Raw genomic sequence first — 126,829 nt, 5'->3', positions numbered from 1 at the left:
ATTCCTCACATGTACATTTTACAGCTTTAATTTTGCCCTGATGAGCTCAAGTGAGGAGCGAGCCCAGCGCCTCACCAAACAGGTGTGAGGACACATTGACTGAAGCTCTGCTGGTTGCTCTGTGGCCAGGGCTGGAGAAGAGTCCCTGGGCTTGATGGATGTGGTTGGGTAGTGCTGCAGCAGCATGATGGGCTGGAGACCCCCAGAGGTCCTGGGCAGGAAGCATTTTGGCAGGACTGACCTGTATGTCCCCACCTAACTCTGGCAGTACCAAGAGCCTAGCTGGCCCATGACCAGCAGTGATTCATGCCAGTGATTCATGGCTAGTATGTGAGTTTGCTAGAACTTCCCTGAGTAGTTCAGTGGTGATCTTGGTGGGCATGTGCAGCTGCTGGCTGGCTCCTTGCATGCTAATTGCCTCTGCTTTCTTTCACCCTCTCCCTTTGGAAAGCTCTTCAAGACTGACATATTTCATGGTGTCCAGCCCTCTCAGAGATGTCAAGTGTTAGCAGGCATGGTTTATAGTTGCTACGTGTTCTCAGCTAGAGAGCAGAAAAAATACACCCACCACATAAAACCACACTGGCACTATTTTGCAATAGCTATCACTATATGACTGTATGTATCAGATCAAAAAGGTTTTCTTATGTTATGATATTTAAATGTCTACATTCTGGTACAGGAATAAAGTCATATTACTGCTCAGCTATCTTTTGAATTTAATGAGCTGGATGCTTGAAATAAAAATTCTAGCTAGTTTCTGATGTTAACTCCATGATAAAGGAATTACACCTGAAGTCTTACATATTAGCTAAGACTTCTGTTGTTCTAAAAAGACCTACAGTTGCCATTTATGTGGTTGTTTAAAAAGCTCTAATTATGAAGTTCCTTGAGAAGATAAAAAGCATGCTTCCACTTGAACTTGTTCATTGATGAGCCTTTACACTCTTCATATTTATTGAAGTAATAGTCAATTAAATATTAAGTTTGTGAAATTTAATAATTTGCAAATGGAAACTGCAGTATCTCAGTTACAGACAGTTAGCAGTAAAACCAGAGTTAGGGCTCATGGGATATTTCTACATGCTGTCCCTGAACAGCCAACTTCACCTGGGGCAGTGGTGCACAAAATAAAGTTTCTCCAAGATGGAAGAGACTAGCAAAGCAATGAGGGAATTAGGCATTCCAAAGAGTCATACGAAGCTCTCTTCATTTCCATTATTTTTGTACTAGGATTGCTTAGTTCATTTTTACTACAAGCCCCTTCATCCTTTTCCTTTCCTGACTCTCGTCACTGACATTCCAAGATTTCCAGGCTTATAAAACACAGTTTTAAACTCTTTTTCCTGTCATCCTTTCCCAAGCACGAAGACATGACATTTAATAATTTCTTGTGAAAACTGTAATCACTATTTTATCTGCAGTTTTTGGATAATATACTGTTAATAGACCCATTAGATGAATGAAGAGAGAGTATCTGAAAGTTTGTCTCAGTCTTATTGTTATTATACGAATAGGGATGATGCAGGTGCTAGGGAGTAGAAGAACTACTTTTAGCTTTTGTGTGGGTGCTGAATTTTAAAGACTCTAGCATCCTTTCTTATTCTCAAATAAAGAACATTTCAAGTGATGCGTAATGATGTGACAAATTATGTTTCATATAATTGTATCGTCATTTTCCTGAAAGCTGCCAATGACTAATCTACTATCTTGGAAATACTTTCATTGCAGTATATATCCGTTAAATTGGAAAGAAAAGCAGCTACATTTACCTCCCACCACACTCTTCAGATTTCTCTCTGATTTTATTATTTTTAAAAGCTTTGCATACAATTTATGCTAAAGGAGAAAAGCATGGCAGTGTGCAGCAGACAGGGACAGAGATACTACAATTAATTTGTGGTAGACACCCCAGGTACCAGGAACCTGCAAGAAATGTAGTTAGTATTATACAAATTAACATGCCAGTGCTGATTCATTATTTTTAGTATCTTACCTTCCTAAAATGGTATCTCCATCCATGTATCACTTGGCTGTCTGGCAAAATTGTGGAAGAAAAGTTCTGTTAGCTGCTTTCAGCGGATGTTTAAAACAATGAACATCAGTTAATAAATAGAAGTTAAAGACAGAAAAGGGTATTTTCCTAATATTGACATTCTACTGAGTGTCTTTATTTTATTTTATTTTGGGAATGGAATTGCTTACACGAGTAAAGGTAGAAGAGTTTATGTACCTGGTTGCAGTCCTGAGCATGGAAGTCAATGAGTGAGTGCTACTGATTTCTCTGATAACTGTTAGTCACTGCAACACGCGCTGTACTCCGAAGATGTAAATAATCCTACTGCAGTGTTGCAGATGAATGCATCTGTCACATGCAGCCAGTGAGGCTGCAGTCATGCTTTAAAAAGCTGTGGTCCTAAATGAAAAAGATAAAGAAGTACTTTGCAAAGTACTTGAGTGGTGGGTCTTGGAAACCAACTATAAAATGCAGTAATGGCATTGTTTTGTGATTATGATTTTTTATATATGACATAAACAAACGTACATCTTGACATAAGAAAATTTTTACAGTAAGAACAATAATTGATTGGAACAACCTGCCCAGGGACGTGGTATAGTCCTCATTGCTGGAGATTTTCAAGGTGCAGTTGGAAAGGGTGCTAGATAATCTCATCTAGGCTCCCTTTCCTGCGAAAGGTTGGACCAGATGATTTTAGAGGATTCTTCCAACCTGGGCTGTCCTATCATTTTTTGATTCTATGATACAGGAATGTATGTAAAAGGTAGAACTGCAGTATGAAAATGGACCAACCTAAAACATGTTTTGAATATATATCATGTTAAAATTTTGCAGAATCATCCCCTTTCACTGATGTGTTAAGTACAGACTAATATTTTACATCAAAGACGAGTTGAGTACAGAGAGACGAGGAGGGAAGGAGGCAGGAGGGGAGGCAGGGAAGGAGGAAACTTCAGCTCCCTCATGCTGGAGTCACCATGCCCAAACAAAAGGTAGCATAAAGGATCTTCTTGACTTGCAGCATACTACTTCAGTGCCCCAAATAATAACTAAAAAAGTCTGTGGGTTTCCACCTTCTCTTCCTCCTGACATCCTCATAGTGACAGTGAGGAAAGTTCTCAAAAAGGGACTTAATTATTTTTAGTTCATTTGACAATTTCTCCTGGGTTGTTGACTTCTCAGCTGGCTAGCTGGAGATCGATGATATCCCAGGCAGCACAAAAACAGCAAAACTGAAATGGAGATAACTGCCCATGTCTGATGTAGCAGACTCTTCTCAAAATTCAGGGACTAGCAACTTATTTCAATCAGGAGAGGAAACAGATGGTAGAATTGTTTATTTCTTTGATAACAGTCTAATTACAACAAAGTTCAAAAGCTTGCCTTCTTTAAGACAAGATAATTTTGAGTGGCGGAGGAACACGCAGGTCCTCTCAATATGAGTGATAAAGCATAGTTCGATTTATTAGCCCTAATAGCATATACTTATACAGTTCACAATAATTATGCATATCTGTCACCTATTAATTGGCTTAAGCTCTAACAGTACATTTGCATGGTCCTCCTACTTGCAGCTGCTAGCTATGCTTATTCTACATTCTTGTGCTATTGAAAGCTGTTTGTGAAACACTGCCAACGTCTCAGTGACCTTGCTGATTTTACTGAAACAGTCAGCGGTTCCCGCTGTGGCCTAGTCTTGCTACTTATGCTAAGGCCTTCAGAATAGACTCTGCTCGTACAACTGCTAAGCCATTCTCCAACAGATAATTAGAGTAATAGTGCAATGTATTTGTCTGGAGATCCGAAAGTGTCAAGCTTTTAGTCACGATTACAGTATTCATGAGTAGGGCCATGAAAATGATCAGAGGGCTGGAATACCTCTCATATGAAGACAGGCTGAGAGAGTTGGGGTTGTTCAGCCCGGAGAAGAGAAAGCTCTGTGGAGACCTTATTACAGCCTTTCAATATGTAAAAGGTGGCTTATAAGAAAGATGGAGAGAGTCCTGTAGTGACAGGACAAGGTTTTAAACTGAAAGAGGGATGATCTAAATTTGATAGAAGGAAGGAAGGAAATATTTACAATGAAAGTGGTGAGATACAGGAACAGGTTGCCCAGACAAGTTGTGGATGCCTCACCATTGGAGGTATTCAAGGCCAGGCTGGATGGGGCTTTGAGCAACCTGGTCTAGTGGAAGACATCCCTGTACATGGCAGGGGAGTTGGACTAGATGATCTTTGAAGTTCCCTTCTGACTCAAATCATTGTTTAGTTCTGTGGTTCTATGATGCTGTGTCTGTCCAGAAGATCACTGCTGTTGCTTTTCTTTCATTCTTTATTGTTTCTTCAGCTTGTCTCACTCAGGCACGTATCTCCCTGGAAGACTACCTCATTAAACCTTTATGTGTATCTGGTTTATATTTCTCAGTGGTTTCACATGTTTGTTTGTTTGTTTTGCATTGTGATCTGTATCTGAGTTTTTTTGGAGATGGCATGGTTTCGGCCACTTGATTTCTTAAGGGAGCTCAATAGTTTCTTACAGTTATCACAAAGGAAAGATAACAGTTGTATGTTGCAAGTTCAGTGAGGTTTGATCAAATTCACAGTGAGACTGTGTTGTGAAAGAGGCAGGGAACAAATTTTTTGCCTTTCTCATTTTTTTCCTAATAGATATCTTTGAAGAGAAAGAGATGGAATAAATTTAGGTATCCCTTGACAATAGGGGTTATGCATTTTTAGCATTTGTATTGGTAGCCACTGGATGTCGCTAATGGTTCACAGAAATAGAAATCTGTACAGTTTTTCCAGGCAGTAAAAAAATGAGTTAAAGAGCACAAGATTTGGATGAGATGCAGTTCTATGCAAAATGGCACCAAATTTTACTAGTGTGCAGTAACCATAGATCTGTTTGGGATCACCAAGTGGTATTGAACTCGATGACTTCTTAGGTAGCAAACAGATTGTACATTATAAGACTCTGGGGAACAAAGCCTGCAAAGTTTCTTGTACAGCTCAGTTAAGAGGCATGAGCACACCAAGCTTGAAGAAAAACTCTGCATGGGAAAATGTAAGTGCGAGTTGTGTTGTATGTGTAATGGATATTCCATACAAGCGTACACTCACACACAGAGAGTCCACTAATAACACCACAAGAGAGGAAATAAAGAACAAAGCTCAGATGTGCCATTGTTGTATAAACCAGCTAAGCAGAAAATACATATCTGAGGATTTTGATGCACTTTAAAATGGCAAAGCGTCTTCTGGCCAAGATCACCATATAGGTGCCACTACTGCTGTGCCTTTTGCACTGCAAGTCTCAAGAAGACGACACACCAAATAACGCTTGTGATTTTTTTGCATTAAATTAGCAGCTATTAGAATACCTGCTACAGATGCGTGTAGGACTTCCAGACTTCTCTTCAAGAAATCCTAGAGAGAGATTTCTATTTATGTACCACATATGACAGATATCAGACATACCCCAACTGCTTCAAATTTGCTGTGAATGTACAGATCAGCTGTGCAGCTGCCATGCAAGGGGTGGACGGCTCTCTGCTGCAGTCCAGGCAGGTGTTTTGGTCAGACCCACTGGTATTAGATGTGTTCCTGTTGCCTGGAATGCCACAGATTTCCTGACATACCCAGTCCATCTGCTCGCGCACCACCAGCCATCTGCCAGGGGCTGCCTTATTTCTAGAAATGCCAGAAAAATAGCCAAACTGCTTTCTCTTCTAGGACATCAACTGCAGGAAGGAAAAGAGGGCATGCTGGTCAAAAAATGAATCTACAAGCAAGAACGCAGGGAGCAGAAGTAAAGGTACACTATAAATACATTATAAATACAGTTTAACCATTGCAGTCTGGGGACTGGCCCACATGTTAAGGCAAGTTGCCTTTATACATGAGCACACATTTGATCAAATTATAATTTCTTTCTTTGTTCTTTTGCTATCTCAGTTTTGATTACTATTATTTTTTGCTTTGTCCACCGTCAGTTCCCTCCATTTCCATTTTAAAGTTTCATCCGTGTTTCTAAGTTGTAGACATGTTAATGTTTGTGTGCTTGTTGAAGCCCAGGCACTACTGAAAGTGATAGTAGCAATGGTATGTGCAAGATGTAAATTTTATGGTATGGGATACAAAAAAACCCTAAGCAGACTATAATGAGGCTCAATGTACTAATCACCTTGGTATAACTCTTATGACTTCTGAAGGATTGTACCAATAAAACAAAAATTTACTCTCTTAATATGAACGAAAAGACATGCCGAGCAATGAAACAATATCTGTCAATGGCAGCCAAATGTGAGACAGACATCTGTGGTTTTAAGGGGCTGATCATTCACAGGCAGCATACCCAGAGCTCTCTTCTGTCAGTGCTTGGGCCAGGGACAGATGTTTGCAAGTTTTTCTGTCAGTTCCTTTGTGGGACTGCATCCTGATCTCAGACCTTGGAGAGCTGAAACTTTAATCTCAGTTACTTTTTGATCAGAGGCAATGTGCTTAACCTTGACTTGACTTCATTCCTCCACATTTTTAAAAATGACTCTGCACAGCTAGAAACCTAGAGTGATACTATTTTTAAAAAAATCCTGAACTCTGTTGAGTTAAGCTTACCCAAAGGTTTGACAAAACCTGTCTTTTATGAGAAAAGCTATATTTGATTGGAATGATTTTTGCCCCTTCCTACCAGGACGCTGTTGGGCTGCTTGATCTTCTTTTGAGAAGAATTCTTAATCCTCATGCAGATGGGAAGTAACAATAAACACCATCTGCTGCAAATTAGGTTACTCGCTTAGCAACGAGTGAGATCAGGCTCCATCTCAGCCTCCCGTTTTCTGTTCTGAGGTATGCACTGGCACTTCAGCCTTTAACAGAGCAAGTGATCGGAAACAAAGTGGAAATGAGAAATGAAAAATCTTTCTTCTTCCCCTCCTGGCAAGATCCTTCTCATCGCTGCCAATCCTGCAGTTTCATTGCCGTACACCAAAGAGGCCAAGCTCTGATTCTCACCCCACCTTCCTCTGGCTCCCAGCTCCTCCCAGGGGAACAGCAGCAGTATCATGAAATGCTGACAACCTCACACAGCTGCAAGGTGCTGGGAGCCAGCCCAAAAAGCAAACGGGATCAGCAAGGGAGGGCTACGTATCAGTTGAGAGGTGATTTAAAGCTGACTGCCACTGGCAAAGCTCCTGGAGAAGAAGGCCAGTGAGGTACTCAGTTGCTATCTGGCCTCCCCCGCAGGACCTGTCCCCTGTTCTTGGGTGCCATTGGTCTCTCCAGCCAGGCATCAGCCTTCTCCTCCCCGATCCACCCCAGGACTGTTCAGGATTACAGCATGTCAAGCTGTTTAGGATAGCAGGTGTCTGAGCAGACGCTTGTCATTAACTTGGCATGGCATCTCTCTGTGCAAAACTCTCTCTGCTGCGCTGTGACAAGGTGATTTTAAAAGAGAATGGGCTGGTTTCTCTATCATTTTATATGGTGCCCAATTGGCACTCTCTGTTGGTAACGTCAACGAGGCTTCAGGCAGCCCGTGATTCAAGTGCTGTGCAGATCACAGATTCATATGCATTCATAGTCTTCAGAAGACATTTAAAACATCTTTCTGATACAGCTATATAAGGAAATGTTATATTTGCCCTGAAATCACCAAAAATACACTTATAGATAAAGGACTTGAATTTAACTCGCTGCCAGGGGAAAGATCACTCTACTCTTTATTCAAATATTTGTGAAAAAATTGCAAATCTTGACAGTTTCAAGAGCTCCTCATAGAAATACTGTATGCTTCACTCCTTTTTCATATTTGTCATGCTATGGTTTCCAGTTAAAGCGCCAGTGAATGTTGGCATGATTAGTCACTGGGAACCAACCTTTCTAATCTGCTCAGAAAATTTTACTGGCTGTGTGTTGGATTTGTTAAATCAATGCATGTGTCACTCCGTACCTTGCAAGACTCAGCTAATTGCAACGAGCTGTATAGATTATTTAGATTATTCAGTGCTTCAAGGATGCGTCACACACTACTGAGTTTGTATACAGGTGCTGATCAGCTGAAGCTGAATTTATGGGCACATGCACTAAACCATCCACATGTCCATGTGTTGGTCCTGCAAGTCAAGCATGGTACATCTTATCTATTGGTGCTCTAAGGTAATATCCCAGCTTTCCAGACATACAGTAGCCTGGTTGGAGCTAGTGAGAAATAATGCCAGCTGCCCGGAAGTCATAAGCAAATGTGAAAGATACTCTCATTCTACACAGGACAAATTTTTAAATGGAAAAAAACATATCTGAGGCGTACGACAACCCAAACTACACAAAGACGCAGGCTGTGAGTCACTGTCATTGTCTAATGCTGTACAGTTAGAGCTAGGAAAAGGACAAGGCTATGATTTGCAATCCTTCTCTGTCCTTAGGCCAGCTTTGTCAGATTCTCACTTAGGCTACCAATTAATTTACACATGGCACTAAATGGTCCGACGTGAGCCCATATTTTCTGTTGATTCCACCATTTTCTGCTTGTCCTCTACCATCTAAACCTAATGAATGGCTCCTGTGCAGCCAAGTGCCTGTGTTAAAAAAGTTTCCTCTGACCTCAGCCATAGTATAGAAAGATACTATAATTGTAGATAAAATTTTCAGTCAACTAGTTTTATGGTGCTTTTAGTTTAGATAGTTTATAACACTTGGAAGGGACAACATATTTGAAAGCCATGCTTGAGGCTTCTTAGGAATCAGATCTGTACAAGATGGATCACATTCAGCATCTGAAAACCAAGGCAGGAAAAATCATGAGTCATTTATTAAAAAAGCAGAACGCATCTGTGCTTCACCAGTGGTGTAATTATGTGCAGTAGGTTAGGAAAGGGTTTTTTTTAAAAAAGATTTTATAGCATGCACCCTCCTGAGATATAAGCAAAGAAATTAGCAATAGAAGTTACCTGTTTGGTCATTAAGCCCATCCCTTCACAGCAGGATAATTGCTGTGCAATAAGGAACACAAATAGCTCGAATAAACTTAGATTTCTCATGGAGAAGACTGAATGCAAGATATTACTTCTTTGTACAGATTAAAAGGGCTTGCCTTGCTGAAGTGGTCAGCATTTGTTATTAAAAAAAATCATTGTGCCAAGAAGACAATGCCCAGTTTCTGAAAAGCAAAAAACATTGGTTTATCTTTTCTCCTGTCTTTGAGTATATGGTTCATGTGAGATATGGGAGAGGTGTGCGGTGGAGACTGATTAGAAACAGGAGTGCTAAATATCATTTACTATGAAGAAGAACTCCCATTCCTCCCTTACTGATCAGACTTATTGGCCATTCTCCACTTTTTTGAGCAAACATGCGTGGCCCTATTCTGTAAATATTGCATGAGTGGCATTGGACATATGATGTACTCTGCTGGGGTTCCCCACACCCACACTGAATGTAAAGGCAGAGGGCAAGGTGCTGGTGTGTATGCACGTTACCAGTGGCCCTGTCTGCTGAACGGAGGAAGCCAGCCCCGAGTCACCCCACCGTGGGGGAGCTACCAGCGTGAGGGAGGCATTTATGTCAGCTCCTTGCTGGGCTCTCACGCATGCTGCTTCCCTATAATTTTATTATAAATCTCACAATACAGCACTTGTCCCCTTGAGTTCCCATTTCACTTTTCTTTGCCATAGCCAAATGGCTGGTTTTCAGCAATTGAATGAATCCTTGGAGGCATGTACAGGGGATCAGACATAGACATTTGACAGACAATTAGAGAAGTTGGGAGCAGTTCTCAGCCTGAGATCAGAGTTTCACATCTCCAAGATGTAGGGGGCAGCCCAGATTTGGGCTAACAGCTGTTTTTGAGACTGCTCTCCGGGTTACTCTCTTTAAAAGATAGTGGCACTGGGAAGCCCTGGAGCATACTGAGCACTACTTTGCATTTTAGCATGTTTGCATCTCAGCTATGGAGAGCAAGAGAACAGAGGAAGAAAGATATTGAAGGAACCAGAGTGGTCTGAACTTACCCAGTAAAACTATATACAGGTGCTACAAAGATGCCGAGAGTGCTTTGTGAAGCATTTGAAGTAAAGAAACCACAGGAAATGAACCTGGAAGAGTTACAGGACATCTGGGAATGCTGAAGAAAGTGGACTGAACTCAAAGGAAGGAATAGCTCCTGTCTGAATCATGGGAGAGGCTCATGAGGAAAACAATGAGGCTGTGATACTCTTAAGCCTTTTGAAGCCCACTTCTAAGTTGTTCCCTTGGAAATTCTCGGCAGAGCTGAGTCGTCTGGTGCTCTGCAATGACTATTTGCCTTGCCACAGCTTGATTCCACTTGACCAAATACCTCTAGATCCATCTCCATTGCCTGATTGGTTTTGTATCCATCTGAAGTTTCATAAGCTGTATTTCACATGGCTGTAGTAAGTGATTCCCAACTGGGTATGCTGCTGACCACAAAAAAAACATTGTTTGAAGAAGAGAGAAAAGAGCCTGGGAGAATTTTCAAGGTTAAGGAACATTTGAGGAGATATAAATAGGCTAAAGCTATCATCCCACCTGCTTCTCTTCTCTAACAGTCCCGCAGATCACAGGCTCTAAGTGTCACACACAACAAGGACAGGAGAATACAGAAGAAAGGAAGGAGTACTGATGGCAGTATATATATATATATATTTTAAAAAAGGCTTAAATTTATTTCTGGTTCACATGCCCTAAACCATGACTATTTTGTTCAAGTTGTGAGTTCAACTGTGAAAGCACTTTGGGTCACCTTGCTACAAATATAACACACGGCTATTTTCTCTCATTGTCTCATAAAGTATGGCAGGTGAGGTTTCAGTCCTGTTTTACTGTTCCAGCTTTCTCCCATTCTACAACATCTCCTAAAATATTTTCTCCAGTCCCCTCTGTAAATTAAAAATGTTTCCAAGTCAGATTTTGGTGTTTTAATTTGCTTTGCTTTGGTTATATATATATATATATATATATATATATATATATATATATATTTATATTTGAATAATTATTTTTTTATTTTAAAGATTTTAGCAGTTGCTACAGAAGGTCTGATTGACAGCTCAGCTGGCCCCACATTCTGTCTTTGATGGTGTCTAAAAACAACAAGGATATTTATTGAATCTCTGAAAGATGCTCTACAGAAATCTCTCCCTAGCTAATACTCAGGAGGACTCAAATGCCTCAAAGCAAATTAACAACCTGAGGCGTCAAAAAATATCTTCTTATCCCAAACAGTGATTAGAATGTCCCTATTAATGAAAGAAAAGACCAAGACTTAGACTTACTGTTAGAGCCAACTTCGGGCATAAATATGCACCAATGTCTGCTGTAACCATGTGCTTATAAGGACCTATATATGTGCCACCCTGCCCAGTCCTGCATCCTATCAAGCCATCCTTCTGCTGCAACCACTGATGTGGAGGCTTTAATTCAAGATAACTGAAGGCTTCTTTCCCTTTGAAGGAAACCTGAAATCTTTGAAGGAAAACTGAAATCCCTGGAGACATTCAAGGCCAGGCTGGACGGGGCTCTGAGCAACCTGGTCTGGTTGAAGATGCCCCTGTGCATTGCAGGGTGTTGGATTAGATGACCTTTGAAGGTCCCTTCCAACCTAAACTATTCTATGATTCTATGAAAGACAGCTTGATGTGCACTGTGAAACAAGATAGTAGTGATGCTGGAGCAATAGACGTGTTCTTGTGGGAGGTGGTGGATTTGCAGCTCCCAGATCTCTTCTATAGCTCTCTGTGCAAAGACTGAGCTGGTGTTAGGACCAGCACTGCCCTGTAAAAGCACTGGTGAAGCCTGGGAAGCAGGGTACAGTATGGAGTGGGGCACTGGAGGTGAGCAGAGAGAACACAGGGGAGGTGGAAAGGATGAAGACCGCCATGGAATGGGTGCTCACCACATGGGGGAAAGTAAACCCCTTTATTTTAGAACAATTTAGACCCCCGAATCCAAGTTTGGAAGATGTCCCAGTTTTATTACAAGCCAGTCTTTACAGCATACATTCACTTCTTACCAGAGAAGGGGGAGAATTTTCTTCACGACATCTGAGCTGACAGGACCAACTGGAAGCAGAGAGAGTGAAAAAGGGAAGGGGCACTTTGAACTGGTCTTCGGCTGGCCTGGTTGATGGCAATAATTTAATTTGTTCCTTCAGCTCAGAGGCTTTGCAGAGAGCAGTGTCTCATCAACAGTCCAGTTTGTTGTTGTGACCCTAGGGCAGAAATCTGTGCTTGTATTTTTTGCATTGACCTCTCAGATTTTTTTTTTTAAGAGAGGTCATAGGCAATTCCACGTATTCTAACAACATTTGTTGTTTGTAATCCTCCATCTCATTCAGATTACAGCTTGCAGCTTCTGCACATGGGGAAGTCTGCATAATAGTTTCACTTCACTTGTTAACAGTAATTATTTTTTCCAGTCTCTCTTTTGATGTAAGCTGAATAGCTTGGCCTCTAAGAGATGTAATTAGTGATTCCTGCAGTTTGCTATGGAATTGGGCAATTGCATCATTAAATTCAAGATAAATCTCAACTCGGTGTTTCAGGCACTCACATAACCTGTTATACAACAAGGGAATAAAAGCTACGCAATCCTGCTCTTAAGAACTTTGCCCCAGTTATTTCTGCTTCTCTGCAGTTCTAATGCAAAGAGAGAAAACACAGATTTACCATTGCAGATGAAGGGATATCAGCTGCCCAGATAGCATCCACTGGCATGTCCTTGGCTTGTGTGACATGGGATGAAGCAGCGCAGACCCATCACTCCCCTCACCCTTTTGCCCGTGCAGCTAACAGGGTCTGGGTATAATACGTGCAGCAGCAAAGATGAGAAGTGATACTAACGCAAGAGAAACAAAACCAAACACAGTTCCAGCTTATTTGGAAGGCATTGTATCTGGTGAAGTCAAGCCAATCATTCAAGAGTTCTATCATTTACTGTTTTCTCTCAGCTTGATTATTGTCTTCTGTGGAAATACAGTTACTGTAATAACAACACTTGAATTTTTCTTAGCATTTGCTATCAGTGGATCTGAAAACTCCTAATGTTATTTAAGCCTCACCTCACTCCTGTAAAGTAATCATGTTGTTATGAATAGGAATATCTATTCCTTACCTCACAGGGAAACCATGGCACAGAAATTGCAATGTTATCTGTATATGGCTGTGCATAGAATAAGTGGGAGAATGAAGAACTGATTCCAAGCATTGTGCAGCTTTACCAGTTTCCTACTTTCCTACTATCCCATGTAACCAAAGAATTCAGGAAATGATCCTGTCACAGGAGGAAAAAAAGTAATTTTATTTAGTAATATTGAAAACTACTCTTTAAAATGTTGTTTACTATTTTCATTATATTCAATCCCTTTCTTTGCAGATAACTAGGATTGATTTTAAGGTAACAGTTCCTGAATTTTATGTATAATCTCCTTGGAAACCTCTCTGCTTTTGGACTGTCCTCTTCTCAAAGTCATATGGCAACCCCATGACAACACAGTGTTGTACCTGCACACAGAAATCCTAACACTGCCGTGGTGATTGATAGGACATTGCCACACAGGAGGCAGGAGCACATTTTTAACAAATTGCAGTCCTTTCCTGGGACCAGAACTGCATGACACACAAAAGAAGTAGCAACTACACCAAAACTCATCACTATTATTTCTATGTCCGCTGCTCTGAAAGTTAATACATAGCTGGATGGTATCTCCAGTATTTCCTACCAAAACGCCAGTTGTTCAAACCATGCAAAACACCTTTAGACATTCTTTGACTATTCCCCAAAGTACACCAACCTACTGCTGTTCTACAACCTTAAGACAGTTTTATCAAGGCTAATGCCCTGTCTCTCTGGCATTATCAGAAAGTAGAGAGAGAGGTGAATAAAAATGTTGGCCTCCTTCATTATGTTACCTTTTCTCACTTATTTTTGTGTAGTGTATCTCTTGCCTAGATACATATTCTGAGATTCCCTAATTGTCTCTTTTCCCTGCCTCTCTTATCTGTTTTGCAACAGATTTCGCTCCCTTTTCTCTTTACTCTTCCATTCCAATTCTTCACTTTAACATTCCTAGAAGAATATCACAGATATCCCAATGGATCCGGTGAATGGTAGGCCAGATTTAAAATCCATTTTAACCGAGGGAAATCTCTCAATTTCAGCTATAGACAAAAATAGCATAACAAGAACTGGAGTTTGGCATATCTGGTGTCTTCTTTCAAAGCACTGATCACGCATTGGAATTTGTCAGCTCTGTCCCATATGTTGTTTTTTAAGTTTGCAGAGATACAGTCCATTAGTAGGCCTTGTGCATGTTTCACCATTTCTGAACTAGCCCGAGCTCTTTTAATTTTAATACCCAAATTGTCTTCTAAATGTGTCTTATTAGAGCTGTATTTCCTTGAACATGGTATGCATTAGATTTTTGGCTTTCTTGGACAAACTATGTCTTGCCTAAAGCCTGGAATCAATTTTTGTAGATGTCCTTTTACACTCAATTTGTCTATCATATCTCATGTACCAGACATTTAATTCCTCATTCCTATTGTGGCCAACTCGCAAGAGAAACATATCGTTCCTCCAGAAGTTGCTACCACAAGGATCAAGCCCAGCTTCTTAGGATGATTTATGGGATACACATGGCTGTATTCAGGTGGCTGATCCACTATTTCTCTTCCCCACCAGAGTCTGTCTCATTGATGGATGCACATTCTTGGGTTTTGTGATGTAAGAAGGACTGTGCAGCATATCTCTTCCCAGCTTGGGTTTACATGATCCTTCTGTTCTGCCAAGGTCTGCCAAAGAGGAAAAAACACCAACTGGAAATCTCTGATTAAACTGGGAGCAAAGGCTGTCCTAGTCTCATGTGTGAAGAGCAGCTCCCATTACATTCTTAGGAAGCTCAGCTACCAATAAATGTTAATTAGTTCATTAGTGTTCCCATTAGTGTCTAGTAGCATGTGATTAAGCTGCACACAGCACAATGGGGAAGGCAGTCAAGAAGCTAGGAGGGATTCAAGTCACTCTGAAGAACTCTTCCGGCAACAGAGCTTTGGAGGATAACACTCTACAGTGTCAACACAAGTCACAACAACTTCAGCTGGAGTGAAAAGGAATGGAGATCCCATCATATGTGAGAGAACATGAGGCAAGTGTTGGTTGCTATGGAAAGGTTGATTGGGTTGCTCTGTTCTTTCTCCATCTCTTCTTTCACCATGTCCCTCAAAAACACAGACCTCTTGTTGATTGCCAACATAAGGCAGTTCCATGGAGAGTACTGTTTGTCTGTGGATGATGAAGGCCATAGCCCACCTCTGGCCTTTCCCTCTCTCCTCTCCTTAGGCTAAGGCCTCAGGACTTTGAGCAGAGCACACGGAATCACAGAATCACAGAATGTTGGGGATTGGAAGGGACATCAAAAGATCATCTAGCCCAATCCCCCTGTCGGAGCAGGAACACCTAGATGAGCAAGGCACAAACACAGATAAATGTTCAGGAGAGCTAACCCACAGCAGAGCTGGCACAAGAAGAGTATCACAGACAATGGAAGTCTGACTGCCTTGTTGTTTTGGTGGGTTTTGGTCCTCTGACTGTTGTAAGTTGTCATACTACCCAGGATCAGTACATCACCCAGCACAAGTTTCTATGTTCTTATAAATAACTGGATAGGGAGTTTCTGAAAGCACAGCTATGGGGATTATTCACTCACTCATTGCTAATACAGAACTTTCTTATACCTGTATTTTTCATTGCATTAGCATATTTTTTTTACTATAAGAAGTCACTACCCAGTATTATTTCTTCTTTTTTTTCATTCTCTTTTATGTGATGAACTGTGTTGCTGATGGAAAAGCCATGTCTCCTTATTTATGATACAGATTCTATGCTTTAGCTATCAGTTCTCACAGGCGACATCCTTGACCACCAGACTTTAAAATAGTCTGGACTTCATTCCTTTTCATAGACAGGGAAAGGTGTGTATGATTGTTCGCCTTACAGTTCCTCTGTTTCCTAGCACGTGCAAGGATCCTCTCCTCGCATGAGGCGTGGGCATGAGTATCACCTTTGCATGTGCAGGCAGAGAAGATCTGCAGAGGTTGCAGGTGACACTGGCAGCTGGCTGGACGGAATCCACTTGTACACCAACCACGCTCTGCCCTGCTGATTTGGTTAATCCCTCACAAAGCCACCAGAAAAAAGAGATTAAGAAATACCTGAACACCTGTTCTGGTTGTCACCATTCCCCACTCCTTCTCAAAGGCACAGGGCATCACCTTCCTGGTCAATGTACACATAAGCCCAAATCCAAAGAGTGGCATGCCAAAATCCAGAACTGCCACTCTTTGATGTCCCTTTGGGACAATACAGCTGTTGAAACACCTCCTCCACAATTGCTACGGATCGTTTTGTAGAAGTTGCTTTACAATCATCTAGGGAAATAACTTCTCTTCATTTACTATTACAATGACTTTGCAGTTTGTGAGAAGCCTGCACTTTACTGATTTGAATGATTTGTTACAGTATCCTCACTTCTTAAATTTTAATAACGTGGCTCAAGAAAGTTCTAGTAGCAATGTAATAGACTTTTTTTTTTTTTTCTGCAGTGTGGCTTAGGCGCTGTTTTTCCTGCAGTTTTCTTACTCTTATGAGGAGCATAAATTGCCAGCTGTGTAGTACTGTACTGGGGATACATTCTTCAAAAACGTGAGAAAGCAGCCAATTAGTGTAGAAATTATTTTGGCTAACCAAAGAAAGTTGCCTTCATATGCCAACCTTAGCTGTCTTGACAAGTCATTGGTGTTGGCAAACCCCCTCTTTTTCATTTGAATCTGTATTTTTTAAATTCAGCATCCCCATTGATTTTACAGAGGATTGATATCAGACTAATACAGCCAGTATAAAACCAGGGCACGAAGGAACAGAGGAAACAACAAAAAGGAGAAGAAACATGAAAGAGCATATTGTGGCAGGGACTGAGTTCCTATCACTGGCTGTAAATAAGGCTGCCTGACACTTCTCAGATAAGGCTGCTTTCTGTTGACTATAATTATATAACTCTTTATCTGTTTAGGATTAAACTTGCCTTGCTGGGTGTCTGCTACAAATATTTTTCTTTTCTTTTTTTCTTTTTTTTTTTTTCAATGCCAACAAAATACTCAGTGGCAGAAGAGAAACCCTGGGGAAGCTTTCCCTCATATTCACCATCTGGAACGGTAAATTCTAGAATGGCATCCTATGAAGCAGGACTGTCCAGAAAAGCCTGCTTCTTTAACCTAAGTAGCAATGTCCTGGCCTTTGAACCCTCAGTCTCATTCAGTGACCTACTCATTTTAAGAGACCACTGTTTCTTTGATGCAATGTGACAACTTCTCAGTTTCTCAAGCCGGTGCAGTACATCAGATGTATTTTTCTGAAGCTGAGGAAAGCAAAGGTGAGCAGCTTTGCCAATGATGAACATGAGACACTAAACCTCTACCTGTATTTCCACTCTTGGAAGAGACAGCTGTAGTCAATGCTGGCAGCTGCAAATGCAGTAGCGTATCTTTGCTTGAGGAGGCAGCCAGTCTTAGCGCTCTTGCTTTACATGATGGCTGTTCGTTTGCACTTTCTGACTACATCTGTCAATGGCTCAGATAAATTGCCAGAAGCCTGTCATTCTACCCCTGGCTTCTCCAGCCCTTTCCTCAGGCACCACCCTCATGTATGCTCATGTTCATTAAAGTTCATGTTCATCTTTCAGTTCACCCATGTCCACTCTTGGTCCATTATGCAGGATGGATCTTTCCTGTTGCTGTAAACACTGCTCACACCCTGTATCTTCGGCTCCCTCTGCAGAAAGGAAAAAACAAAGAGACTTGCCCCAGAGATCTGTGACTGGTGACCTGCCTTGGCAGCGTAACTTCACCTCTGAAATATATGTCAGACCTGGACCTCATTTCCAGTGAAAAGAGTGCCCTGTCGACCAGTCTGAGGCTCGTGACACAGAGATAAGCCATAGTGGCCTGAGGGACTGGTCCTCACTTCTCTGGAGTGTTTATGAGTTATACAAGTGTAAAAGGAAACACTGCTTTTGGAAGAGACATGTCTCGATTTTATTAAAAACTAAGGAAATTAGTCATGACAAAAATTAACTCAATAAAGCACTACTTTTTTTACACAAGACTTCAGTGGCTGAAATGGTGCTGAGCTTTTCTCTCTTTCTCTTTGCATTCTCAAGGAATTCTGCAACAACTGGAAGTTAAAAAACAACCGTTTTGTCCATGTATGATGTAGAAAACATTTCCTTTTTGACTTCTGATATTATGGTCAAAGTCATGTTTTTAATATGACATACAGTGGTGAAACTTTGCTTGTATATGTACCATTGCCAGTCCTACCAAATGATCTAAGTAAAGCTGAAAAATCAGGTAGTCATAGATGGATACAGGATACTGGTCTATAAATACACCTTGAGCTGAAATTTCTGTTACTGATAGGCACATAAGAGCTGCCAGATTTTGAATAATTTCGTAGCTCTTGCCTTCAAATCTTGTTCTGATACTGAACTTTGGGAAATAAAAAGTTTGAAATAGCTTAAAAATATTAATCTGTTATGTTGATTATCTGAGTTTACGTGTCACCTGCTTTTGCATATTCTTAGATTTTTTTGCATTACTGAGCACCTAGAAACCTCAATAATTTCCAAGCTCCTGGTAGATTTTCTTCCAGAAAAAGCGGTGGCTTCTTAACTCTTTGGGTGGATGGAGGTGAAGTGATTGTTATTTTCATAAGAGGGTAGTTAATGAAATTTCCAGACTTTGCAGTACTTCAGGGAGATTGATTGTTGTGAGTCAGTAGCAAAGGGAAAGATTAGCTTTACCATATGACAAGTCATACCCCACTATTCAAAGTCTCATTTCACAGTGTTTCACTGCACCCTTTCAAAACATGCTGTACCAGATAGCTTTGGGAAGTAGAGCCAAAGCCTTCACACAGATATTTCCTCTCGTTGGATGAAAGATGTGCATGCCTGATGCTATGACTAACACTTTCCACCTTATGTCCTGAAATGCAACGTCCTGCTTGGATCATTTCTTGCTTCCTTTTTCTTCCCCTCATAGATATGTAAACAGCTTTTGGCCTATGTTTTAAGTTTTGGCTTGTCATGTTCAGAACAAGCTCATGGCAACAAACTCATATTTCCTTCTTTTGCTGTCAGCTTTCTATGCCTGACACAAAGGCTGGCCTATTAGCAAAATTATCATTGTGTGTGCTCTATTTTTCCTTCATGAGAAGTTGTTATTGTTCCTCATAATAGCTACTCTCAATCACATTCATCGTGTGACTGGTTTATTCAATGTCCTTCAGTTTATTTATAGCTCATTTGGAATCACCATCAGCTCCTCCCTCATGCAGCAGAGTGTTTGACTGTGGAAGGTGATTCACAAAATTGCCTTGAGCAGGATGGCTCACACAGGTGTTTATGCTAACCCTGCATCCAAAGATCTGGGCAATGCAGGATCTGAACAATGCTTTTCCTTAACCAGAACTTTCCTTGGATGGCTCTGCACTGTAAATGCACTTTCTGCACTTCCAGATATTGCCGCTGTCTGTGTATGTTTTCTGCAGGCTGTATTGACTGCATATTGGAAGTACCTGAGTTGGACATAGCATTTACTTCTCTTCATTTAATGAATAAAGGCGTTTTTAGTAAACAGTCTCTGTATAGCCTTTTGTCCTTAATTGCAGGATGATGCTCATGCAGACTGAGAACAAAGACTCCTCCAGCTCAGCATTGTGTCTCTGATGCTGGCCAACAGCAGATACTCAGAAGAAGAAAGTAAGAAAAAAGGCAACTATAAAACAATCTTTCTTCCACTTCCTGATGCCTCAGCATCAAGGTTTTCTTCATTTTCATCTCGAGGATTTAACTGAAGCTTATGTTAAATAACCTTTGGTGGACTTCTACATTGATGACTATGTCTAGGAGGTTTTTTAGCCTCTTCTTGCTTTAGTCTCTTGAACACCTGTGGCAAAGAGTTCTGTGGTTTAATTACCTGGTGTGCATCAAAGCACTTCTTTTTTTTTTTTTTTTTTTTAATTTAGATTTGCTGCCTGCTATTTTGTTTGGGTGCACTTTCGTTCTTTCATTATAAGAAGCAGTGAAAATCTGTTGTCCTTTTCAAAACCATCATATTAATAAACCCTCGGTTGTCTCTTTTCCAAGTTAAAGGGATCTAAACTGTTTCCATAGCTTTGAACAGACTCGTTTCCTTTGTCCATATCTTCTCTGAAAAAAAAAGATAGTTTTCCCCTGAGAAAATGTGGGCACACAGTGTATTTATATAATGATCTCTATTTGTGACTCCCCTTTTTTTTCCCCCAATGTCAATAGCTAATTAAGAGCCCATTCACTTTTATGTATACTTAAAAGCTTTTTTCCTGTATGTGATACTATGATCTTAACCTTATGTTTCATCTTGCAGCTATTCAGCATTGTGAAGTCCCTCAGTCACTTTGTGCAGTCAGCTTTAGAAACGATTTTACTAAACAATTTTTTATCCTCACAAAAAGTTTGTCACAGAGGTATATACCTTCTTTTCCTGTCATCTCTAACTTTTTCACAAGTCCCGGCACATAACCTTGGGGATTCTTGGTAGTAATTTCCCTTCATTATGAGAAGTTAATGTTCCTATCCTCTTTCTGCTATGTCATAAGCAGATTTTAACAAGAGCTCCTTCTTTCCCATGTCATGATAACTATATTCCTTTAAGAGTGTTCTGTGAGGGAGCTTACTGAGAGCTCAGAAAAGCTGTGGAGCAGGGGTGACCTCTGAGAGCTGGGGATTCAGATTACAGCAGCAAAGCATCTGGGTCAGCTGGTGGGAGCTGGAGCTGCTGAAGGTCATGACTAAACAGCTGGAGAAATTATTAAGGAGACCTAAAATTAGGTCTGGCTGAGAGAAAACAGGTTGGAGAGACTAAATGATCAGCCCATATCAGATCTTGCTCAGAAAGCTAATTCAGATTAAGCCATGCTATATGACTGCAAAGAATTATATTAAAATCATGTCACAGAGAATGATTAGATAACTTGAGAGACGGGATGTATCCCTCATTCCTATTTGACTGACAGTTTAAATCCAGATCAGGGCTGTGTTCCTCAAGTTGTATTAGCATTTTGCGGCTTGTCTGAATACAGTATGATTTTCTAGTTGCAAGCCCAAGTCATTCAAATGGGGATGACACAAAATTTCCTCTGGATGTCTGTTTCATCCATGGGCCAGTTCTCATGATCAAGCCTGTTAGTGTATATGGATGGCACTTCATCCTAAAATGCCATAGTAGAAACTCTTTCTCTCTGGGTGGTGAATAATTCAGAGGGGGAATGTCTCTTCAGAGAGATAGCAGAGTATCTTGATTTGTCCCACAATAAATTTTGAGGAGTTAGAGCCTGGAGCTGGTTTTCTCATAACTCTCTTAGTGATGAAGGGTGCCCTTAGAGAAACCAAAACCTGACCAGGTAGAAGGAAAAGCCTCCTTCCCAGCCCTCCAGCAAATCCATTTCCAATGGGCTTATACTAATGACTGACGACATACATTTTTTGGTTGGTGAGATCTTCCACTCAGCCTACTCTGTTTTCTCTTTATGCCACTGCTTACCCCTAACCCAGCTGATTTATAAATGTTGCGTCATTCTGAGAGAGAGGTTGAAAATTGGTTTTAGTAAACACCTGGAGGTGCCTCTTCATTCCCCAGCTTTGGCTTTTTGCATGTGCTTAATGCCCAGTCCATTTTTGTAAGGGTATGTGGAGCCTGCTGCCTGTGGTATTTAATCAAATGCATTCTTATTCTCCAGACTTCCATTCACTCAAACTGCTCCTTCTGCAATGTTAATATATATTTTAAAAAGGCAAGAGAACAAAAATACCACATGGTCTATTTGAAGCAAAGTAATGGCTGACAGGGAACTCGAGTTTATATTAAAAAAAAAAAAAAGTATATATAAACATATATGATTCAGTTGGCTGAGATAGGACTCTAACCACGTATCAGAAAATTCCTTCCATGTGTGTTGTTATGTGACCAACAGAATTATATGGGAAAGAGCTAGCATTTCTCTGTAGAGTCTTCTCATGTTTCATCACACAAATACATGTGGTCTCTCACTGAAGGAATGTTTTTGCTTCATCAAAAGACATAGTTCATTATGATTTGTTGTTGTGCTGTGCTAGTGGTGACTTTTGTCATTGCCATGCACACAGCCAAAAGCTCTTTCAGTCTGGATGGCTTTAATTTAAATTTCAGATAACAAAGGAAAATCAGAAAATTTCCATGTCAGAGATAGTACAGTATGTGTGCACCTCTTCTTTTCAGACTATTGTGAACTCCCAGAGGGTTATTAGTTGAAAAGTTAGACACGTAAAGCCATAAAACTCAGCAGTTGTTCTAATTGCCTGTGTCTAAATTAACATTTCAATTTGGACAAATCATGAGGGTTTGAAGAGAATTCCTTTATCATCTCCACTTATCATCTGTTGGTTTGGTTCACCAAGTGGCATCTGCACACAAGGACTGGATTTGCTCCAGAAAAGACTGGAAGTGCTGCTCCAGCTGTGCACCAAATGTCCTCCTATCCTTATTGCAAAACAAAGGTCTGGAACAGTTATTGGTTCTTGACACATCTTTGAACCACAGATGACAGATGATCATCAAGTCCAAGAGTCCACTGAGTAAAAATAGTTCAAAGTAAACCCTCTGGCTCGGGTATAGTGTAGACAGAGGAGCCTCATCTGATTTGCTCCAGTGACACCAGAGTAGTTGCTTATGCAGACAGCTGCTGTGTATCCAAGTCCACAGTCATCCGTACTGCAGAACGGACAAAACCAGACATCTTCCAAAAATAATTACCTCTGTCTAACTAAGTCTTGGTGGCATGGACAAGAGGAGCAGCCCGTGGATCTCTCAGTGTGTGGCAGGGTGCTGCCTTGCTTACTGACTGGAGATCAAATAGATCATCCTCAAAGTTCAGGGAACAAGTTGTCCTCTGGTCCCATATACCTGCTTCCTATGTGGAGTCAAGTTGGTTGAAAATTGAGTTTCCAGTGAAAGAAGATTTTCAGGAATAAAACACACTTTCAGCTGAAGGTGCTGTATTTCCAAGGAAAACTTTTCTCTATAATATCTTTGTCCCCAACTTTCCAGTCTAGTAAAAAGACTTTTTAAAACCTTCTTGTTGTCTTTTCTGTCTTCGCCCCAACACATTTGCTGATCAGTTTTCATTGGGAACTCAACTCCAAGATGGTTGAAATTGAAGACATCCATTCTGGAAATATCCATTCTGGAAATAACCTTTCACTCCCACCCATTGACTGTTTACTCAGACTTTCTAGGCACCAAACAAACAAACAAAAAAAAAAAAAAAAAGAAGAAAAATAAAAGCTTAATGTTTGGGTGGGTGTGGGTGTATGTGACTTAGTGGATTAGGTGGAAGAACAAACTGAGAGAGGGAAAAAGGATATTTGAAATGGCGAGTAACCAAGAGACTATTTAAAGGGGAAAAAATAAATGTGAGTTTAAGTGTTGGAAGAAAAAGGACAGAAAAAAGCAAAAATTCTATAAGAAAGAAAAGGGGGGAAAGAAAATAAGTGGACAGTAGTAAAGAATAAAACTGTAGGGGAAAAGTAATAAAACAGATGAAAACCTAGAAGAATGGTATTAAAAACCCCTCAGTACTTTCACGATGAGACAGCAATTTGGTTTTATGCCCATATGTTAGTGAATGAAGTTGGATGTGGTGCCAATCAGTTTCTAAGGGCTAACACCTTGTCCTCATTTTTCACTGCACTTTTTCTCTTGTCTCAGCTGCAGTTTCATTTCATAAGCATAGCTGTAAGTCTCTTTCCTCTTATGGGAGCTCCGGGAACCATGACGTGCTGTGCCACCACTGGATGTGCATGGAAAGCTGCGGGGTCATGAAAAGCAAGACAGACAGCTGCTGTCTTTAGACAGAGCTGCTTCAGCACCCGCACGTGTTCCTCAGCATAAAAAGCAAACAGGTCAGAATCCAGCTTGATCTTCACAACTGCTGACAGGTTCTCAAATGGCATTACAGCAATCTGGGCTTTCAGAAATTATTAATTTAGGGGATTTTTGTTCTTGCTGTCTAGCCTTTTAAGGTGGAAATGTACTACTTTTCAGACAAGTTGATGTGCCTTTTGTAGTATTTTAAAATTCTAGGGGAGGCATCATTTTTCAATGCAAGTTGTGGGCATTTTAAGATTAATTTTAACTGAACTCCATTTAGACACTTGAGTACTCTGTTGCTCCTAGAGGTCGCTTGGAGGAGATGTCTTCCTAAGGCCACAGGTTGTTGTGCAGAAGGACAACAAAAGCTGCGGCTCTGAAATAACTTTAGGCATGAGGAATTAAAATAAAGTTTTAACCAAGGAAAAGAGACACCTCTCACATTTCCAGAATCACAGAGCATAACAGCCCATTTCCAGAGTTCCCTGAAAGAAGTGGTGAGCTTTACCTTTAATCTGCATGTGCCACACTGGTGTCTTTCCACCCTCCTTTTAATCTGAAAGCTAGGTATGCTATGACAAATTTGTGTAGCATAAAAAAACCCCTCCTTAATTTCTCATACACTGTAAACCATCAAAATTCGTGATGGTACAACAGCGCAAAAAGTTTCATTAAAAAATAATTGGATAAAAGTGTAGTAGTTTCTTTTTGCATGAACATTCCTCTAAGAGACTTTCTGGAGAGCATTTTCATAAACAGCAACAATAATAAGAGTAATAGTAATAATACTATAATGGCAAAAAAAGAAGAACTACATCTTGCATTTATACAAAGGAATAATTTCTCCAGAAATTTGCTTCCAAAAGTGATATTCGTCCAGTCTAGGGCCATGCACTTACCATGTTACATATATATCTAATTAAATCTCGGCAACAATGCTCCAATTTTATATATCTTACATTTTTAATAAACTGTACAAGAATAAAATCCATCTGACAATAGCATGAAGATCTTTCAGAGGCAAGCTTTATTAATCTTTATTCCTGCCGATGAGTATTTAATCACACCAGGAATCCTACTTAAAGGAATGAGAGAATAGTGTGGAACTTCTGCACCTCCATAGGTAATTATGTGTAACTTTGGGAGGAAATCTTACCAATGCTGTCTTTGTCTCTACTCTAACCAAAGGGGATGGCTGACCAAGACGTAAGTTGCATGTTCAGATTTGTAAACAATGCCTGAAATTAGGATTTTAAAGTCATCTTTTATTGGTTTTGATCCTATTTGGGGGTGTGCGTGGTAAACAGGCCTGTTAATTTAGACCTTGTGTTGACTCCAACTACTTACATAGAATGCATTCTACTTACCAATAATGAAGTGCTTTCTCTTGCATTAGTGGGAAACTGCCATGTAGCATCAGATTTGCATGGTATAACCCTGAGTCTATATTTTCCCTCGGACTTTGAGCCCCTCAGAGTTCCTTTGATGACTCAAATGGTCAATATACTTTATAGGTTCTGTGTTCCTTCATTTAATTATTTAAATTGTTATTATTGCAATTACTACTGCTGTTATTATTATTGTTGTTATTATTACTTATTGTTCAATTAGTTCCTCCATTGACAAGAAGCACTGATGCGGCAAGTTTAACAGAAAATTTCTAAAGTCTACACTCATACAACTATTTACATCTCTGTTCACTCCCTATTGCCCTTGTTGGTTTTTTTCAGGGAAGGTAAATGGTTAATCTTCATGTTGATTGCTAAAAAAACAATAACATCAAAATCCTTTGATTATTTTTATCATGTAGTAAATGCTTACATTTTCATAGTTTTCCAGAGTAAGTCAAATTCTACTCAAAACTAACTGCCAATTGCTTTTTAGATTGTAACTGTGCAGGTATTGTACTGCTTTTTGTGTTTGTTTGTTTGGTTTTTTATTCTGGAGAAGTTTAGATACCTTCTTTTTCCTTCATTGATTTGTCTCTGGCATTTCAGGTACTTATCTCAGCAGAATTATTGACTTAAGCTCAGTCAACCACAACAAACATATGCAAAGCTACACAACCCCATACAGCAATTTCTGTCTTGCATCATAGACAAATGCCAAATGCTCTTTTGTTTATTTATGACAATCACCTAAATTCTTCTCACCAATTTGAAGGCTACCATCATTTTTCCTTTCATCAGTTAACTTGAACAACCTCTCTATTGGTGCAATAACAATTTAAACAAATGCACTTGCCTACCAGTGCTGAGACTCACTTTGAGTGGGCGCTTGTGCTCAGGTGGAGATGCGAATGGGTATTAGTCACACACAGGATTTTTCTGGTAGCAGATTTCCTATGTGAGTCAGGTTCTACATGGACATTGCACTTATAGATTGAAAGCCCCTCCTGTAACTTAATTCTGTACATTTTCTCCATGTTTGCGGCCTATGGTTGTAGGCAGGCATCAGTAGCATCTGCAGAGGATGTCATGACTCCAAATGATGCAAAAGAAAGTAGTTAGAAAGGATGTTTGAAAGTCAGTAAGCTATCTTTAAAGAGAGGATCCAAATTTTGTGGCACCCAGACTCATCAGTATCTATGAAGGACCTCCAAATGAATATTAGATGTTAATTTAAAAAAACTAGCTCAAAAATTGCCCCAAATACCTGTTCCTTAACCATACTTGCATGCTTTCTTTTTGAACATCCCTGGCAAGCAATAGGAAACATGCTGGTGAAAACTATGATTTTGCCTTCTCATTTGACTAGCCTATTAACCTGTGTGCAGGCCTAGGGATTCACCAGCTGAATTTTGTTGCTTGAAGCCATCTTGATTGTGTTCAAAATACGTTTACAGATGGAGTGAAGAAGTGCTTCTCCTGCAGTGAACACTCTTCTCTATGTGCTACTTTCTTGTTTCTGTCACAGTGATTTTTCTTCTTTTTTTGGGGGGCAAACAGCATTTATTGCTGAGCATTACCATAATGTTTTCTAGAAGCACTTTCTGTGATCGAAGAGACCGCTGCTGGATTCCTCACAGGGCTGCTTGGTAGCCTTGCAACAAGCTGAAAAAAAAAAATGGCAGAGTAATGACAGAAATCGGCAAACTGACATAATTCCCCATGTTAATAAATATTTCAAGTCATCCCACTAATGCTGCAATTTTCTAAGAATATCCAGAACCATTCATTAATGACCTCTGCTAATGCCTTTTGCTGGCAAGAGTCATTCCTCTCAGTCACACTAATAGCAAGATGACAGACAGGCCAGTAATCGTGTCCTGAGGGCCGCAGCCACTGCAGCCCAGCCAGGGCCTTGCACTGGGGAAAGTGGGCTGCGGGCAGCCGTGCCCTCCCTCTTGTGATGGCCAGAGGGGTTCGGTCAGCTGGGGATGTCTCTGTCAGGGTCCCATCCCATGGGAGAACTGGGATGATCCAAACAAGGGGAAAGGTAGGGAAACCTGTGAGAAGCCGTGAATTATGTGGGGGACTGAGCTTACCCATGGCCACCTCAGCAACAGGGAAACAGTGGAAGAAGGTTGTAAAAGACACTTTGTCCCCATCTTAGTCGCTGCACTCAGGAATATTGTCCAATGTAGTATTTACCTTTGATATTAATATTTCCACAGCAACACCTCCTAAGAGTACAAGGAACTAGGGGCAAACATTATCTGCCTAAGAAAGGTTAAAAAAGGACCCAGATTTTGCTAATTATCACTCATTCGTATTTTCAGTCTGTATATACAAATACGTGAATTCTGAACTCTTCCCATGGAACATTTGTCATGCATATTTCTAGGACCTGTTGAAAATGTAGGTGTCTTCCTACTCCCATGGAGGCCACTGAGGAGTGGAACCTGTCACCATCTGAGTCTGGGGAGAAAAATGCTACTGCTCTGTTGCACATGTCCCACGTGCTCTGGGATATGTTCATGTGGAGCAGAGAGGGAGGAAAGGGCTGAGAGCTACAGCAGCACCTTGAATAGGTCCATGTCAATCACTGAGGATGGCAGAGTGCCCTTTGGGAGGGCCTTTTAGTCTTTAGGATCCCACTCAGCCACCGGTAAAGAACTTGCTGTTGGACCCAACCTTCTCTGTGTATCCAGGAACACAACTCACCGATGTTTCTTTCTGAATTGCCCTGCCCTGTTTTCACTAGCAAGCTTGCCAGCGGAGACTTTGGGGTCACCACTGACATTTGGACTAACATCTCTGCCAACAAACGCACACTTTGTCAGCTGTTCCCCAAGCTACTGTTCCCCCAAGAGGGGCTGTGGGTTAGAGTGTGTGCTATATTGCCTATGTATGGCCATTGCAGGAAGGTGCTGGCTCTTTACTGTGCTTAATCCAATCCCAAACATAGATCATATTAGTTCAGGACACTGATGGAGAGCAACAGTGATCTCCAAATCCTTGCTTGCAGCAGAAATGCCTAAGCTGCCTGTGTGTGCAGGAGACAAACACGACACTGCTCCTAACATTTTTTCCAGCACTATCTCTGTCATGCAGGAAATCATTGACAAATAGCTTCAAGATATGCAATACAAATGCACCTGGTGTGCATCTCATGCTGCAAGGCCTTTCATCCACTCACCATGTTGGTATCTTTTCAGACAGATGCCAAACAGTTGTTGCTGGGATGTTTTTTCAAAGAGGCTTCTGGTGTGAACATCTTTTCTCGGTTCTCCAAATGAAAAAACATATATCTGTAGCTCAGCATGATCAGTTTCCACCCCCATTTTTCAGTCCTCAGAATAGCCTAGAAGTAAAGAATTAAAAAATCAAAGAATTAAAGAATCCTAGTAAACTGGATTTTTCCTCCAAGTTCTCCTTCAACATGTGAACTTAAGGGAGAAGCGGAAGGAGCAAAGTTTAGTCAAAAGTAGTGCCATACAACAGCTGCTTTTGACAGAGATGTCAGACATGCCTAACATCATACCAAGGTGAAACCAGCTTTGCTGCTGTGTTGCATCTCAAAAGGAGAAAAAGATTTCTAATCCTAAACTGACTGAAGGACTTTTTTTTTTTTTTGCTTATTCTATACTGCATGACTTTGGTGCTTTAACACATATTCTGTGTATAGCCAGAACAGTAGCCAACTACAGCAGCTACAGCAAACGATAAGCAACATTAGGGATAAGCAATCAGAAACACAGAGCTCACTTTCTTTACTAGTATGTGATTCAAAACAGTGGGCCACATCTGCACCTGATAAAATTAATTTCATTGTAACCCAAGGATGACACCAATCTGTTTGCTTACAGGTTATGGTCATCTCCCTTTCTTATATGTTCTTGAGCAATGCACTAGTGAGTAACACAGACTATCACTTCCATTGCAGCTTTGACTTACTAGTTTATAGTGCACAACATGTGTACCTCTCAGGGAGATCAAGAAAAAAGTCAATACAGGAAAAGTTCTGGTTAGTGAGTTTCAAATGTTCCACTTTCAGATAAATATTCTGAAAAAATGCTACCTGTAGAACTCTCAGAAGTGCTAGGTGAGAGTAATTTTCTTCTTGATTTTGAGATGAAAAATATCAATTACTTGTTTTTCTTCAAATACTGCCCTTGATGAAGATTATGTTACCTTGCAGCAGCCTTAATCTGGATTTTTATTTACAAAACATTGAGCTATAGCAGTCCCTTCACTGGGTGAACCCTAAATGTTTAATAAATGTTCATAGACTAACCTCAGCACTTACCCAAGGAACAGAAAAATCATGCTGCTTTTCTGGTTTATTTACAAACAAGAATGGAATCCTGGATGTGCCAGAGTCAGTGGAAGGACCAGCTCTGGTTGTGATTCCTGACTGCCTCCCTCCCTCCAGAGGCCAAGTTCCTCACTATTCCTTACCATTCCTCTTCCTCCATGCTGCTGGGAGCCTGGGAGCACTTTGCATCAAAAGATGCCTTCACACTCAGCATTTCACAGAGCAGCATGCATGTGCAGTCCAAATTTGGATCAAACTAAAAACACAGACAAATAGATCTCCACAAACAAGAATGTGTCCACTGAAAACTACTGGTATTTTCTGAAAAGCTGATCTAATTCCCCTTCAAGTAGATTTAGTGGTTTAGCTCTTAAAAGAGGTACTTGGATTTAACCAGAAACAAAAAGCAAGACCTTTTCTATCCACTGTTGAGTAATTAATGCATTTAATTTCTAAATTGATTTATTTTCAATTACACTTAGCTGAAAGACTCAGGTGGCCAAAGAAATTCTGTTTAAACTTAAAAACAAAATGTTGAATTGGATTGAGACTGCGAAATCAAATTTCTTACCCCCTCAACTTCAGCTGGTCAAAATTGTGATGCCTGAATTAAATATGAAAAATATATTTCTAACATATAACAGAGATTTTTTTGAGAGTTTTTCAACAATCAAAATTTATGCATTTAGGAAAGGAGCTATGTGGATGCAAATTCTCCTGAAGAATTCTCAGTCTAAATTTATTCTTGGTGAAAGACGGTACAACTCTCTTGCACCAAAGAGTTACAATGGATGATGCCTTTGATGCATTTGGCCCTGTGAATTAACCATCAAGGTAGTTTTCAGCAAGCAGATTTCCTATGGAATAATGCTGATTCATTCAAGCTGAAACCATTTGCAGGAAGCATCACTTCTGGCATTTTTTTTACCACCAAAATTTTCAAAAGTGATTTAAAAAATTTCAACATAACTAATTTTCTGATTTCAGCATATTTTCATTGTGTTTAGAGGGTTTCCATATGTTGAAACAAAATCTGTGATTTGAGCAAGATGATTGTCAAAATTGGGTAGAAATATTTCAAAGTTTCTGAAACAAAAAAACTTGACACAAATTAAGTTTCTTTATTTACTAAAAAGCCCCACAAATCCCAGAATTTGACCTCTTGTTCTATAGAAAAATGAAATTGTGTGCTTTGGTTTTCCTAAGAAGTCTAGGAAAATCTATTTACATCTAGTACATAAGTTAGTCAGAAACAACAGTTTCAAAGCATTAACTAATATATCGATTTGTACCTTTTCCCACTCCCCCCCGCCAAGAGCCTGATAAAGTTGTGAAAGAAACCAGTGTCTTAAAGTTCAGCACCATAAGGAAATCACAGATGGTGAATCAAGCCCATGAGAGACTCTAACAGAAGGGAACAGGCCTGCAGCTTACAAAAACACAATAAAGGTCTAAAAATTCCAGTGTAAATTCTATAGGCTGTTCTCAACCCTCCAGCGAAAAATAGCACCATGGCATGGAAATCTCTGCAGTGGAAAGCTTCAAGATCAGTCTCAAGTTTTACTGTTAAATATTAGTATCTGTGGTCATACTCTATATTGCCTCCAAAAGACCCCTCACTGACTAAACATAACCCATTAATAACAAATTATATTTATGGTTACTCACATCCTCATCTTTGCAATTAGAGGATCAGGTTGTGTCATTCAATCATCTTCTATTCCAAGGCAGCAACAGGTCACTTCCACCCCCTCACAAACATTGGCATGTTAAACCCCCTGAGAACCAGTTCTCATAGTTTGGCTGTATCTATAATATCTATATGCATCTGTCTTCTAGAGGCAAAAGGTGGCCTGGAGTGTGTGCTTCCATCCTTGTTTATTGATTTAGCATCCCTCGGTCCTGAGAAGACTAGCTTTAAAACACAGGAACATATATGATGGACTTCTGTTCCTGCTGTGACCCAAAAGGCTGTATTCATTTCTGCTCAGCATAAAAGCTAATTTTAGTCACAACTCAGCAACTCCGCTAGGATTGCAAGGGTAAGAAAGGCATAACCAAGACCTCATTAATCTCCATTTCTAATTGTCCTTCTCACCCTGGCTCCTAATATTACTATATTTTGAGTTACAAGTATATTTGTGGATTTGTATTCTCAGCATCTTTAACAAACAATGCCTACATTCAGCTGTTTGCCTTGTTAGAAGCAGAAAGACGGCACATAGACACAACACAAGATCGTGCCTACAGATGTAAAGGACTTGCCTCTTCCTGAAGGATCTGGATCCAGCCCCAGTGCCCTGTCAAACGTATTGATCTGTGAGCTGCTGCCTGGGTTTCAATGTGATCAGATGTCATCCTTCCACAGTGGTCCCGAGCCAAGGCTTGATTTGGTTTCCTGGGAGTACAGGTATTTCCCCACCTCCCTGGACTGTTCTCAGCAAGACAGATGATCAATGTTTCCACACTGACAGCATAGTGACAAAGTGGCTTCTTGACTCCTCCTTTTTCCTTCCTATAATTTTTACTGTCCTTGTCTGTTTAGTGATGCATTTTATAGCTGAAGCTGATTCATTTGAGCTTAATAATGCAGCTAGGCTGCTCTCTGGCATTATCCCAGCATAATCGCCATAATTCCATTTGTTTCCAATATAGGTCAAGTTAGGCCTGATTCAATAAAACATAATTTTTAAGCAAGCATCATTCATCTTAGGGTGCATTAGTCTGTTTCATTTTGGTAATTGGTCTCTATCATTTTGTTTGCTTTTTCAGATTTTCCTTGGTCTTTAATTCTGTAATCACACGATTGATTATTAAAAAGCTGAATCCCTGTTAAATAAGGTGACTATATACAGAAATTTATTTGCAGTTCAATTTCCATTCTTTCAGACTTCAGCATTCATGCTGTGTTGGAGCTAAGAAGTGAACAGTTACGATTTTCAATTATAGGCATAGAAAAGAAGAAGAAAGAAAGGGTCTAACTGTGGTCAAATCTGAAATTGAATAGAAGTGGAAGCAATTTAAAAACAACTGAAGTAACTGAGAAGGTTTAGGGGGTACAGGTACTGGAAATCTGATATTTTCTTGTGTGATGTATGAGAGCTTTTAGAATGTGGAAAACATCTCTGATGTTGAAGAGGGAGAGAGACAGCTGTAGGAGCATGTGATTATACTTCCCTTTATTATTAGGTGTGTCTGAGCCCAGACTCCAAAATAACAAACATGCAAATGAAAGAGATTTATAGTCAACAAATTTAAAAGAAAAACTAACAGCTTTCATCATTATAAGTGGCTTCAGCCTAAAAGGGGCCTCTCTGCTACAGACAGAGGGTCCTCAGCAGATGAGGGTCCTAAATGTAAAGACTTACATTGAGAGGAAGCAGTTTTTCAGAAAGTTCCCAAAAAACATGGGAAGGGTGCATGATAAAAATTGGCCAGGACTTCAGTTTCTTTTGGCAGGCAAAAGAAAGTTGTAAAAAGCAGCTGTATTTTTTATCAAATTGAAATTTAATTAAAATAATAAAAAACTTAAATTCAAAATTTAGATTAAGTTAAATGTTAAATACTTTATTCTGATTCTACTGAAATACCTGAATAATGTTGAAACACTATAAAATATAAATATATTTAGTACATGTACTGATAAATATTCTATGTAGTATAGTATGAATATTTTAATGTGAGTCAAAATTAGGTGAATGAAAAGAATGCAGTCTGAATAGAATTATCAAGACAAGACAAAACCAAGCTATTTATGACAGTTCCCTATTGCACATGTGAGAGAAGCAGACATATTTCTGAGAAATGTTTAGGAGGGAAAACACATTTTTAGGGGCAATAGTTATACAGATTTTTTTCAGCTAGCTGTGTTTCCAGCAGGCATTTTTAAATTATAGTACACTCTGCTCACTGTCTGATGACAGTTAAGAGTTTAGTTTATACCATGTAAACAGATGAATACTGAAAGTAATCATAAGTAATTATTGTATATTATTTATTCTTACTGGTTTGCCTGGTGCTCTTGCAACTCCACAGACCCAGTAGGAGTGGTGCCTTCTCTGGAGAGCAACTGCAAGATTTTTATCTACGACAACCTTCCTACTCCTTCCAATAAAACAAACACAGAGCAGAGGTTTCCCTCCTTTTTATGTTCTGCAAGGAAACAATGGAGCATCCTGCTCATTTTCAAAGTGTCAAACCAAATTACCAGTAAAAAGTGCATGAAAAAATAAGAAAAATGAACACATCATATGCACTTTGCAGCTAAACCTTCACGCTCTTGAGAAGGCTGGATGCACTGCAGCTGCAGGACCAAGGTGATCTGAGTGGCACCAAACCCACCACAAATGCAGATGGAGAACTTAGATTAGGCAGTCTTTTATATGTGTATAAGCATATATAGGACATCAATACTTATTCTTGGGGCAGCAGGCTGACAGTGGTTGGGAGAACATTCTGCATAATTATCTCTTGTACTGGCTTCTCATCCTGGGCACCATCTCTGATTAGGTGGATGAGGAGGTAGTGTGCATGCATGGGGAGCTCGGAGCCACGAGCAGTGTGCTCCCCAGGACACCGGTCCCACCTGTCCCACCACTCTGCCTCCTTTTCACTGTGATAGTTGCCAAAAAGGGAGCGATCCTCACTGTGCCTGGTGGCGCGTTGCATGGCACTGCAGGACCACGGTCTTGGCTGTGTCAGGGAAGTGCTGCATAAAGCTGCATGGTGGTGTTCAACATCACATACCTGAGACTGGCTAAATGGAGTACTGGATTCTGACTGGTGACAGCTGGGTCTGCAGTCCAACTCTGAAATAGCTTGCTGAGTTGCTATGCTTATTCCATGGTAGCCGAAATATGGCTGCACAGCTGGCTGTAGCTTCACTTTGAGCAGCAAGGCAAGGGAAGAGTGCCTGTGACCAGACCAGCAAGTGCGGCGATTAGAAACGATGCACACCAGGACGCAGACAGAAATTCACGCAGAGGCAGAGATCTTGTTCAGGAAGGAGCGTAGAGCCTGGCCAAGCAGAGAGCTGACCTAGGCCTAGGCTGCCTTCTTTATTCACCATTGACAAATTATAGGATTTACAGGTACAAGCATGGACTAAGATGTTTACAAAAAGGTGGTTTTCCACTAACTGTTATTAAAATCACACTAAACTCATGTGATGTTTGTCTCACTTGGTTTTCCGCTCATTCACAGACTGGGCCCAAGGACATTCACACATCCCATGCACTTGGGGGCGGTTATCCGGCCCGAGATACCATTCTCACGAGTCTGGGCTATAACTTTTTATAATTATGAGAAATGTACTTCAATGTAATCTGTCCATGGCCCTTTATATATTATTATGTTAGTATTATGTCTTCAACTGTCCAGATGGTCACGTTAGTATCGATCTTCCTTTATCATCCAGGTGGCTGGAACTGCACATCTTGCTTTCCCACATTTTACTTTCCAACAAGCAAGCAGGGGGAAAGTAGATATGAATGGTGGGGTGGTGAAAGGAGCACCCAACCCTGTGGCCACACACTGCACTACTGGTATAATTGTGCCCGCTGAGAGCAGGGTGGCTGCTCAGTACAGGGGAGTGTAGCCAAGTGCTGATTACTAGCTGGTTGGCTCTTGGCATTTCTTCTTCCCACCAGCAGAATGGACAGGGCTCATCTGGTTGAGTTGGGGGTCTCCAGGGCACTGTGGCACCCCAAAGCCATGTCTTCAGCTGAGGGAGGGAAGCACAGTTCAGTGGGACTGCTTTCCAGGGAGTGGTAAAACCCTACAGACATGTAAACCAAAGTGTACAGTAGAGGAGTGTATGCTACCCTGGCTGGGAGGGAACAGTCAGGGGCTGGCACCTCACGTCCCCCTCCCTTTGACCCCCTCCTCCTCTCTTTACAAGTCAAGGCTGTTTACTCGTGTCTTACATGAAAGGAGCAAAGTCCTTTTCCCAAGCCCTAGTGATATCTAGGGCATTAGAAAGAGCTGTCAGGCACAATCGCTCTCCTGAGCCACCACTTCTTCTTGCTTGTGTGTCTCTATCTGAAAAATAACTCAGCCTGTCAGTATAGCTAGTGAGCCTGAGGAACTGAGCTTTGCCTGCGGCACTGATCCTCAGGCAGCTCCTGCTGCCTGCTCGGCACTTCTGCCAGCAGCTGAGGAGGAAGGGCATGGGGTGGCAGCGAGGGAGACATGAAGGAGTGAGCTCAGAGCAAGGAAGTCATGCAAAGAAACAGGGTTGGGTGCTTCTGAGCATTAAAGATCTAATCCAGCTCTTGCGGGAGTCTCCTTGTGATATTCTGAACTTATTTATGGGTATTTCTGACAGTTAGGAGGGGAGGCAAAGGCTGGATAGTGATATAAGTCAAGTGTAGGGCTTTAAACTATTACAGTTCCTTACAGAGTGTGAGGAGAATACACTTCTCCTTGGGACAGAATGTGTCTGGGAGTGGTTCTGTTTCGGACTGAACACAATGGAGTAAATGCAGTCTGTTTCAGCTCAGCCGCCTGTTTGGATCTTGCCTGCTTTAAGCTAGTTCTTGCCATTTTTCAGGTAAAACTTGGCAGATTTAGAAGTGGCTGTCTATTTCTAGAGTGGATCACCTCTGCCTTTCTGGGTAGGGCAAGGAGACCAAGGTAGGATGAGTCCCCCATTAGGGAGCTGCCCCTGCACTCAATTCTGTCCCTCTAAGCACATGGATGTATGGACAAAGACTCCGTAGCTTTTCCTATGAGTTGCAAACCTTGCCCTTTTGGCCTTACGGTGGGCAGCAGGCTGCCAGCATCACCGGGCTGGTGCAGAACACAGAGGCTGCCTGGGAGCCTTCAGCACCCATTCTCCAGGACTCGCATCAGATGAGAAACCTTAGATAGGATTTGTAATCCCAAGGACCCATTAGTTAGCAACTATAATCCTAGGGCAGACTCTTTCTCTGACTCTGCCCTACATTGCCCAAACTACAATACTTGCCATGCTTTGATGCTCTTTTGATATTTTTGTTGAGCCAAATAAGCCTGATAAGGATCCTGGTTCAGAGGCCAGAAATGTTTGTCTACACCATCACCTGGAATCACTGCTCAAAGTTTCTCCAGACTTCATCCCATCCCCTGAAATCCAAAAAGGCTGTCCACAGTATATTGATCATTGCAACAAAATGGATGAGAAAAAATGTTTTAAATTAATTAATTCCGTTAGACTGTCACAGATGATTTGGCTCATACCTTTTGGATCTGTGAAGTAAATAGCTATTAAATTCCATACATGAAGACAGACCTGTCAGTGTGCCAAACAAAATTAATACAACTCTAGTCTGATTTGACATTCTTTCCTGCGTTGATCTGGAAGAGACTTTTGCCACACTGAAGAGCAACTCAGTATGATGTGATTTCTGACATGGATTAAGTCTTTGACATGACTTCCTGAGAAATCTACTCTTTTGTAGATAATAACTGTTTTATGTAAGTGTGCTGTGATTTCCAAGTGCATCCATGTGGAAAAAAACCTCAAATTCCTCTCTATCAGGGACAGCAATTAGGATTGCGAGTTCCTGAACCAGCAGCCACTAGCTTTTACCTACCTTAGAGAATGACCAAAATCAGAATATGAGAAGAGGCTGCTGTGCAAGAGGTGATTTTAAAAGTCATCAAGGCATGATTCAAATAACAAGTGAAGTGGAAACGGAGCTGTCTTGAGGAAAAGAAAGCCTTGAACTTCAGACTTTCTCTAGCCATTTTGTTTTACACACTCCAATTCATGAAGGCCCAAGTGACTTCATAATTTCTTCAGGGTCTCTGCTTGTGTAGTGGAGCTTCTGTAAGTGGCAACAGCTTCTTGTTCTGGATACAGACGGAGTCTGACCCCAGGCACTGGAGGAGATGGAGGCAGACTTCCTCTCCCGTTTCACTGCCATTCATAATAGCGCGCATACAACTAGTGCTCCAAGGTACCAAAAACTTTGTCTATGGTATCAGTTAAACACAGAGGCTAATGTGGTTTCCAGATCAGACTCATCTAGCATAGACATACATACACACATATACGTATAAAATCATGGAATCATTTTGGTTGGAAGAGACCCTCAAGATCACCGAGTCCAACTGTTAACCCAACACCGGCACTAAACCATGTCCCTAAGAACCTCATATACCTGTCTTTTAAACACCTCCAGGGATGGAGACTCAACTTCCCTGGGCAGCCTGTTCCAATGCCTGATATATGTGTATCGGTCTGAAGATGCCCCCTGTGCCAGGGTGCCAGGGCATGCCAAAGGGGAAGCAGCAATAACCTGGCCTGCTAGGTACTTTTAGCCTGTATCCAACATCTCTTCGGGGTGGACTGGGTAGCCCCAGCACTGGCAGAGCTGAGCACATACTAGCCCACTCCACCCATCCTGAGTGGAGCTCTGCTGAAGCCTGAGGAGAAGCTCCCAGCCACGGCCAGCCACATGGACCACTACAAGTGTGGCACAGCGCTAGTGTTTCTCATTGCTTAGGGGCAACAAGATGCACCATATTGGCTTTATTATTCTCACCACTGGGAAAGAGGGAAAATTGCCAGCAAGGCACATTAGGTTTTCCTTGTCTAAGATTTTCTGTCTCTGGTGCCCAGGGGACACCTCCAGAGGAATAAAAGAGCCATTCATTAGCTCTGTGTGAGACCTTTAGTAAAGCAGCAGGACAAGGCAGATACTCTCCAAACCCTGGGCAAACCCACTGCAATTCTGGATCATTTGTGGATAACAGTGTGGCGTTTGCTTGTGTCTGGAAGAAGCTGCCTTTTTCCACTCTGACCTGTTTATATAAAGGGACAAAATAAACCAGTTTCTGAAGTTGCTATTGCTACCTCAGTTTCTTCAGTGCTGGCTTCTTTCCCCCATTTAAGTCTGCTTTTAATATGCTTTTTAAGTCTGCTTATGAGTAAATTCATCAAAATTTCCAAATATATAGTTAGAAAAAAAGACATTTATTTCCGTAAGACTGTCCATTTTTCTTCAGGCTTTCCAGATTATTTTTCCTTAGTAGCCAAGAGTAACTAACTGAAGCCAAATCAATTATTCAATCAATTAAAAGTAATAAATGACAAAAAAAAAAAAAAAATCAGGGAAAAACTGTCTGGTCTCCATCCTGTTCCTAATCTAGTAACACCTTTTACTGGAGTAATCAGGAGAAAAACAGGTTAATTTAGCCATCTAGACATTCATGGGGTCAATAGAGAAGTACAAAAATCACTTTGACTGATGGTCATCTCATTGCAAGGGACAGAAACGATTAAACTATTCAGACTGTGTAAAGCCAACATATGTGCACCATAATCCCTTAGGTGCAATAAAGAGTAATAACACTTGGAGCACATGAATTTTCACATGAAATATTTTAAGATAGAACTGCTGGAAACCTCTTAGGGCAGTAATGGTTGTAAATTCATATGTAATTCAGTAACAGATCCAATATATTACATGTATAGAACCTTGCTGTCACTAAATATGTGGAAAATTTTAATCAAAATAATTATTTTCATTCATTCATTTAATCCTTTCACAATTTAAAATGTAACAGAAAGTGAATTTGGTACTACTCTTCTAGTTTTGCATTTAGCGTTAATGGTACTGTGTGCTTAGTACTGGCAGCAGTGCAATAATCAAAATGAGGCCATTTATCCTACCAGCTGCTGACATTCAACCTGTGCTTCCCCATCCTCCTAGACTGCACCTGGGCCCCTCTGACAAGTGGTCCCTGGTACAGTTGTGTGCTGAGTAGCTACATATTTCTTCTCGCATCTTTCCATCTCCTCCTGTCTCCACTAAAATACCATCATTTTCACATCTTTGATTATTTTCTGTCCTGATCAGAAATTACACTAAATGCTGTTATTCCTCAATGATAATGTCTACTTCATCCAAATGTGAAAAGCAAGGTTGTATGGTCCACATCTTGGTCATCTCTTATCTCTCATGCTGCAACTTGCTTCTCCATAGCTTCCTCTCATCCAGCTACCTGTTCTTTCTGAAGATGAGCTGAAGAAAAAAAAAAAAAGTCTGTATCATTTATCTTCACATGAAGTTATGTATCCTTGTTTCCTTTTCCACATTTTTGTCTCTATTTTTACATTAAAGCACCTCAGTTCTGAAGTTCTGCATCTTATTTTGTCCCAATCAGCAACTATTATTCATGAAAGAGAAATTGGATTTTTTCCAGATAATTCCCAAAAATATTAGTTTCACATTCCGCATCCATGAAAAAGGAAAATAGAAGGCTAAAAACTAGTAAGAAATGAGTAGAAAATAGAATAGAAAGCATCAATAGGTCATTGCCAAAGTCTGCATTGCGTTCACCTTGAAAACTTCATTCAGTTTTGATTAATCAATCTTTAAAAGGATATGGTAAAACTAGAAAAGATACAAAGTAATAAAATCATGTGAAAACAAAATATAAGTTATATTTATATAAAGTCATGAACACCACAGAGAAAACGAAAGGGGAATAGTTATTGGCTGTTTCTGACAATGCAAGAACTGAAGGACATAAAATGAAACGATCAGGTGGCAGGTTAAAAACAAAGGAAATGCTTTACAAACTGTTCTTAAATTGTGGAATTCATTGCCACATCATGCTGTGAAGGGTGTTGAGAAAGTTGAAGGTACAAGTCTGCTCGAAAAGCTATTAGGAAAATAAATGGAAATAAAGCCTACCAAGGCCATTAGACAGATGTAGTTACATTTGTCTCTTGAAAGTTCCTAAGCAGATGAGAGCTCAAGGCTGGGGGCTAACAGTGGCAGCATGACAGCACTGTCCCATTAGGCTTTTCCTCTAAGGTTCTGCTACTAGTCCTTGACCAAGAGAGTATGTAGGCAAGAGAGAACTTTGATTTGCCCCAGCATTAAAATTCATATTTTATTTCTTCCCTCTTGCTGGGACCCTTTGTCTTTTGATCTTCTCCCTCCAGCTGGTCACCTTTCCTACTGTAAACCTCCCATATCCTCCACCTATTTCACAGGAATTCCTGGGTATTGAGTCATCCTGAAAACATATCATGATTAACCTTATACCTTCAGTGTGTGTGTCATAACCTGAACTGAAATATCAACTGATTTTGGAAGGTGTCATCCTTTTTTAACATTTGCAAATGGCTGAGAATGCCTTCAGGGATGAAGAAATGTCACTGTTATCTTCCAGCTTCATAATATCATGCCCACAGCTCACAGACTTCATTGTGGTAGCAGAGATCAATAGGAAAACAGAAATAGGAGAAAGAAAGAAGAGATGGATGGGTGCACTCTGCATTCAACATTGATTAAGGCAATGAGTTTTGCTTTTGAGTTAATGCAGAAAAAGTTAAGACAGTGCTGGAGACACTGGAAATCCTGCCCACCAGAGCCTTCATGGAAATGATGCTCTATGCTCATGCCAGAGAAGGATGGTTCCAATGGAAGGTCCACAAACGTGGCCCATCTCCTGTCTTGTGACGGAACATTAATGTGGCATCTGGGCACAGCATCTGGCACTCTCTGTCAATCAACCTGACACATACCCATCACCCAGTGACAGCACCAATCTCTTAATTAATGTGACAGGCATACATCCAGTCACTTCAAGCTGTCTGTAACTGCTGGAACAACTCATGCAGCCAACAGCCAGCTCTCTGATGTGTCTGAAGAGCCTTTCTGAAAGAGCATGGCAGAGCTTCTGTGAAGAAAGCAGCTGCACAGATAAGGTAGATCTTGTCAGTGGCTTATGGGATCTGGGCTATGAGCTCGGTGAGCCTGCGTTTCTGTGCTGCTCCCCATGCTGTGCATGAGGCAGAGGAGGGGAAAAACTGCAAACACCAACACTGTCAAAAAGGAGCTCCCTCAACATGATCAGCATACATCTCACGGCCAGATGAGGCTAATAGGGTTGAGTATTATTGAATCAGACAGTTATGGCCCCAGATTATCTGGCCTAACATATTGATTGATCTCACTTAGTACCTGCTGCAAACACATATCCTCATCAACAAGCAACCACTCACTGACACAACAAATGATAAATATAGGATGTTTATGTGATGGAGTAACTAGGTTTTCCTTAAAACACGAGTGCATCCTCCACAGTTATATAAATTCATGTATATGCCCTTATTCCTGAAGAAGTGCAGGTATACAGTCAGCTATTTTGTCAGTAGTCTTTACTTTTTTTTTTTTTTCTCAGTGGAATCAATGTCTCTTTACTTAAACTACCAGACAAAAGGTGCCCAGTGCTGAACAGATCTGTTTAACAAGCTTTGCAAGATAAATCTTGGAGAATACATATTTGGAAAGACATTTCTAAGACAGCTAAATGCTAAGGTTTTTCTTTTAGCTTTCAGTCTGCTTTTGTGTATTTCAAGATCAAGGAGATTTATGGGATTTGAGCTCCCTGCACTAGCAGAAAGGGGACAGCGTTACAGCCAACAGCTCATGATTTGACCTCTGCTCATCTTGGTAGAGTGTTCGCTTAGAAAAAAGGAACAGAAATGAAACAAAGCTGACTTAAAAGTAAACTTCCAGCTACATTCATCAAACAGTACATTTAAGGCTGTGAAATGACAACATTCAAAAATAACTCTAGTAAGTGTCCTTGGAAAATAATTGTATCAAATTATTAATCTTCACTAAATAAATTGGTTCAACTTGTACTGCAGCTGCCTGCAGCAAATATCTGTTTTGGTAAGAAGTTCAAGGCTTCACAGAAATGTAATTTACATACCAATCTTTAAGTACTGCTATGACTAATTGTCTTTGGGAGTGAGGTAAAATTCTGGCAGTATGTTCCTGAGGTACCACCTTGCTAGGTGTTCATGCTGTTGAAGTTGTTCAGGATGCCAAAGTGGTTGAGAAGTTTTCCTGGAGAAGACTGAAGTCAGAGAAGACACCTAGCAGCAGTTAACTAAGGGTAAGAATAAATCATTAACTAGATTTTGTCTTGCCTCTGGAAGGCTGTGACATAGTTTATGTGGGAAAACATTGGAAAACAGAGCCCCAGGAAAAGCAGGTGCAAATTTACCCAGGAATGGAGAAAGGAGAGAAGCTACAGAGACTATAGCATTGGTTGCAAACTGGCTTAAAGAGAGAAGCCAGAGAGTGGTGGTCAATGGTGCGGAGTCCAGTTGGAGGCCAGTATCTAGTGGAGTGCCTCAGGGGTCAGTACTGGGGCCAATATTATTCAATATATTCATTAACGATTTAGACGAGGGAATTGAGTGTACTATCAGCAAGTTTGCTGATGACACTAAGCTGGGAGGAGTGGCTGACACGCCAGAAAGCTGTGCTGCCATCCAGCGGGACCTGGACAGGCTGGAGAGTTGGGCGGGGGATAGCCTGATGGAATTTAACAAGGGAAAGTGTAGAGTCCTGCATCTGGGCAGGAACAATCCCAAGTTCCAGTATAGGTTGGGGCATGACCTATTAGAGAGCAGTGTAGGGGAAAGGGACCTGGGGGTCCTGGTGGACAACAGGATGACCATGAGCCAGCACTGTGCCCTTGTGACCAGGAAGGCCAATGGCATCCTTGGGTGTATTACAAGGGGGGTGGTCAGTAGATCGAGAGAGGTCCTCCTTCCCCTCTACTCCGCCCTGGTGAGACCCCATCTGGAATATTGTGTCCAGTTCTGGGCCCCTCAGTTCAAGAAGGACAGGGAACTGCTGGAGAGGGTCCAGCGTAGGGCAACAAAGATGATTAAGGGAGTGGAGCATCTCCCTTATGAAGAAAGGCTGAGGGAGCTGGGTCTCTTTAGTTTGGAGAAGAGGAGACTGAGGGGTGACCTTATAAATGTTTATAAATATATAAAGGGTGAGTGCCACGAGGATGGAGTCAGGCTCTTCTCAGTGGCAAACAATGATAGGACAAGGAGTAATGGGATCAAGCTGGAACACAAGAGGTTCCACTTAAATTTGAGAAAGAACTTCTCAGTGAGGGTAACAGAGCACTCGAACAGGCTGCCCAGGGAGGTTGTGGAGTCTCCTTCCCTGGAGACATTCAAAACCCGCCTGGACACATTCCTGTGTGACCTCACCTAGGCGTTCCTGCTCCAGCAGGTGGATTGGACTAGATGATCTTTCGAGGTCCCTTCCAATCCCAAACATACTGTGATACTGTGATACTGTGACATGCCCTTGACATTTCCTGGTGGCTTTGTAGACCTTACCTGTGGGAAGGGTAAGCTATTACACAGTACAGCTTGTGAAGGAAGGCTGTGTCTACAGAGCAGCATGATTTCCACTCTTTAATGAGTAAGTCAGATGAGAATGTTCCCTCTGTAACTGTAGCAATCTGCTAATAAAGATGACCAGGGTGAAAATCAAGCCGTACAACCTTTTTTTTTTTTTTAAGAGTAATGACTATAAATCAAAAAACCCACAAGATATTTTTATGTCAGTTAAGTCAGTTAAATGTAATGTACTGATTCCTCCTTGCTCCCCAAGTAGATACCAGGTAGTGATATTTAACTGTAAGTTCTTTGCTATATTTTGAGCATGAAGGAGAAGAGAATTTGGAAAAAAAAAAGTAAGCCACTGTGGGAAAAGACTCCTAAAATCAAAAATTCAACCAAGGAAACAAGGAAGACAAAGGCCACAAACATATGCTCAGTTAAATCAATGACAAAAACTTCTGGTCCTGATGAGATAGGTGGGCCAAATCAGGAAGACCAGTTCAGGGCTGTGTGTAAGGGAAATGCAGAGAGCCAGTATGTCCTCAGCCTACAGACTGCGAAGGAAGCTCTCATCTGTGACAACAGGCTTCCTATAGGAACAAGCAGTAGTTGTATACAGTGGGGAAGATGAAGAAAGATGCAAATGGTGTTTAAATCATTACAGTAATGTCATATTTCTGTATGTTGTTTGTGTAATCTCCTCCAGGGACTAATCTCATGCATAAAGAGCTTTGAAAAGGCAGGTGAGCCAAGTGAGGAAAAGTAAATGGGCACTGCAAGGGAACAAATGAATGGTTTGATAGAATGCAGCTAGAATATTTTGCATAATATCTATTTTAAGTTTTAATAACTAGACTAGCATTCTAAAGGGTTTCTGCTCCTTTTCTTCCTTTTTTACTAGACTCTCTGTGTTACAGAGCAACTTTGAAGGACTAATAGTTAAGTATCTGGCAAATATCAATGTCATTCCAACATTTAGTGAAGACCCAGTGCCTTTTCCCACTGTGGTTTCTCATTGACTTCATGAAATTAAGCAGACTATGACATGACACATGAAGCACTGTCAGATTTACAGTGGTAGCTGAATTTCCATGAACATTCTGCTGCTTTCAGCAAACACAGCTTTGCTAAAAACACAATCTCAGCAAAGCAGTGCTCACATAGCAGGATTTTTTTTTATATAAAGAACATGAAAAAATATGTGTTTTCTTTGTCCCTTTTTAAAAGGAGACAACCGAAAAGGGAAATATCATGACACTAGAGAAGGTTTCTATTCAAATCCAGGCCAACGGTCTGATACCTGATCTTTGTGTAGTTCTGGTAACTGGTAGATGCTCTGACTGAAACACAGTGGTGATACTCCAGACAAACTACAACTCAAGTGTTTGATCAGTGAGAAAATGATTACAAAGCCTGAAGTGACCCTTACAAGCAGTATCTGTCAATTTAAGAAGAGTAATCCCCAAGCAAGGTCACTAGGAAATGTTCAAAAGTCTGAGGACCGGACTGCTCGGCCATGAAGTCCCAATGAACAGTGAGTAGCTCCACATCATGCGGCAATAAACTGAGATACAACAAGAAACTGTGGCTTTATAACTCCCATGTTGGATTTGATCTGTAGGTTGGTGCTGTCAGGAAGAGGACAAGGCAATAGCTGTGGCAGTTGTGTGCAATGGCAACTCATTCAGTGACCCACCACGTAGCGAGGATACGGCACACACGGGAAGAGCGATGTTCTGGCTTGTGAGTTGGCTGCAGCTGGTCACTGGCATTGTTCTAGTGCCTCTCAGACCACATTATCTCCCTGAAAAAAAGGACTGGAGTAGCATTCCATCACATAAGAATGTTTGCACACAGAATCACAGAATGTTAGGGATTGGAAGGGACCTCGAAAGATCATCTAGTCCAATCTCCCAGCCGGAGCAGGAACACTTAGATGAGGTTAACAGGAAGGTGTCCAGGCGGGTTTTTAATATCTCCAGAGAAGGAGACTCCACAACCCTCCTGGGCAGCCTGTTCCAGTGTTCTGTCACCCTCACTGAAAAGAAGTTTCTTCTCCTATTTAAGTGGAACCTCTTGTGTTCCAATTTGAACCCATTACCTCTTGTCCACATGTTTCTTAAGATAGCGGGAACAGGCTTTTTAAAGAAAATATAAAGCTTCTCTTGAAATGTAATGAACCCAACACATGAGAAGATCACCAAACTGAGAAAAAGCAAGGGAGTTTGTTAGGGCATGCCCATCTGAACGAAAGTAACAGAGACTAATCAAACTACCTAAGCTACACAAAAGAAAACAAAAAACAAAAACAAAAACAATACAAAAACCACACACACAAAACCACACACAAAAAAACCCAAACAAAAACACACAACCAAACCAATCCCCCACACACACAAAAAAGAGAGCATAAATCTAACATAAATTCTGATTTGTATTATTTTTTCATTTTCATAAAATTATTTTCATCATCGCATAGCAGGAACTCCCTAAAAACACATTTCAGTTAATAGTTTTATCCAACTCGTAGTACCAAGAAGCCTGATTTTTATTTTGACAATGCTCTTTGGAAATGCTCCTCTTTTGAATCCTGACTGCATACTTGGAGAAAAACTGGCATACAAATAAATCATTTCTGACAGAGGATATAAACTTTTTTTTCCCAGATGTCTTTTAAATATGCTATTTCTAACAACATTACAAGCTATTTAGGGACTACAGCTTCTGGAATTGGTAGCTTCTATTGGTGCATCTCAGAATAGAAATTCAGAGTGTGCGGAGCCAGCAGTCATTGACGTGCCCTGAAAGGACCATTTGATGGGCCAAATCCTGAGAGCTGGGAAGTGTTTGTACATTTCGTTCACTGCTGCAGATGTTCAATTACCCTCAAGAGCAAAGCCCACTTATTTTGGGATGGTTGAACTTTCAGCTTTCACTTGGAAAAAGAAATTATCTCCTACAGGGTAACAGATGTCAAACAGAAGGTATTTTTGAGATTAACAATAATTTTTGTTAATGAAAATAGTCTCTCTTACTTTCTTTTTCCCAGTCCCCTCACACATTTTCAATATTGCTCTCTTTTATAATCAGATTATGACTTCTGAAAGACTTCTTTTGCAGGAGTTAATTGGGAGCTGGTCTCTCTCATGACTATTTTGATTGAACAGAGTGGGTAAACTCTCTGAGTTCAATGGTGACTAACAGCCATCTGCCATATTCTGTGACTAACTGTGACTTCCCCATTTCTGTGGGAAGACCCTTCAGCAATTCAAATCACCCTATACAGAAGATACAGAAGATATTTTTCCTTTTCAGACAATTTTTTTCTTTTTTTTTTTTTTTTCCGCTCCCCTCTGGAGAGAAGTTGAATCTCCTAAAATGTGATTAAAGGGCCACTTTTGACCAAAACAGAAATTAATCTGGTGTTTAAGCTGAGTAAATGTAACAGAGTGTCAGTCTAATCTTACTTTGCTAACCTGTACTGCTTTGCAAGAACTACCCATTTCAATATGATTATAATTGTCTGACAAATTATTAGCACCAAAAAAAAAAGAGGTCATCTCTTATGAGAAAGTTTAGCATAGGTTGGTGACAGATTGGAACATATCTAGATAACACCAATCAATGCATTTTGGCAACTGCCAGATGGGATACTGGATTTCCTGGTGGCTTCAAAGGACATTTTAGAAAAAGATGCTAAAAACCAGAATGGAAAGGAAAGGAAAGGAAAGGAAAGGAAAGGAAAGGAAAGGAAAGGAAAGGAAAGGAAAGGAAAGGAAAGGAAAGGAAAGGAAAGGAAAGGAAAGGAAAGGAAAGGAAAGGAAAGGAAAGGAAAGGAAAGGAAAGGAAAGGAAACCAATGTTAGATAGCAAGGATAAGCAACTCGAGGAACTGGTTTTGGGCATAGTGGCTTTTCTACCCATTTATGGGTTGTTTTCTGTCTCCAAGAAAAAGTATTCACAATGTTAGTGCATCTTTGGGGCCGCTTTTCAAGAGCATCTTATACTTATTTTATGATATCATTATTGTAAACTTTAATGGTTTATTAATACTATTGGTTAATGATTTGTTAATTATCAAATATTAATTATCAATGATGAATGTTGATAATATTTAATTATATTACCATTCTACATCTTTCTTGGAAAGATAAATTTACAAGCTGATACACAAAAAGCATAAGCAAATTCTGTAGCTGAAGAACTGTCCAGTTGGAGCTGCAATGAGAAGAACAGATGCAGGTGTAGCCTGTAGAGCAAATAGACAGAATATGCCTGTACCCTTTCACTCAGGCAGGCAGACAGGCAGACACCTGACTTGGCAGCTGAATTATCCTTCTAGGAAGGTCTATAGAAGGTGAACTTGGAAATCTGCAGACCAGTGGCGATAAAGCAAGGATGGCCATGGCAAAGCAAATGCTATGAAACACAGCAAATGAGGAGCCAACCTGGACCAGATCCTGGTCTCTAATCACCTCCTTCATGTGTTGTCACAGCATGGCTTTCTCCAAAAAAGCTTTTATGCTTTTACTGACCTAACAAGCAAATAGAATAAGACCTGGAATTATCATTCGCAGCAAACAGGGTTGTGGATGGTAGAAAGGCAGGTGTGTTTTAATGTGCCATTTGCACAGTAAGGAGTTACCTGTTATTACAGCCCTGACTGTGAGTTGTAGGTCCTGAGGACCAAAGTTTCTGTCATTAGCTGTGTGTGTCATGCCCTGCAAACTTAATCATCCTGTAATGTGTTAATAGAAATAACTAGCTAAACAAAGAGCCTCCAGATGCTACTCCAGGGACTTCCTAGGTTCTACTCAAAAGCTGAACGTGATTTACAAAGTAGGGGACACAAGCTGTTATAGAACATTGACTTTATGACTGCAGCCTTTTACAGCACTGCCATGAGGCTCTGCCTTACTTATCAGATCTTTCTATGAAGTGTGTACACATGGGGTCAGCCCTTCAAAAAGCACATTTCAAAACTGCGTGGTTTTTCAATGGAAAAATAAGTGCAGCATTAGAGTACTCTGGTTTTTAAGAGACAGCACAGTTCTGTGCTTCTGGCCTACTGGATATAGCTTCTGCTCAATGAACGCACCAGAGGGCAAGACAGGCCTTTTGCAGACTGTTGCAGCATACTCTCTGGACCCTCCATGAATTATTGATGAAACAGCCAATCTTCAATGCATGCATGAGCAATAAACCTTATATTTCCCTTTGGAGCTTAGGTGAGAGTTGTTCATAATACAGCTTTTGCTAAAAATGTAACGCACATGCACAGAACATGGTTTTCAAAGGCTCTTAAGCCAAACAAATCAAAAGTCTTAATCACTGAAATACTCAAATTTCCCTGCTAAATTTTAAATTTCAGCCCACATCTGTTTCAGTGTTAGAAGAGTCAAAAATCACCTGTCCCTTTTATAATAAGAAAAAAATCTATTTGCTCCTTTTCTCTCAATTGAAAACAGCAACTTGCTATTTTCCTTGAGCTTTGAGTTAACATCATATTTGGGCAATATAAAATATCAATCCAAAAAACAGAGGGATCAAACACTACTAAGAAGCTGAAAACCAGAAAGCAAAAAGAAAATTTCTAGACAAGTGTTGTTATTGTTGTGAACATCCCATATGCTGTAAATACCTGATGAGTTTAAAAGAAAAATACCTCCATCTATTATTAATGTAACTTCCAAGAGGAGAACTGTAGGGAGGAGGAGAAAGAGCTCCACAACTCCCTACATGAAATAAGTGTATTATACAGGGCAGTGCAGTAGCAAATCAAGCCCTGTGGAACTGCTTTTCCCTGTGCCATGCAGCCAGGCCTGATACAGAAGCCTTGATTGCAGAGCACGGAGAGCAATGTAACATGACTGGTTGTAGCTGTATTGATTTCTTCCCTGTAAAGTTGGGACATCACATGGTGACATGCTGAGAAACAGCCTGATCCACGATCTCTCCCAGGGATGGGACAGCTGCTCCCTGCCTCTCCTCAGGGGCTTGGGACCAAACCATACACCGGCTCCAAGTCATCGCTGTTTTCAGTCTTGATGAAGCCTTTTTCCCAAGTTTTCCTGTTCATCTGAGCCAGTGCAATAGTGGAAGATAGAACTGGAGCTTATTGACCTCACACTGGACGAACAAGTTGACTCTGACTCTACAGACTCCTTTTGGGAGGGCATTGAGATGGAAGGCAGTTTGAAATTCAGATTCTGGGCTGCACTTTCAGAACAGGGGATTAGAAAATTATAATTTTGTAACCTGATTAAATATTATTCCATCTTGATTTACTTGTGCTGTGAAAGGACTAGGCACACACCAGGGCTTAGGAGGTCTACAAACTGTGAAATCAACAGGAAGTGAGGAAGCTTAGGCAGGAGACAGAAATGTCAATATTCTGTTGGATCTGGGACAAGGTTTGACAGTGTAAACTACTGTGCAAAGATGGCACAAGACTGTTCCTAAAAGAGCTTAATGTTTAAATATGAAGAGTAAGTTACTGAGAAGGGAGAAATTCAGGACTTTTCACTACAGGCACAATGCCTCTCTTTTCTTATCCTATTAAGTTTTAAAACCCATCACATTGCATGTTGGTTTAACAGACCTGCTCAAACCAGCCACAATCCTTTTCTTGTAGTATGTGTGTCTTCAGCAAGAGATTTCCTGAAACACGTGGAATAGCAGTACAAGAAAAACCCTGACACATTTCTAGCTATCTTTAAATACTGTAAAGGGAAGTGGGTAAGAAGGAGTTAGAAATCTATGATTTGCCATCTTTCAGTGGTTCAGTTTGTCAGCAAGAGCTCTTCAGACAACCCACAGTCAATTTATGGGAGCTACAGAACCACCAAAGCAGACAAAAGTGAAAATGAAGTGCTCTTCCTCAGCAACCCAACTTAGAAACTAAATAAGGGCCCAATCCCACCCCCAGCAGAGACCCTACTGATCAAGGCAATGGGATTATGGAACCTTTGACTGCAATGGAAGGACAAGGTTTGAAACTCTGCAAAGTGAATACAAAGGACCATCTGACCACTAGTGCAGACGCTGCTCAGTGGGCTCTCCTATGCATGATGTGGTCCAACATGCCTCTTCCTCAAAATATTTTATCACTTGGTTGAAAGTTTAAGGAATAAGCCACTGACAGTTGGCCACTGGGGCTGCAAGGTAAGTGTTAAAGACTTCAGCGAAGGATGAAGGATGAGAGGCTCAGGCCTATCATAGTCTTAACCTTGAAGTTTATCAGGTTCAGACTGAGTGTACAGAAGGCATCATTGCTGTTACAATAAAAACAGAAAAATTCAAGGAAAAAATAAAGCAACAATAAACATTTTCTCTGTAGGCAAATTAAAAGTTGATCCACAGGTTGCTATGGATACAAAAGTCTGCTTACTCTAGTATTGTTTTCTAGCAGCTAAACACAAGTATAAGTAATTAAGGAGAAAACACAGCTATGCTTATAATGTTCTATTAGGTTCATATAATTAGTTCTTTCAACTGCAAACCACCACTGGTGACATTTTTCTTGATTGTTCATAAAAACTCAGTGGCCTGATGAGACCATTTTCAGAACCACTTGCACTGTCTCTGCCTCTCCACAATGATTTGGGATCAAATGACTACTAGCAAGTCACACATGGCATTTTTCACAATGCAGCACCTTCATTTTGGGTTACAGTAATCCAGTTAACAGTTTGTATGGCTTGTCTGAAAGGAACACATGCACAGCTATGAGTTAGACCATAAGGCAAGCCAAAATCCTAGGCACACAGCCCTGTGTGGGAGACTGTATGGTTCTGTCTCAGAAAAGTGACCTTATCCTCCCATGCATGCATGAGAGACTAAAGCAGTCTCTCTGCTTGTGGGACAGGCAGAAAAGCTACTTTTCTTTGTACAAAATGGGGAAAGTTCCACTAACAAAAGGCCGATGAGTGTGCATGGCAGGAGAGTCCATCTTTGAAACATGACATTGGATTGGTAACTGCAAGGCTCAGTCCTGCCTCTCTCTCTGCTGATATGGTCTCTCCCCAGAGATCTCGTGTCCAGAATTCCCTTCAAAAAAATGGAAGCTGTAGTTCTGACATCTGGCACACCATTAGGTAGGAAGGTCCTGGCAGTGTGTCTCAGACAGCTGCAATGGGAGTCAGCTTTTGGAGTGAAGTGTGCAGGAGTTGGGAGAATTTGTCTTTGCTGCAACCAGCAGCTAGAGAAGTCTGGGTGGGTCTCTTCAGTGTCTGCACTGTTTCCATTAATATTTTTCCAGGAGCCCACTCTGATAAAACTTCTTTTTCTGTCCCAGACTTCAGAGCAGTATTTCCCACTGTTGTGTTTCACTGAAAAATAGCAAGTTTAAAGACGTTTCAGTGTCTATGGACACTTCCATAGAACCTGGATGCTGAAGTGAATTCTACATCACCTGGATGGAGAAGTCCATCCATCCACAAACCAAACGTTTATTTCAATGGCTCTAGTACAATGAAAGTCTCAACATCTATAAAGTTTTTTTTTTTTTTTCAGTCTTAAAAAACATTTTGTGAGAAGGTTGACACAGGCCACCACTATTTTTTGTTTCCAAGGGACTTCATATAAACCAGATAACATTTGTGAAGAGTAATCTGTGGTTTTCTACATGCCAGCCCAGCAAATGAGATTCATGAGGTTCAGGCTGGTCACTTATCATTACCAGCAAGAATAATTCTGCAAGTCCACTTATGCTTTCCTATCAGTGTATTCTGAAGACACAGAGTGGCATGAATGAGATTAAAAGGATAGTTTGGCCTACAGAGCTGTGATTTCTGGTGAGCAGGGAGACGAAACAAACGCAGTGTGATGCCCAAGTTACAGGCTAAGTCGGGAGAGACTGCAGCTAAAAAAAAAAAAAAAAAAAAAAAAGAAAAAGAAAAGGAATATAAACTTAGTAATTTTTTCATATAATAACAAGACACAAGATTTTTCAGAGTAGAAATGTAGTTTAAATCTCACCCCTCAAATTACACTGAGCTTTTATGTTTGCTTAAGGATGCACAGGAGATGGATTCTTTTCTCTTCTCTGGATTTGGCTGTATGCACTACATAGAACTTTAAAGTTTTAATGAAGTAATGGTAATTTAAAAATTTCTGCATAGAACATAAGCTTAGTCTTTTAAATACCTACACAGTCCAGTTTTTATCATATTCCAGATTGTGCTACAGTCCTTGAGAGCCATCAGAAGGACATTAAGTTTTGTTTTTTAAAGACAGAAACATTCAGTATTATAAAATCTGTTGCATCAAAAAATGCAAATGATGTCCCCACCCTCAGCTGCATAAAATCAATCCACAGAATCCGATTGCTGTTTATTTTGAAAGCACTGCTGTGAAAGGGTAGACTTGATAGCTGCTATCGCTGTCGGCGAGAAGGGAGGCAGGGACTGTCTTCTTAATGAGTGTTTGTACAGTAACCAGCACAGTGGGATGCCAATAGTAATAATAATAAACCTTGATCAGAGATTTCAAATATTCCTGTAACATCAGACAGACTGCTTTGACTGCTGTACAACAAGGTGCTTCAGCTAATGTACGAAATCCTTAGATTGCTCCAGGGATACTTCTGAATCATGTTTAACTAACCCAATCAGGGCACTTATCTCATTTTTCTTTTGCTACCATATTGCTTTTAAATCAGTGGCACTTTTGGAAGAATGGTTACTTCACACCATACTTGCCTGACAAACCAAACCACAACCTGCGGTGTGCTCAGTGCTGCGTCCAGCAATGGACAGGACCACGCGTGTCACCCCAGGCCCGTGCAAAGCCTCTCCAGCGCCTGAGCTGGGTGGCAGGTTCAGCAGCCAGCAAGCACCTGGCTGGTGGGGCCCAGGTGCCAAGTGTCCTGCAGTCCTGTGCTCCAGCACCTTTGCTTCAAGGGCCGCCCCAGTGCTGCAGCTCTGTGCCCTATTTTAGGGCAGTGACATCAGGGCTCTGACTGCCATGTCCCTGTTCCTACTGCCCTGCCTGCTGTGAAGCCATGACGAGTTGGTGTGGCACTAGCCACGCCGTTGAGACCCCGACCCACCCGGGCCCCGCTTCAGCGCCTTTTTCCTCCCTGGGGAGGCCCCGACTGCGGAGCATTCCGCATCCAGCCCCCCGCGGCGGCCCCTTGCCCGCGGGAGCCCTTCAACTCCCTCCCACACACCGGTCGCTACTGAGGGGCCTGCAGGCACCGACGCCAGCGCCCGTGCTTCTGCCCTCTCCGGCTTCAGCACCCCGGCCGGGCGGACAGCTCCGGCCGGGGCCGGGGCCGGGGCCGGGGCCGGGGCCGGGGCCGGGGCCGGGGCCGGGGCCGGGGCCGGGGCCGGGGCCGGGGCCGGGGCCGGGGCCGGGGCCGGGGCCGGGGCCGAGCGCGGCTCAGGGACCCCCCTTCCGGCGGTGGCGCGCAGCAGCGACCCCGCCGCAGCCGGTGCTGTAGTTTTAAATGGGTGGAGCGGCGGCGAGCGGCGGGGCGGACGGTGGGCGGCCCGCGCCGGCCCGCGGCGCCCATATAACCCCACCTCCCGGGCCTGGAGTGCCGCGGTAATTGGCTGGATGTGGTACTTGGAGATGTTGAGCTGGCTCCTTCCCCCCATGTCCCTGCACACACACAGGGGCGGGTGGTGCGGGCGGGAGCGGGAGGCAGGGCTCAGCCCCGGCGGTGGTGGGGCTTCCCCCATTCCCTGTTTGCCCGCCACCGTGCCCGAGACGTTCCTGCTGCTGGGCTGCTGCCTGCGGCCGCAGGACCCGGCCGAGCCGGGCCGAGGGGAGCGCGGGCGGCTGCTGGCAGCGGCCGAGATGATGGCGGAGGGCGGCGGCGGGCCGGCGCGGAGGAAGGCGCTGTCGCTGCTGGAGGCGGCCCGCTCCCGCTACGAGAGCCTGCAAATCTCCGACGACGTCTTCGGGGAGTCGGGCCAGGATAGCAGCGGGAACCCCTTCTACAGCACCTCGGCCGACTCCCGCTCCGCCGCCTCTTCCCAGGACGAGGAGGACGACGAGGAGGACGAGGGGCGCCCTGAAGGGCCGAGCCCGCGGGGCAGGGTGGCCCGGCGCCGCGTCCCCAGGGCGGCGGCCACCCCGGCGGAGCGGCGGCGGCAGCGGCAGGTCGGCGGCGACGGCAGCTGCGCTGTCCCGGGCGGCCTCGGCCCTATGGAAGAGGAGGAGGAGGAGGAAGCGGAGAAGGGGGGCTGGACCCGGTCGCTGCGAGACGTCCCACCCCCTCACTTCAAGGATGGCAGCGGTACGGCGGATAGCGGGCTGCCGGGGCAGGGAGCGGTGGAGCCGGGCGGCTTCGGGCGGCCCTTGGGAGCAGGGGTGCCAGGAGCGCGGCGCCGAGGCCTGGGTCGCGGCGCAGCCGTGCCCGGCAGTGCCGGGAAGGGAAGCCCCTGCGGGCCCGGCTGACGGCCTGGGCTGGTGCCCGGCCCGTGGCTTCGGGGGAGACGGCAGGTGCCTCCTGCGCGGTGCCCTCCCGGGAACAGCCCTGCTGTCAGATCGCTGGTGTCCAGGGCCGGTCGCGCTGGTGCGGGGAGAGCGTGGCCCAGGCAGTGAGCGGGCGGGCGAGGGGAGGCCGCGTCTGCTTAGTCACCGGCGTGCCCTCCCGGCGCTGTAGCGGTGCCCCGAGCGCCAGCAGCTCCGAGGATGCCGGCGGGGAGCGGGCGGGATCTCCTCGGAGCAGAGTGTGCTGCGCAGCACCCGTGTTTGGCGGTGCTCTGGTGTGGCAGGTGGCTCCTCGTGCCTGCTTACAGGTGGGGAAAGTGCGGATCTGGGCTGTGTAGGTGACCTGCTGTGCAGAAGGGCTCTGGAAATGGGACTGGGATTCCCTCTGGCTGCAAGGCTTTCTGTGCAGCTGTCCCTAACCTTAACCCTTCTTGCATGGCTTTTGGCCAGAGTGAAGTTGAAGAGAGTGATGAACTGACATGACACGACATTCAGCAGCGGTGCACAGCATTGAGATATCCATGGACTGGCTTGTGTAGCAAGTTGCACCACTGATTTTCCACCAGAGCTGTTATATCTGTCCACAGACATCAACACCCAAGTTAACTGTGTAGCCGTGAGGCTTTGCTAAGAAAAACTAATTGTTAGGAAGAGCTGGGATGTGAAATAAAACATTTCCATCTCAGAACAGGATGTGATGATTACTGTCATCTTCAGCTGAGCTGATGGCTTGCCTGTCTTAATGTTGCTTGTCTTCACTGTTGATGTGTGGTTTGGTTTAGGTTGTTTTGGTTGGTTTTTTTTTTTGTGTATTTTTGTGTGTATAGAGTTTAATTCCTTCATTTTGCTATGAAAATATAAATGCAGAAGACTGCTGCTAGCAGTGGGACAGGTAGAAATCAATTTGAGGAAGGAGCTTGTGGGGAAGTAAGGTGGAGGTAGCACTGGAGCCCAGTTCTGTCTTGCTTCTGACAGTTGTGCAAATAGAAGTTGCATTTACCTCTAGAAATAGCTAGACACTGTAAAATATTTAAATATCATTCTGACGTGACTCTTTAAAGAACTCTGCAAGTTTTATTGATGATTCTTATTCATAAGTGTATCTAAGATTGAGTTCTGGACTATAGGCTTCATGCTATTTCAGCATTAATTATCACTTAATTTCTCTGCCTTTGCTGGCTTATGCCTTTGTATATTTTCCTTTATACCTTAATACCATTTTAATATAGAGAGAAGTGGGATTAGTGTTTTAATGCTGGTTTGGAAAATAATTAAGTCGATGACCTATTAATTCAGGAATTCATATTTCCTTTGAAATAAAGGAGTCTGGTTTATGGCTGTCAGAAATAGATGCAGATGTCTCTTGAGGAAGGTGTATGGGTATTGCTGTGAATATTTCCTCCTTGTAATAGCTGGAGAAGAGATTGCTGCTGCTCTTTCATTCTGTTGATGATGACAGATGCTACATGCTGTTCATAGCATGGTGATTTGGTTTGGCTGAAGTTCATTTAGTGTTATGCTTTGATATGTGTGAAACATGTACCCTCTGTCATGTTTTTTTTTGACCACTCAAATTCTAAGCATTGTATAATATATAACTAAGCTCCTCTAATTCTAGTTGGCAGATCATCTGGTTTTAGGCCACACATATATCATAATTGGAGTTGTGCAAAGCATACTTGTACTGGCACCATTGTACTTCATTGGACACTGTTCTGACCAAAGAGTTCAGATCCATAAACACTGAGGAAGAGGTCTCCACTGAGGTGCAGGCAGCTGTCCCTTGCAGTGACAGCACATCTTTCAGTCACTAATGGACTACGAGGGTTGGTCAGACACAGAGCACTAATAAAATTGTATTCTCAGTTCAGATGTGTTGGATGTGAGAATGCTTTCTTGGAAGTCTCTGAGCTTAGAAGGAAGAGACCTTCATGAGACTGAGGTAAAACTTATACTAGGGTAGCATGAAAACTTCCAAGTGCAGCATTTTGGTCAAAATCTCAAGACAGGAATCCTAGTGACAATACTTTTCATCATCTGATGCCAGAAAACAAATGTCCTTGTGGACTGAAGAGACTTCAGCTACATCAGTGCTGGAAAGAAATTATTGAATCAGACTAGGATCAAACCAAGTATCACGCCATTTGGCTTGGGAGACTGCCCCTTCATGAAAGGGAAAGTGCAGAGGAGAAAAAGATTTAAGTTAGTTAATAAGAATGACTTAAAGCTCCTAAGAAAAAACTGAAAAGCCACTTATGAAACTCTTGTGGTCTTTTGGTCTTTTTAATTAGAAGTAGGAAATATTATCACTTCCTTTTTTTTTTTTTTCCCTAGAAGTAAGTTACTGAATACTGTCTTTTCCTTGCCACCTTCTATATTATACCAATGTCTTAAAAATTATTGTATCCATCCCTAGAATTAGTCCTGATCACAGACAGGCTAGCTGATACTTCATCTCTAAAATATCCCAGAGGCCCAGGTGTGCTGAGGGGTGCTGGCAGTGTTAGATGGTTCAGTATGGCCTCAATCTGTAGTCAGTCACTGCCTGTGTTCATGGTGATGCCTGCCTTGCCCATGTGGCAGGTTCTGACGAAACTGGAAAGGTCTGGATTGACTTGTGTATCGAAAGACAAGTGACTACTGGATGGTATCACTACACAACGCTGTGCTGCTTGTGTCCATGACTTTGTTTTCTGCCCCTTTTTAAGGGATCTCCAGTTACTGTTGTTTCTGTTGCATTTAATAAAAATAGTGAGTGTTTAGACTGCCCAAAGGGAGTGGGGGACCAAACATGAATAGCTTTAGTTGACTTCCTTTGTGGAAATCTAAAATAGCTGTTAACTTTTTAACATGGAGGTTAGAACAGATGGCTTGCTGGCACTTCATGTTATTTCCAGTTAAGCTACTCTGAGAAATCATTCTCTTTAGTTGCTGAGAAAAATCCCAACCATATTGCGATGCCCTGATTTTTTAAACTGATAACTAGTGGCTCTGTGTAGTTCTGATTAAAATAGGTTGAGGAAATGGGAGCTCAAGTGCCTGTCACAAATAGCAAAGCAGTAACATGAGTTCTGAGGTACTGGGATATGATCAGTGTGTAGGAAGTCTTGCAGGCAGTTGGTGAAATGCTTTCCCTTCACAGAGATTACCTGGCTACGGCAGGTTTGTGGCTTGCTCAACGTGTGTGATGATGGTATTCATAATTGAATATTGGATCCAGGCATGATTTTTGCATCTCCCTTCTCTCCAAAACTTCGCTGTGAGGGGGAAGCAGAATTGATTTGTTGGGAAGTGAACCTACAAATAGATAGACTTCTAGGAAAGGAGGTCTGACCTCTGCCCAAACAGTACTTTGATTCTGGAAGGAGGGGTTGGTGGAGTTGCTCTGGCTTCCCTTCCTCTGAGGCCAGGACAGAGGCAGTTGTGGCAGTGCAGAAAGAATAAGAGAATGAATTGCTGCTGGGATAGGGAGAGCAAAATGGAAATGAAGAGAGTTGAGTGAGCAACTGTTATTACTTTAGTGACAAGCTAGTAAGTGCCAGTATCTCAGTGCAAACCCTTGATTGCTGGTTGCTTCTGCCTCTGACTTAATGGGTGTGCTCTTCTTTCCTTCAAGAATGGGGTGGCTCTGGGTGGTGCTTTCCCTTATTAGCTCAATAATCTGGCCAGGAGATGTTCTGTAACGCACAGAGCTGCTATTGGTTCTGGTCTTTCTTTGTGGAGGATCTTAGAAGGTGCAAATATCCTTGTATTGCTGCAGCTTGATATTCCTGAGTTGGGGTAGCTGGCATTCTCTTTCTAGGGTCCAATGCTTCCTATATCCATATAGTTCAATAACCAGAAAACTAGACCTCAGATGTAAGAGCACTTCCTATTGTTAGGGATAATATTTTACCATGGCAGCAATAGCAGAGAAGTCTGAGCAAAAGTTAATGCTGAAGTCCTCAAAACTACAGCCAATTGGTGATTCTGTTTTCTTAATTTTCTATGCCCTCCAAACTGTGTCCTTAAACCTAGAACTGAGGACAAAGTGTTAAGAATATTCCTTGCTAAAAGAGCATAGCAGCTCCTCTTCAGGCTAGATTTAGAGAGTGTAACTAGCTTTTTGTGGATTTCGAGACTATTTATTTGAAACACTAAATGTGCTCTAAGTTACCATCTTTGAAGAACATGCTCCAGTAGAACAGCATGCTCTCAGGGAGAAGCTGCATAGATCATGTCTAGTAATCAGGCTTTCCTTGTCATCTTGAAGAGATTTAAATGAACATTTGAAGCTTTTTTTTTAAATGAGAACGTTCCTTTCAAAAAAGACCAGGTTATGTGAAACAGTCATTTATTCTGTCATGGCTCCATATGAGAGATGATCTGCACAAGGGAGGGTATGTTATGTGACAGATGAAATGAGTCTGCATGTTCCAACTAAACTCCAGGAAGCAAGGCACAGCTTTTAATTCCAGGTTGTGACTACCCTCACAGTAAAAAAAGGTTTTTCTTATATTTAATAACTGTCTGTTTGCATGTCAGCTGATAAGACTTCGCTCTTGCTTGAATTTTTTTCAGTAGCGTTATTTTATGAGTGTTAAATAAGCAAAATTAATTTAGTTTCTTCAAGTCAGTCTCCAGTGAATCATACAATACAATACATATTGACAAAGCATGGAGTTGTTAATTTGACTTGTATTCTATATATTTTTAGCAGAGCTAAACAATTCAGTTAATGTTAAATAGTCAAAGGAGAGGAAAGTGATACAGGTAAGGGGAGAAAGGCTGTTAGCTGTGATTAGAATGGCTATAATCATAACTGGGCAGAGAGTGTAGGGGGAGATCCAATGCACATGCTGTTCCCAAGAGTGTGGAAACGGGAGATGGCAAGGCAGCATTCCAGCAGCAGGGCGGCTGGAGGAAGAGCACTTGGGTCAGGCTGGGTCACCATCTCACAGTGGTGGTGATCTTGATTCAAGTCCTGAGTCAAATCTGAAGGCTTTAGTCTTGTTAGATTGAGGTCAGTACTCAAAGACTCCAGAGGTGGAAGAAAAGCTATGAAAGCTGTTTAGTTGCTTATGACAGATTCTGCTTCAGAAATATCTGGGTCAAATTCTCTGACTGTAAGTGGATAAAGTGCTGCTGATGTGACTTGTTCTTGCTTACTTATGTCATCAGAGAAATTAGCCGCTTTTGCCTTGCACAACCATGGAAAATACTGGAAAAAAACTGCCTGTCTATAGAACCTGTTCTTCCATTCTAAGTAGAAATGACTTACCTTCCTAGAAGTGTTGTGATGTTGTCATGATGCATCACAAAGATGTACACTGCTACTTTTCGGATTGTTTATAGGATGACTTAAATGTTCGATGTTTTGTTAAATAAGTGAATTATGCAAAGGTTTAATATCTGAATACATGTTAAGAAATCTAAGTGAGCTCTTCAGGTGGTTTTACTGGATTTAGAGCACATTTTCCCGCTTCCATCATCACTGAAGTGTTGCAAGTGACATGGCAGCCTTATTGATTCTAAAATTTAGTGCAACTTAGCTATCTGTGTTCCTTTCCTCCTTTTGCGTATACCTCTGCAATTGAACATGCATTTGGGGAATAACCCAGTGTTGATGAACCTCATTGAGAAAGCTGTTCTACTCTGCTTTTATATGGAGAACTAGTTTTGGTCAGTACTTAAACATTAAAGCCGATAAGCACTGCAGATCAAGGTCTTTTCCACACACACCATCTAGCCTTTTACAGAGAAAAAGCATATTTACTCCTAGATCTGTCACTGCATCAAATGAGTCTTTTCCCCTTGCACCTATTGATGGGGTCATTTAAAAGAAGTAGATTAGTTCCTACAGGTACTCTTGTCCTTTTGTCAACATCACAGAAACAGTACAGCAAATAATTTCATCATCTGCATACCTCCAAGTCAACCTGGAGAGGAAATTAACTTCCTTGCTGAGTCTAACGAGGATGTTAATAGTGGAGTTGACTTGCTAATTTTGTACAGACTGCTAGGTCACAGGAAGCTGTCCAGAATGCTGTAGACTAAAAAGAAGCTGGAAATTTCTCTCAGGTGTGCTTATTCATGTGAGCGTTTTGTTTCCCTCCCATGCTCAAGCCTTCAAAATTTTGAAGAAGTTGGATTTAGCAGTTTGGAGATACTAGGTGCTTCCCAAAGGGAAGGTAATAATGGATACAATGACACATCTTGTCTAGAGGTCAGTGTAATATGACTCCTAAGATACCACATCCTTTTGAATACTGCCAAGAATTGGGCATTTTATTAGGAAGCAAAACAGATGGACTCAAAAGGAGTGCATGGCTGAGACAAACACATGAGAATACTAGCATTTGATGTCTTGCTTCCTTGTGGCAAGGCATCCTTTCTAGGAGCTTATCCAAGTTCCCACTTCATATTCCTTAAAGAACAGGATGTTAATCAGTCACTGGCTCTATCTGAACATGAACAGACACATAACTGAGTGCATCTTTGAAAAACAATGCCAGAACTCCTTGATTGAGAGACTGCAGGGAAAAAGGCTTGGAAGGCTCCTTACCTTATTTTGATTCTGTATAAATTACTCCTGGATTATCTCCTGAATTTCTCTGAAGACAACTGATATTAACAGTGCATGATATTATAGAAAACATGCTTTCAATTCTGCTTTCTTGGACAGCATGAGGGACTCGCATGACCTGTACTGACAAACTATATTTGCCATTTAAAAGGACAAAGAACAAAACCAAGCAACTTCTATTCAGCAAGCAATACAAAGCTGTAGCTGTGCAGTTGAAAACTGGGCAAACTGAAGTGTAGTCAATGATGCACACTGTAAGGATGCAAAAATCATGTCTGAGAGGGATACATAGGAGACACTGAAACAAAGAATATCTTGTACATCTATATGGACTGGGGGAATTAGCTGTGTATTGGACAGGAAGATTACTGGACTGAGATAAAACATACCGTGAGCCCATCAGTGGTCACAAATTGAAGTGTTAGGAGGGGCAGGTCCTGTCTGACCAACCTGATTTCCTTTTATGATCAGGTGACCCACCTAGTGGATGAGGGGAAAGCTGTAGACGTGGTCTGTCTAGACTTCAGCAAAGCCTTTGACACTGTCTCCCGTAATATACTCCTTCAAAAGCTGATAGCCCGTGGCTTGGACAAGTGCACTCTCTGCTGGGTTAAGAACTGGCTGGAGGGCCGGGCCCAGAGAGTACTGGTGAATGGGGCTGCAGTTTAGGCTGGATATTAGGAAGAAGTTCTTTACGGAGAGAGTGATCAGGCATTGAAATGGCCTGCCCAGGGAGGTGGTGGACTCACCGTCCCTGGAGGTTTTTAAACTGAGATTGGACATGGCTCTTAGTGCCATGATCTAGTAAATGGACTGAAGTTGGACCAAGGGTTGGACTTGATGATCTCTGAGGTCTTTTCCAACCTAGCCAATTCTGTGATTCTGTGATTCTGTTATTTCTGGTGAAGAAAAAGCAGAAAAAAAGACTTAAAGCAGCTGCTGTTAAAAGTGTGACTCATTTCTGATTACATATGTCAGAGAAGTGGGTGTGTATAGAAGATTAAATTGGAGGGAAAAATGAGAATATCTTTATTTCTGTAAGTTATTTACAAAATTCACTGTTGTGGAAAGTCTGACTATCTAGTATGTATAATCATCTCTGCTTTTTTTGGAAGGTAGATACTGGCTAACTTCCCAGTGGGTAGCTCTTGTAGGTGTGCAGTCTGGGGTCAGCGTTTGGCTGTTCCCATTGATGTCACTGTGCTGTCTGCTGCTGGGTGCACCCTACTGATACAGACATTGAACAACGGTAATCTTGTCAGTTCACGCCCTGAAAAACTACTTGGAAGAGGTTACATGTATTGAAACTCATGCATGTATGCACTTGTGCATATGGCTTGTGGCATTTGTGATGGGGATCTAGGATTACTTACTCTGCCCCAGTACTGGGAAAACAGTTCAGCTGGACTGAAAGGCAAGAAAGAGGCGGTCAGTCTTCCCCAGAGGACAGGGTGCTGGCTCACTTGCTGCAGCAGCCTGGCAAAAATGAACTACCTTTGGTTTGGGGCAAGAAATTCCCAAGATGATCTTGAAAAATGTAAGATGCTCTTACATCTGTCATGTTGGATATGTTGCATTATTAATATAAATACATAGGTGGATATAAATTCTTCTTTTGTATTTCAAAGGGCTTTGCTGGACTGTGTTCTTGAATGGGATTACTAAATGAGAAGATCTGCTAAAACTGAAGACTTTCCCCAATTTCCTGGGGTTTGTAGTTATTCCTTACTTGTCCTATTATGTAGTAAAATACAGTGTCTGAAGGTTTATACTTGTGAAGTCTGCATTAATTCCCTCTCATCATTGTCTTTGAGATTAAAAGAAATTAAGCACTAAGACTTTGCGTGTCTTTGAGTGATCTGTAGCTATTTTCATGGTGCTAACATTGCTGCAAATAATCACAGCCCTTTCTTTTAAGGGTAAGGGAAGGAGGTGGCTTTCAGCACATCACGAATCTCCCCCATTGGGAAAAGAATTATGAGTTTTGGAGTAAATGACATCTTGCTTTTTCCACTTGATGGGGTTGTACTTGATAAATAACGAATGACCCTTTCAAAAAAAGACCTTTCTTCATCTGCTTCTGTACTTCTGGGTGGTGACTCACACTTAAACTGACATCAGTGATAGTCTAAAACAGCTTGTCAAACTTCTACAGCAGCCCCCTGTCACTGTGCCCTGTGGAGTCAGAGGGCTCCTCATGGGGGACTGTCAGAGCAGGGCTTGGTGGATGGGGCCTGTCCTACCACCCCAGCCAGGACAATTGCAGCCGAGGGCACTGAGGCAGCTCTGGGCACCAGGCATCTCCCTGGGAACAGGCTGAGGCTGGGTCAGGATTTGAGCCTGGCTCAGCCACAGCCATGGCTGGGCAGGGCTGTGGGGAGCTGGAGCCTGGCCCTGCTGGGGCAGGGGCTGACGGTCCTGGGGGTTGATGTGAGGCCCTGGGCTGTGAGGCAGGGGCAATCAGGCATGGTGGTGCCCCTGGGGCACTGGCAGCAGCTCCTTGAAACAACCAAAAACACTGGCAAAAAGCCATGACTTTCTGTAATGCCTTTTCTACAAAAAAAGGTGTTGAGAAGGAATATGGCAGTGCTTGTTTGGGTCGCTTTTGTAGCCCACTTCCCAAGGGCTCTGGGCTCTCTGTACCTTGTTCCTACAGCTCTGGCTGTTGGTTGCCAGCCCTCCCCTCAGCCATGGAGAACCTCACTGCTATCACAAAGCGATGGGGAAATAGCGCTGTCTTCTTGTTACCTTTCTATTTCATAGGTGCCCTGCGAGTTCCTTCTGGTTCAAATTACTTTGAGTGTTCATTTCTCATGTGTAAAACAAGGTACCATCTGGTAGTAGTTTTGGCACCTGGAGTTGTTGTGCATAGTTAGGAGCTATCTGAGCCTTGGGTGGCCCACCATGGTCACTGTGTTCCCCATCAAACTCCTTATTTACTGTACTGAATCAGAGGCAAATTCTTGAGGCAGGAGCCATCTCTGCATTACTAGGTTCAAGTTTCACATTGTGCTTTGTGTTATGCATTGTTCCAACAAACCTTGAAGAGATTAAGATATACAGGGGGACAAGCAGGCAGATGCAGAAGTGCCTGATTGAATAAATACCATCTAGTCCCTGCCAGGTATTCTCAGTAAAATCTTCATAACTGCAAATGTCTGTTTCTGTCTCCAGCTGAATTCGATAAGCTCTGGCCCAGTATCTCAAAAAATGTGTTGCATAAGGATCTGGCAAAAGCTTAAATGTTCTGATGGAAGATTATTTTTTAAAAATTTAATGAGAATTTGAAACTGCCTTCCTGAAAGGAGGTGGACTTACTGAATTCGTTTATTAAACTTTTTGATAACACCAAGTTGGGACTGACTCCATGTACACTGAAGCACAGGCCGAGAATTTGCAAGGTTCTTGACAGCCTGAAATAGCCCAGGAGGAAAGACAAGGGCATGGTGCAAGGAAGAAATGCTTAGTGTGAAGACAGCAGTGACTAACAGCAGAAGTGGAAAATGAAGGGGAAGGGGAAGAACTTGTTTAGATGGAAAAGGAACTGGAGGCCAAAGCTGAACACCAGAAAAATGTGACTCAAGTGTCATGTTGTTGTGAAAATGCAAACGTCCTCCCCAGATATTTAAGCAGAGTACAAGACTTGTGATGAGACTGGCTTGCCATTTACGAGAGAGAATCTGGGTCACCAACTGAGGTGAGAAGCAAATACTCAAATGTGAAGAGAAAGGACTGAGAAGCAGAAAATCCACTAACTGGACCACCATTCAATATTCTGTTGGTTTTGATTTTTTTTTTAAGCTAAGTGGTCATATGGATAAGTAAGGGCAGTTATAGGAAAGGGAATTATCTGCCTTACCTGCTGTGAAAACTGAATCTAAAGAATAACACGTATAAATTGAATTGGTAGATAATTAAATCAGATGTGATCTAAACTCTCAGACAGTGCAGTGCTGCAGAAGACATGAGATGTGTCACTGGAAACCTGAGAACAAGTGGCACTAAGCCTGCTGTACTAGGCTGACATCCAGTATGTGTGCTGAATGGGGACAGAGGCCTGGACTAAAGGACTTCCTGAGTTCCCTTCCAGCACTATTCTCCTCTGGTTTAGATTGGTTAAAATACATACAAACAATAGGGACGCTGTTTAGTGGTAAGTTGTACTTTGGAGTGCTATGTGAACGACTTGATACTTGCATCTCCTGCCTCAGATTTGGGAGCAGGGAAGAAGCTGTGTTAGCTTGTGGGAAGGAGCTGTGTGCTCACAGAAGGCCTCCTGAGCCATTAAGGTGAAACTCCTACCTTCCCTTGGCCATGGTAAAGTGGCTTAGGCACATTTGACTGTTAGGGTATTGTTCTCACCCTCACTTCTATGGTAATGATTTGTGTGTCCATGAATCTTGTATCTATACTCAAATGACTAATTCTGAGCCTCCTTCAGTGTGTTAAAAATGCTAATCTTCATATACCAGTGATGCCTGATAAAATACCACCCAAATACTTGTGAGATTAGCAGAGGCGCTTAGTTACTGCATCATCCAGTGGTGCCTAGGTTTGTATTTGCCTTTGTCCATGACTTCTTGAGGTATGAAGAGCCATCTTGCAGCTGAATGCCAACACAAACCTCTGTAGACTATGAGGATGGGTATGTGGAGGAAGAAGAGCACAGGTCTGGAATAGGCCTGGCTAAGTCATAGTCCAGATGCCTGCAGTAAACGATTCTATGATTCTATGTCTCAACAAGAAAGGACAACAGAATGTTTACTCCACGTTTCTGCAGTTCATGGGCTGGGTATCAGACAACTGTTTCTTCACTTCTTTGTGAGCATTGCAAAATTATTTCATCTTGCAAAGAGTACTGTTGGCACTTAGGTCTTCTCTTTTTCCAATATTTACCTCAGGTATATTTAAGATATTTGCTGACTTTTTTTTTTTTTCTTTTATTTCTTCTCCCAGGCTAGAAATGAGAGAGTAACAGGTTTCTTGACAATCCTCCCTTGCAAGAATACACCTATATTACTTGTGCTGGCTTTCCCAACTTAGAATCAACTCTTTGTTGGCAGATTGCACAGTGTTCCAAGATTCATAGCTCCTTGTTCAGAGGTACTAATATTTCATTATCTTTACTAAAGATAATTGAAAAACTGCCTAATGCTACCTAGAAAAGCACTGGTTTAGAAGTCAGTTGTGTATAATTTTTCTGCAGAATAAGAGATTGTCTCTGATTTGAGCAGATAATTAGAGAAAAAACTTTCATTATTGATCTGTAAGATTTATTTTGGCCAACAAATCCCACCGCTATCTAGTAGGATGATCAGCCCAGCATTGGCTGTAAGTGTCTTGGTAATACACTCTATTCTAGTTCCATGTTCTAGTATAAAATGAAAGAATTTATTTCCCAAAGACACCTGCCTTCATCCAGACAACTCTTCTCAGTCAAGGAGCTGGGCAAAGAGGACACATTAACACTCTTACTCATTCGTGTTGCTGCCAATTAACAAGTACCTAGCAAGAAACAGAACAGATAAATTCAGCTATCCTGTAAGTAACATCTTAGAAGCTTACCCACTAAAAATGATTCAGAGGTGACCTGTCTATGATTCAACTGGTTGGCATTCGACTTGATGTCCTTGATTAGTCTTTCCTCCCAAATCTTTGAGGAGTATTGAGATGAGAGTACCAAGTTTAAAGTTACTGAGTCTCTTACTTCTTTTTAAAGTCTGGGTTTTCTCAGCTTTTATGTGTTATGTTGAACTCGAATTCACTTAGGCTCTTGTTATGAGGCTCTTGGATTTTGATGGTTAGAAACAAAAATATATAGTACACTGCAAGATTTGAACTTTTTACGTCTCTATCTCTGCCACAGGTATTGCAGCTTCTGGTGTCCTGCCCTCAGACTTATGAAACTTATTCTCTTGTGAACCTTATTAGTTGCTTTGAAAATGAAGGCAAAATCCTTGCCCTGACAGCTGAAGCATACCTGGGTTATTTTGAATCTCTGTATCCTGAAAATTGCAGTGGCCTCACTTCCTCCTTCTTGCTCTTCATTCCCATTTTATTTGGTTAAAGAGCATTTTGGATCTCTGTGTACAAGGCACAGGTGTTTCTGCTTAAGAGGAGTGGGAGTATAACCAGAAGTACATAATCCTACAATCCTACTAGACTGGTGTAAATATGTTGAGCTCTGTTAAGTGCAGATCATAGTGTGCAAACACCTACTTGCTTTTTGGGACAGATGGTGGGTGTAACATATTCAGCTATGTGTATTTTTTGAATTGGTACTGTTAGAGTGGGTACTGAATATGAAATTGTTCTAGGAATCTGATATGGACTTAACACTGTTAAGGCTGTTGTTGAGATTGTACTGATTTTTAACTCTCTTTTCTTCTGGCTGTTGGCTATCACTCTCTGAATCAATGAGAAGAAACTAAGTGAGCATTAGTTTTTTTCTAAAAGCAGCCCTTTGTATTGTATGCTGAGGCATTTTATGGGCAGATATTGCTGTTGAGTGAGTGAAATGTTAAAATACAAACTGTGCCTTTTCTTCAGGTCTTTTGGTGAAAGGTTGATTCAAAAGGGTAGTGACCTGAAGCAGCTTGACATCGAGCAGTGTGCTACCAATTCTTCTAATGTCAGCCTTCTTCCTAAGATAAAAGGAAGATGGGATTCTTTCTTTTAAAGCTGAAATAGGCAGCTAAAGGGAGGATGCTTCAGCACAATACTTTAATCAGAAAAGAAGCAAGAAACAAGTATAACAAAAGCTGTTCAAAACTTTACTTTGAAGCTTTCTATTTCTACTGAATCCTTTTAATCTATTCTATAACCTTTTCCTAACCTGCTCTTCTCTGCTACAGCATTTGGTTTCCCTAATTGTATTTTGCTTCCTAGAATCCTTTGCTGTCATAAAAATGAATGTTTCTCTTATGTCTTAATATAGATCGTACTGATACTTCACATTTTAACAACATGTTCTTAGTCATTATGAAACTGCTTTTTTTTTAAATTCTTCTGGGCACTGCTGGACACCGTGTCTCCACTGTTTCTGTTAAAATTGCAGGTACTCTGAGGCAGGGGTTCATTGTTCAAGTTTTGGTGGTTAGTAAGCCACGCTTTTTGCAATTTTGCTCTGCCCCATGCGCCCAGGTCCATTCCTGTGGGAGGAGAAGGTAAAGGTCTTCTAGGTACTGAGTTATCATCTACCTTATGCAAAAATAGCTGATGGGAGTGACAGCCTTTTGAATTGTCCTTGCTGAAGGACAGCTTGCTTGAGTTCAGTCCTTATTAGACAGCACATTTGTAGTGAGAAGAGCCTGTAGGCTCTAACAACACCTCCTGTGATGGTAAAGCTAGTTGATGTCAAAAGACAAGGCTGTGTGAAACCAAAGTCTGCCTATTCTTGTGTTCATAGTGTCATACAAAAATGACAGCTGGTACTTCTAACATAGCAAAGTGATGGCCAGATGCTCCTGACCATGCTGCTCACCCACACCCGCTACAGCTGATTTTCCAGATCTGAGTGCATAGGAGATGCGGTATGTGAACAACTGTCACACCCACCACAACATCAAACTTAGCATTAAAAAGCTGTAAGGAATGGAGTGTGCAGCTCAACAAAATTTGCGCTACAGATCTAATAGGAGTGGTGCTGTCTATGGCTCTGGTTATCTCATGATTAATCAAGCTTCTGTTTGGATGAAAGTTGCACTTTGAAGGTGTCAGCTGCTCTGGCATTGAGTTTTGAGTGAGCATTTTGTTGGGACTGGGGTGTGAATGCCTCTGTGCTCATGCTGCCTAGTGGAAGAGACTTGTGGAAGTATAAAGACTAATGCACTGAGTAATGCACCCAGTTCTTTGCAGCAAGCATTTAAGGAATATTCTCCCTTCTCCTTCACATCTATTGGTTTGGGTGGGGATTGGGTCTCCTGTGTCTGGTTCTTCCATTGCTTGCATAGTATACCCTGGAGCCCATTTTTCCCCAGACATTGGTTCTAGAGGCAGAAGGATGTGGCCAAAACTGAGTGGTAATTTCTATAAAGAAAACAAAATGTTATGTTTGTTTAAGCAGTTTTGGTGTAGCTATTGCTTTTCTTTTCCCCTATGAGACCAGCTGAACTCAGTGTTCTACATACTGGTGGAGCCTGAATGTTTCCTAAGGAAAGGAGACACACAGATACATTTTAAGTTTTGATTTTTGTGACCACTGGTGTAGACAGCCGCTCTAAGTTGCCTTGTCTGTAGTTTAGAATGCGGAGGAGAAAGTAAGCAAGCTTTAAAGCTCAAGTAAAAATGTTATGTCTTCCAAGTAGCATTTTTAAGTACCTTTTTGTTGTGTCTTAAAGGACTCTACTGTACTTCTCACTACTCATTCTTTTATAGTTATTCCTGGTTTTGTACAGGCTGCATCACTTGATATTATGGTACCTCTACTGCTAACTTTCTTGGAACAACCCTAGGTGTAAGAAACATGCGTAATATTGCTTCGAAAGCAAGCACTTCAGTGTAGTGTTGTACTTGTGCCAAAGGATAATTTGGTCACTGTAGCTTAAGGTTGAGTATGTGCCTCAGATGTTCTCTGCTGGACTGGAGCCTAGGAGACCCTAAAAGAAATTATTGTTGTCATTTAACTCCCAAACTGTAGTTTCAAAATTTTAAGAAATCCCTTTTGATGTTTGTTGAAAAGCACAACTGATTTTCTTTGACTATACAAGGAGCTTAAGTGCCTGATGTTACGTGCCTAAAACTCAATGTCAAGTTGTCTGACTGGATTGCTCCCTGATAGCATTTAATTAGCTTTTAATAAATATCTTATATAATTACAAAAGTAATAAGTTTGGCATCAGATTTGAGTACATGGTAGAAACTAACATTAAGATCCATGATCAAAAGCAAAATCCCATGCTCCCCAAAGAACACATGGGTTGCAAAACATTGACAAGGTTTGAGAAGAATGACCAGCAGCTATTGAGTGTGATAATTGTAAGGCCCTGAGGGAGGACAATGGGGCTGGAGGAGAGACTACAGAGGATTTTTATGATAAAAAGACATTTCCCTTCTTTCCTACCACTATGCACATTACTGCCTCCGTCTTGCCTATAGGATTAATAGTTTTCATGGCTGACTGCACTATGAGTGTGTACTCTGGAAACTTATTTCCACTAGAGAAAAACACAAGACTGTTAAACATCCTTTTCATTTGTGAGTGACACAAATTAAAAAACTCAAGATGAGTGTTGAAGCATATTAATATAGTACATTATCCTTTGAATCCAGAGAAGCATATAGGCACGTACTTAAATAAGTGCATATGTGGTACTACTTTAATGATATAGTCTAGTAACATGCTAATAGCAGAGCCACATGGAACACCAATGCAAAAGTATCTGTGGCTGATACTGCCACTCCCCATCCATTCTAGAAGAACAGTTTTCTACGTAGAGCAGAGGGAAATTACTCTTTTTCAAAGCAAACTGGTTATACTGGTATAAAACCTACAGGTAGATCAGCTGACGCTGAATGGTGAGCTCTCTGCAGAGCTGAGGGGGAACCGTGTCTGCTAGGCTGATTTAATCCTGAGTGTTATTACTGAAGAACGCTAAGGCAGTGTTGTCTTGTACCCCTATCACAACAAGTTTTTTGAGCAGGTACCCCCATTGTATGTATGTTTATTTATAAATTATGTACATGTACTAATATACTATGTACATTTTAAAACATACACAAAAAATGAAATTTTTAAAAGGATGAGATAAAGATTGAATAAACACTATTTAATTTGTTCTATTTATTAACAGTACAAGAAAATACTTTCTTCCAGCACCCAAACAGATTGTCTTGTGCACTCCCTGAGGTGGGTGCACCCTATGTTGGATGCCACTGCAGTAGGGGCTATGACAGGATCTTGATGCATAGTTCATATGTGGACAAGCAGACTGTGCCTGGCAAGCAGGACTGTGCTCATTTGCATCCAGCTCTGCCAGGCTACTTTAGTCCAGGCCCAGAGAGAGAGCTGCTGTAGAGTGGCTTGTCTCTCTCTGCCAGGTGTACCACCAGTCCCAGATCTAGTATTTAGCTGTGATGAAAAGCAGTATGTTCACCTGTTTCCTCTGTCTTCTCTCTCCCTTCTCCCTCCACAAATAAATAGCATTCTAGCTTGCCTAGAGAGCTTGAGGGTTTGTTGACATTGGTTACAAAAACTCCAGGGCGAGACTTGCTAATATTCTCAAGGCTTTTTTTTTTTTTTTTCTCCCACTAAAACATTGATGGGGGAGTTATAGCACTTAGGATGTAGTTGAATCTGGCCCTAAGGGCATAATGTAATCAATTCTTGATGTGGAAGGGAAAATGCTACCTATTCAGGGCTGTTCACAGTTAGTGAGGAGATGCATCAGAGATGATGGAAGAAGCTGATGGGATTGAATGAGACACAGCAGGTCTCTTACTTTTCTTAATTTTATTTTATTTTATGAGGTGGCCAACGTAAATAAAGAATGAACAGAGAGTAATGTTGCTTAAATGAGAGACCTTTGTGAACATAGCTACAAGCAGCTGAGGAAGTGGAAGGGCAATACAAAATAGTAAATCTGTCTGTAATATAAAACCACCTTTAGCAGTTAAGTCTGGAAGGCTTAGGAAGCAGGAGGCTCCCCATGGAGATAAATATTCTTCTTATGTATTTGCCTTGCTATTCCTGCACACAGAACCAAGAGAGCAGGGAGTGCTTAGCAATCGAAACTAGAGGTTCTTGAATACTCCTTTTCCTGGGGGATTCCACATTCAAAGAGCACTTAAAAACCAAATCAGAAAATGAAAGAAGGTTTGGCAACAGATGGGCATTCTTGACACCAGAGCTGCAATGCTGTTATCCTGGGTGGAGCAGCATCGCAGGCTGACACTGGGGTTTCTGATAAATGAGCACTGATTGGGGCAGCATCTCAGTGAAGGCATGAAGGGAAGTCTCAGCTTTGTAGAAGAACACAGTGGTAAAGAGGCAGAGGTGGCTGGATGTCAGTAGCAATAAAAGGAAGGAGAGTTTTGCCGAGCAGTGACTTCCTTAAATAACCCTCTATTTGTTATTTAAGTGAAGGCTGTGAGGCACCTAGAGAATTGATTATTTTTTTCCTTGTAGAAAATATGGTGGTGCTAGATAAACGTTTATGTGCTCCACGTGGATGTTTGGCACTTCCTTGCCAGCAGGGACTGGCCAAGGCAAGAAAGGGACTGGCAACAGCAGCTCTATGTGACTTGTTTTACATCTGCTATGAAATTAACTTGATTTTGCTGGGCTGGCTGGCTGGGCTGTAGAGAAGAGTACATTTCTGCCTTTGCTCACAGAAATACATATGTCACCTTTTGGGTTTTTTTGAAGCCCACAGAATTTTGAATGCTTCTTCCATTATGTTGAGAAGTATTGAAGAGGGTGTAGGTGCAGCATTCTCATACCTGTAGATTGTAGGAAAAGAATCAGGGAATACAACTTTCAACAATTTTCATGTAACATTACACTGTCTTCAAAATGAAAAAGTCTCCAGCAACAGACCTCCTTCACCGGTAGTTATAGCATTTCATCTGTGCTTACCTGCTAATTAGGTATTCCTTGCCAGAAAGGGTTTAATGGAAAAATGATGTATGAAAGTATGACTGTAGATGTCAGTACTTTGTTAATTCACATCACAGTATCACAGTATGTTTGGCATTGGAAGGGACCTCAAAAGATCATGTAGTCCAATCCCCCTGCTGGAGCAGGAAGGCCTAGGTGAGGTTGCACAGGAACATGTCCAGGCGGGTTTTGAATGTCTCCAGAGAAGGAGACTCCACAGTCCCCCTGGGCAGCCTGTTCCAGTGTTCTGTCACCCTCACTGAGAAGAAGTTTCTTCTCAAGTTTGAGTGGAACCTCTTATGTTCCAGCTTAAACCCATTACCCCTTGTCCTACCATTGTTTGTCACTGAGAAGAGCCTGGCTCCATCCTCATGGCACTCACCCTTTATATTTTTATAAACATTAATAAGGTCACCCCTCAATCTCCTCTTCTCCAAACTAAAGAGACCCAGCTCCCTCAGCCTTTCTTCATAAGGGAGGTGCTCCACTCCCTTAATCATCTTTGTTGCCCTACGCTGGACTCTCTCCAGCAGTTCCTTGTCCTTCTTGAACTGAGGGGCCCAGAACTGGACACAATATTCCAGATGGGGTCTCACCAGGGCGGAGTAGAGGGGAAGGAGAACCTCTCTCGATCTACTAACCACCCCCCTTGTAATACACCCAAGGATGCCATTGGCCTTCCTGGCCACAAGGGCACAGTGCTGGCTCATGGTCATCCTGCTGTCCACCAGGACCCCCAGGTCCCTTTCCCCTACACTGCTCTCTAATATGTAATTTCCCAACCTATACTGGAACCTGGGGTTGTTCCTGCCCAGATTCAGGACTCTACACTTTCCCTTATTAAATTTCATCAGGTTATTCCCCACCCAACTCTCCAGCCTGTCCAGGTCTCACTGGATGGCAGCACAGCCTTCTGGCGTGTCAGCCACTCCTCCCAGCTTAGTGTCATCAGCAAACTTGCTGATAGTACACTCAATTCCCTCGTCTAAATCATTAATGAATATATTGAATAATATTGGCCCCAGTACTGACCCCTGAGGCACTCCACTAGATACTGGCCTCCAACTGGACTCCGCACCATTGACCACCACTCTCTGGCTTCTCTCCTTAAGCCAGTTTGCAACCCACCTCACTACTCTATTGTCTAGACCACACCTCCTCAATTTAGCTGTGAGGATGCTGTGGGGGACTGTGTCAAAGGCTTTACTGAAGTCAAGGTAGACCACATCCACCGCTCTGCCATCATCCATCCACCTTGTTACATTCTCATAAAAGGCCATGAGTTTGGTCAAGCATGACTTACCCTTGGTAAAGCCATGCTGACTGCCCCTAGTAACCCTCTTATCCTTGATGTGCCTTGAGATGGCACCAAGGATAAGCTGTTCCATTACTTTCCCAGGGACAGAGGTGAGGCTGACCGGTCTATAATTACCCTGGTCCTCCTTCTTGCCCTTTTTGAAGACTGGAGTGACATTTACTTTCTTCCAATCCTTGGGCAACTCTCCCGTTTCCCAAGACTTGGCAAAGATGATGGATAGCGATCTAGCAATGACTTCAGCCAGCTCCCTCAGCACCTGCGGATGCATCCCATCTGGACCCATGGATTTATGGATGTCCAGACTATTTAATTGCTCCCTAACCCAGTCCTCATCGACTAAAGCAAACTCCTCCATTGACCTGGCTTCATCCAGGGTCTCAGGGGTACAGGGCTCCCCAGGACAGCCTCCAGTGGAGTAGACAGAGACAAAGAAGGCATTCAGTAATTCTGCCTTCTCTGTATCTTTTGCCACCAGGGCACCCACCCCATTCATCAGTGGGCCTACATTGCCTCTGGTATTAGTTTTATCTGCTATGTATTTGAAAAAGTTCTTTTTGTTGTCCTTGACCCCTCTTGCCAGGTTTATTTCTAAGGAGGCCTTGGCTATACTAACTGCCTTCCTACACCCTCTAACAGCAGCCTTATATTCCTCCCAAGTGGCCAGTCCCTGCTTCCATGACCTGTAAACTCTCCTCTTCTGCTTGAGCATACCCAACAAATCCCTATTCAACCACGCAGGCCTCCTGGCTCCCTTCCTATTACAATCACCTCTCTTTCTTTCTCTCTTTCTTTTTCTCTCTTTCTTTCTCTCTTTCTTTCTTTCTCTCTCTCTTTCTCTCTTTCTTTCTTTCTCTCTTTCTTTCTCTCTTTCTTGCTTGCTTGCTTGCTTGCTTTCTTGCTTGCTTTCTTTCATCAGAGGCAGTCTTAAGTTGTGAAGTCACCCACCTCTTCCTATGTGATCTTGTAGGTAGACTTGACACCACCTCCTCACCTACCTCTTCTTCAAGATCCAGGGCCTCAAACCTATTACAGAGGGGCACCTGGGGAGGCAAAGCAGGCAGGGAGGGGGGGGGTGCCCATGTTTGGGAGCAAGGAAAAAAAAAAGTGGAACAGGAACAAGAGGGGGTTGGAACATCTAATTTTTCTTTTTGAATGGCCACAGACTGTCTAGGCACAGGTGCAGACCTTTAATCTGTGACTTACAACTGAATAATGTGGAGTGGGACACACTCCTACCCAAGGCTGACGCAGCTGATCACCTGTTGTATCTGACAGCTAATCACAGAATGCTAGTGATTGGAAGGGACCTTGGAAGATCATCTAGTCCACCTTGTCCCAGAACATGTATCCTTAGGAACAGCAGTGGTAGACTTGAATAATTTGTACTAATGTAAGTCTCATCTCATCACTTAAGTGAGATGCCAAGAGAATGGGAAATCTTGAGGTATGGCAATGTCTCAAATGCAGGAGGGAGGGAGAGGGGAGCAGCAGAGAAGAGGAGCCTGGGGAAAATCGGGGTCGGCTAACAGTGAGCAGCTGGGAAAAGCTGGAAATGTACAGAATGGAGCAAAGGAAAAGAGATTATAGATCCAGGGCCAGCCTGAGAGGTGGATAAGCCAGAAGCACAGATGATTTGATGAGCCTAAGACAGCAAAGCGCATCAGTCACAGGGTAAAGCACTCAGGGAGGCTGACTCCCAGTTCCTGAGCTCAGGAAATAGTTGCTGTGGCGTGATGGGCAGGCAGTTTAGGAGGGAAGCACCACTTTAGCCTTTGAGCAGCAGTCAACATTCATAGCCCTTATTTCAATGGGAGCTTTTCCAGTTACTTGTCACTGAGTAAATACACTCCATTATATCATGAAATCATAAGCCAGCTTGATAGGAAAACAGCAGCTTAGAGCTTTTCCCTTTGAGAAAATTGATCTCTAAGTAGGTAACAGCATGCAGGACAGGACTTTGGGCCAGGATTTACAGAGCGAAAAACACAGACTTGGAAGCTTCCTTATTACTATGTTAGGAAAACATTACCTTAAGCATACCACTGATGCTGGCTATGGCTACTAATCAGTCACAGGCTTTTGTTGCAGACTGAAATTTTTTTCCAAATCGTGGAGGATTTAGCTCTGGTATAGCAATCCAAAGATCTGTTCTGAACACTAGTGTGAAGACTGTATGCTTCTTCTGTAAGAGAAAGCATACAGCTAGTAAATGTGAAGCTCCAGTCACTGAGTTCTTGAGCTATAAATGTCTTAATCCGTAGTTACAGAATGGGAAGCTATTATTTCTCTTGTGATAATGCCCATAAGCATCTGCAGGAGTCCTTAATGTGAAGTGCTTGGCACTCTGCAAACAGAAGGACATGCTTTGTAGTGATTGTTCCCAGGTTACTAATTTAAATTTACCTTGCAGTTGCATCCTGTATAGTAATACCTGCAGATTCAAGAAACAGAACTTTGGGCCTGGTTTTTACACAGCAGAAAGATTTTTTGGCTTTGTGTTCCATGCCACTACTTAATATGATCCCATATTAAGTCATCACTGGTGGTTTGTTTTGTTTTTTTTTTTTTTTTTTTGTGAACACATCATGAAGTTCTTTGAAAATATCTGCTGTTACTAGGTCCAAAATGAGACATCTAAGTTACTTCCTCCTCTTAGAAGCTGAGGCGTATTCTCACAGAAGTTAAATCCTACAGGGTCTTTCAGCTTTTATTGGTTCCAATGTTGGCAGCCCCCAAGAAGCATGGAGAAGATGACCTCCAAGAGTATCTGTGACCTGGTCTGATAGATGTCTACCAGGAAGCAGTGCCCATCTGGTCATCTCAGATCTTTTCCCTGCCTGATCTCAGAGTGCAGCACATTGTGTTTGAGGAGACAGACTTTGGATTCAAAGTAAAAAGCATCTCTCTCAAAAGGCTGTTGGGAAAGACTCATGATGGTCTTCTTTGCAAACCTACTTCCATGGCCTTGTTCGTGCCGGCCTGTGCGCTGGCGGCGGTGCAGCGCGGTGTGGGCCCTGGAGGGAGCTGAGCAGTGATACTGGCTGTAAGCAGAGGCTAGGCAGAGGTTGCAGGAGCGGTGCTGTGCTGCTGAGGGACTGCTATTTCCAGATCCCACTCTGAATTCACTGCACTGTTTAGCTCTATGTTGTGCTTCTGGCTTGCTCTCTGTAACTCCCTGAAAGCCTTCCCTGGGGTACAGTGGTTTGTAAACACATCTGCGCCATCCTGGACTTAACACAGGCAGTACAGGCAGTATATCTACCTTTTTTTACAGATGATTGCTGGGTTTGTGTTTTTTTTTTTCTTCCAGCGTGGAGTTGAAGAAATGCTCTGATTTCTTAAAACTGAGAAGTTGTGGAGTTTAGAGTTTTTAGGAAGCCTAAACAGTTGGAGTGGAGTCTGTCATGTATCCTGCAACAGAGAAACTGTCTATTACTGGGCAGTTGCATGTGCATGCTTTCCTGCAGTGATAAAATCTAGGGGAGACTTGTACTGCCCTAAGGAAGCAGGTTTGGAAAAAAAGTCTGAATATCATTCCCACACAGCTCCTGGCACCAATGTCCTTGGGCAAATTCTGGCTTTTGAGAATGTCTAGCTGGGCTGCCTCAAGAGCACCCTGCTCATCACCCTCTCCCAAATGGGTGCAGCATTAGGTGCTTATTTCTGTGTATGGGAAGTGGCATCAAATGCTTTGTGGACTATGTGCTTGCCTGAACAACTAGTTTCTGTCTTTCCCAGGAAGAGGCTGTAGCTGCCAGGAAGCAATTGCAGAGACCAGTACTGTAGCTACCTTAGCTTGTGTGGTTGTGTGGGATGGAGATGAATCATTAGGAGGCTCTGTACTGAAAGGAATGTTCTTGCTTGAAAAATCTTTACTGAGCTGTCTGGATTTCCAGTTGATATCCTTCCTTTTTTTTTTTTTTTTTTTTTAAAATGAATAATCAATTTTTGAACAAAGCAGAAAACCATTTCTTCATGAGATTTGCTCAAAAAAAAGAGGTTCATTTTTCAGTGGCATGTGTGTGCTGCTTTCAGCATCTCATTTTATGGGTCACTTGGTTATTGGCATGACATGATTTGCTTAGAAAACATACTAGGCTATTTTTTGTTCTTCAGACTCAAAATCCCTTGCTTTGGAGGTGGGGTCCTGACGTCAAATATTGCTAATGCTTATACAGGCGGATTTTTATATTGCACTGCTGCAAAGGAGTAAGTTGCATGTGGGTAATGGTATCTGTGAACAATGCACCCTAGAACAGACCAGGAGCCCAGAAGAGGAAGGTGTGAATGTGGATTGTACTTGCAAGAGTTACCAGTGCAGGGCGGGTACCCCCATGGGACCATCCCCAAGCAGCCTTCTGGCATTTAGTCATGAAGGTCTCCCTGCTGGCAATTGACGTTGTGCCGACATAAAACTATCCGTGTTGCTTTGTAGAGTTATTTCGTAAATGCGCACAGCTGTGCCTACAGCCAGATGTGTAACTGCTCTGTGATCTATCAAAAACACTATTACAGGTGATGTATGAAGTCAGCTTGGTGATGGTTGTCTCTAATCTGCTAGATATGCTCAGTCTCAGCTGGACTGCCAGGCGCAGCCAGTCTGCTCTGATGGTTGAGTGCAGCAAAACATTAATAGAAATCTTCAGTGGCAAAAGCAAGTGCAATGGACTATTGCCATGGAAGCTGCTGCAGCAGGAATTCCCCTGATGAGGGACAAGTGTGTTCAGTCCCACAGCCAGATGAATAATGTGCAAAGGATTATGTAAACTGACGTAACATGGTATTGCTTCAGCACTGACCCTGCTGTTTTGAGGTGTGTGGCTTTTTAAAATTTATTTTAACCACAAAACCTTGTACTAGTGTTTGGGAGGTTCTGTTGGATGTTGATAATGCTGATTGCTAGGTTGTAAGAAGGATCTCACCACAGAAATTAAGTAAGTATGTAATTAAAGGTGTCAACATTACCTGCAGTGGGCCGTTTATTCTTTCTGCTTCACTTGTTGCAGCTTGAAAGCTTTGTAGCCTTAAAACATTATGGTAAACACAAAGAAATACTTTCTTCATTAAATGTTTTCTGGCATTGCCTACAACAAGCCACACTTCATGGAAGACTGCCACATCTCTCAATGTTCTCATTCTCAGACCGGTGCTGTTGGTGGCACAGCATACATGTGGTCATTGGGAAAGATGTAAGACCTGCCTGCTTGGTCCCCTGAAAATGCTCAGAAATTTACCTATTTTCATACAGTGTCTCATCACACATGGTAACCTGCTGAGTGACAGCCAAAATTCTTTACCCTTGGCACCCCAGTCTTGTTCTTGATGCCCCACTGAAGTTCTCCACCTTTCCTGGGCTGAAGTAGCAGGTTATGCAGGGCCCTGTGGTCATCACCCTGGGCAGAGCACTGAGGAAAGGGAGATGAGAATCTGGGTCCGTACATAGCAGGGAAACAAGCTGAGCTGCAGGAAGTTCCTTAGTTTACTAAATACTTTGCTAAATTATACCATTTAGTTAGAATTATACTGTTTGGTTTACTAAATGAGTTCTTTATTTGACTTGTCATAAGTCAGCACTGCCTGGAGGCCAGGGACTCTTTTGACCAGAGTCAGCACAGAGCAGCTGTGCGTTGGTTTTCAGTCCTTTTTCATTTGCCCTTGGATCACTTCTAGACATGCTCTTAATTCTCTCTATGGATAGAAGTCAGAGTGCAATGTGTGGATCACGTTATTGCTGATGCTGTGAGGAAAACAATCTTTTATAATGCTGGGAGGCAAGATAAAAGCACCCTTTTGCAGAAGCTGTTTGGAACAATTTTTGTGACTAGGTTTTTACGTGCAGATGTGGAGGCATTGTTAAAGGCTTACTTATAGAGGTTGGAAAAGTGCAGTCAAATCACATTTTTACTAAATAGCTTGGAACAAACTTAACTGAAACCAAATGTAGAGCATAACCGTGTGCTGCTGGCTGCTTAGGTAAGGGTGCAAAGTAAGTTTCTGGGTGAAGGTGACCTAGTAAAAACTTACTCAGAAGCATGGGCTACCAAGAGAGACCCTAGTGTCCAAGAGGAGAACCATCTTTGGAAGGACTATGTCCAGTTTCATCTTCCTTGTGTCAGAAAGCCAATCTAGTGCCTGTTTAGGAGGTTGGGTTTTTTTTGTTCATTTGTTATTTAAATTGCTTCTTCATAGATTAGCTCTGAGCTCCAAGCAACTCCCGAGTATGGATCATTCTTTGATCACTTATTTGGAATTCTTGTGCTAAGCGAACCTAAAGGAAAAGTCAGATTAATCTACCAAAATAGCAAATACAAACATCTACTTGCTCTGAAATATTGGTCAGAACCCTAGTTAGTATAAATTAGGATGACTCCTTTGACTTGACAAAGTAGACTTGTCACTGTAGCTTTGACTGCTTTTTTTAAATGAAGAGGAACGAAATACATGCAGCAAAATGTCCTGCATTAAAGATCTGTATACTTGCTGCCCAGTTTCTGCAAGAGAGCAGTATCTGAAATCAACTGGAATAAAACACAGAAGAGAACTGCTATGTGCTCTTCAAGCTATCTTGACAGGCTTGTCATAAGACCATCAAACTGGCTATGGTTTGAGAATGGTCTGGCATACATTTCTTCCAGACCATTAAGAACAGAGCTGATACGAAAACTGATTTTCTGGCAAGCCAGATAAGCTCCAGTGCTTCCAAAGCTTACGTGATGGAACTTTGTGTGAAACCGAAATTCTGAAAAATCTCACTTGGGAAAATATTAAAACATTACTTTTTATTTTGTTGCTGTTTTTTTTCAGCTCTTCGTATTGGTCTCTACTCGTTGAGAAAGATGAAAAAATGTTTAAACTGTCATATATCATCAATTCCCACTTTCCATGAAAACATCATTTTTATGATGGATGTGTATTTTCTGACTGAAAACTTCTGTCAGCATTTTATAATGTTTTCTGAATAAGACCCAAAAATCATTTTGTGCACCTTCAGAAAGGGAACTTCTCAGGAATATAAAACAGTCTATAATTGCTTGGACTTAGGAAGAAGGAATTAATTGACTTTTCAAATCCTAGTCTTTGAAAGCTGTGCCATATGTCAGGGGAGAAAATATTTCTGGATAGATTTTTCTTAGGTATGTATCTGTATATAACACACCTGAAAGTGCTGTCCTCATGTGTGACTCTAAATTGTTAGCTTTTTGCTCAAAGAAGACAATAAAATTATTTCTAAATTCTTAAACTGATGTTTCTACCACTCCTGTATCTGGTTCAGGAGTATTGGAGTCTGCCCAGTTGCTAATGAAGTTAAATTAATTTGAAAATCAACCCGAGATTACAAGGTTGGTTTCCAGGCTGTGCAGTTTGGACCGGCATATATATGGTAATAGCTGGGCCTACCAAGATAACAGGGTATTTTATCATGAACCTCAGTTACACTTTGAATGTGAGCAGTAAGTCGCTTGTACAGCAGAGCAAAACAAGATTTTTTTTCTACTGTGTTTTTTTCTTACACATCTGATTTATCCTGCCCCAAATGACAATGCTTTTGACCTCCTTATGATTTGTATGTTATGTTGTAAGCACCAATAGATTACAGTAGGTTTTGAAGCTTTCCATTTTTATGCTGAGCCTCTGAACTCTGAGTTACTAAATAACAGGTTGGTAATCACAACAGGAAAAATGCAAAAGGATAAATTAACCTATTAAAAATGTGTTCAAATTACTTAGTCCTGCAAAGCAGTTAATATAGAAAAAGCAGTTAATTCATTTGGAGTCCTTATTTTTTTTCTAACGTGCTGCTCTGTAAGGAAGACCAGAAACACTGGTGGGATTGGAGCAGGGGGAAGAATGTGACTGATGGGGACCCATCCTAAAGAGGACCGGACTGTAGGAGGATGTGTGGGGGCTGCCTGAGGATGTTTCATGTGAACATTTTCTTAAATATTTCTGTGGTTTTTTTTCTGCAATGTGTGCGTTTGCTAAGGAGTTGAGCGTGCAGCCTACTCTCTCACCAGGCGTTGGATCGGACGAGGCTGCTGCAGTTTGCCCTGAGCTGTGCCGAGCCAAAATGCGTTCTGCAATGCGCCTGCTCCGAGGGCGACGTGCCAGCCTCCGCTCCACAGCCCTCTTTCCAGCATGGAAACAGAAATGGCTTTCCCTGCTTAGCTTCTTCATTTATTTCGTGTCTACTTTACAGTTAAAATAGCCGTGGCTCTGCGAGATGGAATGAACACCGTCAAAATAGGTTCTAGTAGCAATAGTGGCTTGCACGGTGATTGCTGCTGATTGCACGTGCAAGTTTTTGCTGGTAGACAGGATGAGAAGGAAGGAGAGTTTGTGTGTGCCTGCTGTATCGTAACCATGGAAGTTTGTTATTTTCCATGTTCTGCAGAGTCCCTTAAGCAAGGCCAAAGTGCAGGAGCTGGCGTGTGCTGCCCAGCCAGGGGTTACTCAGTGGAGCTCTGTCCCTGCCCTGGGTGTGCACAGATCACTGGTTCTGACTCCGTGTTTGGGAGCTCCAAGAGTCCTTTTGTGCTCTGGTTCTATAGCTTGTATTGGAAATCCAGATTGGTTTTTAAAGCAAAAAAGCCTACATAAATAAATGTATTCTCCATGCACACACTTCAGGGCAGAGGAGAGAGAAAAAACTGAATTTTACAGTCATAATTGTATATTCATTCTGAGAATGGAAGACTAGGTGAATCCACTATTTAATTTGGCTGAGTAAAGCTTTGAAAGATAAATCGTGCATGTATTGAACACTGAACCCTTCTTATTTCAGTATTGTTTGGGTAAATGCCATTTAAGTCAACGTAAAAATCCTTTAAAAGTGCAAATTCACTATTTAGGTTTCTTACACAGTTGGATCTATGTTTGGGATATATTTGTGTACTTAGATAGAAAATCATATTTAAATATTTTATACTAGTCATTAACTATGCAAAACCTGATTAATGTTAAAAATTCAGTTCTCTTCCAACAGAAATTTAATGTCACTCTTGTTTTATTGCATATTAGTAAATTACGAAACAATTGTGCTCACTGTGCCAATAAAGGCTGTTTTTTAAGACAATGAGATTGTACAGAGGCTTTCAGAATTATATTTAGTCAACAATTAGGTTGATGTTTGAGTCAGAAAGTGATTCAGCTGACTTTTTTAGAACTGTGTGGGTTTTGCATAGGGAATGGGTTACAAATCTTGCACATTTTTTTCGAGAAGGAGACCAGATAGGAGATTGTGTGGCTGGAGCAGGACTGCTGTGTTAAGAAAGCATTGTCCTATCCAGTATACCTGGCAGCTTTCCGTAATCACTTTTCAAGTTAAACTTGTACCAAAAACTTAATTATATACAAAAGTACCTTTTTGTCTGTTTGACTGCTCTTGTCTTCCTAAAGATGGAGTCCAGCCTATTGTCCATTTTCACGTGTCTCAAGACTGAGATATTTCACTTCATAAGACTTAATACTTTATGGATGCATTTTTTTGCTATAGGCTTCTGCTTTGAAAGGGAAGAATTTAAAAACTACCTCTGTGCTCTACCTGGAGTGTTGCCTGGGCTACTCAAGACTTCCTGTATTAGTGGGAATACACTCTGTGCAGTGTGGTGTTATCAGAAAGCCATATCTACTGGAGAATGTCAAAACGTGATTAAGCTGTGGGGAAGGAGGAGGTGATGTGCTCTAAGTCACTCATACAGAATCATTTGTAGGAGCATTTTATGTCAGCTGTAACAGCCTAATGGATGCTAGCAGAATATAAATCCCCTGATCAAAAGAAGATAACTCTTTGTTAAGAGGCTTTATTATTGCAACAGCAGTTAAGGTTAAGTAAGTATATCTATTCTAGCACCATAGTTTTCACTTATAATGAACACCTGTTATCTTTTAAGCTGAAATTTTCTGCTCTGTCCTTGGCAGAACATGGTTTGTGTGAGGCTCTTAGTCTTGCTATGTAGAGGAATGTGCTTCCAACTGAACTGTTTCACCTCCAGTTTCTCAATCTCACAAATTAAAATTGGAAAGTAATCTTTAAATATATGCTTCTTTCCCCACTGCACTCGGAGAGGAAAAAAAAAAAAAGGCAATTGAGTTTGCTTCTTTGGCATTCTTTGCAGTCTGAAGGTTCACTGTTTCAATGTCTTGGTGCTATTTTTGCTGCCCTTCTAGTAGCTTGAGTTCACCAGAGGACACCGAAACATTAAGGCTTAAGAGCAAGTCCAACCACAGTATTTGTGTAGTTCCTCATAGTACTGTTTCATGCAAAATTTCTGCAAGATGTTGTTGTTGCTGTAACTGAGGATGTGAGCTGAGACACATGGGTAATGGAGAATGTGACCTGACCAATACCTTAGTGCAGGGATGTCAAACTCATTTTCTCCGGGGGCCACATATAAATGTACAGTCCTAAAATGACATTCGGCCCTTGGAAGGCAACCGTGAGGCTGACGTGGCCCCCGGTGAAAATGAGTATGACATCCGTGCCTTAGTGGATCTTTGCAGTGCTAGGTTGCAGAATAGCAAATCTCATGCTCTGTTTCAGCTGGGACAGCTGATGCTGAGGTCCAGGCAGCCACGCAGGGCAAGGAAGACTCACGCTTATAAGGCAGAAATTTGAATGAGAAGCTGGTTTTGATGAGGAACAGTGTGGTTCAGGCAGTCTCAAGGCTGAAGTGAGGCTGTTAAACTAAGGTGCAGTATTTATTCGATCCGAGTCTTGGTTTGGGGCTACAATCACAACACTATCTTTTGCAGAAGGATGTAGAATTGCTCTTAAGCACTGCCCTGCCCATTGAGTTTTTCCACACTGCCCCTCTCAGGTGTATTGATTTTCACTGCTTCTGTAGGAGAGTAGAAAGGTCCCTTTCCCCATAACTCTTACCTGGTGATTAAAGCACTGCTATGGGGTGAGACCATGAAAAATGCTACTTTTAAAACTGAACTTAATTAGCTTACGGGAGGGATTAGAGAAGAGAGGGCTGTAAGGACTGGTGTCTGCGTCACTGGTGTTGCAGGCTAATTTGGCTTAATATAATCTGGTGTCTGACTGGATAACCTTGTTACACTGATATAGTGCTGCCAACCCTTAGAGCCTTGTGGTTTTTGTTGGTGTTTTGCTGGGGTTTTTTGTTTGTTTGTTTTACCTGCTCTTCTTATGGAATAGTTGAAACTAGCAGAGAAAGTGCAAGATAATTTAAAAGCTAGAGTAATGACAGTGTGGGGCTGCAAGGCTTATTACATTATTGGGAAGAAGAGGACCAGTGTATACACTGTAATGCTAAAATTTTTCACTGTGATGTGGGACAATGACATTAGCCACATGATGTCTTTGACTTGTTCTGGTCATATGCTGTCTTGGGGGTGTCAGAATGCAGGATAAGGCTCCAGTGTGGTGGCAGAGACACAGAACTTGGAAGTGCATAGGCATGATCTGCACAGCTTTGTGTCTGGAGGAGAAGCAGATTTGAATGTCAGAGGATTAATGATAGTGAACTGGGCAGGAATTGGGAGTGCAGAAGAAAAGGTGGGATCAGGTTCTGGTGCCCAGGAATCATGTCAGCTGGGCTGGGGGCAGCACTCTCTCTTTGGAGGGCTTAGACACCTTCCTTCTGGGCTATTTTGGGGAAGGTACTGCTTTGACACACATATGGAAAAAAAAAAAAATTATTCAGAAAAAGGCCAAAACAGCTGCTGAAGGTGAAAGGCACAGGTAGTTTATAAGTTTATAAATGCATGCTGCCTTACAGACCTGTATGCTCTCTAAGTCTTGCTACAAACAAATAAGTGTGCAGAACAGAGGAAGAACTATACAGAATGCACTGTGCTTGTGTACTAAAGGAGGGAAACAGAGAACATAAGGGAGAAGTTTCCTGATGAGCTTTGTCAAACAGTGGAAATGGTTTCAAAGCAATTAACTGACATGCTCTCACTTGGACCTTGTTTTCCTGCTTTAGGAAAGTTAGCCCTGCTTTAAATTGCTGGTCTTGGACATGCTTTATGAGGATCAGGAGTGAGCTTACCTTCCCTTCCTGCTTTTGTCCTAGGTCCAACACGAAAGATGCCCCTGACTGCCAGTGCCATGGACTTTTTTCAGCTCTTTGTCCCTGATAACGTACTAAAGAATATGGTGGTCCAAACCAACATGTATGCCAAGAAATACCAGGAGAGGTTCGGTAGTGATGATGCCTGGATTGACGTCACCTTGACAGAAATGAAGGCCTTCTTAGGCTACATGATATCAACCAGCATCCACCACTGTGAGTCTGTTCTCAGCATCTGGAGCAGTGGCTTCTACAGCAACAAGAGCATTGCACTTATCATGACGCAGTCACGGTTTGAGAAGATCCTGAAGTACTTCCACATTGTGGCCTTCCGCTCGAGCCAGACAACGCATGGCCTCTACAAAATCCAGCCCTTTCTGGACTCTCTGCAGAATGGCTTTGACTCTGCTTTTAGACCTTCACAAGCCCAGGTAAGAGTTAACTTGTTGGCAGGGAGCATCTAACCTACATGCTTTAGGTCGTCTCGCTGTGACTGAAAGCACAGAGCACAACTGCCTGTAGAAAGAGCTGAGGCTTCAGAGAGTGAAGCCGGGCTGCGGTGCCTCCATGAAGCATGAGAGAAAGGTGGCACTTCCCTACACCAGTCCTCAGCAACGTCTGACTTATAGCTCTACAGTGCAGGTGCCTGGCATTTTTCAATAGGAATGATGCTCTCTGAGTTGGGGCTGTTTGCTTCAGTGGTGTAAACAAGCCTAGAGACTTCTCAGTGAGCTTGGCACCACTGGGTTTTGCTATCCTGAGAATGGATTGCAGGCTCCTCCTGCAGTCCAGGAGAGTGGAAAGGGCAGAGCTGCTGCAGCTGTGCTGGAGGCACAACCTGTAGCTGCTTCTGCTACAGGCTGAGGGTTGAGGAACGAAGTTTGCTCAGAATGACTGGCCCTGTCCTTAGCAGTAGATGCTTTCCATGTGGTCCAGCTACCTCCCCAGGGCCAGGAAAAGGGAAAATAATCAGGGGGTAGGTGCCTTTGCTCGCTGTGGTTGTCAGCTGCCCTCAGCAGCACTGCCTGTGCCTTGTGCCAGTCCTGGTTTGTAATGATGGGTGATGACTCTGTGGAAAAACTTACTGATGTGCAGATTTGCAACCAAAATGCCAGGGAACTGTAGTTATTTCTAGACTACCTGGAATAAAAGTAAACAGGACTCCAATTAATTTTTGTTTCCAGATACAATAAGGGATAATCCTTATGGCCATTGACTTAAATGGGCAGAAGATAAAGGCTTCGGAAATGTGATCACTGTGTCTAAGTATAATGGTGTGCTGTGGGATGTGCTGTGAGTGCAAATCCATTAAAGGATGAAATTTGATTTGCATGTATATCCCTTCTCCCTTCCCCCTTCCCAAGCAAGGTTTGAGAACTGAATTGGCAAAATCATAGCATCCTATTTGCAGTGTCAAAACATCTGAATCTCCACAAGCAAATGTATGTTTGTGCTGAGCTTGGTAAGGAGATGCTACTATAAAGAAAAAAAAAAATGGCAGGGGGGGAAGAAGAAGTGACAGGCCAATTCTCTTGCTTCCCCCTCTACTTTTCTGTTCCATTGTCAGTGTTTACGTCAGTGATTTCTACACAGCGTGTTTCAGTGATATTGAGTGAAATAAAAAGCACTAAAATACAGCTTCAAAAATAGCTCTGTGAGAAAGAAAACGGGTTTGGACCTGTTGTTAAAAATACCTTAGTGTAGTGCCTGTAGCCTACTGGGGGATGTTCCACGCCTCCTAAAATGAGCTTGGTGCCTAATGTCTTCCTGAGTTCTATAAGGCAGTGCTGCACACTACCTGTCTCAGGAGACATGAACCCATCTGCTCAAAACAACAGGAAAGATCTCTCCCTGGAAATTGTCTTGAGTGCAGATTAGCAGACTGCAGTAAACATCAAACCCAGAATATCAGGCCTAGTGAGAAATAATAGAAATACTTAAAAATAATAGCCCAGTTGCACAAAAGCAAAGGGAAAAGACAAGGGGAAATACCCATTCAGATGGGCTTTTGGATGTGCTGCCTTGGAAAGTGTTTTGGGAAGAGGGGCCCAGGTTTCTGTAATCAGTGGTCCTGTAATACCAAGTTCAAAATGGATTTATTGCTTAAAATACGCCTGTATCTTAAACATAAGACTTATGGTATCTGGATGGTTTGTGCCTGAGCCGTGATCTATGCTCAGGCATTAGGCTGATGTCTTGTAAGTGGCATCAAGCAGAGGAATGACTTGGGCTCCTTGCTGTTAACTACAGCAAGGCTGTTTGGATTTGCAGGTAGACTTATTACTGACTTTATTCCTCTGGCAGTGTGGACTCACACGATGTGGGTTAGGAAGAGGCATTTTTAACGCACCCCTATGGACAGCACAGGCAGTCTGTGTCAGGTGGGCAGTGCAACATCTGCCTTCACTGTTATTTCTTCTACAGATTTGATATTTTGTTTTTCGAGAGCTAGAAAAGATTCTTTAAGTGGAATTTAGCTCTCAGAAAATATCTGGTGTGTGTTTTTTTTTTTTTGTACCCCCCCCCAAAATATGTGCCTGCCAAAATTACATGACAGTTTCCATGAAAGGAAACAGGGAGAGACAACTATGCCAATATACCAAAACAAAGAAGGGTCTAGTGGATTATAATTATTTTGCTAAATATACTGAGCAAACAAAGGAAATAATTACCCTCCAGCTTATTGAAAGCTCAGAACATTATAGTTGTGTATTGTAGTGCTAGCTTCAGTTTCTGAAGTAAAAAAAAAAAAAAAAAAGAGGTGTTTTGACCTAGATTGGATAAGAATGACAGGAATATTCTCTGCATCCTGTCCTTCCCTAACATCTTCTGTATAAACAACTGCTGCCTCTATCTGAGCAAGAAGAGGTGGAAGTTTGGGTCAGTTCCTGCCATCAGTGCCGTCTCTTTGGTGCTGGAGTATGCGTAGTTTTGTAGCTTGGTTACTGTTGACAAGTAGAAGCCTGAAGATGGGAAGATGCCCTGCCTGAGCTGAGGTATGCTGCAACAAATTCAAGAGTACTCACCTGCCAGGGGTATACACTGAATTCCAGAAAACGGAGGAGTTCAGGAAAATAACATTACAGCTCAAATATCCTTCTGTGCCTGCTGAGTATTTATATGCTTGTCAGCGGGATGTGTCTAGACAGGATTGCTGTCCCCGGCTGCTCCTCCTGGCTGGTGTGGGAGAGGTCAGGAGCACAACTGCAGGCACTCTCATCTTCCCTCTCGCTGCAAAGTACCTTCCCTTTGGCATCTTGGAACCAAACATTTCTGTATCTGCCCAGTGAAATGTCATCTGGGAACAGCCAGGTTAAGTCTTTAGCTCAGGCGTCAACAAACTCCCTGGCAAAATAAGAGACATAACTCTAACCTCTTGCTCCAAAGGCATGGTGCTAAAATTTGGCCAGTAACTAGGGGACTTGTTTGTGTTTCACTCTTGGGGGTTATCGTAGGGTACAGCTAAACAGTTTGACATAGTTCTTCCAAACCAGCTCACAGCATTAGAGGACGGCTCATCTGAAAACACAGAGGGGCAAGACCAGGCTGACGAGCTCATAGCTCTTCTGTGTCCTCAGCATTAAATATTGATTTGGTATGGGCATTTCTGAATTAAAAGATCTTGCTCAAGTCACACTTCTATATCTCAGTTTTCCTGTTTGCAGAATGACTCTTTGTAAGGGTGCTGGTCCCAAACCAGGACTGTTCTGTCTCAGGGCTTCTGTGAGTGTAACACAAAGATGTAAATATTCAGAGGACATCAGCTAAGTGGAGCAAGAGAAAGACAGAGAAGCAATAAGAATATTGAATAGCAAAGTAATAGCAATTTCTGATGTTCTGTAGCTCTTGGTTGGTTGATTCTTTGGTGAAGCCAGATTTTAGGGAGAGTTTAACAGCAGAAAATTAACCTTTATGGCTATTTTTAAATTACTTCATGGTAATGGATTGCTGAAAGAACAGATTTTTTTTTTCTTTGAAGAGAGTCAATTGAAGACTGATCAAATGGGCAGAGAAGCGTGACATCGAGCCTCCATCAGAGGTGGAAGTTAACCTTTGAATGACAGCAAAGAGGATCAGTAGAATGTGGATAGGGCAAGCAGGACTTTGAAAGTGAAGAGAAAGAATCTGTCTGATATATTGGAGAAGGAGAGCTATCAGAGAGAAAAAAAGTGAGGTGGCCAGTGTGATGGACTAAGGGAGTGGCTTTCCAGCAGCAATCTGTAGGGCAGGATTGCCTTATGTTGAGGCCAAAAGGAAAACTGTTGCAGCATGGCAGTTGGCTTGGGTGAAAATTTTAGTGTGTGAGTGGGTTGTTACTTTAAAATGAGTAACTTTTTAGAGCTGTTACTCAGAAAGAATGGAAAATAGGCAGGTTTTACCTGGCTCAGAAGACCTTGCAAGGATTTGGAGGTAAAGACTGACAACATTCAGATTCACTGGCCAGCGAGATCTGCAGCAGGAGGAGAAGGACTTCTGCCATGGCTAAAAAAGGAGATAATAAGGAGTTAGCTTAAAGGAAGGGAGATGCTCTCAAATGTAGCATAATAAAACCAGAACTGACAGCTAGATATGCAAGCAGAGATGTCAAATGCTAGCAGAGAATTTAATTTAGACAAGAGGAGCTCTGGAGCAAAGAAGCAGAAGCACAAGCTACCGTTGCAGAAGCAATGGCTCAGTCTGCATACAGGTACAGTTACCCAGGGGACTCAGTTTGCAGCTGGATGGTACCTACCAAAAGCCAGAGACAAGGCAAGCTGGGGCAGTTTCTCCAGGAGACAGGTGGAAGAGAGAGCCTGTGTCGGGGCTGGCCATAGAACTAAGAGAAGATGAGTTATCTCAAAGAGGTGTTGGTTCATTATCTAAGGCAATGGAATCCAGCAAGTCCACGCACAGAAAAGTTAGTGACCCTGAGCTTTGCCTACAAGTCTTTTTGGGCTGTGGTGATAGCAGGATGAGTGGAACTGTTGAGTGGAGAGAGCTTTGGAGATTTTCTAAAATGGAGAAGAAAGAAAGGCACTCCTGACAGTGGCTAGCTGCTTTGTTCAGTGAATGAAAGATGTTGTGAGATGTAGCAGTTCTGGAGAGGCAAGACTCCAAGATGAGACTCCAACATTTGGAGTGCATGTACATATTGAGCGAGAAACAGAGTGAAAGCTTATTAAGAAGATCTAGCAGGGATGAGGATGGCTGTAAAGAAGAGGAACAAAAATCCCAATGGGATACCTATGGGGAAGCAAACCAACTAAATGAGGAGCTTCTCAGACCTGAAAAAAACTGGGAATTTGAAATAAGAAAATGGGGGTGATTTTGGTGAAGAAATCCATAGGATATCTTTGTATAAAAGGAAGTCAGAATAGAGAGAGGGGAGGGCTTGGGGAGTGAGTCAAAGATGGTGAAGAGGTGGCCAGGAATACATGTAGGAGTCAATTAAGTCTGAAAGTAGATTTTTGTATGGGAAGATGAGAAGCAGGAAAGAGTATGTCATGCAGACAGTAAGCTCACTCTTGGAGAAGTGGGTATTGCAGCGACAGCAAGAATGGGGAGGAGGGAGGAAGCAAATACCATTTTGCATGGGGATTTACAGGAGGAGCGAGGAGACTCAGAATGGAAGAGGATGAATGAACTGACAGGACTGCCCAGTAGCGAGAGAACTTTTGTCATAAGAAAACCATGTCAGTGCCAGAAGCAACAATTGCCCCCTTTGAAAATCAGATGGGGATCAGCCGCTCCAGCAGCAGGCACAGCCCATGCAGTGTCCTGCTTGTAGAGCCATTTACAGCTGCTGAAGCAGCGGTTGCACGTGGAGGGGTGATGACAGCTGCCTCCCCACCCTTTCTGGAGGAAGCCAGAAGAGCAAGCTCCAGGGTTTTCATGTCAGTTCTGCATGTCCACATACCTTCTTTGCAGCAACAGCAAATCTTGCCCTACCCTGTTTCCATTTTCGTTCCCTCTCGCCAGTAGGGACTTTGGAGGAGCATTTATTTATGCAGAAATGGGAACAACTGAAACATTTGGAATAGGGGAATGAAGGGGAAGCTCTAGGTCCTAGGAGAAGGTAGGGCTGATTGTGGGTAGGGAGAAGAGGAAGGTGAAGAGACACTTTAAAATTCGTATTTGCTTTCTAAATTTAAGGCTGACAGGCCTGACTGTGTCTTAGAAGGCAGAAAGAGGTAAGCAGGATGCAGCAGAGCTGCTGTGAGGAGAGCTGATGCTGTGATGCAAAGGAGGGAGCTAAGCTAATGACAGAAGGTAAAAAAATTTCCTCAAGTGATGCTTATACAGCCTTTTCTTTCTGCTGCTCTCCATATGACAGCGAGAGAGGTTATAAGAGTTGAACCACACCACACTGCAGGATCTGGCAGGTAAGCGAGCCTTTCCAGAAGCTGAGGAATTCTGAAGAGTGTCTCCAGCCCCATCCCAAGGGATGTGGTCCTCCACTCTGCACAGAAGAGGCAGAAAGGGAAAAGCGAATGAGGGCATGTTTAATTTTTGCAAAAAGCTGACAGAGCTCCCCAAAGTGAAAGTGTGAAATGCCCCAGGTGGCCGTCAGAGAGGAAGAGCAGGGTTTTGTGTGGACCTCGAGAGAGGAAGAGGATTTGGCTTCGGTGGGGAAATGGGGCAGCTGCAGCTTTAAGAACAGGTAGCTTTGTGCACAGCTCTTCTTGCTTGCATCTGCATTTTGTTGTATAATTTGAACATTTCACAAGAGTGCTTTGAGATGGTCCTGTGAATGTTTTATGAGCCGTTAAGTAGTGGAGTGTGTATAAATGAAAGTGTGCAGCCACCACTGCGCGAGGAGGGCATGGGTGCCTATTTTGGGCTGACAGTGATGTTCAACAAACATCTTGTATTCAGGAGGCCAGCAGCTGCTCATCACTGGTACTTAACTGCTTACCCACCACATCTCTTCTACAAGCTTTGCTCCCAGGTTTAATGCAGCTTTGTTCTCATTTCCTCCACTGGCTGTGTGTAGATGTGCACAAAAGTAGGACACGCACAGACATGGAAAGGATAACTCTGAGGGTGAGAGCCTCTGCATCGTGTATACCAGTATCTGAGCCTGTCACCTGGGGTGATGGTCACTGGAAAACAACGGACTCCTTTAGATCATAACCCATCTGACCTATTTGACATGTTTTTAAGAGGGTATGAATTATGACCTGCTGGAACTGCTTTCGCCCTGTGTAGAAAGAGGGGAGCCTGTAGTGACTTGCTCTGATTTAGATGTAGATGTCTGAGTTTGATCAGCATTCATCAGCTGAGATGTTTCAGCAGTTTCCAAGCATTTGTACTCACACAAATGACTTGCTAGACCATGCAATCAGGCATGTGTATGTCATGCACAGCTACCTGTGAGCTGCAAGGAAGTAGTAATGCTTTTCTATAGGTGAGTTCTATAGTGTAAAACCTAATGACTTTGCTAGAGAATTAATGGAGAGAAGTGTAACAAAACAGCTATAAGGAGCAGGAACCACTTACATCATCTGGCTGCAGAATGCAGAAATTACTTCACTTTCACTGATTTTCATTACTTACTCCAGTCTGCCTTGTCTTTTTCTATTCCTGCCTCTGGTCCTTTATCTTTCTGTCTCCTTTTGTCAGTTTTTTTATGTCCTAAGGCAAGAGAGGCTTCCCTGAAGCTGCTGCCATCAGGAAAAATGTTTCCTGTCTCTTCACCACCTTCTTAAGTGGCAGGAGAAAATATCTTTTTCTCCCTTAACTTCTCTCCTTCTTTGCTGTGTGTTTTCCTTTGCTGTAACCAAGGAATGTACTTTACAACATATTGTAGGGGATGTTTGGGTGGAAGACATTTTGCCAAACAAGATGAAGCTGATGACAAAGCTTGGAGAAGGATGCTGCTATCAATCCTCATGCCCTCCGCCCTCCCCCCTCCCCCACCTCATTTTGGAGGGGTGTTGAACTGATAATGGGACAAAGAGGCACATATTGGAGGGATGTTAAACTGTAGCTGGTAGTGAGAAGAGAGAACCATGCTTTGCAGCGCTTGCAGAGCATGTGTAGATTAGCCATCCACAATGGAATGTGCTTGGCCGGGTTCTGTTTTTTGTTGAATGGTAGCATTGAACAAAAGTGCTTTTGCTCCTTTGTATGAGGTGATGCACACAAGCACAATACATGGATTGTATTTCCTGGGAAGAATTTAAAGCAACATTTTTTTTCAGAAATCATGTATTATTCTGTTTCTTCCCCCCCTCCCTTTTCTTGCCAATTGCAGGTACTACATGAGCCTCTGATTGATGAGGATCCTGTTTTCATTGCCACGTGCACAGAGAGGGAGCTGCGCAAGAGGAAAAAGAGGAAATTCAGTCTCTGGGTTCGACAGTGCTCATCCACTGGTTTCATCTGCCAGGTGGGTTTCACCTCTTCAGATGTCTTAATTCAGTTCCAGAAGGCCCTGAAATGTATCGCAGGACCAAAGGTAACAGTCACTTCTCTTCATTACCTTGCTGGGAGCTGCAATCTGAACGCAGGAGGCCTCTGACTCCCACAGATACTGGGTCCAAAGAACAGTGGTGACAAGTTCCTGATGCTCTACTGTATGATTTAAATCAGGGTGCCTGTCTCTAAGACTGTCCATCTGGCTGCCAGCCCTAAGCTAATTAAATTGAAATGGAGTTAAAAGGTCTGTCTGTTTGTACATCTTAAGTTTATCTAAATGTCTAGCTACTGTGACTTCTGTAATTTTTAGTGAGTCAGCTTCTCTCTAAGTATAACGCTGCATCTGTGATAGCCAGCAGTGTCCAATAGACTAAATCAATATGGTATCAAGATGTCTGTTTTTCTGTGAGAGACATATTAGCGGGCTTTCCTACTACATCTCTATTTCTCTACTACAGAAATAAAATCTGATGTGAATTCAAGGTGAGATAGGAGCTTGAGTAGGAAATGTGTTAAAGGGTTTGATTTTAGTGTTGTAAAGCATTGGGGCCAACTTTTCAAATTCTCAGATTCCCCTATTGCTGATGTATTTTGAAAGCTCTTGAAAAATCTAGCCATTTATTTTGATACCTAGAGGTGAGGGAACAGATATTTTCTGATCTTTCTTTTTCCCAAGAGCTTCTGTGAAAACGTGGCGTCCTGCATGTTCAGGAGCAGCAGTTCGGAGGTGCAGGGAGGACATGCACACTGCCTGCTCAGGCTGAATACATGTCAGAACCACAGGGCCTGTGGATTTGCTGTGGTTGAACATTTGTTCACAGTAAAATTTGATCTGTGAATCACTAAGACTGTTTGAGTAGCTGTGCAAGAAAAGAGGCTTGCTGGGAACAGGGGTTTGCATTTTCAGCAATGATGTTCACTCTAAGAAAATCAGGATCATACATCTTCCATCCAGGTTTTAAATCAGTTGTTTTGTCTGATACAGAATAGATCCACCTTGTGAAGCATCCTTGGAAGTTTCTGCTCTCGAGGTTTTTGGAAAGTCATTTGCTGCACAGAGGCAGTGTCCTTAATCTCCAAGGAGAACTCCACCAGTCCCACATGAAGCTTATTACTAAAGTGTAATGGTACAGCGAGCACAAAGTTTGCCGATCTCTCTTGCCTTGCTCCCCCCAGCCAACTGCCACCAAACTAATAAGTCTTCAGACATGCCAAAGGTCTCAGATTCTGAGCTATAATTATGTTGCACCTCCCGTCCTGTCCATTGAGAGATTAAATTAATGGAATGTCGAATTAAATTAATAGATGCTCAGCACCACCCTAATCCTCCTGCTCCCTTAATGGATTAGATACTCGTGCTTCACTTGCATCCAGATGACGTCGAGGATCATCTTACCAGCCACCTTCTTTTTCCATTCCATGACTTGGCTGTAATTATCATCATGCTAAAATGATTGGGTGAGAGGGACCTTAGGGAAGGGTGAAAAAAAAATATACAGGAACATGACTATTCATGCTAAAGTAGAAAAACCTAGTCTGTGGAGGACAGGGATCTTAAATTATGGTATGCTTGAAATGCTGTGTTCAGTTTTATGTTGCTCTTATGAGGGATCTTGCAGAATCCAAAGCACTTACTCAGTGGTGGTTTGGTTTATTTACTGTATTAAAACAGAATTTGGTTTTTTGTGTGTGATGTGGGGGTTTTTGTTTTATTTTCTTTTTTCCACTGTGTTTAATGTATGGAGAAAATTGATATAAACAAGAAGAAAATCCAGTGTTTCCACCCTTCATGTGCACACCTTCCCCTCCATCTCTTGGGAAACTGCCATCACAAAGGAAGGACTTGTTGCCTGATAGTTAAGGACTGACCGGTATATCAGCTGTATGCTGTCAGAAAAACTGTACAGCACCCACTTGAAAATATGTAGAAATTCTGTCATACTGTCTGGATGAATTCCCTCCCTCATTGTTTCCACATGATGACATCAAGGTCATTTTATTCAGGATAAAATGTGACTATAAACACTGCATAAATCAGGCTAATTCAGTTTCAAAAGAATGAATAATACATTTCTATAAAAAGGTGAGGCAGCCCAGGCAGAAGAGGGAAGTCAGCTACATATGAGTGGCTCTCAACAATGGAAGGGACCTCAAGAGGTCTGTGATGCTCCTGGCCAAAAGCAAGGTCCTCTAAACCCGAATGGAGATCCTCATGTTGCAATGTCTATTTGAGGACATCCCAGCTTTCCCAGTGACCTGGTTGCCCTATGATGAAAAGAGTTGGTTTTGTTTTCCTAATGTGAAACTGATACCAGTGTTTTGAAGCCACATGCTGAGCTACTCTGAGCAGGTCGTGGCTGGCAGCGTACAGGGCTGTCGTTAATGTTATAGGAATGACAGCTGTTTGACTTCCCAGATTCCTCTGTCTGCTTGTTCTCATGAACGAAACTCTGATTCACTTTTTGGGTGTAAGTAAATACTTCTTTTTAGGTCATCATTTGCTTTTTTAAGCAAATGGTGTTTGTTTACAAATCCAGCCCAATAAGCCATTCATGGAACAGAAGCAGCATAAAAATTAAGTATTGCTTGTGGATATGAGAAGGTGCATAGGCTTATGTATACATAATATAAATAATGTAGATATATTAGACTACTTTTCTGTCGTCTCTAATACAGATAACTTGACTCCGCCCTGACAGCTAAGTCTCTGTTTTAAGATGGATGCGCAATTTCAGACTGTATCTCTGCTTCAGAATTTTTCAAGCAAAGCATCTTTTCACGGTCAGCTGGCCAAGTGGGAACATGCAGGAAGGACACATCATTCAAACAAAGTAAATATTCATCTACAGCAGCTGGGAACATGAACAAAATCTTTCAGAGGGTTAGAAGGGCTCCAGTAGAGCTGAGTGTGGCAGAGTGAGTAGCGAAACTGCCCTGATACCGTTGCCTTTTTCACCCATCCTTGATGTTGGACGTCAAGGTAGCAGCAGCCCCTGCAGCAGGAGAGGACTTGGGCCTTCTTGTTTCTTTCTTTCTAGTTCAATGAGAACAGCAGACTCAGTTTGCAGGACCTCAGGTGTCCATCTCTGCTCCATCTCCTCTTTTCCCTCCAATATATTTCCCTACATATGTGTTACCACTAAGACACTTTTCAAACCAACATTTTAATACCTTGATTGCAGCTTAGATGATCACAGTAGTTCACAAGTGTTTCTTTCTTTCTTAGAGTATTTGCTGAGTAAGCCATCCTATTTAAATCAAAACTCTAGTTGTATCAGTTTTTATTTCTATCCTTTTCTCTCAAAGTCTGGAATACTTTGTTGTAAAACGTGCATAAATATGATTGGTAGGACTCTTTTACATTTTAGATATAGCAACAGAGCTCATAAAAATTGCTGAGAGTTCCCAAATATCTGATCAGGGCTAGTTAGTCGTAGTAGGACACATCATGCTCTCTCCTTTGCTTGTGTGGCTCATAAGGAGTGAGTGTGGCCATGGGTAAACTGTTACAGAGTGATGCTTAGTTCTTCCATAGCTTCTCTTGCACAAGAATGTTTTCTGGTCATTTCGTAGAAGGAGAACGAAACACAGGAAGCTGGTGCCATGCACTGAACCCCACGGGGAGCGAGGCAGGACAAGCTATTGCCATAGGCACGTGGCATAAAGATAACCCTAAAGACAGTCCCTGACCCAAAGAGCCATCAATCAACAAAATGGAAGGTGGTATGTAGATGGTAGAGAGCACTGAAAAGTGATGGTCAGGCAATATTAATCACTATGATAGGTGGTAATGGAATTAGCTCAACCTAATTATTCACTTTAAAAAACTGTGATGTGATATGGTGGAGAAGATATGACCTTATGGATGTGTGTACCCTTTCCTGTTCCTTGAGATGAAATTTGTTCTCTGAGGCTATTCTCACCACCCCCAGCTATATGGGCTCTGCACTTTTATTCACTGGCAGAAAGTTCTTGCAATAATGCATTTCATTTTCACTAATGTCCCTGTGAAATGTGTTGCTCAGATTTATGAAGTCCTTTAGATCCTTGTGCTGGGACTGAATTTGAGTTTCCACCTTCCACTCCTTACTGTGAAGAAGTGATGAGTCAGAACAGATTAAGGAAAAAGACTATGTCTCTGCAGCTTGAGTCTTCCCACATTGCTGAACAATCAGCAGTTTGCACTATAGAGCTATTTGAAGAGTGCACCCTGGATCAGGGTGGCCTCTGCATGAGAGGTTAAGAAATCTCTCTCTCCTTGAAGAGCAGCAGTCTCGGTCAAGGGAGATGTCTGAGGTCACTCCACAGATCAGTAGCAGAGCTCTCAGTTGCAGCAAAAAAACCCCAAGCAAAGTAAATACCGTGCTTTTATAGTAAATGCTGTAGTTCATTCTTGATTTCAAACAGGCTAAGTACAGACAGCTTGAATACTTCATAACCCTGTTGATTTTACAGAGGAAGAACTTCCAGAATTTAGGGGAACTGAGGTGATGCCCTAAAGAAATTATAATTTCACAACACACTACAGAAGTGCCTTCAGTCACTGAGAAAGGGAGGGGTAAATAAGCCTGGAATGAATTTTGTTTTCAAGGTCAGAGCTGCAGGAGAGTTAGCCATCTGTGCACTTGTTTCATAAAGCTGCTCAGAAATGTTGGTGGTTTAGCCTGTTTAAGTTCTGTTTAGAGATTAGTCTGAGTCCTTGGGTTTCTTTAAATAGTGCTCTGATAAATTCTCTGTTGCTGGTATGGTTGCATCTGAAATGCACAGATGTAGCATCTCCTTTGAGGAGATTCTCAAGGTCAGGCTTTGGCTGGGAGGGGATCCCAGGAAATCTGATTGCCTTCCTTTGTCAGTCACTGGTCGCTGGAAAATCCTTTCTGCTTTCTTCCTCTGGCCCCCACCAGGCCCTGCTTTTTAATGCATGTGATTCTGAATTGTCAACATCTGAGAATCTCAGATCTCAATTTTAAGTCAATTATCTTCCTGCTCACCAATATGAAGTGGAAAGGTGGTTTTGCAGATGTGTGATGGGCCAGCCCTGTTCATTTCTGTCAAGTTTGCAATCTTATAGTATTTATAGATCAATGAGAAAAACATGACATGCAATCAGCCTGAGCAGTCGAGTATTTATCTGTGAAGTCTACAGAAGAAAGAAGTTACTGCTTCGATAGTATTCAGGATCCAAAAAATATGATAGTACCATTCTTGGTTCTTTTGCTTTTATCACTCTGCCACCTAAAAACTTGGCTGCTGTTTTCTGGTTGTTTAGGGTCTGCCCTTTGTGAGATATTTTGTACAACGTAGCCTTCAAAATCTTCCTGCTGTTTATTGCTACCCTTCCCTCCCCTTTTCTTTTCTTCCAAATGTCATCTATTTCATTTGAGAATTGTACCCTGGGGTGCTTCAATTATGTTATGAATGTGGAGTGTTTGGGATGTGCTATTCACAAGTGCTTTCAATTTGCCATCTGAGCTTTGAATATGTGCGGAATCACCAATATTTTACTTTCTATGGCACTCTTAAATGTGCAGTCAAGATGCAGCTTTTGTTCCTAAGTGCTCAGGTTTTTTTACCCAGTTTCTAGTGAGACCTTACAAACCTTCCACATGAATTTTCCATAGGGTAAATTACCAGTCCAGAGCAAGGAAATTGCTGTTGGCTTGTAGCACAGATGTCTCCTTCTGTCCTCTGGTGGGACCCTCTCCAGCAGTCTGCCTCTGTAGCCAAGCATACTTGGTTTGAGTTTCTGTATGACAGGTGATAGACTTGCCTCTCACCTGACAACATGTGAAATCTCCTCAGAAATGTGATGTGATTTCTGATTGCCTCTGCGTAGGCAGTCTTTCCAGAATAGTTTGCTCTGGTTTTGTTTATTTGGTTTGATTTTTTTGTTGTTGTGGTTGGTTGATTGTGGTTTTTTGTTGTTGTTTTTGTTTTGTTTTGGAAGAGCTCAGCACAGTCTTCACCCATACCCTGTCACTTGGTCATTTGGGTACAGTGATTGATACCTACATTTGCGATGGGAAGAGGCAGAAGAAGTTGTTGGTGGAACGAAAAACGAGCCACAGACTGATATTTCCTTACTCTTAAAGGCTCTTAAAGGGAAGACTGTTAGGATGCTGCATAGAGGCTGAGGGCAGAGGAGAGGGAGGTTTGAGGGATGAGTTAAGTGGTGTGAGGAGCAAGAGCTGGTATTGTGTGCACGGGATTAAAACGTGTTGGATTGAAAGTATCTGGTGCAGTAGGACTGCAGTCGATAGAGAGATGGCAGAATTGAACGTGTAGCTGTTCTGATAAGAAACAAACAGTTGAGAAATGTCTGGAGAAAACTCCATTTCTGTCCCAGCACTGAAGGATAAAGAGCTTCAGCCTGTAGCTGCCTCCTAAGTCAGATGATGTCACATCTGTAGAAGTTATCCCATTTGGTGCTGTAGATCGAATGGATCAGTAGCCACTAGAAAAAGATGCAGAGTAAAAGTGATCTCTGCAGATACTCAAGTAGCTTTGCTTTGACTGTCACCTGCAGAAGCAGATGTTGCTGCCAAACATCTCCGCCTGTTGTCCAGCAGCAGTTCTTGAGCCTGTACCGCTGGCCACATTTTGCTGTTAGAGCACATGGGAAAGGCACAAAGCTCAGATGCTGCCACAGGGCAAACCAGAAGATCTGGTTTAGTTTTATAGTTTAATAGATATTATTGGGGAGCAGCTCCTGACTATGTATGTAAAGGTCTTGCAGTCAGTTTCTGGCAACTCTGCTTTTTCTGCAGACTGCTGTTAAATACCACTTATAATGTATTACAGAATGGGGCGGGGAATGCTGTGAGCTTCAGTAGGCAGGATCTTAACGATTTGAGGTAGAATGAAATAAGCTGGGTGAGAGGATGAGGACAAGGAAAATGAAGACCATATGGGATCTTAAGCACTTGCAAGGATATTTGAAGCTATGCCTTTGCCAGTTGTCCGTAGCCAGCCTCTGTTTCACAACAGCCTTAATGCCTTCCACAATTTTGCTGCCGTCACCCATTTTCCCAATAGAGCTGAGCATGATAAAGCTTTGAATGATAGTTCTCCAAAACAAGAAAAATTCTGCCAAGAACAAAGGCTGTGCTTGGACACTCACCAGCATGCCCTAGGAGGAGAAAGTGGGATATATTTAATATTGGAGGAGGCGGAAAGGTTCAGTAGTGGGTATGAATGTTTTGGTAAGGGGCACTGGGGAGGTGAACACAGCAAAGGGGGATGAGAATCGCAAGATGCCCATTACAAGGAACCTTGAGATAGAGAGGAGCGCAGAGGGAGGGTGCCAGATGCACAGGCAACTCTGCTAACAAAACCTATGCAGTATGTAGTATTCTAGTAGGAATACAGTGATATCTCAGTAGACGCTTGCATGGTGGGCATCTGCTGCTTGCAGACCCAACCAGCCCGTGGTGCGGGACCAGTTGGCTCACCAGCAGACTTTCTCATCGCTTGTGGAATATTCCATGGGGAACAGGAAGAAAGCATGGAGCAGGAGAGACTCTGAGTTGGTTAAGACTTACTGCAGTAGGGGAGGGAAGGTATAGGACACTCTCCTAGACTTAGAGATTCCTACCTTGTTTTCAGCTCAACTGCTAATCCAAGGTCAAAACTAATCTGTCTGTATTTTTTCTCTGCTGCCTTGTCTGTAGTTTTTAAGGGCTTGATGTGTGGTCTCTGTGCTGACATACTAGTAACCCAAACTTAATTTTGATGCCAGTAACCATTAAATACCTTTGCTGTAAATTTGGAACAATCTGCCCTTTGTATGCATTGCATCATTGCATGGTTAAGCTGCTCTCTTGAGCCCTAATTAATAACTTAAATGACTTACTGTAATTAGGTAGTCCTCAGCCTTAGCATTGGGGAAAGCACAAATTTGACAGCTTTCAAAAGTCAGTGGAGCATAGTCAGGGAGTCTACAAACTTTTCTGCCTTTCTCCTCATCTGTTTCTATCAAAAAAAGGACTTTCTTTTTTTTTTTTTTTGTAAAGCTAAATAATGGATATTTAAGACTTTCTTTTAATATGTGCTGTACTTCTTTTTAGAATTAACGTGTATTCGTCCTTGCACCAACTCTGTTCTTCAGCACATCAATTACTTCAAAATACAAATTATGTCTCATTTCCCAGAGATTTCATACATAACACACTCCTGTGGTCTGTTTCACAACACATGAATTGCTGGGGCATATTACATTAATATGTCTAGAATATCAGTGCTGGGAGATAAGCCATCTAAAACAGGGAGAAGCTGTTTAATTGAATTTTATTCCTCTCCAAGATCATTGAGATATAAATTACTGGGAGCCCTACTGAAAACATGTGAGTATTTTTGTTCTCTAAGTGTTGTAATGGACTTTCCTTTATGAATAAGTGTGTTGGTAAGAGAAAAATATGTATATACAGGAAAGCAGTGCTGCCTGTTCTGGATAGTTGAGGTTTCAAGCAAGTTTAACAAAAGCTATTTGTGGATACATCACTCCAATAAACAAGCCAAAATTCCTTTTCCCTGCCTGTGAATATTGAGCAAGTTTCAGCTTTTTTTCTGGCAAGTAAAAGTTTCTGGACTTTCTAAAAGATTTGAGTATTTCAAAGCCAAACTCGTGAAGGCAGGCCTAGGCAAATTTTTCAGAAAATTTGCTTTGTGTGTGTTTTTAGATCTTTGCAAGTTCCATGGTGTTACAGTTTGAGTGAGTGTGCACAGTGTCTGCTGCTTCTCATTTGTCTTTCCAGCAGGTCACTTCTGCTGACTTTTAGAACAAGGTGAAGGTCAGATGTCCAATTGATTTTAATGGGTACTCAACTTTGGTGTATGTTATACTTGTAAAATACTGTCAGTGAAATAAAATGGAAGACTTGTGTACAAAGGAGGGGTTATGTGCTTTCTCCCTCAGCATGACAATGCAGAAGACTCATCTTGTAGAGGCATCTCTTGTAGAAATGAAGGAATAGCTTTACTTCAGTGCTCTATCAGTTGGTGGGTGTACTAGCTGGACTGTGTGTGGTTAATTATAGTCACGTTACTAAGGGTTAAATGTTCTTGCACTCTAATGCAGACCTGTATGTCCACCAAGAGATGATGGTGACAGCTCTCTTGAAATGCACAGCATTGTGGATGGCACAGCAGCAGGCTACACACTAAAGCTGCCGCAGCCTGCTGCAAATGAGCCAGGCATTTCCCTAGGAATAGCAGCATATTGCTCTGTACCCTGATTCCTGTTTCAATCTGTTTCGGTGAGTTGTCTCCAAATCAAGATCTAAGTAAAGGATCTAAGAATTAGCGCTGTGTCTGGAGAGTTTGACGAGGATGTTCTGGCGGTTTGGGTATGTGTATTGCTGGCTTCTCTCATTTGTGGGGGTGCACATGCACTTGCATTGCAGCCAAAAGAAATAAATCTGAACGTTACTGCAGTGAGCTAATGGGCCATTTCCTTCTGGTCATCTTGTAGGGGCCTTTTCGGAAACTGAACTTCCATGCTTTCCTCTTGCTGGCAGCATTAAAGCCTGTGCCGATTCAGTACAACATGTAATCTCCGTTATGACTTGAGTCTTTTCCTGCCAAGCAAACAATCTTCAAACTGCACAACAGTGACAAGAACCTCAGGAAGCCCTTAAACTGAGGCAAAGGACACTGTATTTATAGGTAGCTGTGCCAGCTAACTTGAGGTGGTTTTAAAGCAACAGCCCATTGAAAGAGGCTTTAGATATTAACAGTTTATAAAAAGTATATCTGCTGCCTTGACTCTCAGCTTGTTTCCAGTTGAGCTGAGCAGGTGTGTTGGCAATTGCATCTGCTCCCTCTGGATTCCTTATAACCTTCTGACTTTTCTTACTATTTCTCATTTAAGATTTATGTCCATCTCAAAGAAGGGAGTGGTGCTGATGGGCTGGATGCTTTGAAGAACAAACCACAGCTCCACAGTATGGTGGCCAAAAGCCTTTGTCAGAACGCCTCTGGGAAGAACTACATCATCTTCACAGGCCCAAGCATTACCAGCCTGAATCTCTTTGAAGAATTTGAAAAGCAAGGTGTGTATCGGGTGACTCACTGGGTTTTAATGATGGCAGACCTAGGGGCCTCCTGCCACTGAATTAAAAAAAACTCCCAAAAGGCTTCACCAAGATTTCAGGTCCTTGTATAGACAGGTAAGTTGGTCATCACTAAGAAAAGATCTCATTCATGAAAAGGTACTATGCAGAGGACTTTCTAACTTGCTCTTTAAATCTTCATAAAGTTCAGAATGAGGATGTAAAAATATTTTTAATAAGGATATTTAAAGCCCTTGCTTTTCTTCTTTGCCTCAGAAATGTGAGGTCTGATGTCCTATATGGCCTGGGGGACTTTTCGAAGGATTTCCTGTGATTTTTCTGTTCTCATTGTGATAGACTAGGATTGGGATGAATCCTTAAAGGTATGCCGTAGAAGTCCTTGCTGATTTAGTATCTACTGAAGGTACTGAAGGTATGACTTCTCTAGAAGACATTTTATGCTGTTGCAAGAGCCCTAGCATGGTTCGCCTGTTTTCTTGTGTAAACAAGCCTTGGTAGGGCGTTTTTTTAGTCCCAAAAGCATAATGAACTCTACACTGGCACACTTGCCAGCAGAATGTCCATCAATATGGCCGTGTGACTCTCCCAGCCAGGTCCTTGCTAGTGCAGAGAGTAATCCCAGGACATTCTGTCTGTCAAATGCCCCCTCACCTTGGGTGTGGAAAAGCCACATGTTACTTTGCTTTTAGAAATGCTGAGGACTTGTGGCTCCCCTTAAATTATAGGCTCCTGCACTCTTGACAGTCATTTATAAGTCATCTCAATGTAACTCTCAGCTTGTTCTTCAGTCGCCACAGCTTTTCACCACCGGTATGGTATGTACAATAGATCCTCCATAGCAGTAAGACTGGAGGCTGCTGTTATGAATCACATAGGAGGAGGCTACAGGACTGTTTCTCTTTTCAACACACCACTGAAGATAAAGGTTTGCTCTTGACATGTTTTCCATTGCAGAAAATTGAACCCACCTGGGGCATTACATTAATGAAATGTGGCCCAAAGTGGGGGGAAAGACTGGAAATTGAGACAATATCTTGATTCTCATTGAAATGAGAACACCAGTGAGCTGCACCAGTGCTGTAGTTGGCAGTTCAGACTGTGCTGGCACTGTTGAGCTCCATGCAGGACCCAACTCCTGCATTATTTTAAGTAAGCTAGAAGCTCACAGAGTACAGTGCAATATCACCATATTGTCACAAAAGAGTCCTGGTTTCTCAAACGCTGCAAACAGCCAAATGGGAAAGAAGTCAAGCATATTTATAGTGCACTGTTATTCCTCTGAGCAGAGACTGTTCTTCAGTAAATTACTCTTTTCACAGCTGATTATAAGCATTACATTAAGACTACCAAAGCAATGGTGCAAAATGTGGGTTAAAAAAAAAAATATAGAGGATAACAGACATAATCCTAGTACCTGAGATGTGTCAGGTGTAAATATAAAGACTGACAGACAAAAATTTGACTGTTGAGTCGCACTCTTTATGCTTAGCTAGGGAAGGATAAACACAATATGGCGTGACCCAGTAGGTCCGTAACACCAGTGGAGATGCTTGGCTACTGATCCAGCTGATTGTTACTTACAGATAATTCAAATTGTTCATGGGATGAATTATTCATGGTCTTTACACTGAACAGATCATTGAGATTAACAGTTTCTACCAAGTAGCAAATTCAGTAACATCTTTTTAAAGCATGTGATTTTGATTTACTCTCTGATCAAGTATGCTAATGCTATACTGAGATTTCAGTTTGGTTCATGATTTGTGATATGGCTTCATGAGACTTTTTCTGATATTTGACTGCTGCTGCCAAAGTTAAATTTCAAATCTGGTACCTGCTATCACCTTCCTGGGGGTGAAGCTATGGGGTGCATGGGGGGTGGACACTAAGGTAGCAGGTTTATTGGCTTTGCGGAAAAGCGTGGCACTCGTGTATGAAGAAGATCATGTGCAGAATGTCGAAGTGTTTCTGTTTAACAAGGACATGGGATTGTCTGCATTTACCATCAGTTACTAGCTCAGAGGTTTTGCCGGGGGATGTTGAACAGACAGTGCTATGAGACACTGGAGAGGTGATATGCTAGAGATGTCAAGCAGCGGTGAAGAGCCCTGAAGGAGGTGGTGTTTACTGACTCCACTGCAAAGCAGCTCATGTATTGCCAGCACCTGCTGGGATCCTACTGCATGGGCAGTGCATTCAGGGAGAGACAGGCAGAGAAGTCTGGACTCAGCAGAGAGATCTTTCCTTATGTATCACACTACCACTCTCAGCAATGACCTTAACGTTTTTTGGTACATGGCTTAGCCAGCTAAATCTGAATAGGGCCACACCATGACCAAGAAGTGTCATGAGAGCATCTGTGTTGAAGAGCATCTGTGCTCAGGTGCTCATGACAGTTCAAGATCCATTCTTAAACTGATTATTTTACTTTTCTTATTCAAGAAAATTCAGTTTCTAGGCTACAGCAGAGTCAGCAGTAGAAAGACCCCCATTAAGAACTGAAAAACAAGAAGAAATTGGTATTAATCTTAACTGCTTTGTGTTGTTTGGGGTCTTTTTGTAACTATCAACAGAGAAATAGGGGGAAATTTAAATAAGCTAATGCTTAAAAACTATAAACTGTCAGGGAACATAAACAGACATTTAAGAGAACAGAAGGAAATTCTGGAAAATCTAGAAAGAAATAATACCCACTAAAAATGTATTAGTTGCTCTCAAAATTCTTGATGAAAAGGACCTGAGGTCTAGGTAGCCAGAGAGTTGAACAGCAGTCAGTGGTGTGCTTTGACAGCAAAGATGGTCAGCACCATCCTGAGCTGTGTTAATGCAAGTGTAGCCTCAGCCCTGTTGATCAAGGGAAGAGATTATTGCCTCCTACTCAGTGGTTTTGGACAAGACCCACCTAATACAGGATAAACTGGAGTAAGTTCCGCAGAGAGCCACCAGCCTGACCAGAGGCTTGAACACATGCTCGTCTTCGGGGAGGGAACTGTGCTTGTTCAACCTGAGAAGAGGCGGTATTGGGTGGACCCAACAGGAGCCTTATACTACCCTGAGGAGGTTATCGAGAGAAGGGAGCTAGCTCTTCACAGTGGTGCATTGTGGAAGGATGAAAACTAGCAGACATAAGCTGCAGCAGAAATAGTTCAGACTGGGTGTAAGCGTTTTCCTGAGGACAGTGAAGCAGGATGCCCAGTCAGGTTGTACAGTCTTCATCCTTGGAGGTTTGCAAGCCCAGACAAGGTAAAGCGCTGAGCAACAATGTCTGACCTCACAGCTGACCCTGCTCTGAGCAGGGGATGGGACTAGAGACTTTCTGAGTTGCCTTCCAACCTGAATTATCCTTTAATCCCTAGCATCCTGTGATCCTATGAAGATTTTTGTGGAACGTTAACTATCGTTTGTTTTTCCTAAGCCTAACCCACACATACATTCTGCAAAAACCGCAGTGTTCATTATTGAGAACCTGCTGTGTAGCACCTTCACTGTACTACAGTAGAGAAAAATGCCTAGTAATATAAAGTGATATTGGCGAACATAATTCTGAGATCTCTGAGGATACCAAGAGCTGAGAAAACAGAAAGAGCTTAGAAAATAAGACAGGGCACTTTGAGCTTTTGCAAAATCAAAAACCCGAATAGACCTCTTTAATTTTTTGGAGACATACAAAGCATTTCTTTCTCTGGCCTCTGGATAGACCTGGAAACCTGCACTGAAATGCCCCAAATTGTCTGTTTTGTGAGCAGACAGCTGTCATTGTTATTTGCTGTGACATTCATAGTGCACATGCCTTTTTTTCTCCTCTTAAGCATTAATTTTGTCCCTTATAGAGAACAGCACCTCCTAAAGCCCTGTGTCCCATGCTTCCCTTAAACATGTGATCCCTGAAACTCCCTTTTGCAATTTCTAAACTAGCAAGAGCTGCTGACTCTGTCCGGCAGAGTAACTGGGGCTGGCAAAGCTGAAGGACTTGCCAGCCTGGGTGACCATGGCACTCCCACAATCTTTACACGACCTTGCAACTCCAGCAAGCTCTCATCTCCTCCACAGCAGGCTCCCCAGTTGCCCTAGCTCTGACTCGACCCAGTGTTGCATGCGGGATATAGATTGCAGAATGTGGGGGGTTTTGCCTGAACTAGCTCGAGCCTGGTTACTTTCACGAATGGTATTAATGGAAATGTGGTGAAACAGGCTTCAGCATAAGCTCTCTGGGGCCTGAAGACCCCAGGAATGAATCTTGGATGACTACACAACATTTCCTCATTTTTGCTAAGCTATCTTAGGTGTATGCATTTATATTGCAGTTACAGTTTAGGAAGACCAGAAGAGGACAACCTGTCTCCACTGACTCCCGTGTATGTGGCAAACACCTGTTGTGATGCTGATTTAATTACACACAAAAACTTCATTGAACCAGATGGGCATCATTTTTATTGCTTCTATTGCTATAGTAACTGGGCGGCTTTAAAAATCTCTACAGATTAAGTGTGGCATCCTTAATAAGAGACATTAGTAAATCTGCAGAAGTGTTGCACTTTTCTAGGCTATACAGCAGGAAGGTTACATGGTATGCTCTGGAGAGAAGAAATGGTTCACATTATTCTGCATGAGGAGTGAAACATCTGCTGGAAGCTTTCTGCAGGTTTATTGCCTGAGCTAACAGAAAGGCTACAATTAATTATTATGGGATCATCTCAGAGATGGCTGTTGCTATTTTGAAGCTCTAGCACAATAATATACTCATTAGCTTGTTTTTATACCATTGCAGTCTCCTGGAGACAGTAAGTATCAACCTTCAGTGAGTCATAAACTTCAGGCAGTGAAGAGATTCTTCTCAGGCTTGCTCGTTATCAGAGCAGGAAGACCTTAATATTGGCTGGAAAAAGCTTTCTAAAAGTTTGCTATGTTAATGCCAAAGTTTGCAGGTACATGACCTGCACTGTTTGTGTACGTCTTAGCAAAAGAAGAAATTAAAAAAACCAAACCAAAACAAAAAAGCCTTCCAGTGGCAGTGCAGGTCCTCCTTTATTGACTGAAAGCCTGTTGCCTTCAGGCTTTTCTCGTTGCCTTTTGTGGAAGGAACTTACAGATTTCCATGGACTGGAAGTCATTAGAAGTAAATGATGGAGTGCACACTTCCTCCTTCAGAATGAAGTTGCCCCATTGCTGTGTTGGTTGACCTTCTTCTGATATAAGTGCTTTAAATTTCTGATGGAAGAGCCTTAGCTCCTTGTAGACCTGCCCACAGCAACTGTGGACTGATTAAGAAGTATTAGCAATTACTGTATTAATATTTCTGTAGTATCTGTGAGCTGTTGAGGGCGTGCTCAGCATGCCAGGCACTTTATGAACCAAGGTTTGTGCCCACCTGGCTGCACTGAGACATATTTTAGGATGTTAGATTTTATTCATTGCCTCTTTCATATACGAAAGGCCAAGAAGCTGCGAGCAGCAGAATGTGCCACCTGTGTAGCCTCAGACGTCTGTGCAGGACAAGGTCAGTGCTCGCTCAACTATGGCACTATTTGGTTTGTCTCCTTTCCCTAAAATCCATTTTAATTGAACTTGTGTTTCCATTTTCTTAATCGTTTTGGCACATGCATTTTTTAAATCAACCAGTGCTTTCAGTGGTTCTGAATTGCTTAAGCAGCATTTCCTTAACAAATCAGATGATGCAGGTGCAAGGAGTAGTGAGCTGAAAATCAGGAACCGGGCAACACAGTGAGTCAGATTAAACCAGAGTTTGTCAGCTATTTATATTGTGATTAAAAGTATCATTGGAGTGATGTAGGAGAATTTATTCCAGTTAACACCTAAATTGCTATAGCTTTCCCTACAATTCATTCTCTTAGTTAAACGTCAAAGACTTGCCTGGATCATAAATTCTGATTTGTTCTACAATGCATATCACTGCTTTTTTTCAGTCCAATTTTAAACATGTTGTGAAGACTATTATACAGATTATAGATGTTATTGCTAGGAAGATACCCTGAATTCTTCTCCTTGTCATTTAATCGTGACTGTGCAGGAGGTGTCAATACATTTCATCAAGAAAGGAGGCTTTCTGCACTTGTCTCAGTTTCCAGAGGCATTAATATAGGACACATTTTCGGTGTTGCAGGAGAAGGCAAGTTGGGGAACATATCTGTTAGACTAGAAAGTTGTAGGACAAGCTCTTTCTCTAGTCAGGTCATTCAGACTTGCTCCACTGTTCTTGCTTTCTGGGTCCAAGCAATGGCTTGCTGATACAGAATGTTTTTGTTCGCATGCAGAGATCTACTGCTGTGGTCTGCTGAGTGCCAGGAAGAGTGACTGCACAGGCCTACCTCCATCCATGCTGAACAACCCTGAAAGTCCCCAGTCCAGAGGACAGTACAGAATAAGAATGAAGGGAAACATGTCCTTGATCTGCTGGTACAATAAAGGGCACTTCCGTTTTCTGACCAATGCCTATTCACCGGTTCGACAAGGTAAGCAATATTCCTACTGCTCATCTGGGATGTCCACATGTTTTATGTGACAAGGCAAGATGAGTCAGAGAGTTTGATAATAAGCCTGAAAAAAGAGCTTGATCATAATATCCTAGTTAAACAGTAGCAGCAGCGATGACTTCCCTTTTGTGTCTTCCTACAGCTATTATTTTTTCTCATACAAAGGTTAAAAGCCTAATTCTAATGCAGCCTCCTTTGCCTGAGCTGGCAGAGGCAGTATCCTTTTAGATATAAAGATTATGTCTTTGCTGATGGTCAGAGAAGGGAAGAGGGTTGCCTGTTTTGCAAAGCATCTTGTAGCATTGCTACTACATCATGATGTACTTGGAACTCTGAGCAGATCCTACAATTGATTTATCTTATCCAGTAAAAACTTTGTCACAAACAAATGTCTTCTTGCCAGAAATAAACATGATTAAGTCTTCCTGTTTTATGTTAAATTGATTTTAGCAGTTCATGAAAAGAAACAAAACCAGATAACTTGGATAGTTAAAATAATTGCAGAAAGCTCTTGATACTGAAATCTTTTCCTTTTGAAAGTACACAGATGTTTTTAAGAATGTTTGGAAACTTCTGTAAGATGCAGTATGATTAGTTAGCTCTTTGAAACTCATCTTCCAGTGAAAATGTTGCTTCAGTTTCTCTTCAGTTTTATTATTCAGAATTATGGATAACTACCTGATACAAACAAGAATAACTTAAACTTTTACATGTAAAGACACCAATTCAAAGGTATATTTTACACTCATGGTCTGAGTCCTGAGTGACTCTCATGTGTGTACAGGCTACAGAAGCAAAGTTGAGGCCTTGATTTACTGTATAATGAGCTGAGAAGTTGACTCAGTGTGTTACTCAGTGCCTTGCCAGAAGCAAAGCGTGACTGTTCTCTAGGAACCAGGCACCATAGCAGAACAAGGACTTGGTGACTCCAACAGACCAGTGTATGAGCATCAACGCTGAAAATATGTCTGTGAGGGACATACCACTAGAAAAATACTCTGTTTCTGTAAGTGTTAGCTGCTCCTTTAAAAGAGGGGCCAAAAGCAGACTCTGCATTGGCAGTGTCCTTTACAAGCAGCACACAGAGGTGTGAGCTGTTGTGCTTGTGGGTGACCTTGGGTCTGTCTTGGCATAGACAGGATTGTAGGTTGCATGTGAGAGGCGGTTGAAGGTCCAACGATGAGGACCTGTGCATGGTGGTGAGCAAGACATGCCCAACACATTGCTCACCAAATGCTTGCTGGGACAGTTGACACGGTGAATCGGAGCAGAAAACTAGAGGCTGGCTTTTAGAAGAGTGGTGCTGGGGAAAGAGAGTCTCTAGCGAAGAGCTGGGAACAGATGGAGACTCAGTTGGAAGTCAGGAGACCAGATTGCCTGCCTCTAATTTGGCATCTCTGAAGTCAGTGCAGCAATGCTAGTTGAAACCAACTTGAAACTTGACCACTAAAATTTTCTTTAAGGCATGTAAATAGAGAAAAGGAGGATGAAGAGGAGGAATCTGTGCTCCTTGAGGCAAGCCTGTAGCACAGACCTGCAGAGCACATGTTAGACAGGAGAGGAGGCAGAGATGAAGCAGAATAAAACCCACACAAGCGTAGTTGGACAGAGACATGCACCAGTGGGATTGCCAGACAATGCATGGTGCGTGTTTGCACTTGGTTGAGCATAAATGTTGATGAGGGTGGAGGAGGCCATGAAGATAAAACCTTGAAAACAGAAGGTAAGAGATGGTCAAAATAAAATTTAGGATGAGAAAAGGAGTGGATGTAACTAATAATGAGCTGTTTGTTGCAATTTAAAGGAAAGCTGAGAAGGTAAATTTTGCCTGTACTCGGAGAGCAAATCCCACCCAAGGCAGAGGCACCAGGAGGGCAGTACACCTGTCAGAGCTGATCTATGAATACTATTCTTAGATGCAGCAGGTTATTTATTATGGATGTTTTGAACCAATGTGTCATAATACATCAACTCAGATGCTAAAGGATGAGTCTTGTTCCTTTAGTCTTGCAAAAATGTCCTGCTTACTCTTCTATCAAGTATGAAGTTTCTGCCTAGAAAAAAATTCAGTGGGGTTCTTAATTTCCCTTAAGCTTTCACTTGAGTTTCATTTTTCCTTGTGCCTGTATTACAGAAGAACTGAGAAGTCGAAAGAGATTGAGACCCCCAGAGATTAAAAAGTGACCCTTATTCTAAAGCAGTTGATATATGTACTGGCCCAAACTTCCTGTTCCGTGGGACAAGGCTGCATTTCTGGTTTCCACTTCAGGTCTGGTGCCCACTTTCCCATTATCTCCATTACTATGTTCTAGAAATAAGTACGATCTTTGCTACTGTCCATATGGAGCAGGCAGTGACCTCACTTGCTGCACAGCAGGATGACCAGAATGACATCTTAAGCAAAAACTTGTTTAACCCAAGATAAGTAGCTTATTTCTGAGAAGAGCTTTCACAGCTGCTCTTCACCAACCAGCTGTACTTAAAGCTAATAAGACAATAGCTAAGGATGGAAAACAAATCTTGGGCCACATACACAAGGATTAAAGAGCTGCAAATGGCATGTTGCCGTCTTACAAGTGACTTCTGAGAAGATGGGGGATGTTATGGAGACATCGCAGTTGTATGAAGCAGTTGTCCCTGTGAGGTTCTTAGCCCAGGAGGAGCTGGAGTGAGGAGTGTCTGTGACTGTCTGGTTTCCTGAAAAAAACACTTTGTGAGATTTGCCCAGAACTGAAAAATCTGGGAAAAGAAACATAATGTTAGAAAATACGCTTCAGAATGGGGAAGCTTAGGGGTTTAGATTTCCATATGTCCTTTGTGCAACTACATTCAGGGGATTGTGTCCAAGTGTGGTGAGAGTGGAAATGGGGCCAGTGGGCTCTGATGGGAAGACCTTGAACGTTAGACCTTGTTACAATGCTGACTGTCTGCAGTTCTACGTCCTAATAAAAGCAAAATAGCACTTGGGACATGCAGCGCTCCCTCTGTTGTGTTACGAAATTTCAGTGCTTGCCAAGGTGGAGTGGTGCCAGGGAGGGAACACGGGGATGCTGGGGGAGGACTGGGAGGGGAAGGAGCTCCCGGGCTGTGCCGGTGAGTCAGCTGGCTGGGGACAACTTGCCGCAGAGACCTCGGCTGGGAACCACCTGGCTCTGGCAGTTGCCTTCCCTGGAGAGGTGGCCTATGGCCACGAAACAAGCCTGGGAAAGGCTATAATGTGCATGTAAAGCTATTTATAGTCTCAAAACAGAGGAATGTTACGTGGAAGATAATAGAAAGTGAGAGGGAGTATATGGTACCCGCATAGCTGCTACTGCAATGCATTTTTTTTTAAGGATTGTGAATACAAAGCAAATTGCAAAGGAAATATAAATCCTCCAAAGGAGGAGAAGAGAAAGAAAGAGGAGAGCTAGAGGAGAAAGAAGGGGATTTTTTTTTTGTTTAAAACACTGGCATCAGGAGCATACTTATCCTTTCCTGACCTGGCCAGGTGGGATGGCAAGTGATTTTGCAGCACTGATGCAGCAGGCTGGTGGTATATCAGCCCTCTTTACCTCATGCTAGCCAGATTTTTGTAGGACTCATTAAAAGGATCAGAAAAGCTCTATAGTAAGTATGTGAAGTTAATGAAGCATTTATTTATTTGATTGGGGATTTTTCCCCATCCCTTTGGGGCTACATTTACACCCAGCTTGGGGAGACAGAGGTAAAAGAGAATGTTTTGAACAATTTAAATGTGGTATCATTTTGAACTCTTGAAAAATTAAACTTCAAAGGCCCCAAATAAATTGCTGCATGGGTCAGCTGTAACATGACATTTAGTATGTGTCGTAAGTCTTGCTTCAAAATAGAGCCTGCCAGCTAGGACAGCACAGGGGGCTTGACAGAGATAATGGATGAAATGAGACTTCCAGCTGAGGGAATGAAATGGTGGAGTCTGTAGTCATAACGTGAGGAGCATTTTAGGGATGACTGTAAAAGAGTTGTCAGAAGGAAGGCAGTGAGAGTTTGAAGGCTTGAGAAATGAGAAAGCTCAGAATCGTACCTGTACTGAAGCAATGCTGAGGAAAGGTGCAACCAAGCTGTGCTTTTTCTACACCTGGAGAAAAATAGCGTTGTGCCTGGGGGAGAGCAGGGATTCTCACTAGGCAGTGTGACCTAGACATGGAGCAAGAGATGGTTCATACCCTGGAGAGCTGACCATCAAACCCTGTAGGGACATAAAGTCAAACGTTAGGGAACAGACTCCTCAATAAAGTACTACAAGTTTGTTTTACTTATCCTTCTCTTCTACAAGCAGCTTCCTCCGGATGGGGAAGACACAGAGGAGAGGAAGAATAAATCCAAGAAGAGCTAGGGGAGTTTCTTGGGAGAGTGTTGTACTCAGAACTACTGCTGTAGTGTTGGAGAAGCCAGATCAAAGATGCACCATGTGAAGAAATGGGGCCCATTCTTGGAGTAACATCTTTGTCTATGCATAGAATGTTTGGTAGGTGGCTGCAGAGGACTTGCTGCCTTACCACAGATTTCTGCAGCAGGCAGGATAATCATCCCCCATGATGAGCTGAATGGTCTATCCAGCTGAGCAGGCAGGGCAGGGAACATTGCTCCCAGGCAGACGAATGTGTACTCAGCTCCACTGAGCAACCTATGCGTACATCTGAGCTCTGGCTCCCCACAGCAGCAGGTCAGGCAGCTTCTCATTCCAGATACACTGTGGTCGTGGCTCCTTCAGCTCACCTACCCGCATCACCTCTGTCATGACTGAGTTTAACTGGCTGGCTCCTTCTTCTCGTGTTTTCTTTCTTTGTCAGTTAGCACCTGGTGGAGTGGAGATGCTGTTGCTCTTGGGCCTTGTGGGTGGACATGAGGAAAGGATCTCGTTTGAAAGGACTCATTTGGGACCTTCAGAACTCAAAGCATAAAATAGCAGGTCACAGCTCTAGAGGTGACCACAACTCATTGAGAACCAATAGAGAGGCTAATACCGTTTTGGGATGGGGGCTACTGTGAAACTCTGGCAATGTGTGTTTTTTTCTGAACATATGATAGAAGTGTTTGTGTCTAACACCTTTTCATTTCCAACTGAAAAACTATAACTCTTCTTCCCCTTCCACTTGCTCGGTGTACTACCAATGAAAAGAAAAAAACTTAAATTAGGATCTCTGTTGCAGGTAACTTCCCAGTTTTAGGGCAGAAATTGTCAATAAGGTTTATTTTTTAATAACCTGTATATAGAAACCATATCTTTTAATTACTAGACCTATGAAGTGGATTTAAAACTGCTATGTTTGTAATTGATGCAGGAGTTATAATTAAGAGAAAAAGTGGAGAAATTCCATGCCCGTTGGCAGTTGAAGCCTTTGCTGCTCACCTTAGCTATATCTGCAAATACGATGACAAATACAGCAAGTAAGTAAGAATGTGTGTGTGCATGTGTTTATTTCTTTCACTCCTCCTTTGTTGCTGCAATGTTTGAGTTCTGTGTGTCGAGCTGCAGCTGAGGGCTTGGTTCTGCTTTTATGGAATTAATATCTGACAAAACTCCCGTTTCAGTCGAAGATCGGCAGCTGGCTCTGCAAAAGGGCAAGAGCTGCATTGCTGGTGTTGTTTTGGCCCTATCTATCCATCCACCCATCCTACCCAATTTAAAAAAAAATAATTAAGATGTGTGTTCTTAGTGTCTTCTAAATAACTTGTAAGAAATGTTGGGAAGATGATCCAACAGGCTGATGTTCTTGTTTACATCAAATTGAAGGCTAAATAGAGAATTTAACAAGGGTCTGCCAGCCCCACAAGTCTTTCAGGCTACCTCAGCCCTCCGCCTCTATCAGCACATAGTGTTTAGGTGATTGTCTGTCCTGGTGATACTTGCATCACCTGGAGCCAGAAGAAAAAGGCATTCAGTCACGGATGTAAAGCAGATCTAGATGACTGGGGACAGCAGAATGTAGATCTTTTCATTCCTGAATTCCAGTGGGAGTCCTTGGTGTTAGCTCTCAATGTAGCAGGGAGAAACAGAAATGAGTAAGAACAGCAGTGGTGAAGCTTGGCTTTTGGAATAGCGAGGAGGTGCAGATGATTTCAAGAACTGAAAAACTGAGGCGAGAGAAAGGCAGCAAAGATTTTCCAGGCCAGTTCTGGGCAAGGCAGCAAGAATTCAGTAAAAGAGAGGAGGTGGTTGCTGGAGATTGATGTTGGGATCTGATCTGAGGAAATCAGTATGAAAAAGAGGTGAGGTAGCAGATTTAAATGGTTACTAAAAATGAAAGTAGGAAAGTGGGAAATCTCATGACCAAAGAACAAATATTCTGGCAATCCTAGAATTATTCAGAACCTAAATATAAGGATGTCAGTCCTTTCTAGTTCTGCATTGTGGAGAGGTGCTCCACATACCAGCACTGCATGCTCTGGCTCTACCCCCACATCCTCCCACCTGCTGTTGACAGCAGCAGAAATCATTCTTTGGTCGCAATAGAGATAAGCAAGAGGGGAAGTATCAGGAATCTTCCCTAAACTGTAACATAATGTGCCTGGGGCTTTTTTTTTTGTTACAAATTGAAGGGATTCAGACCCACAGCTCCCATCACGTGGATGTTTGTCCCGGATAAGCTCGAGGGGACTGTATCAGTACTCTTATTTACATGAGGTGGTGCAGAGATGAGAGTGTTGCTGAGGTTTTGCTTCTGAAAGCAAATGAGTCTGTTCTTTTAGACACTACTAGAAATTTCCAAAATTGTGCAATTGAACTGTAAATGATTGTAAAATACATTGTACAAAAGTTCTTAAGATGATGGTTGCACTAGGTATTAAGTCCTGGGCCTGCTTTCCTTTTGGGACTGGAGGATCTTTGTCTGGGATTATTTCTTGCATCCCGCCTGCAAGGTTTGGCTGAACAGTGCTTTTCCTTCCCCTTGTCTGTTGTCTTTTTAGGTATTTCATTTCCCACAAACCAAACAAGACCTGGCAACAAGTATTCTGGTTTGCCATCAGCATCGCTATTAACAATGCCTACATCCTCTACAAAATGTCGGAGGCCTACCATGTGACGAGGTACAGCCGTGCACAGTTTGGCGAAAGACTTGTAAAGGAGCTTCTGGGCTTGGAAGACACCTCACCCTCCCATTGATGCATTGTTCTTGGTGGCGTAGGCAGGGGGTGGAGGGTAAGCAGAAGAAGATACCACACCTGGAATGGCAAAGCAAGGAACTTGTGACACCACCAGTGCTGTCCTTATCCAAAAATGCCAAGTGATGCTACTAGAGAGGTGGGAATTTTGTTCCTGGTAGCAACTGGATGTAAACATGTCCTGCAGAATGTGCCACTGGAAAAGCTGACACAAAACTGCATACATGAATGCCCTGTGGAAATCTGTGCACCAGAAACAGTCTTAAATTAGTCGTCATCTCAATACTATTTGTTGAAGACGGTCATCTTGTAACGTTCCTCTTGGGCTAAGAGCATGTCATATATGTCATAGCTCAGCAGTCCTAGGCGGGCATTAGAGAAAACTCTATACCTTGCTTGGAGTTATTTAATTCTGGGACAAGCACCGTAAGTCTGCACCATGGGCTGTGGTTGAGAGAGACTGCTGCCCTGTCCAGCATCGCTCCTGTCCGTCCGTCCTCCCTCCCAGTGTGTGAAACGAAGCAGTTCAGATACACCAACACTGAAGCAAGCGTATTGACAAATAAAACCTTCCCAGGCAGGCAGCCAGGAACTGAGGACCAGTTACGACTTTTTATTTCTGTCTTTTTTCTTTGTTTTTATTAGTGTAATATAAGACAATTTGATCCCAGTTAGAACGCAGCAAAATTAGGAGAAACCAAATACAGTAGTAAATTTAAAATGGAAATGCATTACATTGATTTTCTTTTTTAACCAGGATGAAATGTTTTATACACAAACAAACAGTGAGTAATACTGTGTTAACAGTGAGTAAACCAGTCAGTAATACTGCCTCATAACTTAACTGCCACGGTTAGTGTGTAAGTAAGAAATCAGAGTATAACAATTATATTTTTTTCTTGATTTCAACTATCTTAAATGTTGCTTAAAAATCTAATGTAATGGACTGTTAAGTGTTTAGGAACCACAATTTATTTCTTTTTATTTGTAACTGTCAAGACTTTTTTTTGTCCGTTTTAGAACTTCATTTGGCACACAGTTGGCAGGAAAAAAATAAGTCACTAATAGCAGTGTGTTCCCCATTATCACTGCAGGATGTTCTGTAGGAATTCTTGTTAGAATTCAGGGCTTGTCACAGTAGTTGTAATTAAGCAGTTTACATGTTTAGCAAAATAGCATAGCATCGTGTTTTACGAAATGAAATAAGTCCAATTAAAACCAGACCTTAAAACGCTCGCTAAACCAGAGCAGGCCCAAAGAGTTCCCCTGTTCTGAGTAACACTGTAGAGGGCAAGCACCATCATGAGCTGGTGCCAATGGCTGAAACACCACGTTTTGGTGCTGATGGAATCTGAAGGCAGCTGAAGCTTTGGAAAACAGGCCTGAGAGAGATATATGATTGAAACAGGAGAAATGATACTGAGATGAAATACTGCCCTGCCCTCCCCTCTACACCATATTGATTTCACTCCACAACTCAATAAGCAAAAAACTCTGTATTCTAAAGGTTAGAAGTGATGGACACAAACAGAGTGGCATTAACTTACAGGGCAGAAACAATGTTGCTTAGAGGACCAACTGGTTTTAGGTCTGTCCTTGAGCCAGAGAAGTTTTACCAAAGAATGACTTTGGGTTGGTTCAAGAGGAAGGAGAGTGAGTGATGGGTTTCCTTATCAGTGTAAACCTCACCAGTTATATGTATCTACCTGGTGAGAGACAATAGAGGGTAACCAATGTGAATTTGAGAATTCCCCAGATTTCATTGTGGTGTGATGTGCAAATGTAGAGCATGTAAATCATAACAGAGGAAGAATCTAGCGAAGGTTAGTAAATACTGACTAGCCCAAAGAGCTTCCTAGCACTGACATCTATTTCCTCCAAAGTCTTATTTTTTTTGGAGTAGACTTAGAGGCAGATCTCACCTGATTACCAGGAGAGTAAAGTGGCCAACTCCATAGTGGTTCTGCTTCCAGTAAAGCCTGGAGACCATCCCACACATCCTGCTCTGCCTATAGGTTTCCTAAGCATCCCTTTTCACTTCTTAGTCCACAAGGTCTCCACCCAGGAACCATGGGAGAAAGGACAAAGCCTTGTGCAGTGAGGCCTCCTAGCCTCAAAAGGGAGGAGAGGGTCTGTACCACTCTAGTCTTTGGCAATGCTGAGCTACATGGGAGCCCAAGGATGAGTTCAAAACTTCCTGGCCCTGCAGAGAATGGAAACGAGCCCTCTTCAGACTGTGGGTGGTAGTTAGTTCTTAGTTGTGTAAGTAAGCATTCAAAGGGGGAGAGGAGCTAGTGTGAGGCATGAAAAACAAACGTTCAGCAATATAAGCCCACAGTTTCCTTTTTTTTTTTTTTTTTAATGGAATTCCACAGAGGTACCTAAAGGCAAATGGTGTTCCTGTTGGTCCCTGCTTCTGACAATGCCAGCCTATGCTGGCATATGCAACAGGAAGAGTAGCTCCAATTTCATTTTATCCTGTGAATTTATACTGTATTCAAAATTGGGACAGTAAGGAAAGGTTTGGCTGGAACGTTGCTGATGAAACTGCTTGAATGAAGAGTAGCTGCTGGGATCCCAGCTTCCTTTCAACGCCAGAGCATTTGCAAGGTGCACATGCCCCCAGCAGAGATGGGGAGGTTTGCAAGGCCTCCTTAGAGCCATTTGGTGCTTCTGAGGAGCAAGCACAGCACTCTCCACCTCTATTGTAGCCCCTTCAGATACGTCTGAAGCCCTTGGTCAATTTCTACATTACTACGCATGCTTAAGGGCTCAGATCTAGGCCATCCCACACAGAAAATGCCTTTTATTTCTGGAATGATTAATTTGCCACTAATGTATGCTGTTAATTGTATGGATTACTTGAGCTGAAGTCATGAGGTCTTAGCTTTTTTGCCTCAGGGACTTGGTCCTGAGTAGATTTCCCTAGAATTGGTGTTGACAGGGGATTACACAGTGGCTGACTATTACAGGGAAGATGTTTTAGTCTCCTTTGTAAAGGGGAAAAAATGAAGACAAAATTATAGCTTCACAATGAATTTCATTTTCTTAGCCTTAACCATCCCTCATCATTTTGAACTGATGCCCTAAACATACACAAACATTCCATAAATAAGCAAAAATATTTATATATATTTATACGTGCAAAAATGCCTAAATTTGGCTCTGAAAGCCAGCAAGTGAAAGCCACCAAAGCATAGTCTATATCCACGGATGACTATTCCACCTCATCTTCTCCATTTATTGACTGGGAATGAATAGGGGAAAGCTAAGATTTCTCCTTCTTGAAAAGTATCTTGCACTTTATGTTACTCCAAACAAGGCAAAGTAATTAAGGAAGAAATTGAACCTTTGTTTTTTTTAAAAGGCAAAATTTGTTAACTGCAGCTCAGTTTCTGTAACATTTCCTTTACCGCAAATTGGCTTACTCAGATTTCATTCCCCACCTGCTCACAAGATTAAAGCTTCTCCCTAGTTAAAGGGAAAAAAGGAGGGGGGGGTGGAATTAGTCTCCAAGTAGTGCAAGGATGCTAGTTACAGTGTGTGTGTGTTAATTGTACAATGACCTGTGAAATGATAGCAAGTTTGAGTTGTTTTGGGGATTTTTTTTTTAGCCTTGAGACAATCCGTGTAAGAGATCTTAAAGCTCAGCAGTAGCTAAAATGCAGTGGAAATACCAACCAGGTCACAGAGGAACAGCTCTAAATTTTTCAAGGGGGAGGAAAAATGAAGTTTGAAGCTAAAGTAGGCAAGGGAGCAGCAAAGCTCTTTTCTCTCCTGCTGAATTAAACTTTCATTTACACCTACTTCTGAAAACTGAAAATTACTTATTTATGGTATGCAAACATTGTTTCAAAGAACCGGACCATCAGTAAGACATACTGACCACCTTCTATGCACAGTACTTCTTTCAAGAAATGCCTGTCGTGCCACGATCCATTCTTGAAAAGCATTTCTTTTCTCAGTGTGTAATATAACACTCACTAAAGCTTAGAAGCCACTGGGAAATGGTTTCCACTGCTGTTGTCTCAGTTGAAAAATGCTCCAAGGGCTTTCAGAAACTCTGACACTTTTTACTTCAGCCCATTTCTGCACTTGACATTAGGGCACAATTCAAATTTATAGAAGTTTCAGTGTCCCTAATGGGTACAAGTTCATTTTCTTTTGACAGTTCCTACAGAAAAATTAATTTAGCTGTTTCCAGACTGACATGAAAAACAATTCTCAAAACAGCATTCCCACTTTTTACTTCCAGACACACTTCTGTGTTTTCTTTTATCGACTGAAGAGGTTGGTTTCTTTTTTCCTTTCAAACATTTATTTAGTAGTTTGTCTTGAGCTCGTGAGTAGTGAAAGAAGCCTCCAATATGTGAGTCTTACATGTCATAGTCCCATAGTCCTAGAACTGATTTTACTGATGAGTAAGGGATTATGCTGTGTTGATAGTTCTGTGCCGATAGTTCTGTGCATCTGTGCTACTTTCCATGGCAGGATTGCAAAGTGTTTTAACAACCTCAGCACTCATGAGGCATCATTAGCTCCTCAAATAGAAGCTTCCCCTTCCCTTCTCAGTCACTGAGGCACAGGACAGGTAAGGGAGTAAAGTGGAGTTTGCACTCCTGCTGGTAAAGTCCATGTTCTGTATTTTCAGTGACTTGTTCAAATGCACTTTTCCAAGCTAGAAATGAAAGCATGCTCAGCATTATTCCACCCTGAAGTAAGAGCTGTGGGGTTTTGTTAGCACCGGTTCCTTACTCCATATAGGCTGTTATGAGTCAAAACCAAGTTGCCCCGAAGTAAGAGAAGACTGGATAAAACAGCAGCCCAACATGCCTGGAGGAGCTTAGAGGAAATAAACAGAGTCTGAAGCTTTGCTATAGTCCAATAGTCAATGTGAAATTGACATAAATAATTACTGACTTGAGAAAACTCACTGAGGCTTAGGTGGAATCTGAAGTCTTCCATCCATCTCTTGTGGAGTTCACCGTGGCACTTTCTTGTTGCTAGGACTGATGTAAGATTAGTTGTTTGTAAAACAAGAGCTTATCTCAATCTGGTTGAGTGCAAAGGACTGTTAGCAATGTTTCCCAAAGGCAAGGAACTCTAAGCTCAAAACATGTATATATTTGGCCTGTCATTAACTAGGGTATTTTGCACAGACAAATCATGTCACTGTCTGCTCAAGTGCAAGCCCATCACCAGTGCACCTTGATATATACTTCTTGTAACAGTTGTTCCCAAACCTACCTTTGTTTCCAGAAGAATTAGGAACTGGAAAACTCCCTTATCATCATCTCACAGTTGGGAACATTTGAGAATGTCTGTGCTTTGTACAAGAAAGGTCTCTTCTTCTGAGAGAAGTGTCTTCAGGAATGGAGCCCTGGAGAAGTTTCTAGCCCTGTGCTTCCCTTTGCTTCCCTCATTCCATGCATTTAGAGCACATCCATATCATCCCACAGGTTCTTGGTCAGTCTGGAAGAGGTGACAACACAGACTTGGCCTTTCAGTCTACTTTTATAGTATTACTTTGCTGCTTCTTTCTGCTAGTTTGCAAATCTCAGATGAAACAGGGTATTGTTTCTGAAGCCTGTACTAATTGCAATCACTGTGAAGGTGTTGCCTGCTTTGCCCCGTTAGTGCTGCCCGTCATGTTCGCATGGATCTAAGACAGGTATCAGCATCACCACCCCAATGCTCCCATAAGAATGGCTGTAACACTCCTCAGCTCTGGCTCACTGTCAAAGAGGAACCTTTGACATGGTCAGGGAGTTTTTGAGTAGGTTTTGGTTTTTTGTTTTTTAAACCCTTCCGTTCTGATGGGCGTGGTAAGCAGCTGTTATGTATCACATAAAGGCCTTAAGTGGTAAATTCCTTTTATATCACTTTTCTGAAGTAATAATTGCTTGTATTAGATGTCAAGGTGGTCCACACAATGTGTAGTGCAAAAATCTTATCCATAAAAACTTCACTCTGCACAAGTGCTCATTTGATGTAGCTGCAACAGCCCTTGAATGCATGTCGTACCTGGATGAAGTAGGAAAGGACTGTAATACCATCCTGTAGGGCCAGAATATGCAGGTCCTGACTGGATAAACAAAGCAGGGGGCAGGGGGATGAGTGCAGTTTGGGATCCAAGCTCCTTGAACAGACAGACTTCATAGTAGAGCTAGTGTTGTGTTAACAGGGAAGACCCCAGGCACATGCAAGTTTGCTCCCAGCCATGGGAGCTCTGTTTCTAAAATAAAGCAGCTGGCAAATGCTTTCACCTGTCAAGTATTTGCAGTGTGCTCTGGACCTTAAACAGAGCATTTTGTCCTATTTTCACTGCTTACTAAAAAAAGCCCAGAAACCAAACAGCAAAACCCAGTACACAGTTCGTCTGAACAGAACCCCAACTCGCTTGGTGGCAAAGTAACTTTGTGGTCTTGTTCTTGCATCAAGCTGTGTGAAGGCACATGCAAAACATGACTGCTGAACAATTTGCACCTCTCCGTGAAAGAGTTGCTCATTTGATGGAACACAAACTGCAAGTCTCTTGGACTTACTTTTGCAACCCAGGTTTTTCTTCTAGCTCTAAGCCAAATCTTTTCCTGATATTTCATTACTGAAATTAAAAATAACTTGGCCCCATGGTCTGGGGTGAGGTTAGAGACAGCAAAACTCACATTAATGCCAGAGATCAGTCTGATCCCATGGGGGTGAGGCTAATCAGCACAGTCTGATACAAGGAGGAGTTTTGAGGGGAACAGCAGGTTTGAGGAGGCAGAGGCAAGTTCAGAGGCTGGGGATGCAGAGGGAGAAGAGCCAGGTGATCCCTACCAACTCTTATCCTTCTAGCATGTGTACTCCCTTCCCCTGTGGCCTTTGAGTTAAAAAGGCTGATGTTCGATACAACCACTCCGCACAGCTGCTTTAGCGACACAAGCCCAGCATCAGCCACACGGCCGGCCTCGCTCCAGCCCTGTCCTTGTGCTGTCCCCAGTCAGCAGCCACCAGCCCCAGAGCCCGAGCACCGCTGCACGGTCATGCCACCGTAGAAACGGGAACAACGGGGATTCTGGAAAAGGAATCTCCCCCTCTATATTTACTTTTCCTTTATTTTCAATATGTGCAGCTTAGATTCCATCAAACACAGTGACAGTACCAAGTACACAGACGGGCCTTAGCTGGCTGAGGGCTTTCAGGACGAGTCCATCAGGCTGTGCTCACAACATAGCGGCTGCAGTTCTGTTGCAAAGTTCCATATTCTTTATCATTCTAAAGTTTTCAGTTGAAAGTTGAAATTCCAGAGGTAAAGCATACACTGCAATTGCCTCTTTTTTTCTTTTTTCTTTTTTTTTAAAGAAAAACTTCTCAGAGCGATTTTGTAACAGCCAAGATTTTCAGAAAGTGCAGGTGTGTGACCTCTCCACACTAAGAGATACACAGCTGTGTTTCTGCATGGGACAGGGAACTACTTTTGTGACACCACTTTTGTTTTACACAAAGGCACGCTTGCAATAAATTTTTACAAGTTTTGTACACCATGAGCTGAATTCTGAGTTCCAAAAAATGTGAAGTGTGGCAACAATAACAAAATGGATTTATAGTATCACTCTGATATCTTGTCATGTGATTTTATTTCTTCAACAGAGTTTGTTTACAATCAACAACTTTGAAATACAGTCAGATATATTGCCGGCTGCTTTTCTGTCTCATTCTTTCCTGGAATAGGTGGGGAAGGTGTTTGGTTGTCCTCTGGGTGTCTAGGTGAAAGGATATGGAGAAAATACTGGTAGGTAAAATTACAGGTTCTCACTCCAAGACCCCTTAGAGGCAAAAGTCTGACATCTTTATCCAGCTATTGAATACAAAGGCATTTCCTTTAGAAAGAACTGAGTTTAAA

The 126,829-nt window shown here is 42.2% G+C and overlaps 1 protein-coding gene across 1 annotated transcript; it reads left to right on the top strand.

Moving 5' to 3' along the window:
- Window positions 1-54,453: 54,453 nt before the first annotated feature.
- On the top strand, window positions 54,454-126,623 carry PGBD5 (piggyBac transposable element derived 5). Its single transcript, XM_065834776.2, has 7 exons — window positions 54,454-55,141; window positions 86,859-87,286; window positions 95,092-95,226; window positions 105,124-105,304; window positions 111,598-111,795; window positions 117,123-117,228; window positions 118,750-126,623. The coding sequence occupies exons 1-7, from the start codon at window positions 54,457-54,459 to the stop codon at window positions 118,943-118,945; spliced, it is 1,929 nt and encodes a 642-aa protein (XP_065690848.2). The 5' UTR covers window positions 54,454-54,456; the 3' UTR covers window positions 118,946-126,623.
- Window positions 126,624-126,829: the final 206 nt, after the last annotated feature.

Source organism: Patagioenas fasciata, chromosome 3 (assembly GCF_037038585.1).
Source record: "Patagioenas fasciata isolate bPatFas1 chromosome 3, bPatFas1.hap1, whole genome shotgun sequence".
Classification (NCBI taxonomy): domain Eukaryota; kingdom Metazoa; phylum Chordata; class Aves; order Columbiformes; family Columbidae; genus Patagioenas; species Patagioenas fasciata.
The sequence above is the reverse complement of the archived record's forward strand: the minus strand, read 5'-3'. Positions and strand labels throughout refer to the sequence as shown.

What these genes read in the sequence shown, in the direction of transcription:
- PGBD5 (XM_065834776.2), top strand. Translation starts at nt 54,457, where the DNA reads ATGTGGTACTTGGAGATGTTGAGCTGGCTCCTTCCCCCCATGTCCCTG. An exon ending in TGAAGAATTTGAAAAGCAAG is followed by an intron (nt 105,305 to 111,597) that starts GTGTGTATCGGG and finishes GTTCGCATGCAG; the next exon opens with AGATCTACTGCTGTGGTCTG. An exon ending in CTATTCACCGGTTCGACAAG is followed by an intron (nt 111,796 to 117,122) that starts GTAAGCAATATT and finishes TAATTGATGCAG; the next exon opens with GAGTTATAATTAAGAGAAAA.